At 52.5% G+C, this 139962-nt stretch overlaps 3 protein-coding genes across 5 annotated transcripts in view; all 3 read right to left on the bottom strand.

Moving 5' to 3' along the window:
- The window catches only part of IGF2 (insulin like growth factor 2), a 23329-nt gene extending 13873 nt beyond the window's left edge, over positions 1 to 9456 (bottom strand). The window contains exon 1 of one of the 2 annotated variants that reach the window (XM_068148383.1): positions 9438 to 9456. Coding sequence is in view for 1 of the 2 variants with exons in the window: in XM_068148382.1 (XP_068004483.1) it covers positions 7044 to 7172 (129 nt within the window). In the remaining variant the exon portion in view is untranslated. Of the gene's footprint in view, positions 1 to 7043; positions 7725 to 9437 lie in introns of those variants that run through there. The other variant, XM_068148382.1, reaches the window with a different exon arrangement.
- Positions 9457 to 32600: 23144 nt separating this feature from the next.
- INS (insulin) lies at positions 32601 to 61711 on the bottom strand. Of its 2 annotated transcripts, none has more exons than XM_068148386.1 (3): positions 61635 to 61711; positions 35060 to 35263; positions 32601 to 32771 (listed from the first exon to the last, which is right to left on the bottom strand). In XM_068148386.1, exons 2-3 carry the CDS (start codon positions 35244 to 35246, stop codon positions 32635 to 32637), a joined length of 324 nt encoding a protein of 107 aa, XP_068004487.1. In that variant the 5' UTR covers positions 35247 to 35263; positions 61635 to 61711; the 3' UTR covers positions 32601 to 32634. The 2 variants fall into 2 exon arrangements, with proteins under 2 accessions (XP_068004487.1, XP_068004486.1); XM_068148385.1 differs by lacking the exon at positions 61635 to 61711 and adding an exon at positions 35820 to 35931.
- Positions 52722 to 85001, bottom strand: TH (tyrosine hydroxylase). The gene is made up of 13 exons (XM_068148347.1): positions 84901 to 85001; positions 80308 to 80520; positions 75724 to 75898; positions 74378 to 74466; positions 74098 to 74165; positions 70794 to 70844; positions 69623 to 69768; positions 68450 to 68585; positions 68264 to 68333; positions 67465 to 67521; positions 66787 to 66882; positions 66512 to 66645; positions 52722 to 61743 (listed from the first exon to the last, which is right to left on the bottom strand). The coding sequence occupies exons 1-13, from the start codon at positions 84988 to 84990 to the stop codon at positions 61584 to 61586; spliced, it is 1485 nt and encodes a 494-aa protein (XP_068004448.1). The 5' UTR covers positions 84991 to 85001; the 3' UTR covers positions 52722 to 61583.
- Positions 85002 to 139962: the final 54961 nt, after the last annotated feature.

Below are 139962 nucleotides of genomic sequence, written 5' to 3'. Positions count from 1 at the left end.
TGTTGCCCCAAAGCAGACACAAATGGAGCCTCGACCTGTCCCAGAGCTGCTTTTGAGGAAAGCTGAGTTCTGCCAGGGAGCAGTGGCCTTTGCCCCAGGGCATGCAAGAGCCTGGGGCAATCGAGGGGCAGATTGCACAAGCAGTGTTTGCTGATGAGAGCCGGGACCAAGCAGCCATCCCTCAGGAGCAGAGCAGTCCCGTGGAAAACATGCCTGAGGCATCACCAGGGAAGGGCCAAGGGGATATCAGCTGGTGTGGAGGATTAAAAAAGAAACTCCCTGGATGTTTGCTAACTAACCCAAAGATTTCCCCTGGCTCGGCTCTGGCAAACAGCTTTACCTCCGCGTCAGCTTCTGCAGGTGTAAAGCGAGGCTGCTCTTGCCTCACTGGGTGAGGCAAAGCCCGTGGATGGCTCAAAGAGTTCTAGTCCTTCAGTGATGAGCACCACTGGATGCCTCCAGCCAAGTAACAACGGCAGCCAGACAGGTCACCTCAAAAATGATGAAGGGAAATGTGCCGAACCAGCAGCCAGCTCAGGGGCACCGCTGCATCTCCAGCACAGCCTCCCCTCTTCCCTGCTCTGACTCAACCACCATGCTGGGTTTCACAGCCAGCCTTCCTCACCATAGCATCTGAGCAGCTCGAGAATAATATCAGTTAATGAATATTTCCTCCCCACCCCCGCCCCGGGATGCTGGGAGATGGAGCCGAAGCCCAGGATAGATTAAGTGACTCGCCCAAGGTCACGGGGGAAGTCTGCAGAGCAGTCAGGAAATTAGCCCAGCTCCCCCGGGGGCCCTCTACAGCCCTGACAGCAATAAAGCCACCCTTGCTACCAATTTTTTACTACCACATAGCTCAACCCGTCGCTGCTAGAAATACTCCCTGCTTGCAAGCCCCAGAGCTCTGCCCAGCACTGGGAGCAGCACCAAGAAAAGCCAAGTGGGAGGCTGCAAGAGATGAATGAGTTGCAGAGGGGCATCCCCCTCCCTGCAAGAGCTTTGATGCCCATCTTGCTGACAGAGATCAGCAAGCTGGCAAAACCTCTTCAGGACTCTGGGCAGGAGAGGGAGTAACCCTGGGAACTGAGTGGGTTCACAGCAGCAAGTGGTAGGACCAGAATCAGCTTTTCCAGGAGCAGCAGTTCCTTTGGTGCACTGTGGAGGCTTTGGTCTGTGCTACTCTAGGAGCAGGGGAATGGCTTGGGACTGTGACTGCACCACACTGCCAAGCTGCAGCGTATTGTCACCTCGATTGTTTTATCAAGTGGCCAGCTGGTGTTTACTGGGCCTCACAGCATCACCTTCAGTGCTGGAGTCATGTCCCTGGTGTGGCAGCAGCAGCAGCTGGATCTCCAGCTGAGAGGACATCCATGCTCCTGCTCATTTCCCTTTTTCTTGTTTGAACCTTTCCCCTCTTTTTCTTCCATGCAGTTCCCAGTTGCTGGTGTCCCCAGGGTGCAGGCAGCACTGGCAGCTCATTGCACAGGTGACAGATGTGTGCCAGACAGTGCTGCTGCTGAAGCCACTGATGTGAGACTTCAGGACACACAAATAATCCCCCCCCGCTCCCCATCCCCAGTTAGACTCCTGCTGGCTGTGAGCACTGTGGCTAACAGGGAGGTTATGTGCTGGCCACCCTCAAGCCAGAGCTGGCCCCCCAGAAGAGGCTTGCTTGGTGGCACAAGTGACAAACACCGTTTCTCTTCCATGCTCAGTCCAAAGGAAGGGGTGAGAGGCTCTGAAGCAAGGGGAGAGTGAGGCTTCATTTTTTTGTTGGCAGGGCGATATCTGATGCTGGAGAGACCTGATACCTGGTGTGGAAAAAAACTTGTGCTCCTCAGAAAATACCCACTGCTGCACAACCTGCACAAGGAGCCCCTAGCCGCCTTCCCTGCCTCTGCTGCAAGCTTTCAGGGTGTCCGTGCACCCCAGAACTCCATCCAGGAATTCCCCCTGAAGCCACAAGGACCACCCTGCCTGCTGTCCTGCAGAGCTGGGCTAAGGTGGAGGTGTGCAATGCAATGAAGTGCCCCTTTGCCCAGGCATCATCCACCAGCCCTTCCAACTGCTGTCACCTTGGCGTCTCCCTGCTCCCTCCAGCAGCCCTGTAATGAGAAACCAGGCAGCAAAGCAAAAAGCATCTTTATTTACTACCTGGTGCTGCAGTTTCTATCCAGCTTGCTGGAGCTGCAACCCAACCCAAGCTCTTCCCTCTTGCTTTAGCCCAATTGACCCTGCAGAGGAAAAGCCCCCAGGCTAGACAAGCTGCCAGGGTGCCATCACTGCTTCATTGCATCCTAATGACCTTTCAATTGATCCTTCCTCCCTCCTGCTCCTTCCACACAGGAGAGTCTGCATCTACCCTGCCACAGCTGCCAAAGCCAGTGCTGTTCCCTAAAACTGAGTGGCACAGCTGTGCCACAGCAGGCACAGCCTGGCACAAGCACCATGCACACAGGTAGCATGTCGCTTCAGCTGTCGTGGCCAAATCCTGCTCAGCCTCACAAGTCTAAGCCCTATCAACCCCTCTGAGCCTTCATTCCCTGCTGGAAAGGTGGCACAGCACTGCTTTGGGTTTCTGGTCCAAGCATTAAGACAGGGACTGCCTTCTCCACTGTGGGACAGGAAAACAACTCACACTGACAGCTGGAAAAAACCTCCAGTTTTCCTCTCTCTCAGGTGAGATGTAACAGGTAGAAGGCAGTGTGCATGAAGGTGATGCAAGAGGGATTTCTTGGTTGCACAGGTGACCAGTACCTCCCTGAGGCTTGCTCCTGAAGCTCCTCTTCATAACCTGTGTCTGAAAGCAGCCTTCTCAGCTCAGGAGAGGCTCAGACAAGCCATCAGAGTCCATTCCTGACCTCACCATGACCTGAGAGGGTCTGTTTGGCTCTCCACCCTTCTTGTCCTTCTCTCTGGCTTTCCTCATGTCCTCACAAAGAGCTGCTGGAGCCAGTCTGGCCACCAGTGGGATGCTGATGCTGCCTTGGCACTCGTGTGTGTTCCCTGCAGTCATAGCCAGAGACCTCCAAACCCTCTCAACAGCTCCCATCCAGCTGGGACACACCAAAGGAGCAGCTCTCCTCAGAGTGGCTGTGGCATGCCAGGAGTGAGCCCAAGGGCAGGCCTGCAGCAGAGCCTCAGGCTGTTACAGGATTTATTATATTATTTTTCTTCAGGATTTGCTGCAAAAGTCAGCTGGAATGGCAATTTCTGTCCAGCTGCTGGGGAGCTAGGGTCCAAGAGGCCACAATGTGCTACAAGGCCCAGTTGTCAAATCTCAGAGGACAGCTCAGGCATCCCTTGCATCCAGACTCAAGCTGAGCCAACCAAACCACAGTGCCTCTCTTGGGCAACAAATATCTCCCCAAAAATGGAGCCTAAACCTCCTGTCTGACCTAATTCCTTCTTCAGTCTGGCCTTCATTACAATTTAATATGAACAGAACAACGTAGGAGGGAATTGACAGATGGCCCAGTCTGCAAAATTTGGATCTGGACAGCAAAAGGGAAAAATAAGAAATAAATTTAAAAATAAAATAAAATTGAAGAAGGAGAAGAAAGAAAAAAAAAATACCACTTCTTTGCAGAGCAACACAGCATTGAGAAGACAGCAGGGCAAAAAGTCACCAGCCCCAAAGCAGCGGCGTGCATGCGAGGAGGGGAAAACCCCAGCCCGTGCATCCCAGCCTCCACCACCCTCCCTCCACCCCTCCCAAAAGGCAAGCAGGCAGGCTGCTGTTTCACCACTCCAGGGACAGCCCCTGAGGGATGCTGCTGAGCATCTTATCTCTGGGTGAGCAGCCCCAGGAGAGCAGGGAGCTGATCCGGTTTGGAGCAGGGCTCTCCCGAAGGGGCAGGGCGCGGGCGTGTGCCAGCCTCGCATGTGCCAAGCGAATGCCGCCCCTGCCCACGGCCAACCTCGTGCAGGGCAGCGTGCCACGACGCCCCGAGGTGCCAAGTAGGAAGGCAGGTGCCTTGGCAGCCGAAAAACCACCCCAGAGGCTGCATCTTGGGCAGGGACGAAGGGATGAGGTTGCCCAGCAGCGCTCAAAGGCAGAGGAGCTGCTGCGTGCTGGGCTGCAGAAGAGCCTTCCTGTGCATCTGAAAGAGAAAGGAGGAGACTTCCAACCCACAGCTTGGAAAAAAGCAAGCTCCAAAACACAAAACTTTGGACGGTTGAGCTGTCAGGCGAATCAAAGCAGCCTAGGAGCAGGAGTTTTGCTGTTTAGCTCAGGCTTGGAAAGGAGGAAAAAAAACTAAAGAAAGAAAAAGAAACCCCTCCTGGTTGTTGGCACCTGGCTCGCATGACATTCATATGGCTGAGGTTGGCAATGCTGCCGCTATTTTTAGCCCTGGCTTTTTTGTCTTCACTGCTCATCCCCACCGACAACCCACCCCGCCCTGCGCCGGGGGTCACCTTTCTGCCTGGGGGCGGAGGGGAGGGTGGTGGGGAGCGGCACCTGCCTCCCCTTGCTGTGGGACAAGGGATTGCTGCCGGAGCAGGCAGGCAGCGGAGGGCTGCCCGCACCCCCTGTCTGTCTATACGTGATGCCGCAGCAGCGAGACCTACCAGAGCTGTGGAAAAATCAAGCTGAAAAAGGTGAATGGGGTATTCAGTACCATTTACTCACCCCACTGGGGAGTAAGAATGTATTGCACAAATTTTGGTATGCGGCCCAGAAACATTTGATTTATGGCATAAAAAAAAGGAAATGCAATCTTGCTTAACTCTTCTAAAGACAGCTGGCAGGACCCAGTGAAGGGATTTAAGTCCATTTTAGTAGCCTCACTTAACTCCTTTCTTTATTGTTCCTCTCTCCTTTCTGCATTCCTGTCCAAAACCTGGAGTATATCAGGGAAAGTTAACAGCAAGTTAAGCTGTTAAATCAGAAATTGTGGTGACTGGAGTCTACTGGCAAGTGATATTCCCACAACACGCTGAACTTGCTTTATGTCTTGGCAGAGCAGCTTTAACCCTTTCGGAGCCAAGCTGCAGCCCAAAGACAGATTTCTTCCCCTCCCCGGCGCCTCCCACCTCTCCTGACCCCTCGCACCAACGTGCGGAGGGAGGCCGGGGTCTCCTTGCCCCATTCCAACACACAGCAGCCTGGAGAAGCAAAGACAATCCAAAGAAGGCTCGGAGAGGTCAGTCCCAGGACACGAGCAGGGAGAGGGTGGGCCGCTTATAGTGCTCATATGCGCTGCTGGACACACACCAACTCCTCGGTCCCTCTATAAATAAGACCTCACCTGCTGTGTTTGCTTTATTTAAAAAAAGAGAAGTGGAGAAATGCTTTCCCCCGGCACTCCGTGAGGCAAGCGGGGCTTGTGCCGGGGCCGGTGGGAACCGATGGGCAGCTACGCACCGACACCTCCGGGCTGCCTGCTCAAAGCAGCAAGCAGCCCTCCAGACAGGCTGCAAAACGGATCACCTGTCAGGGGGGAGGGGAAGAAAGGGGGGAGGAAAAACCACCAAACCAGCCCAGGGACACACACGCAGACACATTTTGGCTCTCCAGTTTCATGCGGCGGTGGGAGGGGACCCGCGGGTGTCAAATCTTTTATCCCTTAATGAATTTTCACAGAAGCCGGGGATAGCCCCTTTTGAAAGGCTGAGTGAACTTGTGTGGGTGTCGACAACATGGAGCAAGATTTACAGCTCTGACCCATTCACCTCCACCGAAATTGTCAAGTTGGGTCCAAAACAGCTCAGCAAAGCTCAGTTCAGAAGTGTCAGTCAGTTTTATCCCTCCAGATGTCCTTAGCACAAAGTCACCCTCACAAAACCTCACGACCCAGGCTACTCCACTCCTCTAAATCAAGGCAGGAGGAGGAATAATAACAACAACAAAAAAAACACCAACCCAAAACACAACCCTGCAGGCTGAACCCTGCGAAGCAAAAAGGAAAACCACACACACAACCTGACAACAAATAAACCTAAAGAGAACCAGGCCTTGGCTTCCCGAGCACATCCCAACATCGGGAAGAATGCTACGGACTCTGTATTGGAAGCCTTGACTCAGGGGTTGAAAGCAGCGGTTCTCCCGAGGTGCCTGGTGGAAACCACCCCCACAAACCTTGTTTTTACACTGGATTGCTCCACGCCAGACCTGGCATATCAGAAAAACCCTGCGCAAGGAGCACTGGCTGGGGGTGAGGCAGCCGCAGCTGCTGGTACCGGCAGGCTCAAGCCCACTTTCCCCATGTGCCCCAGTCCCCCACCGCTCAGCAGCGCGGAAACCTTTCCAAGTTGCGTTCTTACCACAATTACTGTGGGGAAAAGCAACTGGGAAGGAACAAGAGAGGAAAAAAAATTAAGAAAGAAAAAAAAAATACACAGAAATCACACAAAAGTCGAAGGCTACATGCCAACCATTAACTCTCGCTCCATTTTGGCTTCGCTCTCTTGTTTTTCCTCGCTGTATTTTTATCCCTCCGGGACCGAACGCACCGCAGTGTTTTGCAGAAGAGAGTTTAATCATCTCCCCCCGCTCTCCCAAGCCTTAGAACTCGCTGTCCCTGCCCCGCTCAGTGCCCGCTCCCAGCCTCTCCTCGCTCACCAAACAACCCGGGGCCGCTCAACCCGCCCTGACCTCGCATAGCCCCGGCTTCGCTCGCGGCCGCGCAAAGTGCGCGCAAACCGCGCTTCCAGCACAAGCCCCACACATATTATGAGTCGTAGCTGGGGGGAGTAGAGGGGGAACAGCGGGTGCGAGCGGACAGGGGGGCTGTCCCTGCCAGCGGGACGCGGAAGAGAGGCGGAGGGGGGACCCCCGGGAACACCCCGCGCACCCCAGCGCGGCGGGGCCGCCCCGCAGCCAGCGGCTGCGCCGGCTCTTGGGGTCCCTCTAGTGACAGCAGAGAGGGACGGCGCGGCTCGGCACAGCACGGCACGGCACAGCACAGCACAGCGCGGCATGCCACGGCTATGCCCGACACGGAGCGGCACGGCGCGGTCGAGCCTGCCCGCCTGTGCCCGTGGTGGGGCAGTGCGGGGCGGCGCGGAGCAACGCGGAACGGAGCGCAGCCGCTTACCTTAGCGCTGCCGGTGCTGCCGCTCTCAACTTCTAGCGGCGTGGGCGCTGGCGGCGGCGGCGACGGGCCGGGGAGGGAGGCGGGGGGCTGCCGGCAGCGCTCGGCCGTCCGTGCCCCGGCGCTGGCCATGCTGCTCGCCTGCCCTGCCAGCGGTCGCGGCTCCGCGTCGCCTTCCCCGCGCCCTGCCTCGCTTCTCCTCCTCCTCGCTTCTCCTTTTTGGTGTGTCAAGTCCCTGCTTGATTTTAGCTGGAGGATGTTATTTTATCACGATCAGGTATTTTGTTATTCTGGAGAGCGAGCGAGCGCTTTCCTTTCCTTTTATTTTCTTCTATTTTCTTTTTTTTTTTTTCCTTTCTTCCTTTCTGTTGTTTTTTTCTTCCCTCTTTTTTTTTTCTTTTCTTCTTTTTTTTCTTCCTTTTCTCCCTTCTTTTTTTTTTTTTTTTTTTCCCTCTATTTCCCACCCTTCTTTTTTCCTTTTTCTCCCTCCCCCCTTATTTTTTTTTTGTGTGTGTTTTCCCTTCTCCTTCTCTCCTGCTTTGGGTGGCTCTCACTTTGGTGTGTACTGGCTGCGTCCCGCTGGCCGGGGCTGAGGGGCCGGCTGCTTGCTTTGAGCCTGGCTGCCCGCTGCTCCCGGCTGCCTGCCCCACGAGCGAGGAGACAGGCAGGGCGCTCCGGCTGCCCCCCTTTTATACCCCCCCAATGGGCATGCTCTGACTTCCCCAGCGAGAACCAGCCCGGCCACGCAGCCAATAATGTTGCAGAGCAGTCTGCAAGTCTAGCCCCCTCTCTTCACTCCCTCCCTTCCTTTCTTCCCTCCTTCTCTCTCGTAACCCTCAGGAGTCCAGCTCGGGGAGGGAAGAGGGGACAGAAAGTTTCTGCCGCACGCTTTCTTCGCCCGGCTGCTCCAGGCTGGGGGGTGTTGACCCACCCCGCCTGGTCCCGGGGAATACGGGGGGATGCACGCATCCTCCGCAGGTGAGGGAAGGAGGTGGGGGTCCGTACCCCGAGCCCCTGCCCCAAATGCTGGGGCGCACCCGCTGAGTGCCTCTCGCTGCGGGATGCCCCAAGCGCTGCGCGGTGAGAAAGGCAATGGGAGGTTGTCCTGCCCGCCCCGCTTACGGGGCTGTGTCTAGGTGTGCACAGGTGTCCGCACCGGCCACCTTGTCCCATGCCAGTCCGCAGACTGCTCCCAGGCAGAGGCACTCAGGGGTGCTGGCCAGTCAGCCATCCTGGGCTCATAGCCTGCCCCTCAGCCCTGTCCCACGTTATGTGCCCCGGCGCAGTCAAGCAAGCTCCCACCTCACTGGAACCGAGATCCCGCGTCCACCCGAGCACGGCCGTGTGGGCAACACGGACAATTCCCTCCCCGGGGCAGCGGCGCTGGGGTTTTGCAGCCCGCAGAACACCAGCAGCAGCGGTTCCACTGCTCCCTGCCGGCTCCAGGACCCCTGCCTTCGAGCCCAAGGGACTTTTCCCAGGCTTGGCCACTGACCGCGCTTCTGCCGCTTAGCCGGTGGCTGCATGAAGCCAGGCTTACCCTCTGCCAAAAAGCTGCCCTTCAAGGCTGCCTCAGGGGAAGGGAACTCCGGTCCCCTTCCAGGGGCACAGACTTGAGCTACCCTCTTTGGAGTGGAACAGAATTTGTTGAGATGGGGCAGCAGACTGGTCCATCTCGGGCAACGCTTGCCGTCGGTAATGGTGTGAAAGTGGAAGGATGCAGCAGCCCTCACCCCAGCATGCAATAAAGATAACTTCTTCCCCCCCACACACACACGTTTGAGCTTTTTTCTTCACCAAAAGGGTCATCAGGCACTAAAGCAAGCTGCCCAGACAAGTGGTGGAGTCACCATTCCTGGAGCTGTTTAGAAGGCATTTGGATAAGGAGCTTAGGGACATGGTCTAACAGTTGTGTACAGGGAGATGTTAGGGTATGGTTGGACTTGATGATCTTAAGTTCTTTTTCCACCAGGCAACTCTATGATTCTTTCAGGGATGGGGGGCTTGGTGCATCTCTGAATAGTCGAAATTGTTCTAAACATGCCCAAGAAACTGTGGACAGGACTTGTGCTTCCTCCCCAAGCTTTGGCCATCCTTCCTCCCCCAGCATCCTTCTGTTCTCAGAGCTGTCCCCTGGGCTATGTCTCTGCGTTTCATTCCCAGCAGAGCTGGTGTCGGAGCTGTGGGCTTTGACCGAACCATCAGCACACCTGGGAGAGCAAGGTGATGCTAAAGAGGGTCTCTGTGCCTGCCACACTCAAACACGGGCATCAAACCTCAGCTCCTACATTGATGTTTAAGCACGTAAAGAAGCAGCCTGGCCATCAAAGAGGTTGACCCAGCATGTGTCAGGGCTTCAGACTTCTCCTAAAAAGGGACATCTCCATCGATGCTTACCTTGGGCTTTAAGAGCTTCCTCAAGACTCCCAGGACTTGGCAAATCCCAGTCGTAAGTCCTCGCAAATCACTCAGCGGATCTGGTCTTCTTAACAAAGAGCGACCACAAAGAGCAAACCACCTTTCCTCCTCGCGAAAAGCAAAAGCCCATCAAAGGAGAGGACCCAACCTTGAAGGGGAGGGGAGGTAAGCAGGGCTGTAAGCTACTGTTAATAGCTGAAGGAGCCCAGCTCCCTTCCCCCAGCTCACCACAAGGACCTCCTGAGAGTAGACAAAAGAAAGCTTGGAGGGGTTAATCTCCCTGAGAAAAACAAGTGATTTTCCAGTAAACAACTGCAATAGCAAACAATGGGGGTGAAAAATAGCGATCATAAAAAAGTCTGCTCGGAGGAAGAGGCGACCCAGTAAGAGAGGTGTCCCTCCGGCTGGGAGGGAAAAACAAGGCAGCACTTTGGTGAAGCTTCAGCAGCAGCAACAGCAGCAGCAGCAGCAGCAACAGCAGCAGCAACAGCAGCAGCAACAGCAGCAAAATAAACCCCACAAGTTGCCACTGGATCTACTTGTGTTTGTGCCTTTTGATCTTTTAATTGCTTCTTAGTTATCCTTCAGTGCAAATAAATAGTGCATTGTGTCAAGAAAGAGGAGGGGGGCGGGGAAGGGAAGAAAGAGACACAAAAGAAAGAGCTGTCGCCCAGAAGAGAAAAGGAACAGGTTCTTTCCCCCCACCTTTAAAAGTGAATATATCCGTGTTTGGTGGGGGGGAAGAAGGGGGAGAAGGGGATAGGATTAGAAATCAAAGCGAAATGGGAGAGAACCACATTAAGCCTTGGGCATCCTTACAGTAGGAAGAAAAGAGGGAGGTGGTAAAAGCCTCTGGGAGTTTATTCGGTGAGTTATGAGAGGATCCGTGAGTGTAATATCGTTAAAGGTCAGCCTAAACCTAATTTAAACTGGGGATGTGTGACCTCCGCCCTTCATTTAATACAGTCATAAGGAACATTACACTGCAGATAGCTGGAACAATAGCTGCCTCCACCCCAAACTTCAGCCCCGGGCACTGCCTGCAAGGCGAGCAGGAGGAGGACCAGCAAAGCCAAGGACGTGGCTAACCTGAGGATGGGGAGGAAGAAAGAGAGGGAGGGGGAGGAAGAAAGAGAGGGAGGGGGAGGAAGAAAGAGAGGGAGGGGGAGGCATCTGGACCACAGCACTGACCACCAAGGATCTTCCAAAACCACAGCATCCAAGGAAGAATTTTGGGTTGAAAAGGGCAGCAGCAAAGCATCACCTGAAACCATGGGAAATGCCATAAAAATCCCCCCTCCCTGTGTCTCGTGTTTGCCTGATCTCCCAGCACGGGTTAGGACAGACGTTGTGGGCTCCTGGTAAATTCTCAGGGAGGCAGGAGAACCTCACAAAGCAAAGTCAGGCAGAGCAAGGTGAAACTAAATGAACCTAAACCGGGAGCTGGGATAAAAGCGACGTCTGAAAGGTGTCCTGAACTGACCAGGAGGTGACCAGGGAAACCTCTGCCGCTGTGGTGGCTGTGGAAGGTCCAGGCAGACTGCAAAGCCTCCTGACAGCGCTGCCCATCTCAGCTGATCAAAGCGGCTCCTGGGTGGCCACCAACATGTGGCGATAGGCCAAAAAGCTTTCCAGGGAAAGGGGGGAAAGTAGGGAAGCCTGAGGCAGCCTGGACCTTCCAGGCAGGGATGTGAGCTTCAGCAAAGGCAGAGGAATGTAAATAGCTGCAGAAACGCTGTGGTGAAGGGCCAGGGTGTTAGCCATGCTGCCAGGGAGCCAAGCCAAGCAGATACCTTCAGGGAAGGGGACACTGACATGACTTTTCCCTTCCTCACCACCTATAATCCAAAGAAGGGAGAGGTCACTTAATCCCAGCCCAACCAAGACACCCTGTGATGCTTCTTTGGCTTATTTCACACAGGGCAAGGTGAACAGAAAGGGAGGTTGAGGTGCATGGTTCAGGTGCTGTGCACACAGCCAAGGTGTCCTAGTTTGTGAAGCACCTTGTGGGCTCTCACAGATCAAGAGTGAGGACAGCCAGGAGGAATAAGACTGCTGTATGAAGTCTCCAACGGATTAGGGCATGAGATCATAGAAGTGTTAAGGTTGGAAGGGACCTCAAGGAGCAGCCAGTTCCAACCCCCCTGCCATGGCCAGGGACACCTCACACCACAGCAGGTTGCTCACAGCCACATCCAACATGGCCTTCAAAACCTCCAGGGATGAGGTTTCCACCACCTTCCTGGGCAACCTGTGCCAGTCTCTCACCACCCTCCTGGGGAGCAACTTCTTCCTGACATCCAACCTGAATCTACCCATTTCTAGATTTGTTCCATTCCCCCCAGTCCTATCACTCCCTGACGCCCTCAAAAGTCCCTCCCCAGATGACACAACAGTGAGAGTAAGCCATGGATTTGAGTCTCCTGTCATTGAAGAGAAGGAGAAAAAGTCATCCCCGGTGAGAACAGAGAGTGATGAGGCAGAGTCCTATATACAGCTGTGTGATGGCAGAGGAGAGTAATCACTCTTGGCCCAGAGCACTTTTCAGTGGCTTTAAGAAAGTGATACCTTTTGTTTTGTACAGCCCAGGAACCTGGCAATAACACCGTGTCCTTGAATGCTGCTAAAATATATCGATCCTGGGGCACACTAAACTGTTGGAACCAGAGAGATTCATTGGCAAAAGAGGATGTGATATATGAAAGGTCCCCGCCTGAAATTGAAGTCAAAGAACTTAAGAGCAGGAAAAATAATTCACCTGGGGCCCTTGGTCAACAAGGAGCAAACCTGAGCAGAGGCTTGGGTGGGGAAAAACATTTCAGGGACATGCTCTCAGCCCAGAGGGTCTCTGCTGCAGGAGTGCTATATGGGCAGGGGAAAAGCTGGATGTCCTTAGCCCTCAGCAAAGGACTTTTCAGAGCTGAAGAAAGTCTCTTGTAGCAACCCCTGCCTGGGTTTGCTGATGCCTTGAAGCAGCCATTGGGTTTAGCTGTTCAGAAGGGGTGCTGGCAGACGCATCCTGAGGACCTGGAAGGTGCTGAGCACAGTAAAAGTGAAGTTATCCCAGGTTAAGTTGCTGTAATGTGCCAGAGAAATTAGTGACAGGGAGAACAGGCACAAGTGTTGTCAGCCCTGTTTATGTGGAGGACAAACTCCACACCTCTTTTTGAGGTCTGGACAGACTTGGTCCTCCTGGAGTGTCTTCTAAAATCCACCATTCCCAGTGATTGGAGAAATGCTCCAGCCTGAGGGAGCAGAGGCTGTGGGAAGGAGGGCATGGGGGTAGGGAGGTGTCACTGTGGTGCAAGGTAGGAACTGAGGGAGCATGAACGATGTTTATTGAGTGAAAATTGGTGGGACTGCTTCTTGGGATGTCATCCACAGCAGGGCTGGAAAGAAAGAGGCTGAAGAATCCCAGTGGCAAAGGGTCTCAGGAAGGGAGAGAAGTGCCTTCTTTCTTGCCCATCATCTGTGGAACTGTAAACATCTCTGGGTCATCGCTGGCTGCCAAAGTGTTAACGACTTCCCAAAAGGGATTTCCGAGAAGGGTGGAATAGGGTAGATAAGGAGGAATGCCCGCCCTTTCCCCAGCTTCTTTTCATTGCTGAGGGAGCCTGGAGGGCTCCAAGTTTTGTCTGATGAGTTGTGTCAAAAATGTGCAACAAACGCAGTGGCAGAGGAGGGAGATGGGGCCGTGCCTATATTAACAGATAAGCACACCAGCATTTCCTGTTTGCCTTACTTTATTTTGCTTTTTAAAGCATTTCCATGCAAACATTCACTGGAATGTCACGAGGAAGAAAAGGTCCCAAACTCATTTAAGGACCAGTAAAAGCTCCAGCAGGCACAATGAGTTCTTCCCAGGCACCAATGGATGAGGCTGGCTCTTTACTGTATTGTTCAAATATGGCTCTGTGTCTGTCTACAGAGCAAGCTCTGAGTCAAAACAGCTTGCAGATGAAATATGTGGTGGGAAACCCTTTGAACTGGGAGCTCTTTGAGATGAGGACTCTGCATCCCATAGCTGTGTCCAAGCAAGGATGGCTTGGTGAGGATGGTAGCACTCATAGAAAGCATCCTCATGTCCCCTGGGGAGAAGCTGAGCAGGTGTGCTTCAGGGATTTCAGCTACCTCTCAGCAAGAGCACCCCAGGGCAGAAGACACTCCAAGGATGTCTGTGTCTCACCCACCAGCATGGCACCCCCACACAACACTTCACTCTGCCCTCATGAGGAAAACTCAGTGTTCACCCTTGGAAATGTTTTATCCTGCTCCTGGGAGCATGGGGATGATGCAGTCAGTCTGACTGCTTGTTGCTGGATTCATGTTGCTGAGGTCCTCTCCAGCAGCTTTCACTCAGCAGCCATTGAGGAGTGGCCGGTGGCAGTGCCCATGGTAGTCTGTGCTAGAGGGGGTGCAGTTCTTGCCTTGATTATCCCTTGGTGCAGCTTCTTGGAGAGCTTCCCTGGGCCTCATCGTGCGGTCAGCTCACTCAGCAAAGCTCCCAGGTGAGCAGGGTGCTATTTACAACCCTCTGCCAGATCCTCCTGGTTTCATTACTGATGTATCTCATGTGTTTCAGGTGCACCCTTTGGAGGTGCTGGAAGGTGTCCAGAGAAGGGTCATGAGGATGAGCAGAGGGCTGGAGCTGCTCTGCTCTGAGGACAGACTGAGGGAGTTGGGGCTGTTCAGTCTGGAGAAGAGAAGGCTCCCAGGAGACCTTCTTGTGGCCTTCCTGTATCTGAAGGGGGCTCCAAGAAAGCTGGGGAGGGACTTTTGTGGGTGTCAGGGAGTGATATGACTTGGGGGGGATGGAGCAAAACTAGAAATGGGTAGATTGAGATTGGATGTTAGGTAGAAGTTCTTCCCATGAGGGTGGTGAGAGCCTGGCACAGGCTGCCCAGGGAGGTGGTGGAAGCCTCATCCCTGGAGGTGTTTGCAGCCAGGCTGGATGTGGCTGTGAGCAACCTGCTGCAGTGTGAGGTGTCCCTGGCCATGGCAGGGGGTTTGGAACTGGCTGCTCCTTGAGGTCCCTTCCAACCCTGACAATTCTGTGATTCTCTGATTTGTGAGCACCCATTCCACACTCCAGAGGACACCAGCCACGAGAGGCAGCCGGGAAGCCCACACCTGCGCCAGGTCCCTTCCCCGCGTGCCCAAGAGAGGTGATGGCAGCGAGTGAACGGGGAGATGCCTTTTGGGGAACAGACACAGTGAGAGGTGGAGTGGTGCAGATATGTCTGTGTTGTGTAATTAATGGCTTTGGGAAAAATAAAGAAAAAAAAGGGGGAAAAAAAAAGAGAAAAGTCTGAGCCTGTTGGCTAAGCCCAAATACCTCTGAGGGGTTCAGGAATCCCAGCTATGTATCTCTCAGGCATTTCTTCCTCTGTTTTGTGTGTGTGTGTGTGTGTTCTTTTTTTTTCCCCTCCCTTCTTCTTATTTTTGCTTCACTGCTGTGCTTCAGTGCTGGTCTTTGTTTGCAGCTCTCATTTTCCTTTGGGCAGAGGGCTGGGTGGCACCATCTCCCCCTGCCTAGGCCAGGGCTTCCCTCATCCCTATCAGGGATCCCTCATCTTCATCTCCAGTTGCCATCCCATCACTCCTTCTGGCTTTTTGGGGCAGGATAAATGTGCTGCTGGGCACAGTTGAGCAGTGAAGACCCCCCAAAAGAGGACATGGATGCAGGGTTGCCATGGGTAGGTTGCTGTAGGCCCAGCTCTGCAGGGGCAGTGTGGGGCTCACACCAGGCTCCCATGCCCTGTGTACAGCCTTCCTCCACCACTGCATCTGAACATCACTTTGGGCAAGTCACTTAGTTTCTCTCTGGTTTACATCCCCATCTATCAGTCTGCAATGAATCTGTACCCCCTGTCTTAGAGACTGAGGCTTTTGATACCTATGGCTGGCTGCAGGGATCTGGGAGCTTTCGATCAGGTCCCCACTGCTTGCACTCTCCCCTCATTCCCATTCCTGAAGCAGGTGACACAGAGGTACCCCATGCCCACTGGTGCTGCCAGTATCAACTCCAGACCTTGCCACGGGTGTTGGATGCCCATGGGGAGGTTGGAGGTGAGGGCAATTTGTTTTCTCACTGAGACAAGGGAGGCAGCAGCATTTGGCAAAGCAACTTGCACTAAGTGCACTCCACCAGAAATGTTTATACTCTGCTGGACAACCCAACCAAGCACACTGATAGGGTGGGACAGCACTGGCACAGCACAGGTAGCTGAGCTGAGGATTGCATCCTGAGCAAGCTCCCAGCCAGGGTGGGCTTGGGGATGTCACCACTTCACCCTGGCAGGAGGCTTCCAGGGTGTTTCACATGGAGAGAGTGGATGGAGGGACAGCAGAAGGTGCACAGGGATGGGTTTGGGCTTCCTGTGCACAGTTCACCTAGGACCTTGAAAACCTCATCTCTGTGGTTTCCTCTTGGCCACCAGGGCTGCTTAACCTTCCAGGACAGGTGTAGGGATGGAGCTGGCATTTCTACATGTCCTTCAAGGACAGGTGTATGGTTGGAGTTGGCATCTCTGTCACAGGACAGATAGGTATAAAGCAAACCCTGTGTGATGTGATGTGATGTGATGTAATGTGATGGAGGCTTTGCTACGGTGCTGGTTGTGCTCAAGAGAGGTTCTGGTGGGGGAAAAGCAAGAGTTTGTCAGTGATCCCAGCACTCCTGGAGAGGAGGATCTCATAGAGTAGGACTCTTGGGATTGCTGAGCTAATTACTGCTTACTAGGAGGGTAACCCCCACCCCCAAACCAGAATGCATGTAGCTTGTGAAAGCAGGGGGTGGTATGCTTGCATAGCACATGCAGGCGTGCGTGTGTGTGCACACATGTATTTTTGTGCTGAGGGGGAAGAGAGTGCTGGGCTAAGTAGGTAGAGCCAAATGGCAGGTGATTCAGATGCTACCCCTGATTCCTGGTGCCTCTGGAGCTTCCATCTCTCCGTTAGTCAAAGATGACAGGCTCCAAAAAAAAAACCCCACAACAGCCCCACAGAGGCTCTGAACGGAGCCCCCGAAGCCAAGAGGCAAAGGGTTAACCGAATTCCCGAGGCAGGTGGGAGCGCGAGTCAGGCTGGGTGATATCACAGACATGTTATTTGAAAAGCTGAGAAATTGTGGAATTCCTCACCTAATCCAACTTCCCCACAGTTTAAAGAAAACCACAATGCAAGATACGGCTGTGGCCAAAGGGAGACCCCCCACGAACCTCTCCCTGCGTAATCCAGCCCCGGCTACACGCACCGGCAGCCGCCTCCCGTGGCGGTGAGTTTGCTCCTGGGGAAGCCTGTGGGATGCACCCCCCTGATTCCTCCATGCAGAGGAGCTGCAGGTGGGTGCTCCATCCCCGGGACATCGCTTGTGTGCGGTCCCTGGGACTCCCTCAGGCTTCAGTGGGCACTCTGCCTTTATCTGAGCTGAGGGCGAGAACCTCCTGCTGGTGCCGGGCGGAGGCGGCGAGCAGTGGAAACACCTGCACGGACAAATGGTCAACAAGGCAACACCAAAATCAGTGGGAATAATTCTTGACTTCAGCAGGCCCCAGTTTAGGCCACCTCTAGTGATGAGAGGTGGCTGTGGCGAGCCTCTGGAGCTCTGCAAGGACCTGGACATGATTAATGATTAGCAAGTGTAATTACAGCAGTGGGAATCGCATCCATCCATCCATCCACCCCTGGCTCAACCCTGCCTGCCGCTCTTCCCGTTTGTTTTTCCAGCCCTCTCAGTCCACCAGGTAGATCTTCAGGCAGAGGAAGATTCTCTGAATTGCCTTTTTCCTTGCCTAGATCCTTTTTTGTTGGTTAGATTTTGTTGTTGGGTTGGGGTTGGTTTTTTGTTCACATTAGGAGGGAACCATTTCAGCTATGTACGGATCACACGGGTGTTTTTTAGTCAAAACAAGCACGCTAAACCACGAGAGGTGCCAGACTGGAACAACCTCTTCTCCACTAACCTAATCCAAAGGGGGGAAAAAGAAAGAAAAAGAAACAAAAGGAAAAAGATGGTGTTGGTTCCCCCCCCCCCCCGAGATTTAGAATGAATTCCTTTGTCTCCAAGATATAAAGAGGCAAAAAATCTAGCAAGGGAGAGTAGGCAGCCCCTTAAAAGGGACTCTTAGAGGAAAGTTGTTGTCCCTCCAGGAGATTGTGGAGCTGGGGAATGAAATCATAGAATTGTCAGGGTTGTAAGAGAAGGGACTTCAAGGATCATCCAGTTCCAACCCCCCTGCCATGGGCAGGGAGACTTCAACCTGATGTAGTGTGAGGTGTCCCTGTCCATGGCAGGGGGGGTTGGAACTGGCTGATCCTTGAGGTCCCTTCCAACCCTCCCATGGTTTTATGATTTCAGATCAGACCTGCTGGGTCCCACTCCATCATCAGGCTGTGAGAGCTGGGGCTGTTCAGCTCCACCTTTGAGTACTTGAAGAGGGCTACAAGAAAGCTAGGAAGGGACTTGAAGGGCTTGAAAGCTAGGAAGGGGCTTGAAAGCTAGGAAGGGTCTTGAAGGGCTTGCAGTGATTGGATGAGAAGCAATGGCTTTGAGCTGGAAGATTTAGACTGGAGGTTAGGGAGAAATTCTTTACAGTGAGGGTGGGGAGACACTGGAACAGGTTGCCCAGGGAGGTCATGGATGCCCCCTCCTTGGGGGTGTTCAAGGCCAGGCTGGATGAGATCTTGAGCAACCTGGGCTGGTGGAAGGTGTCCCTGTCCATGGTGGGGGGGTTTGTGACTGGATGACCTTTAAGGTCACTTCCAACCCAAACCATTCTATGATTCTCTGAGTACATGATCAGAGGTGAGGAGTCCCTGCAACTGCTATTTCTCACCAACTGTTTCCATATCCCTTTCTGGGTGAGCCTTGCTGCTTCCAGCAGGTCAGCCTGGGGGCTCTAGGCTCTTGGGCAGCCTGAACACAGCCCTCACCTACCACCAGCATCACCTCCTGCTTGCCCCAGTCACTGGAGTGTTCCATGACCTCCCCAGCCCAACCCTTGGCAGAGACCCCACTCCTGCGGGGCAGCAGGGGTTGCCCAAGCCAGAACCGCCTTGAGGAGGGAGATATTTCGGGGGAGGGGTGGGGGGAAGGGGGTGGTGCCTCACCGGTCTTTCCCCCCCCCGAACCACCACACGCAGCAATGCGGCGGGGGCACTGAGCCCCTGCGGTGGCTGCTGCCTGCTTCCCGGCCGCTTTCTCCCACCCCCAGCGCCGCCCTCGCCGTTCCCGGAGACCCACATGAAAGCAGTAATAGCACTGTCGGGGTAGACAGCGTAAAAATGACTCACTGCCGAGCCTTTTGCTCCCACCTTCGGGATGCAGCCAGAGAGGGAGTGATCTCCTGGGGAAGGAAGGGGGGTGGAACTCAACTCAGACTGATTTTGCTTTTCCTTTTTCTTTTTCTCTTTTTCTTTTTCTTTTTCTTTTCCTTTTCCTTTTTCTTTTTCTTTTTCTTTTTCTTCTTCTTCTTCTTTTTCTTTTTCTTTTTCTTTTTCTTTTTCTTTTTCTTTTTCTTTTTCTTTTTCTTTTTCTTTTTCTTTTTCTTTTTCTTTTTCTTTTTCTTTTTCTTTTTCTTTTTCTTTTCTTTTCCTTTTTCTTTTCCTTTTTCTTTTCCTTTCCTTTTCTTTTTTATTTTCCTTTTCCTTTTTTCTTTTTCTTATTCCTTTTCTTTTCCTTTTCCTTTTCCTTTTTTCTTTTTCTTATTCCTTTTTATTTTCCTTTTTTCTTTTTCTTGTTCCTTTTCCTTCTCCTTTTCCTTCTCCTTTTCCTTTTCTATTTTTCCTTTTTTTCCTTTCCCTTTCCCTTTTCCCTTTTCCTTTTCCTTTTCCTTTTCCTTTTCCTTTTCCTTTTTCCCTTTTTCTTTTTTCCTTTTTACTTTCCCTTTTTCTCTTTCCCTTTCCCTTTCCCTTTCCCTTTCCCTTTCCCTTTCCCTTTCCCTTTTCCCCTTTTCCTTTTCTCTTTTTCCTTTCCCTTTCCCTTTTCCCCTTTTCCTTTTCTCTTTTTCCTTTCCATTTCCCTTTTCCCCTTTTCCTTTTCTCTTTTTCCTTACCCTTTCCCTTTTTCTCTTTTCCTTTCCCTTTCTCCCTTTCCCTTTCCCTTTCCCCTTTTCCTTTTCCATTTCCTTTTCCTTTTCCTTTCCCTACTTTTTTTTTTTTTTTCCCTTCTCTGAAAACCTCTCCTTTAGTCTAAACAGCCAGCTTGGGATGTTGGCACTCAGCTATTAAATGGAATGTGTTTTCTGGGCATGATTCTGCCAGCATAGCAGTGCCCCAAGGAAGGTTCTGGTCTTGGGAGTGAAAAGCAGACTCAGATCCCCACAATAAAATAGGAAATCAGCCCCTGAGCTTCTCTAATTGCTTTGGAATCATAGAGTCATGGAATTGTTTGGGTTGGAAGAGACCTTCTAGATCATCTAGTCCATTTACTCAGCATTGCCAAGTCCACTGCTAAGCCATGTCCCTCAGTACCACATCTACACAGCTTTTAAATCCCTGCAGGGATGGGGTCTCCACCACTGCCCTGGGCAGCCTGCAGGGTTGGCTGTAGCTGATGGGCAGCTCATGGGGAGGTGAGAGCCAGGGCATGGTGGTAGCTTGCAAGTGGGCTGCATGATTTGTGTGAGGCTGGGGCAGACAAAGTGATTCCCACCATGCTTGGAGGGTTTTGGTGGTGGTTGCCACCTTCTGAGCTGCCCTTCTCCCTGATGCTAGCATATGGCCTCCCCAGCCCCTGTGACCTGCCCCTCTCTGCCCACCAGTCTCCAGCACCAGAACTGATCCTGTGATGCTTTTGAAAGACCATCTGCTGGGGGTGAGCTCCTGTGCAGCATTCCTGCATCCCAAACCCACCTGCCCCAGGCACAGGGACCTCCACAGCTGTGGGGTGGAAGGTGAAGGATACCAAGGAGAGGGTGCAAGAGCCACCCAGACCAGAGACAACTGGCCAGGGGTGTGAGCATTTTTGTTCAGTTTAAGCTGGCCACACTCCAGCTGGCTTCAGTGCCTGGCACCACTGCCCCATGTCCATCCAAACAGCAGCTACCTTCTTACCTGCCTCTTCTCCAGCTTTGCCACAGTGCAGACTGTGAGGAGCCAGCCTCCCACCACAGCCTCTTCTTTAATAATAGGAGCTGCTCTAGGGCTCTCCAGCAACCACTTTTCCCAGGGCTTCTTCCCAGGGGCTGTTCCCTTTGTCAGGGAGGAAAAGCAAAGTGTGCAGGACAGGATCCTGAATGGAGTGTGGAAGGACAGCTCTGTGATGAAGTCAGGGGACCTGGGCTGATCCCCAGCAGTGTGGGCAGCAGGGGCAGGGAGGGGATTCTGCCCTACTGCTGCACTCTGATGAGACCTCACCTGCAGTGCTGGGGCCAGCTCTGGAGTCCTCAGCACAGTCAGGGACCTGTTGGAGCAGAGTCAGAGGAGGCCACAGCAATGGTGGGAGGTCTGGAAGCCCTCTGCTGTGGGGCCAGGCTGAGAGAGCTGGAGTTGTTCAGCCTGGAGAAGAGAAGGCTCCAGGGAGATCTTCTGGTGGCCTTTCAGTGCTTAAAGGAGCTGAGCAGAGAGCTGAGGACAGACTTTTGAGCAGAGCCTGTTGTGACAGGACAAGGGGTGATGGTTTGAAACTAAAAGGAGATTCAGACTGGGAGAGGAGAAAGAAATGTTTTCCCCTGAGGTTTTCCCCTGGCCCAAGCTGCCCACAGGTGTGGTAGGTGCCCCATCCCTTGAACCATCGCAGGTCAGGTTGTTAGGGGCTCTGAGCTCTAGTTGCAAATGTCCCTGCTCACTGGAGGGGGTTGGACTTGGTGACCTTCAGAGATCTCTCCCAACCCAACCCAGTCTGTGATTCTATGACCTGCAGCCCCGCAGGTAAGGGCCTTTGCTGGCACATTGAACCCCACTGTGCCCCAGCAAGTGCTCATACAGGTGCCCCCACCTCTGCTGGGCTACCCACAGGAGAGGAGTTTTGGCAACCAGTCAGATAAAATGGTTTGCAGCTCAGCTGGTGTTACAGGGAAAGGAGTGGCAGTGAAGAGGAAAGGCATCACCCAAGGGCTCTCCCCACCCTGGGTGTTAAAGTCTTCTGCTTCTGCAGTGGGCATTGGGTGTTAGCACAAAGGGAATGTTACAGGCTGAGAATTATTTTAGAGGGCTGCTCCTATCTAAAAGGGATTTGCAGGCAGCTTGGATGTGCCTGTTGATTTGGAGCTATCAGTAGAAGCCCAAGCTTGAGCCATTTTGCACTGAAATGTTCCCCCTATTCCTCCACCAAACCATCACAGCTTTGTGCCATCCCATTTTCCTGAAGGCCTCCCAGTCCCAGTTGTCTGTGTGTGGCTCTGAAAGAGTCACCCACAACACAAGCAAGTGCTGGCTCTTCTCTCTGATTTCACTTTGAGTGGCTAGACACTGGAAATATCAGAGGGTCTTGGGCCAAGGCATTGCCACCTGAAAGCTGGGAGCAGCAAACAGCTCACAACGTTGTGAGGCAGGGAGTGTCTTCTGCTGCAGAGCTGCGTGGGGTTCCTCCTGACCCAGGAGGAAGATTCACTGGGGAAGAAAGTGCAGGGAGGAGGGAACTTTTCCTTCCTGGGGAACTTATTCTCCTCATTTAATCCTGGCTTTGGGAAGGGAGCAGTAACATCAGCCTGGGCTGGGTTTAAAGCTGCCTGGGCTGCTGGAGGGGTTCACTGCCAGATATGAGGGGGTGTGGGCTGCACAGCAGGGTGGTTTTCCAGCAGAGATCTTTGCTGTCCACAGCTGCTTTGCCCTGCACAGGAGTCCCTCACAACAGCAGCATCATTCCTCAGTGGCTCCCAAACCCCCTTTTTGCAGGGGGTTAAACACTCACTGCCACCTTCACCTTCTGAGCAGATGATGCAGAAAGAGGGCCAACAGGTCTGAGGTGCCAGCAGCAGGCACATGGGTAGCTTCAGGCACAGATTTTGAGGGAAGAAAGAGGGATTTTCTACATGCCATGGGCAGAAGATGGCACCCAGCTGCTCTGAGAGCAAGCACCTGATGCTGGGCTGAGCAACCAGGTACCACTGATCCTGCTTCATCTTCCACTGATTCAAGGGATGGAGATGTTTTGTGCTGACAACTGAACCATGCCACTGGGTGCCTTGTCCACCAACCACTCCAGTCCAGGCAGGCTTAACTTCACCTTCCAGGCATTAAATCCCACGAGGTGTTTGGCTGCTGTGCACCACCAGGACCCTTCTCACACCCACTGTGTTGGTTGCAAGCAGGAGTGGAGCCAAGGCCCTTGCCCTCTAGCAGAAAGGAGGTTTCAGGTGGGTCAGGTCATCCCCGCGGCTCTTTTCTGCCTCTTCCCCTATCTCCCCTTTCATCCCTGATGCATTTAGTGGTGAAAATGTGGCCCATTGTCTTTTATCAGCCTCGCAATAGGCTTTTGCAAGGGGTGTTAATCAGCTGCTGGTTGTGCTCATCGCGCTCATCATCTTCCTGACACTCAGCACTGCCTTTCCCTCCCTAACCTCTCTCCCTCTCTGCCGGTGATTTAATGACATATTTATCTCATCCACATCGAGATCCCCTCACGGGCTTGTCCCAACTCAATCCCAGAGACACCTGACTTAGTTACTTAGCTCCTGAGCTGCCTAGAGACGAGCTGCAAAATTTGGCCACTTGTTAAAAACCTGGGGGATGCAGATGCTTAGGAGGGGACCAGGCACCAGCCTTTGCCGATGTGAATTTGAGTACCTAATTATGTTTCTATTATTGTACGTGGGTGGAGAGGTCCCCCCACCACTGAGGTGTTTCATAAAGGATAATTTAGGCCCTTTCCCTAAGACAAGAGGGCTGTTACAGATGCTGCCAGGTGTTGAGTCTTTAATTCACTGAAGGAATTCGAATGAGCCTGGTGGTGTTCTCTTTGGCCTAAATTCAAATGAAGCCCAACCTAAAACCCGGAGCTGAGGCTGAGCTTCCCACAGCTCCCAGCCCACCGAGTCCTCTCTGGCTCCAGCACCAGCATGAGGCACAGGGATGGAGCTGGACCTGGGATGGAGCTATGAATTGCATTGGGAATCAAACTCACAGTTGAGTTGCAGCAGTGACTCTGGTTGGAAAGCAATCATAAGAGCCCAAAGCCAGGACTGAGTTAAGGAGGGAATTTCAGCTGGCAGCTTTGCCAGGCTCTGCAAACTGACCCAAGCCTAAGAGGTCTGCCTTGCTGAGAATCCTCATCTCTGCCTCGTCTGGCACCCAAGGGCTCCAGGGGGAGGTTGTGGCATATTCGTTCCCCCTTTCTCTCACACCCGAGCAGCGCCGGGCTGGTGGCTGAGCCGGGCTCAGTCCTCGTCTCAGCATCCCATGGCTGCGCTCAGGGTTTCGCACATTCTTCGCCGGTGCTTCCCAAGCCAGCCCGCGGCTGCAGCTCGGCGCGCTCCCTCTGCTGGCTTCAGCATCAGCTCGTAACCCCTCACCGGGGCCTCATTCCCACCGGGAGGAGATGCCAGCTGGGGTAACAGCTATCCCAACAGCAGAATAGCTGATCAGAGCTGTGCCACAGCCAAGGAGGAGGGCCGTGGTGCCCTGAAATGCCTTGTGAGCCGGGTGGGAGTGAGGATTTGAGCAGCAGCCCAGCACTGGTGCTGGGTGGGGAGGTGTCCCAGCTTTGTCTGAAACATCAATATTTATATTCAGGATGTGTGTCTGTGCTCTGGCACTTCTTCAGTGCCACGGGAAGGAGGAAGAGCCCAGGATTTGTTGCTCTTTGGGGCAGGAGGTTATTTTGGACCTAAACCTAGGCGATTTCTGCCTCCAAAGCACGTGCCCATCTGACCCCAAACATTCCATAGGTACCTGCTGCAGCAGAGGAAGTATTGGGCAGGTAAAGTCTCCCCAGAGCCTGTGGCAGAGAGGTGCACTGTAAGGCTGGCAAGCAAACCGGTGGTGAGGGTGCCCTGGGGTGTGAGAGCCTCCAGCCTGAAGGTTGAGGAGGGCAAGCAAAACCCTCCTGGGAGAAGTATCAGCTTTAAACAAAGAGCAGAGCAAGAGAGTCACAGAATCACCAAATCATTCTGATTGAAAGAGACCTTTCAGATGCTGAAGTCCAGCCATTAGCCCAGCACTGCCAGATCCCCACAAAACCTCAGCACCACATCTGCTCAGCTTTTAGAAGCAGCAGCCCACCTCAGCATCACTCCAGCTCCTTGGCCAGGACAGTGAGCTCTGGAATCACTCTCAGGAGCTGCTCCTTGGATCCTTGCTGCCCTTGCTCCTCCAGCTGCCTCCCTGCTGCCCCAGCTCTGCTCGGTCCCACAGCCTTGGTACAAAGCCTTACTCCAGCATCACATCTCTGGAGAGTTTTACTCCAGCACCTTCCATGGTCTGTATTTATCTTTTCCCTCTGTTTTGGGGGTCCCTGGTGCCTGTGCCACCCTGCCCTTCCCTGGATAGTTCTGCCAGACAAGGGTGCTGGATCCAGCCGTGGGCTACCCCGTGCTCCACCCTGGCAGCAGCTGGGACTGCAGAAGGGAAAGCCATGGCAGGATCCCAGCTTAGGCAGATTCCCTGCATTTTTGTGGTGCCCTATTTTGGTGACAGGCCCCTGGATAGCTGCTTTGCTCTGAAGAGATATGTGGAGCCTCAGAATCTTTTCCAGGTTGTGAGGACTGTGAAGCCCAACAGGAGAGGATGAATTCCCCAGGAAAGGTGCCAGAAATGAAAACTGCAGAGAGGCTGAAGGAAGAGGTCAGGATGCAAAAGGCTTTATTTGGAGATGAGGAAGGCACAGTGATGGGAGGTTAGCAGGGGCCAAGGTGCTTGAAAGTTGCTCCCAGACCTGTGTTCTTAGCTGGGATGTGCAGGGAAATGGGGCAGTCAAAGCAACAGCTCCATGGGGTGGAGATGAAGAGCAAGCATCTCAAGAATGACATCAGGGCTCTGTAGTCAAAACTATAGAGGAGAGCCAGGCATGAGAGCAGTGCTCAGCGCTGCCCAGCGTCCTCAGGGTGAGGTCAGTGATCTTGCAGGAGCAAAGGAGCTGCTGGAGGAGAGCTTTCCACAAAGGGCTTCAGCCTTTGGTGATGCTCCTACCTCCTTGTTGTAAGCCAAGCTGAGCCAGGTGACCTCTCCCCACCTCAGATGCAGGAGCCAAAGGGACCTGGTCTCCTCCCTGCCACCAGTGCCTCTCTGCCAAGAAGCACTCACACCACGGTCAGCCAAAATGGGGGTGCACAGGAACACATCTTGGGCACCTGCACTGGGTCCAGGACTGAAATACAACCTGGCCTCATTTCATCAGAATTCTGTGGGGTGAGTTTTCTGCCTCTTTGGGGCTTGAAATCCCTGGAGTAGGACAAGGAGCAATGGATGTAAGCTGCAGCAAGGAGGTTCCACCTCAGCACAAGGAGGAACTTCTTCCCTGTGAGGGTCACAGAGCACTGGAACAGGCTGCCCAGAGGGGTTGTGGAGTCTCCTTCTCTGGAGACTTTCAAGGCTCTATCTGGATGCATTGCTGCGTGACCTGAGCTAGATTATATAGTCCTGCTCTGGCAGGAGGGGTTAGAGTTGATGATCTTCCAACCTTCCAACCCTGACACCCTGTGATCCTTTCAGGACAAGCTGTGGCAGGGTTGGGAAGAGTGTGGCCAGCTTCAGTTTGCAGACATTTTAAAAGTGACTGAAAAATAAACAAACCCAAAACCAATTTCAGAGGCAGGAGAAGAGCACACAGGATCACAGGATCACAGGGTGTCAGGGGTTGGAAGGGACCCAAAGAGATCATCAAGGCCAACCCCTCCTGCCAGAGCAGGACCATACAATCCAGCTCAGGTCACACAGGAACACATTCAGACAGTGCCTTGAAGGTCTCCAGAAAAGGAGACTCCACAACCTCTCGGGGCAGCCTGCTCCAGTGCTCTGTGACCCTACAGTAAAGAAGTTCCTCCTTGTGCTGAGGTGGAACCTCCTGTGCTGCAGCTTACATCCACTGCTCCTTGTCCTAGCACAGCACTTTGCACCCTGGGTGTGCTTCTCCCAGACGTGGATCAGGTCTCAAGCTGCTGCCCTGTGATTTATCTCCCACCACTCAAACCAGCAGAAGCTCAGGGTGAGGGTGGGGAGCGGGGGGACCAAGACAGACTCCACTGGGGGTGAATTTTTACAAACTACCCTGAAACCTTCCCACATCAGGTAGGGAAAAAGCTGGAGACTCGGGTGGGCAAAGATCAGTAGAGCCAGGACCCAGGGGGCAACGTGGAGGAGCTTTTTTTCCCCTCCCCATTGAAGGTTCATGGTCAGTGGAGGGTGGGTGGTGTCACCTCTATTGGGTTTTCCGTTTTCTGATTAGAAAAGAGAAAGCTGTGTTATTTTCTGACCCCCCAAAAAAAAGGAGGGGGGGGGGGAAGGCAAAAAGTTAGATTTCAGAAGTTGGCAACTCTGGAAAACATTCCTCCCCCCATCCCCCAAAAAAGAAACAAAACCCCAACCAACCAACTATCCAAACGACAGCAGCCTGGTGGATCAGAGGCCAAATCCCTTTTCTGCATTCCATTTTCTGCCCAAATCTGCAGAAAATATTTCTTGGGGGATTTCAGAGTCAACAGCAATGTGCATCCTGGAAATCCTGGTATTCACCAGGCAGGAAAAACCCCTCCCCTCCCCCCCCCCAGAAATGAAAAATAATCAAAAGAAAAGGCAAATTTTGGCTAAATCTTGCAGTAAGAGAAGGAAGGTTGGTGGAGCCCAAGTGGTTCATCCACCACCACCACCACCACCTCCTCCTGCTGCTGCTCCTGAAGCTGGCTGGGGATGGAGGGAAAGGATTGAGGCTCAGATCATTTCCTACAGGCTTGCCGTGCTTCCCGTTATTGTCCTGGGTCTGCTGCTGCCTGCTTTGCCCAGCAGGATGGGGGGGGATGCAAGGGCCAGCCTGGCATTGGGGCTGGAAAAACCTGACCTCCTTCCTCCCCACGGCACGCAGGGGTAATTCACCCAGAGACAATGCCCTGGCAGTGCTGGTCCCCATCAGTTTATAGCCTGACCTGGAGCTCTCTTCCTGCCCAGGGTGAAAGGAGAAATAGGAAGGGCTGGGGTTTCTTTTTTTTTTGTTCAAAATAGATGGCTTTGGTGAGGTCAGGCTAAAGCTGATGGAATTTGGGGTGTTAACACTCAATCTGCTCACTCCCTGCTCTCCAACTCAAGGAACGTGTTGGTGGCTTGGAGTGGGTCCAGGGGAGGGCAACAAAGCTGCTGAAGGGTCTGGAAGGTCATAGAAGCATAGAATCAACAAGGTTGGAAAAGACCTCAGGGATCATCAAGTCCAACCTGTCACCCAACACCTCATGACTGCTAAACCATGGCACCAAGGGCCACATCCAATCCCCTTTTCAACAGCTCCAGGGATGGGAACTCCACCACCTCCCTGGGCAGCACATTCCAATGGCCAGTTAATCTTTCTGGGAAGAACTTTCTCCTCACCTCCAGCCTAAACCTCCCCTGGCACAGCTTGAGACTGTGTCCTCTTGTTCTGATGCTGGGTGCCTGGGAGAAGAGACCAACCCCCTCCTGGCTACAACCTCCCTTCAGGTAGTTGTAGAGAGCAAGAAGGTCTCCCCTGAGCCTCCTCTTCTCCAGGCTAAGCAACCCCAGCTCCCTCAGCCTCTCCTCACAGCCTCTCCTCCAGACCCCTCCCCAGCTTTGTTGCCCTTCTCTGGACACCTTCCAGCAACTCAACATCTTTCCTAAACTGAGGGGCCCAGAACTGGTCTCAAGACTCAAGGTGTGGCCTAACCAGTGCTGAAAAGGAAACCATGAAGCTGGATTAGCTCTGGGAAAGGGACAGCCTTCCCTTCTTCTCCAGATAAAGTGGAGAAGCTCAGCCCAACCCAGCCACCAGGAGGACAGCCAGTCTGGCACCCAGCCACCCTGGGATCCCCACTGGAATGAGCTGTGCAGGGTAGTTGTGGATGCCTTATCCCTGGAAGTGTTTAGGACCAGGTTGGTTGAGGCTTTGAGCAACCTGGGCTGGTGGAAGGTGTCCTTGGCCGTGGCAGTGGAGTTGGAACTAGAGGATCTTTCAGGTCCTTTCCAATCAAGACATTCTATGATTCTATCTCCCCTCTGTTGCCATTTCCATGCCCATCACTCCTCTTCCCACCAAAGAAGAGTGGAGCTGGGAAGGGGCCACAATGGCAAACAGGAGCAACTTTGGTTCTTTCTTCCCCAGGCAGCGTTAACAACTCGGCAGCCTAAAGAATTTGTCTTGCAATCCCCTCTGTGGCTCAGCTTTCCATTCTCTATTCAAGCAGCATGAATGAACTGAAGCCTTTATTTGCATTCTCTTCAAATTGCCCTCCACCACTAGCAGGAGACCTTTGGAAGTTTGTTGGGAGAGCAGCAGAGCCAAGATATTTCAGCCGGGCATGATGCCCCACTGCTACCGCAGAAAGCACTTCAAAGCAGCTGCTGAGTCAGAACAAAGGGGGCTGAACCCATTGGCTTCCCAAAGATCACAATGCAAAGCCTGGCAGGAGGAGCAGTGGGGAGGGAGGTCAATGGATGCAGCATTCCCTGTCCCTGAGTCACTTGTGCAGAAATTCATACAATGAGACATGTCCCAAGAAGATCTGAGAGCAGGGAGGGTGAGGGTCTAGGAGGCTTGAGGGCAGCTCTGCAGTGAAATCTCATCCTGGAGCACAGTGAAGGACACTTGGGGCTGCTGCCCACCCTCAGCTTTGGGTGGGGTAGGGGTGCTGCAGCACAGGGTGGGTGAGGTGGCAGCATCACATTGGCAGGACAGGGAGCCCTGTGCTCCAGTGTGGAATGTGCACAGTGCTGCCTTGTGCCTTCCTTTCCTGGAGTCCCAGGGAAAGGGGGGGGGAGGGGGGGGGGGGGGGGGGGGGGGAAGTTCCTCTGTTCTCCTTTGGCCTTCAGCTTGCTGCAGGTTTGAGAAAGTGAAGAGCTGGCTCTTGGTGTTCTTTCAGTTCTGGAAAGCAAGGAGCACCCATAAGGATCTCTCTCCATTTGCTGCAGCTTTGAAATTGATGCAATGGTTTCTCCTTCAGCTCCTGGAGAGTGATGGAGCTCAACCTGCACCATGCACCTCCATGACAGCTCCTGCTTTTAGGAGGAAGGGAGTGAGAGCAGCTGCATGTGCTCTGTAGAGAGCTCAGACTGCTTGGGGCCTCTCAGCAGACTTGGAGCATCCCTCCCTCCTCAGCCCCAGGTAGTCACCACTGCTTCCTCCTCACTTCTCCACCAAGGGACTCTGCTGACTCCTTTTCCCAGAGAGCACAATGTCACAGGAATGGCAGAGAATGTCCACCATGGCCTCTTTCTGCTCCTCATCCTTCTGTCTTCTGCTCCAGCCCCAGAGAATCCCCACCTGGGCCCCTACCTCACCTACCATCCAAGCCTACTGAGAAAATACTGGACTGCCTCTTGAGCTGAGGAAGAGGAGATGGTCCTGCCCCATCTCGAGATTCCCAAACAATTCCCACTCTCTGCTTGATGAAACCCCCCTGGAATTTTGCAGCAGAAGCAGTCAAAGTCCACCCTGGGGCAGCCCAGAGCCTGACAGTGAGCATGTGGTCTTGGGCCATGGGGCACAAGGATGAAATCCCTGCTCTGATGCTTGCAGAGCTGGCACCTGAACCCCCCCAAACACCCCGTGTCCCCTTATCCTTTTGAATCCTGCCTTGCTAAAACCAGCCTGGTCCTGTGGGAAGTGCTGATGTTGATGAATCAACATTTTCCAGCAAGAAACGTGGCATCTGCAATTTCCCAACCAGTCCTAATTGAGAGCATTCAGGAAAAAAAAAAAGGCAAAAAGAGGGGGGAAAAAAAAAGGCAAACAAACAAACCAGCAAACCAAACAATGGCAGAGAGCAGGAAACCAGCTGGGCAGCTCCAAAGGAGCATCCCAGCCAGGGCAGGAGTGCCAGCAGATAAACTGCTCCGGGGTGGAGGCAGGAGCCACCATGCTCCTTCGGAGGAGCTCAGCCTAGAGGAAGGTGGCTGCTGGCCCCTCGGGTGCTGAACACATGCAGGCTCCATCTGCCATGCAAGATGCAGCTCTGATGCTGTAGAGTCACAGCCTCATGGAATTGTCTGGATTGGAAAACACCTCCAAGGTCACCCAGTCCAACCTTCAACCCAGCACCACCCTGGCCATTAAACCCTGCCCCAAAGTGCCATGTTCAGGCTTCTTGAACACCCCCAGGGCTGGTGACTCCAGCACTGCCCTGGGCAGCCTGTTCCTAATGCCTGGCTGCTCTTCCAGGAAAGAAATTGTTCCTGACATCCAACCCAGACCTCCCCTGGCACAACTTCAGCTTTTCCTCCCAGACAGTGGCAATTTTGGGGGCCAGATGCTCGAGAGAGCAGGAGCAGGGATGCTGCCCTGAATGGCCAGCTCTTGGCCAACACACCCAGGGCTCCTTTTGGATGCAACCCCCAGCCTGCATGTGACTTCTCAAACAGTTGTGAGCCACAGGCAAATCCCAGAGCAGGGACTCTCCCTGGGCCTCCCACGAGCAGGAGGGGGGAACTGAACACACTTTCTAAATTGGTCCTGGTGGTCATCCATTATTTTCTGGGTACAATTAATAGGTGACTTAATTCTGTACTTAATCTCAACTGTTTCCTTTATGCAGCTGAGGAAGTTTGGTCTCCCAGCTGCCTGGCTGTGTTTGGGCTGGGAACTGCAGGAAATTGGTCAGCATGGCATTGCCACATTTCCCTACAAAGGGAAATCTCATTCAAACCTCTCTGCCCCCTCCTTCTCCTCCCCCTGGCACCAGGCGTGCTGGCTGCTCTGGGTACATGCTCTGGTGCTGTGTAATCCATCTCCTTCCCTCCCAGGGGGTCACTTTGGATGGCAGAAGGAGAGGATGAGGTGATGGGTGGCTCCAGGACCTTCTAAAACTGACTTAGAATCACAGACTCCCAGTGTGGTGAGGGTTGGAAGGGACCTTTGTAGATCATCTAGTCCAACTCCCCTGCTAAAGCAGGGCACCCACAGCAGCTTGCCCAGGGTCATGATGTCAAGGTGGGTTTGGAACCTCTCCAAAGAAGGAGACTCCACAACCTCTCTGGGCAGCCTGCTCCAGGCCTCCAGTGACCTCCAAGTAAAGAAGTTTCTCCTTGAGTTCAAGTGAAACCTCCTGTGGTCTAGTTTGTACCCACTGCCTCTTGTCCTGTCACTGGCCACCACTGAGAAGAGCTTTGCCCCAGCCTCATGACCTGAACCCTTTAGATATTGACATGCATTTGTAAGGTTCCTTCTCAGTCTTCTCTTTTCCAGGCTAAACAGCCTCAGGGGTCTCAGCATCTCCTCAAAAGAGAGATGCTTCTGTTCCCCCAGCATCTTTGTGGCCCTCTGCTGGGCCCTCTCCAGTAGTTCCTTGTCCCTCTTCATAGAATCATAGAATCAACAAGGTTGGAAAAGACCTCAAAGATCACCAAGTCAAACCTATCACCCAGCACCTCATGCCTACTAAACCATGGCACCAAGTGCCACATCCAATCCCCTCTTGAACACCTCCAGGGATGGGGACTCCACCACCTCATTGGGCAGCACATCCCAATGGCTAACAACTCTCTCTGGGAAGAACTTTCTCCTCACCTCCAGCCTAAACTTCCCCTGGCACAGCTTGAGACTGTGTCCTCTTGTTCTGGTGCTGCTTGCCTGGGAGAAGAGACCAACCCCCACCTGGCTACAACCTCCCTTCAGGGAGTTGTAGAGAGCAATGAGATCTCCCCTGAGCCTCCTCTTCTCCAGGCTAAGCAACCCCAGCTCCCTCAGCCTCTCCTCACAGGGCTGTCCTCGAGGCCTCTCCCCAGCCTTGTTGCCCTTCTCTGGACACCTTCAAGTATCTCAATGTCCTTCTTAAATTGCAGAGCCTAGGACTGGACACAAACTCCAGGTGTGGCCCCACCAGGGCAAAGCAGAGAGGATAGAGAACCTCCCTGCTCCTGCTGGCCACACTCTTCCTCCTGCTCCCCAGTGCTTGCCTTACCCAAGCACAGCCACTGGCACCTCAAAGGCAGCAGCAGTGCCCCCAACCCAAGACATGGACACAGGAACCAGCACAGCCCTTCAAATAGATCCACAGCATTTATTCAATTGCTTTTAAGGTGCAGTAGCATAAGTGCATGTTTCTCCCCATGGCCCAGGAGCTGCCCACTGTTGACCTGGCTGCTAGTTGCAGTAGTTCTCCAGCTGGTAGAGGGAGCAGGTGTTGTGGCAGCATTGCTCAACGATCCCTCGCTTCACTTGCTCAAACTCTTCCTGCTGGAAGGGCAGCTCTCCTGCCTCCCCATGCAAGGGACCACTCACTGCCAGGGAGAAAAAAGGAATACAATCATAAAATCATAGAATTGTTAGGGTTGGAGAGGACCTCAAGGCTCAGCCAGGTCCAACCCCCTGCCATAGGCAGGGACACCTCACACCACAGCAGGTTGCTCACAGCCACATCCAGCCTGGCTGCAAACACCTCCAGGCAGGAGGCTTCCACCACCTCCCTGGGCAACCTGTGCCAGGCTCTCACCACCCTCTTGGGGAAGAAGGAAGGAGGGAGGGAAGGAGAGGGGAGGAAAGAAGGGAGAAAGAGAGAAGGATGGGAGGGAAGAAAGAAGGGAGGGAGGAAGGAAGGAAGGGAGGAAGGGAGGGAGGAAGGGAGGGAGGAAGGGAGGGAGGAAGGGAGGGAGGAAAGAAAGAAGGGTAGAAGGAAAGAAGGATGGAAAGAAGGGTGGAAGGAAAGAAGGAAGGAAGGGAGGAAGGAAGGGAGGGAGGAAGGGAGGGAGGAAGGGAGGGAGGAAGGGAGGGAGGAAGGGAGGGAGGAAGGGAGGGAGGAAGGGAGGGAGGAAGGGAGGGAGGAAGGGAGGGAGGAAGGGAGGGAGGAAGGGAGGGAGGAAGAAAGGGAGGAAGAAAGAAAGAGAAAGAGAGAAAGAAAGAGAAAGAGAGAAAGAAAGAGAGAAAGAGTGAAGGGAAGGAAGAAAGAGCTAGTCCCTAATAACAAAAAGAGAATGCCTGGAGATGTGGTTTCTAGGGCAATATCAAAGTACAGCACAAGATGCAAAATCCCCAAGCCCCCAAAGTGTGATGCAATGAATGAGGCACCAGAGTAACAAGAAATCATTATGCTGGTGTGCTAGGAGGGGAATTTAGGAGAGGTTTAGTCCAGCATTAAGTGGAAGAGGAAATAGCTAGTCAATGTTTGGTGATTTACTTGTCCTCATCCTGCCAGCCAGCTGTGAGCAGGCTGTAAACACAACCAGCTTGCTACACAAAGAGATGGTGGCTCAGGCAAAAGCCCCAGAAGAAGTGAAGAAAAAAAACCCGAGGTAAAAACTCCTCAAATACTTTCCAACTGCTCTGCCCTGATGAAATTTTCCATACAGGATTTAGGGAATTTGGCTAATGAAATATCCCTGCCAGCCGTGGTGGTCTTTAGAAACAAATAGTCAGAGAAGGGAGCAGCTGACAGCCCAGCTGGCCATTCAAACCATGGCATGGCCAGCCCCCTGCTACCACACCCCCTTGCTTCACCTTCTGAAGCCCCCTGCTACCACACCACCTTGCTTCACCTTCTGAAGCCCCCTGCTACCACATCACTTTGCTTCACCTTCTGAAGCCCCCTGCTACCACACCACCTTGCTTCACCTTCTGAAGCCCCCTGCTACCACATCACTTTGCTTCACCTTCTGAAGCCCCCTGCTACCACACCCCCTTGCTTCACCTTCTGAAGCCCCCTGCCACCACATCACTTTGCTTCACCTTCTGAAGCCCCCTGCTACCACACCCCCTTGCTTCACCTTCTGAATCATAGAATCAATAAGGTTGGAAAAGACCTCAGAGATCATCAAGTCCAACCTCCCACCCAAGACCTCATGACTATTAAACCATGGCCTCAAGTGCCACATCAAATCCTTTTTTGAACACCTCCAGGGACAGTGACTCCACCACCTCCCTGGGCAGCCCATTCCAATGGCCATCACCTTGCTTCACCTTCTGAAGCCCCCTGCTACCACATCACCTTGCTTCACCTTCTCAAGCCCTCCAAGGCTATTTCACAGGATGGTTACAGACAGAATCATTTATCATCTCTGTGTCCACCATGGAGAAGACAAGAAATCATTTACAGCAAGGGAGGTTTAGGTTAGATGTTGGGAAGAAACATTCAAGCAGAAGATGACCTAAGCACAGGAACAGGCAGTTCCAGGAGGCAGAAGATGTTTTCCCACTGGAGGTTTTCATGAACATACTAGACAAGCATGGGTCAGGAATAGGATGGGGACAATTGATCTTGTCTTGGGGCAGAAGGAGGCTTCCTGGGTTCCTTCCACCTTTATTTCCTCAGTATGTTCTCAGGCTGGTGTAAAGAAATAGACAAGTTGGAGCTTTCAGGCACAATTCCTTTTGCCTCAGAAATCCTCTTTCCCTGCCTGCCCTCCCATCTGCCCCTCTGACCTGAAGGGCTTCTCATGGCCACTGTGATGCTGCTGGTGTGTCAAAGGTGCTCTTGGCATTCTCCATCAAGGACATTCCTGGTGTCACTGGCAGGTGTGGGTGGCAGTCACCTCCTGCGTCCCACAGGGCTGTGCTCGTGGGCAGCACAACTTACCTAAAGGCTGCTCGAGGTCCCGGCGGGCTTTGGGGTAGTAGAAGAAACCTCTCTCTCCACACACCAGGTAGAGAGCTTCCACCAAGTGGGAGCCACAGAGGTGCTGGGTGGCAGCTGCCTGGCTGGTCCCGGGGCTGGAAAGGGCGAGAAGGGCCAGGAGAGGCAGCGAGCGGATCCAGAGAGCCATGGTGAGCAGGAGGAGGCCTAGGGTGAAGAGGCAGAGGAGACGCAGGGAGGCCTAAGAGGGAGAAACTGGTTGGTTGTCATCAAGCATCTGATGTCCCTCAGCTTCTTTGGCATAAAAATGAGACAGAAGTAGCAGGTGGATCTTCTGAAGATGCCCTAGCTTGAGAAGGAAGCAGAGCTCTCTACATCAGGCATAGCACATCACAGCAAATGACTACAGATCATAACCAGAAGTCCATTTCCATTCTCATTCTCATTTCAGTCCTGCTCTCCTTGCTGTCTTCCCCCAAGAGGCCAAACTAGACTGGAAAAGTCATCCCACCAAGCTCTGCAGCATATATGCCCAGGAGAGCCAAGACCAGCAGACACCTTCAGAGGAGAAACTCTCTCTGCCAAGCCATCAGGAACAATCATTTATGGGGATGGCCCCAAACCAGCACAGTGTGCTCCAAGACCTGAGAAGACCTCATTGTCTGGGACTGGCAAGCCAGCACTTGTCACCACCAGCTACATCAACTGAAGAAAGGAGCTCTGCAAAGCAGGGAGGGGCTGAAAGAGCAGCAATCAGACTTACCCAAAGAGGCAGCAAGAGGTGGAGAGAGGTTTGCTCTGAGAGGTGAAGACTGGTTGGTTGGTTGGAATATCCCCATCTTCTCTCCCCCATATTTATATGCTTTACAGGAGCCCAAGTGACACAAGAGCTAGCTCAGACCCCACCTCCTCTCTGGCACTCCAGCCCAACTTTTTGCTGCTCATGCACATTAATTTCCCTCCGTGCAGCAGCCCTGGGCCCTTCGGCAGGTCAAGACAGGAGCAATAGTTTGCAGTTTCCATCTCATTTCACCCCACCTGTTTTTGCTTCCCCGAAGAAGCTCAGTCCTGAGCCATCAGCCACCCTTTTAGCAGGAGATAATGATGCTATTACAGCTGCAATGACTGCTAATGACACTAATGGTGGCAATAGGCACTGCTGGCATCGAGGGGGCTCGGCAGCTGCTTCTAGAGTGTCAAATTAAAGGCAAACACCTTAATCTGTTTGACTAACGACGCCTTGGAAAGTGTGCAGCCATGGGACCAACTCAGAGGTGAGACCACGCTACTGTCAGCTGCTCAAGGAAGGAAAACACATTACTGAGCTGAGGCTGTGACCCCACTCGCTGGCCACGCAGCCCACGGTGGGATACACGTGTCCACAGCTTGGGCTGGGGGAGGAGTAACCTCTGCGCCCCGCAGGAGACCTTGGGTGGTCGTTTTCAGCTCAGCACAGGGCCAGAATCAGAGCATCTGACAAAAGTGCAGGGGGAAAACTCTTTACTGGGCATTGGAACAGTGTCCAGAGCAGTGGTGGAGTCCCCATCCCTAGAGGGACTTAAGAGTGCTGGAGATGTGCTTGAGGATGTGGTTTAGCCAAGGACTTGTCAGTGTTATGCTAATCTGTGTGATGCTCATGATTGGGCTCAGTGGTCTTAAAGGTCTTTCCCACTCTGGAAATTCTGTGATTCTGGGAGGGTGGTGGAGAGAGGGAGGAAAGCCTTTGCCCTCTGGAAACAGGTCCTCTCCTTTATCTGCCAGGTGCCCCTTCAAAGTCCTGTTTGGGATGAAGCATAGCAGAGACTCAGCCTCTGCCGCTTGCAGGTCAGAGCTCTGAGCACCTCAGTTCTCTCTCTGCTGCTCTGCCTGAGGTTGTGTCTTTAACACCAAGAAATGTTCCTAATAAGTCCCAGTGAAAACCAGGAGATGGCTGATAGCCAAACTCTTTTCAGTGGTGCCCAGGACGAGGGGCAATGAGCACAAAGTGGAACTCAGGAGGTTCCCATCTGAACAGGAGGGAAAAAAATCTCTTTGGTGTGAGGATGCTGGAGGCCTGGAGCAGGCTGCCCAGAGAGGTTGTGGAGTCTCCTTCTCTGGAGAGCTTCCAAACCCACCTGCACATTGTGATCCTGGGTAAGCTGCTGTGGGTGCCCTGCTTTAGCAGCAAGATTGGACTGGATCATAGAATCAGAGAATTGTCAGGGTTGGAAGGGACCTCAAGGCTCAGCCAGTTCCAACCCCCCTGCCATGGCCAGGGACACCTCACACTACAGCAGGTTGCTCACAGCCACATCCAGCCTGGCTGCAAACACCTCCAGGCAGGAGGCTTCCACCACCTCCCTGGGCAACCTGTGCCAGGCTCTCACCACCCTCCTGGGGAACAACTTCTTCCTCACATCCAAGCTCAATCCACCCATTTCTAGTTTTGTTCCATTCTCCCCAGTCCTATCACTCCCTGACACCCTCAGAAGTCCCTCCCCAGCTTTCTTGGAGCCCCCTTCAGACACTGGAAAGCCCCAAGAAGGTCTCCTTGGAGCCTTCTCTTCTCCAGACTGAACAGCCCCAACTCCCTCAGTCTGTCCTCACAGCAGAGCAGCTCCAGCCCTCTGCTCATCCTCATGGCCCTTCTCTGGACACCTTCCAGCACCTCCAGATCCTTCCTGTAATAGAGGCTCCAGCACTGGACACAGTGCTCCAGGTGTGGTCTCACCAGAGAGGAGCAGAGGGGGAGAATCCCCTCCCTGCCCCTGCTGGCTCTGCTTCTCTTGCTGCAGCCCAGGCTGGGATTGGCTCTCTGGGCTGCAAGTGCTCACTGCTGGCTCCTGTTGAGCTTCTCATCCCCCAGCACCCCCAGGTCCTTTTCTTCAGGGCTGATGGTCTCCAGAGGTCTCTTCCAACCCCCACCACGCTGTGATTCTGTGATCATCTCCATTCTGGATGGCAAGTTTGCTTTTAAGCTTTGCAGATGATGGGCCAGGGATGGTCCCCTGGCCCTCACGAGCCTGACTCTGGCAGCAGACCTGGTTCATTCCCTCTCACAAAACCACAGCATTTTTTGGCTGTCTCTGTGCTCAACTTCTCTGCTTATACCTTTTGCTGCTTAAAATAGACTTCTTTTCTCCTGCCTGAAAGGGACCACTTGAAATGCCGAGGATGAAGTCACCTTCAAGCTTCCCATGGCTCTAAATCCTGAGACTGCAAGTGCTCAGCACCACTTGAAAGGAGGCATCTTCATCAGCTTGAACTCTGCTGCTTGTGTGACCTAGGGCAAGCTTGAGCCTCCATCCCCTGTAAATCAGAAGGAAGCTGCACCAAAATCAGCAGAATGCCTTGAGGCTGGACCCAGCCCCTCAATGTTTTTGAGCATCCCAAGCAATTCCATCCATCAGCAGCTAGGAAGTCCCATGTGCCCCTGTCATGGCTTTGAGTGTGAAGTATCATATGTTTGCTAAATGACTGTGGTTGCAAAAAGGCTCCTGAGAAGTGCTAAATTTCTGATGAGCATCCAGGGAGGGGACTCAAAGGGATGTGAGACAAGGTTATCAGTGACACTCCCCCCCTTTCCCCTCCACCTGGGTCTTGCAGCCTGCTGCTAATAAATCCAAGTTGTGATGCTCAAGTGGAGTTAACAGCATTTCTGCACAGTGTGTAACACTATCTCTGCCTCCCTTCCCCTCAAAAAAGGGGATTGGATGTACTCAATGACCTACTGATATCCCCACGGAGAGGGGCTCAGGTTTCAGCAAGATAGGAGTGCAGGGCATGCACTTACTCAGACCTTCCTTCCACCAGGAGAAGACGGGGAACTAGCAGCTACCCAGGCTGAAACCTGGCATTTAACCCCATTTGAAGCAGGTTGGCAAAGCCAGGGGCAGAAGCCCTGTGCCACTCTTTCTCCAGAGCAGGCAGTTCCCACCTGGCATCCCCCAGGAAGGGGACAACCTGCACAGTTAGCCTCAGCAGTTCCCCTGAGCAGTTATTTTCCTGTGGTCATAGAATCAATAAGGTTGGAAAAGACCTCAAGGATCATCAAGTCCAACCTGTCACCCAACACCTCATGGCTACTAAACCATGGCTCCAAGTGCCACATCCAATCCCCTCTTGAACACCTCCAGGGATGGGGACTCCACCATCTCCCTGGGCAGCACATTCCAATGGCTAACAACTTTCTCCTCACCTCCAGCCTAAACTTCCCTTGGCACAGCTTGAGACTCTGTCCTCTTGTTCTGGTGCTGCTTGCCTGGGAGAAGAGACCAACCCCCACCTGGCTACAACCTCCCTTCAGGGAGTTGTAGAGAGCAAGAAGGTTTCCCCTGAGCCTCCTCTTCTCCAGGCTAATCAACCCCAGCTCCCTCAGCCTCTCCTCACAGGGCTGTGCTCCAGACTCCTCCCCAGCCTTGTTGCCCTTCTCTGGACACCTTCCAGCAGCTCGATGTCCTTCCTAAACTGAGGAGCCCAGAACTGGACACAGGACTCAAGGTGTGACCTAACCAGTGCTGAGTACAAGGCACAATGACTTCCCTGCTCCTGCTGGCCACACTATTCCTGATGCAGGCCAGGATGGCATTGGTCTTCTTGGCCACCTGGGCACACTGCTGGCTCATGTTCAGCTGCTGTCAACCAGTACCCCCAGGTCCCTTTCTGTTTGGATGCTCTCCAGCCACTTTGACCCCAGCCTGTGGCGCTGCCTGGGGTTGTTGTGGCCAAAGTGCAGCACCCAGCCCTTGGACTTGTTGACTGAAGTCACCACAGGGTGTCAGGTCTGATGGACCTCACTGCAGTGAGGCCTCTGAGCAGGGTGCTCCCCAGGGTAATCACACGCTGAGATTTGCCTTTTGGGGATTTTCCTTCCTTCAGAGGAAGGTTACCTGAGCTCACCTCAACTCCTGTTGCATTGACAGTGGGGCTTTGTAAGGAGGCTCCTCTACTACCTTCTCCCTCTTGGGAAACTTCCTTGCTGGGCTGCCCCTTCTGATGTAGCAAAAAGAAACCACCCACAAAACAAAACAAAACAAAACAAAACAAAGCAAAACAAAAGCTCTTTTATTTTGTGCTAGAAATGCCATGTTATGAGGCTGTTGCTTCCTTCACCCCTGGCTAGCCAGATCTTGGAGGTAGCTCCTCAAAGCTTGTCTAGAGGGATGTTTCCTGAGGGCCCATGGTGATGGGACAAGGGGCAATGGTTTGAAGCCAGAGCAGGGTGGATTTAGACTGGACATGAGGAAGAAGCTCTTTACTGTGAGGGTGGTGAGACACTGGAGTGGGTTGCCCAGAGAAGCTGTGGATGCTTCATCCCTGGAAGTGTTCAAGACAGAGCAACCTGGTCGAGCAGGAGGTGAGGAGAGAGACTTGGGGGTGCTGGTGGACAAAAAGCTCACCAGGAGCTCTCAGTGTGCACTTGCAGCCCGCAAAGCCAATCAGAGCCTGCGCTGCATCAGGAGAAGTGTGGCCAGCAGGTCGAGGGAGGTGATCCTCCCCCTCTACTCAGCCCTGGTGAGACCCCACCTGGAGTACTGTGTCCAGTTCTGGAGCCCCTATTACAAGAGGGATGTGGAGGTGCTGGAACGTGTCCAGAGAAGGGCTAGGAGGATGAGCAGAGGGCTGGAGCACCTCTCCTATGGGGACAGACTGAAGGAGTTGGGGCTGTTCAGTCTGGAGAAGAGAAGGCTCCGAGGTGACCTCATTGTGGCCTTCCAGTATCTGAAGGGGGCTACAGGAAGGCTGGGGAGGGACTGCTCAGGATCTCAGGGAGTGACAGGACTAGGGGGAATGGAATGAAGCTGGAGGTGGGGAGATTCAGGCTGGATGTGAGGAGGAGGTTCTTCCCCATGAGAGTGGTGAGACCCTGGAATGTGTTGTCCAGGGAGGTGGTCGAGGCCCCGTCCCTGGAGGTGTTTAAGCCCAGGCTGGATGAGGCTCTGTCCAGCCTGATGTAGTGTGGGGTGTCCCTGCCCATGGCAGGGGGGTTGGAACTAGATGATCCTTGTGGTCCCTTCCAACCCTGAATGAAACTATGAAACTATGTGTCCCTGCCTGTGACAGGGGGGTTGGAACCAAAGGATCTTTCAGGTCCCTTCTGACCCAAACCATTCTATGGTTCTCTGATCCTGTGCCCCAGGAGGGCAAGAGCTGCCCATACCCAAGAGTCCAGGAATCCCTCTTGGCTCTCTGCAGCTTGGGTGCAGCAAGAATCCAGCAGATTTATGGGAAGGAAAGAAGATCTCAGCCTGGCTCCAGTTCAGCATGGACCAATTTATTGTGCAGAACTTTCCTACTGTGAGGGTATTTCCCCCACCCCCACCCCCCCCTTCCAAAATATGATCACTTTGATTATTTATTGGAAACTCTATTTCCTTACCATAAATGGTGCTTTGGAATATGAAAAATTCTAGCAGTGGCATAAATGGATATAATATGGATATAAACTGTGGAAAGTTTTGTCTGAGAGGGAAAACTCCCCTGTCAGCAGAGAGCTGGAGGAGGGGGCCAGCAGGGGAACCCATTTCCCGATGGAAAAAGCTTTCTCTACAGAAAAATCTCAGCTCACTCCTCCCAGGTTGGGCTTCCTCGTGATTTTCATGTGAGCAGGCAGCCATGGGCCAGGCATTCACCCAGCAGCCCAGCTACACACACTCACACAATCAAGCAGGTTGGACCTCAGAGATCATCAAGTCCAACCTATTATTACCTCATACCTAACACCTCCTGACTACTAAACCATGGCTCCAAGTGCCACATCCAATCCCCTTTTGAACCCCCCCCAGGGATGGTGACTCCACCACCTCCCTGGGCAGCACATCCCAATGGCCAATCTCTCTTGCTGGGAAGAACTTTCTCCTCACCTCCAGCCTAAACCTCCCCTGGCACAGCTGGAGACTGTGTGCTCTTGTTCTGGTGATGCTTGCCTGGGAGAAGAGACCAACCCCCACCTGGCTACAACCTCCCTTCAGGTAGTTGTAGAGAGCAAGAAGGTCTCCCCTGAGCCTCCTCTTCTCCAGGCTAAGCAACCCCAGCTCCCTCAGCCTCTCCTCACAGGGCTGTGCTCCAGACCCCTCCCCAGCTTTGTTTCCCTTCTCTGGATGCCTTCAAGTCTCTCAATGTCCTTCTTCAACTGAGGAGCCCAGAACTGGACCCAGGACTCAAGTTGTGGCCTAACCAGTGCTGAGCACAGGGCAGGATGACCTCCCTGCTCCTGCTGGCCACACTATTGCTGATGCAGGCCAGGATGGCATTGGTCTTCTTGGCCACCTGGGCACACTGCTGGCTCATGTTCAGCTGCTGTCAACCAGTACCCCCAGGTCCCTTTCTGCCTGCCTGCTCTCCAGCCACTCTGTCCCCAGCCTGTAGCACTGCATGTGTCCTCTGTGACCTCAGCTCCCTTGGGGCTCCCATGGCTGAAGGCTGGGAGCAGCTGGGTGGGAGTGGGCTGCTGCTGGTCTTTGCCTTTCATACTCAATCACCTCTGGACGTGACTCAAAGCCACCTCCCTCCCTCCCATCCCCCTGACCTCGAGCAGTTGTGTCACTGGGAATGAGGTTTGGGCAATCCCTGATGTCACAGGCAGGTTTTACAGTCTGCTGCCAGCACAATAAAATCTTTCCTGTTGGAGATGTTTGGCATTTTCCAGCCCTCTCCTGAACCAAACTGATTGGCAAGCCCCCTCTGGGGCACTGCCTGCAAATTGCAATTAGGGGCAAGTTTCACTGACAGCAAAGGTCAGGCTTGGAGGTGAGAGAGGTCTCAGAGACCCCAAAGTGCCACCCACATCCCCGCTGCTGCTGCCACACTCGGCAGCCACCACCAGGACTTCTCTGCCTCTCTCTGGATCTGTGTGGCCCCCAAAAGCTGAGCAGAGAGCAAGAGGATGGAGACCTCAGGCCTCCTTTTCCCTGGAGGGTGAGTGAATTTAGGGCTTTGTGAAACAGAACAGCCTTGGAGGAGGTGTTTCCTTCCAGTGTGCCCTTGTGCTGTACCAGCAGCCTGCCAAAACACATGCCCAAGGCAGCCCAAGAGGTCTGCATCCCCCAAAGCAGCTTTTAGGGGTGGTGAGCCCATGGGAGGTGGCCTGACATGGCCACTGGTAGCTGGGGATGTCTAGCTGGGGCAATGCATTCAAGCACATGAGCTCTTTGAGATGCAGAGGCGTGGGGGGTGGACACAGAGGTGCAGCTTTTCTGTCAGCAGAGGGAAGTGGGGACCTCGCTGGGGGCCCAGTGGTTGTCCCCTCCAGGCTCTGCACCAGTCCTGGTGTGAGATGCAGCAGCAGGGAATCCAGCACCCTGTGTGCTCCTTGTCTCTGGGTGGTTTCCAGGAGCTCTGCCCCTGTTGGCATGTCTAAGAACCCATGGAGGAGGGAACTGAAGGGTGGGGAGGTGAGCCTGGCCTCAAGGAGGGTCCTTAATCACGGGAATGCTTGCAGCCCAGTCCTGTGATGCCTGCAGAGATAGGTGGCAGGGCTCAAGGGACGGAAGGAGCTGCTGCAGCAAAGGGTGAGGCTCTGCAGCTTATCTGGAGCCACACAATGAGAGATGCCCTTGCTTCAACAGGGGCATTGTGCAAGCAGAGAAGGGCTCACTGACTGGGATACAAATAATCTCAGCTGCTTCTGCAGACTAATCCAGGCACAGGGCACGTGAGCTGGCCCCATCACCCCACCAGCCTCCAAGCCCAAAAGGAGATGTTCCTGCTAGGCCTGGAGGGTTCACAATTACCCAGGCTCTTCCAGGCCAGGGACACTAGCTTGCTGCTCAGAGCACAAAGGATTGATTCATAAAACAGAGCCCAGTGTAACCAAGCAGGTCTGACCCAGTGGTTTCTCTCACCTCTGCCAACAGCAGAGAAGGTGGTGGGGAGCACAGCTGCATCTCTGGAGGTGCAGCTCACTGAAGCAGCTCTGAAGAGCCAGTAGCTTTCATTAGAGGAAAAAGAAGTTTCCCAGGTGTGATAGGGCTCTGAGAATGGCCTCCTGTGACCTAAATCCTTTGGCCACCCCTCCTGAGCACATCTCACCTCTTGGTAGGGATATCTGAAATTCATAGACTGGCTGGGTTGGAAGGGACCTTTAAAGCTCATTTAGTCCAAGCCCCTGCAGTCAGCAGGGACATCTGCAACTAGAGCAGGTTGCTCAGAGCCCCAGACAACCTGAGATGGGATGGTTGCAGGAATGGGACATCTCCCACCTCTCTGGGCAGCCTGGGCCTGTGTCTCACCACCCTCAGTGTCAAACATTTCTTCCTTCCCTCCACTATGAGTCTCCTTCTTTCTGTTTCAAACCATCACTCCTTGTCCTGTCACAACAGCCCTGCTCTAAAGTCTGTCCTCAGCTTTCTGATCAGCTCCTTTAAGTATGCCAAGGTCACCAGAAGGTCTCCCTGAAGCCTTCCCTTCTCCAGGCTGAGCAACCCCAGCTCTTTCAGCCTGACTTCTCAGCAGAAGGTTTCCAGCCCTGCCAGCATTGCTGTGGTCTCCTCTGGCCCCACTCCACCAGGCCTGTGCTGTGCTGAGGACTCCAGAGCTGCCCCAGCACTGCAGGTGGGGTCTCAGTAGAGCAAAGCAGAGGGACAGAATCCCCTCCCTCCATCTGCTGCCCACACTGCTGGGGATGCAGCCCAGGACATGGTTGGCTTCCTTTGGCCAGTCCAGTACACTGGGGAACACAGAACCTATACATTGGTTTGCCTGCACATTGCTTGAGCCCCACTGGCCTGTGCAGGCTTAAACCCCTGCACAAGTTCAGCTACCCAAGCAAATGAGACCAAACTGAATGATCTCTAGAGTAAAGCTCCCCAGACCTTTCCCAAATCTTTCCCATCCACCTTGGGAAGAGCACAGGCAAGGTTACAAATATAGGATGGGATAGGATGGGATAGGATAGGATAGGATAGGATAGGATAGAATTAACCAGGCTGGAAAAGATCTTTGAGATCATCTAGTCCAACCTTATCACCCAACACCATCTAATCAACTACACCATGGCACCAAGCACCCCATCCAGTCTCTTCCTAAACACCTCCAGGGATGGTGACTCCACCACCTCCCATTCCAATGGCAAATCACTCCCTCAGCCTCCCCTCACAGGGCTGTGCTCCAGACCCCTCCCCAGCTTTGTTGCCCTTCTCTGGACACCTTCCAGCAACTCAATGTCCTTCTTAAACTGAGGAGCCCAGAACTGGACACAGGACTCAAGGTGTGACCTAACCAGTGCTGAGCACAGGGCACAATGACTTCCCTGCTCCTGCTGGCCACACTCTTCCTGATGCAGGCCAGGATGCCATTGGCCTTCTTGGCTACCTGGGCACACTGCTGGCTCATGTTCAGCTGCTGTCAACCAGTACCCCCAGGTCCCTTTCTGTTTGGCTGCTCTCCAGCCACTCTGTCCCCAGCCTGTATATATATACATATAGATGGGGGAAAAAAACAAGCCAGGTCTGCTCCTTTTCACCCCATTAAAATATTACTGGTCACAGAGTTTGTGAGAAAGCTGAGGAGAAAAACAGCACCCAGAGAGCTGCTCATAGTTCCTGGACAACAGCTATTAGCAGATGCAGCAGAGCAAATTAGTTTGTTTATCAATGGGAAGATGAAATCTGTGGCTATTAATGGCCCCAAAGTAATCTTTGGCGTGGGTAGAGAGACATTAGAGGAGGTGATGACACCCTGCTAGAGGACAAGTAATGAGCAATAAAAGTAGCAAATAACTTCCAGAGAGAAGGGGAGGGAAAGGAGCCTAATCAGCACCACTCCAGAAATATACACTCTCAGCACTGGTACCACAGCTGTCCTGCTTTGTGCTGGGGAAGCCTGTAAGAGCAACCAAAGAGGAGCTTGGCCTCTGCCCTGGTGAGGCCACAGCTGGAGTATTGTGTCCAGGTTGGGGCTCCTCAGTTCAAGAGAGACAGGGATCTGCTGGAGAGAGCCCAAGGGAGAGCCAGGAGGATGCTTAGGGGTCTTGAGCATCTCCCCTGTGAGGAGAGGCTGAGAGCCCTGGGGCTGTTTAGTCTGGAGAAGAGAAGGCTGAGAGGGGATCTGATCAATGCCTATCAATATCTGAGGGGTGGCTGTCAAGTGGCGGGAGCCAAGCTCTTTTGGGTGGTGCTCAGGAATAAGACAAGAAACAACGGATGCAAACTTGTAGCTAGGAAGTTCCAGCTCAGCAGGAGGAGAAACTTCTTCACAGTGAGGGTGACAGAGCCCTGCAGCAGGCTGCCCAGAGAGGCTGTGGAGTCTCCTTCTCTGGAGACTTTTAAAACCCACCTGGATGCTTTCCTCTTCTCCCAAGCAACCAGCACCAGAACAAGAGGACACAGTCTCAAGCTGTGCCAGGGGGAATTTAGGCTCAAGGTGAGGAGAAAGTTCTTCCCTGAGAGAGTTGTTAGACATTGGGACGTGCTGCACAGGGAGGTGGTGGAGTCACCATCCCTGGAGGTGTTCAAGAGGGGATTGGATGTGGCACTTGGTGCCGTGGTTTAGTCATGAGGTGTTGGGTGACAGGTTGGACTTGGTGATCTTTGAGGTCTCTTCCAGCCTTGGTGATTCTGTGGTTCTGTGACTGCCCTAGGTGAGCCTGTGGCAGGGGAGTTGAGCTGGATGATCTCTGGAGGTCCCTTCCACCCTCTACCATTCTGTGAGTCAGGGAACATCCATGAGAGGGGCCACGGAGTCCCTCAGAGGGTTTTCTCCAGTGTCCACAACGGCAGGCACTCAAATCTCCTGGCGGTGTGACACCAGCATGGCTTGCACAGCAGGTGGCATCACAGGCTCCACTTCAAAAGCAAAGGAATGGATGACCTTTGGCAAGGTAGAGAAGCCTTTGGCAAGGTAGAGAAGATCTGACCTTTGGCTGGAAAGCATGGGCAAGCCAGCAGGGAGCAGCAGGCACAGCTGAAGGTGATGGGTGCTATAGCCAGGCAAGGCAGCAGGAGGGGAAAGAGAGAAATGCCAAGAGGTGAAGGAACAAACCCATTCCATTGGCTTGGACTGGATTTGTCCCCTGCTGTGAAGTGGCTTTTGTGGATTGAAAACCAATGATCATGTCACAGACCTGTGTGCTCTCTGCCACTGTTGGTGCCCCATGGACATCTGCCACAGTTTACGTGGTGGCAAAACTTTGGGTTACAAGTGGTACTTAGAGAGGACATTGAGGAGCACCACATTCATTCTCCCACCACACCCCCTGCTGAGCCTCAGCATGAAGCTTTGAGACCCCATTTGCTAGAATAAGCTCTGCAGGGAGATGTTAGGCTATGGTTGGACTTGGTGATCTTAAGGTCTTTTGCAACCAGACAACTCTGTGATTCCGTGGTGGGCAGAGCCTTGTGCCAAACCACCTTTCCTAACCCAGCCCACCCCTGCTCTCGTGAATGGTGCTGCTCCTGGGCACCCATCTCCCTGCTGATGGTTATTCCTCCCTCCCGGGATGCTCTGCCGGGGCTGGGAGGTGCTGAGGGCTTGCGGAAGGGCTGACCTCTGGCTGCTCGTGGTCAGCTGGACCCCACCGTGGAGTGCTCTGATCTCCCCAGCCAGGGTGGGGGCCGCTCCCAGGTCCCATGCCATTAATTATCACTGGTAAGTGGATTGTTTTGAGCACTTAAAGCTTCTTGAAGGATTTGGATGCACCCCGGTAACCGGTCCCTAGGCTTCCTACAGGTTCCTAGACAAGGAGGTGTAAATCCTGCCGATAAGGCTTGTTAGTGTTAAGGGGCTGAGGAAGGGGGAGCCGGGGGGGGGGTGTGTTTGGAGCCAGGCACGGGGATCTCCAGGGGCAGGGAGGGGGGAGCCCATCGCCGCTGCAGCCCCCTGGTCCTGCCGGGGGAGGCTGTGGGCGGGGGGGAGGCGGTGGGGTGCTGCGGGCAGCCGGGGTCAGGCTGATTTACAGCGGCGCTGGGGACCGCGGCTGGGGATTCAAAGTTGCCGCTTATCGGTGTTTGGAAAGGCAGCTCCGAGCTGCTGCTTAGCGATTTGCCCTTTGCTGTAAATAGAGGGGCCCCGCGCTTTGCTCTGACATTTTTGTCCTTATTATCTTGTCTCAGCCTCCGAGGGAGGTGGGAGAGTTATTTAAGGCTGACCTTAGTGGAAGGAAAATGAACAACTCCCTTACCCCACCCTGTTTTTCTCTCCGCTGTCCCGGGTAACAACTGTTGCATTGAACTATCTGGGTGAGACACTTAATCCTCCACCAGCCCCGCAGATATTTGGGAGATCGATTCACCCCGCTGTGCCCAGAGAAAATAAGCATACACACACAAAAAGGACAAGTAGAACTAATGTCAGGAGTTAAAACATGAACACATAATAACAGAAAGGATTTTACATCATTATCCCTCCAGGAAGCTCAATGAGGATGGGCCTTGACCCCCATCTGAGGCTGGAGCTGAGCCTGGCCAGCGTGGCATAGCTGTGGCTCAGGTCTAACTCAAGCTTGTGCTTCACAGGAGTTTCAACACCAGTTGCTCCATCCCAAGCTCGGCTTCTGGATGTCACATCCAGAGACACACGACAGTGGCTGGCAGTTGGAGGGGGTAGTTTGGATCTGGGGACATTTAATTGGATCTGGGGACATTTAGATGGAGAGCCAGCCTCTGTTCTGGAGGAGAGGCTGGAGTGTTTCCAGGGAAGGGCAACAAAGCTGCTGAAGGGTCTGGAGAGCAGGGCTGGGGAGGAGCAGCTGAGAGAATTGGGGTTGTTTAGCCTGGAGCAGAGGAGGCTGAGGGAGACCTCATTGCTCTCTACAGCTCCCTGGAAAGAGGTTGAAGTAAGGTGGGAGTTGGTTTCTTCTCCCTAGTATCAGGTGATAGAAGGAGAGGAAATGGCCTGAAATTGTATCAGGGGACACAATTGGATATTGGGAGCAATTTTCTTTGCTGCAAGAGTGGTCAGGGATCCCAACAGGCTGCCCAGCAAGGTGGTGGAGTCCCCATCCCTGGAGGTGTTCAAGAAACCTGTGGCCACGGCACTTGGGGGCATGGTGTAATGGCCACAGTGGCCTCAGGTTGATTGTTGGACTTGATGACCTTCAAAGGTCTTTTCCAATCAAAGCAATTCTATGCTCCTATGATCTGGGGAGCCTGGGAGGGCTCCATCCCTCTTGGGGTGTATGTGGCTTTGGGAGGCTTGCTCAGAAGTCAATACACAGATGTACTCCAGCTGCTCCTGGGTGATGTACACCATGCCCAAGATAGTCGAAGCTGACATATTAACAGAGCCATGGAGAAAGCCTCATTCATGGGAAGCACAGCACAGCATGGGAAGGCAAGTCTGCAAGGTGCCTGACCTCCAAGCACTCATTTTATTGACTACTGCCAACCCAGCCCAGGGAGAGAGGTAGCTCACCCAGGGTGCACTCACAGTGGGGGTTGAAATCCCACACTTAATCTTTGCAACCCTCTGTATTCAGTCAAACACACACAGAGGAACAAAAAGCCCCCAACCAAGCATCCAACCAAGCCCCAAACCAAAACAACAACAAAAAACATCTGAAGCAAAACAGAAAAAGCCCAAAGCAAAACGAAACAGACAAAAAACCCCGAACACAACTCCCCAAACACACAAAAGAAACCAAACAACACACAGACAGAAGCCCAAATAAACAAAACCCCAAACACAACCTCCTGATGAAATTTCAAGACACTTCTGCTACTCTCTGCTTCCAGCCAGGCCAGCAGAAAAATATCATACAATCAATAAGGTTGGAAGAGACCTCAAGGATCAGCAAGTCCAACCTGTCACCCAAGACCTCCTGACTACTAAACCATGGCTCCAAGTGCCATACCCAAACCCTTCTTGAACGCCTCCAGGGATGGGGACTCCACCACCTCCCTGGGCAGCACATTCCAATGGCTAACAACTCTCTCTGGGAAGAACTTTCTCCTCATCTCCAGCCTAAACCTCCCCTGGCACAGCTTGAGACTGTGTCCTCTTGTTCTGGTGCTGGTTGCCTGGGAGAAGAGACCAACCCCTACCTGGCCACAGCCTCCCTTCAGGTAGTTGCAGAGAGCAAGAAGGTCTCCCCTGAGCCTCCTCTTCTCCAGGCTAAGCAACCCCAGCTCCCTCAGCCTCTCCTCACAGGGCTGTGCTCCAGACCCCTCCCCAGCTTCATTGCCCTTCTCTCCTGCCTTTCCAGGTTGGACTTGATGATCTTTGAGGTCTCTTCCAACCTTGGTGATTCTGTGATTCTGTGGACACATTCAAGTGTCTCAACATCTTTCCTAAATTGAGGGGCTCAGAACTGGACACAGGACTCAAGGTGTGGCCTAACCAGTGCTGAGTCCAGGGGCACAATGACTTCCTTGCTCCTGCTGGCCACACTGTTCTTGGTGCAGGCCAGGATGCCCATTGGCCTTTTTGGCCACCTGGGCACACTGCTGACTCCTGTTCAGCTGGTTGTCAATCAGTGCCCCCAGGTCCCTTTGTGTCTGGCTGCTCTCCAGCCACTCTGACCCCAGCCTGCAGCACTGCCTGGGGTTAAAACCATCAAAAGATCATCTTTGCCCCAGAAAATTCGACACTTTCCCCAACACTGCAATGAGCAAGTGCAGGAAAACAGAAACCAAACTGTGCAGAGGAAGGTGCAGTACCTTGTCAGGTCCCTGGGGTGCCTTCCCAGCCTGATGTGGGGCTGGGTTGGTGGTACCAGTGACAGCTCAGGTCTGCTGCAGCCTTCCCCAAAGCGCTCCCGTCTGTGGGGGTGGGGGGAGCTGTGTGTGTGTGTGTGTGTGTGAGCACATACCTGCAGCTACAGGACTTGTAAATAATTGAGACCTTCTGAGCCATACCATCACACACAAGAAGAAAGATTTGGTCCTGAGGGGGCTGACAGAGGTTCAAGCCCCAGATCTGCCACTTAGAGGCTCCTTCCCAAAGCTCTTTAGCCATGTAATTACTTTTCCGGCTCTGCGCCTGGTCTGGGTCTCGCTGATTCTCTGCCTCCTTTTATCTGTCAGCTTTTGCCAGGGACAAGAGCACTCCTCTGCCTCCCAAGCATGTAATGAAGATGAATTCATTACAGCTGTAACACTTTAACGAGCACTCTGAAGATCCAGGGGATCCTTGCGAGTCCTAAATGAGGAAACTCCCTCTCAGAGAGCACTGGGGTGCCTGGATGCAGGGTCCAGACCAGGGCCAGCAATGCATTAATCCACCTCCAGCCCTGATTTTGGAAGGGATTTAACCAGAGGAAGAGTCTGGCTTTCACCTAAAAAGCAAAGCTTGCACCAGTGGCTGGAAATAGCTTCCTTAAGCACAGGCATAACTCGAGTAGGAAAATCTTATGTGGCCTTGGGCATCTCTTCTGGTTTCCAGAGGTACATTCCAGTTTCTAGACATCCTCCATCCCATCCACCACTCCCACATGGATGTAGCAGAACACTTAAGGCCACCTAAAACAGTCCCTGTGCTTAAGCAAGCAGGATCCACCCTTCATTAGTCTTAGGAGGGTGTTCAACACGTTAAGGATTGGGGTTGCAGAGCCTGGTTGCACACACACCAGACCACGTTAGCAGGCATGGTGCACACTCTGGTGCTCCTACATGGCCAGCATTACTGGAACTGGACAGGAGGAGTGGGAAATGCTGAGAGAGGAAGCACAGAGCAGAGGCAACCCCCCTGGGGCATTGCTATTTGAAAGAGACCTCCCAACTACTGCTGCACGCATCGTTGTGCAATGGGTAGTACCCTGGCAAAGGAAGGCTGAGATCAGCTGCTCTGCAAACAAGGGACTGCTCTCCACCTCCAGCTGAACGTTTGGCATTCCAGGTCTTTTCCAACCTACAGAATCATAGAGTTGTAGAGCCTGGGCAACAGGTCTGAGGAGTGGTGGTGGAGTGCACTGGGGCTGTTCAGCCTGGAGAAGAGGAGGCCAAGGGGAGATGTCTTCACTCACTACAACTCCTTGAATGGAGGTCAGAGCCAGGTGGGGGTTGGCCTCTTCTCCCTAGTATCAGTTGATAGGACAAATGGCAATGGCCTGAAGTTGTACCAGGGAAGGTTCAGCTTGGATAACAGGAAAAATTTATATACTGAAAGAGTGGTCAGGCGGTGGAAGAGGCTGCCCAGGGTGATGGTGGAGACACCAAGCCCTTGAGGTGTTCAAAAACTGTGTGGAAATGGCACATTGTGACCTTCCTGTATCTGAAGGGGGCTGCAAGAAAGCTGGGGAGGGACTTTTGAGGGTGTCAGGGAGTGATAGGACTGGGGGGGATGGAGCAAAGCTAGGAATGGGTAGATTGAGATTGGCTGTGAGGAAGAAGTTGTTCCCCAGGAGGGTGGTGAGAGCCTGGCGCAAGTTGCCCAGGGAGGTGGTGGAAGCCTCCTGCCTGGAGGTGTTTGCAGCCAGGCTGGCTGTGGCTGTGAGCAACCTGCTGTAGTGTGAGGTGTCCCTGGCCATGGCAGGGGGGTTGGGATGGCTGAGGCTTGAGGTCCCTTCCAACCCTGACCATTCTGTGATCCTCTGGTTTAACTGCCATGGTGGTGTTAGGCTGACAGTTGGACTCAGTGACCTTAGAGGTCTTTTCCAACCACAACAATTCAATGATTCTCTAAGTCGTGGACCTCCAGCCGCTCATGGGCCCCAGCTTGGGTTTTGCTTGCAGGGAAGTTGATCACCATTAACCTGGACAGCAGAGAGATGCAAGAGCCAGACTGAGGGAGCTAGACCAGAAATAGAGTTGTGGGTTTTTTTCTTTATTATTCTTTCTATGCCAGCAGCAGCACGAGTCCAAAATGAAAAATAATTCTGCTTTGTGTTTCTTGACACAGACAGACAGACAGACAGACAGACAGATCCACCCACAGCAGCAGCAGCAACGACAGCCAGAGACCGCTCAGCGAGGCGCTGGGACATGCAGATACAAGAGGGTATGGTGGGGCCTGGCTCCAAGGAAGGCTTTTCCCCTGGCTTCCTCCCTCCCCAGCCCAAGCTCCATCTACAGCAAGGTTCAACCTGGGCTGACCTTGGCTGTCTCCAGGTCACTTCTTCCCTCACAAGCCACACTGGGTGAGGGAAAGGGTGGGAACCCCCCCCTACCCCTCCACCCCTCACTCCAAGCAGCCACATAATCCTCCAGCTCTGCTCTGCTGCCAGGAAAGGGGAACTTCCAGCATCTTCTGGTGGAGGGTAGGAGTAGGTAGCTCCCAACAGAAAAATCTCTTCTGAGGGTCTCGCTTGAGGCAGCTCTACAAATCTGACCAGCCTTGTACACCATACTTCAGGGATGGCTTAAGGCAAAGTTGAAAGCATGGGGGGAGAAAAAAGAAGTAATCTAAGGAGCCTCAGGCAAAAGCCTAACCCCAGGAATCCTGGAGGGCTCCAGGAAATCCCAACAGTATCAGAGATTAGAGCAGGGGCTGCGGGGGCCGCTCCAGCCCGCAGGAAGCCGATGGGTGATAGAGACCAAATGTTCCCTGATGTGGGAGAGAGGATGAAGGGAGACTCCAGGACTGTCAGTGGGGCTGCTGTGGGAAGCAGCAACAATCCATGCTGACCAAGCCAAGGCAGCAGCAGAGCATCAGCTGCTTCAAGGGGAAAGCTGTGGAGGTTGTAGCCAGGTGGGGGTTGGTCTCTTCTCCCAGGCAAGCAGCACCAGAACAAGAGGACACAGTCTCAAGATGTGCCAGGGGAGGTTTAGACTGGATGTTAGGACGAAGTTCTTCCCAACAAGAGAGATTGGCCATTGGAATGTGCTGCCCAGGGAGGTGGTGGAGTCACCATCACTGGAGGGGTTCAAAAAGAGCCTGGATAAGGCACTCGGTGCCATGGTTTAGTTGATTAGATGGTGCTGGGTGAGAGGTTGGACTTGATGATCTCTGAGGTCTTTTCCAACTTGATCTGATCTATTCTATTCTATTCTATTCTATTCTATTCTATTCTATTCTATTCTATTCTATTCTATTCTATTCTATTCTGTTCCGTTCCGTTCCATTCCATTCCATTCCATTCCATTCCATTCCACTCCACTCTATTCCATTCCATTCCATTCCACTCTACTCTACTCTACTCTATTGGAGTCTACCAGCTGAGTGGAAAGCATTTTGTCTCTAGAAAAGGAATACCATCTAGTGGCCCAAAAGGGCAATGAGGAGGGGTGGTGGCAATTAGAGAATCAGAGGATTTAGGTAGGGGGGTGAATAAAGTAGGGAAAAGTGCAGAAGTAAGGAGAGAGATTCACACTGACAGTGCAGTGATTCACCCTGGAGCAAGGGAGAGCTCAAAAGGGACCTGATCAGAGCAAAGGCAATGCTAAAATTAGAGGCTTGCAAAAGCAGGCTGGGCTGCAAAAACTTAAAAATAACTGTGGTAGCTGCAGGATGTGCTGGAGAGAAGTGGATCAGGAGCCATGAGAGGAAGACAACCCCAAGGATTGTTTTGGAAATGGGAAGAGAAGGTGAGAGAAGCAGCAGACGCCACAAAAGCTACAAGTGCCATCCCAGGGCAGGCAGGTACGGCACAGCAAACTGCTGTAGCTGTTAGCACAGAACCATGGAATGACTTAGGTTGGAAGGGACCTCAGAGATCATCTGCTCCAACCCCCCTGCCACAGGCAGGGATGCCTCTCGAGTACACTCAAGACCTCATCCAATCTGGCCTTGAACACCCCCAGGGAGGGGCCATCCACAACCACTCTGGGCAGCGTGAAGCAAAAATGACCCCAAGGCTGGGAGCTGCTGGTGTGAAGGCACTGACCAAGCAGAGGGAAGCACAGGACTCAGTGAAACCACTTCAAGTCTTGAATTGCATGGGAATCAAGCAGGGAGTTGATCAGAGCATGTGCTCCACCAGCTTTTATTCACTGCACACTGGGCACCTGCTTGCTGAACATTTAATCATGCTGTCATGGGCATGTCTGGGGCTGTTCAGCCTGGAGAAGAGAAGGCTCCAAGGAGAACTTGTTGAGGCCTTTCAGTATCTGAAGTGGGCTACAAGAAAGCTGGGGAGGGACTTTTGAGGGTGTCAGGGAGTGATAGGACTGGGGGGAATGGAACAAAACTAGAAATGGATAGATTGAGATTGGATGTGAGGAAGAAGTTCTTCCCATGAGGGTGGTGAGAGCCTGGCACAGGTTGCCCAGGGAGGTGGTGGAAGCCTCATCCCTGGAGGTGTTGCAGCCAGGCTGGAAGTGGCTGTGAGCAATCTGCTGTAGTGTGAGGTGTCCCTGGCCATGGCAAGGGGGTTGGAACTGGCTGAGCCTTGAGGTCCCTTCCAACCCTGACAATTCTATGATTCAATCCATTTGCTCAGCAGAATGCTGAGGCAAGGATGCAATTGGCAGCACTGACATCAGTCCATAAGCTTGAGGAAGGTGGAGAATCTTTAATGAACAGCTCCAATGTCATCAGGACACAACAGCACATCCCAGCTCCCTGTTCCCAAGGGAGCACAGGTACCCCCACTGCCCCTGGCAGCCCCAAGGCTGAGTCAGGCTCCTTGGACAGCGGACGGAGGAGGAGAGCAAGCGGCACAAACGCTCCCCCACCATTCACAGCAAAGCTCCATCTGGCAGGCTGGAGGGGAAGAGGCAATTCAGAGAGCTGCTTTCACATTAAGAGATAAACAATATACTTTAACTTGCATCCCACAGGGCTGAGCACCTGCCCAGCTGCACACGCTGGAGCACAGAAAGTGTTTGAATGATGGTATCCAGGAGACAAAGAACAGGAAGTGCTTTATGTGGATGATGTTTGGGGGACCACAGCTAGAGAAGAAGAGGGACAAGAGAGAAGTAGCTGGGTTTTAATAGGCCAAAAGGGATTTACAGTCAATTTGAACACAGCAGAACTAACACAACCCCAGGTTAACTGCTGGGGAATTGGCGATAGAGGATGATGGAGAGATGCTGGGAAGGTGAAGCTTTCTGTGAAATGAAGCCTCTCACTAGGCAGCCCCCAACTCTGAAGAGTGCTGGGAGGATTTAATTTCTTATGGCAGTATATCTATAGCTGTGCTCCTATCTCATGGCAGCATATCCATCCATGCTTGTACCACTGGAGCAGTATGGAAGCGAGAGAAGAAGGATCAGGAAGGGAGCTGGACCGAGAGGCAAGTCAATGCTTTGGCTAAGGTGAAAGAAGCTCTTTGAAAAGCTCCTGCACCAAAATTCCCAGTGAAAGGAAGGTTGTTTGTGAGAAGAATTTCAACATGAGCTGGTTCTGTGGGCCCAGCACTGTTACAGACAAACAGTGAAGGGAAAGGGATACCAGGGGCATGAGTCCTCCCGTCGCCAGGGGCTGGTCCAGAGTTTCCCTGGCCATGAGAAAGCTTGGTTAGAAGCAGCCTGGCCTGTGATGGTTTTTGAAGCTTTCCCCCTCAATAGCCCAGTTGTACCCCAGTCTACTCCAGCACAAAGAGAAGAAATGGCTATTACATGTGGATCTCCTTTTAGAGGAAGCTGGCAATAAACCAGAGGCATTTTGCACTGCTCATGGGAGTGCTAAACCTGGAGGAGAAGGGGAAAAATAAATCCAAGATCCTGCTCTTAGTGGCACAAGGCAACAAACAGGGGGGAAACTCAAGAAAGCATCATGCCAGGGAGCTTGCAGGCAGTCAGTAAAAGCCCAGCCCCTCTGCACAGATAGCTGCTGTGCTGATAATAAAATAAAAGCCTGGGTGCATGATAGGGGAAAAGGCGACAGCAAGCACGGAGTGGGACACCCAGGAAGAAAACAGGAGGTTTATTTTACAAGCCCAGAGGGAGAGTGGGAATGAAATATGTGTAGAGGATGTTAAAGTACTTGGGAAGACTGAAAGCAAAACTGAGAAACAACCCAGTGAGCAAGCAGATAAACTGACTCAGAGTTTGTTTACTGCAGCCCTGACCAGGAATTAGCTGAAGGAGAAGATGGGATGGATACTGTGGCCAGCTGCATGCGAGCAAGTTATCTCAGGCTGTTGCAATAAGTTACAGAAACAAGTACAGGGTGCTCTGAAAAAGAGTGCAAAGAATTTCTGCTTGGCCCCAAATGAAGCAAAACCCAAACCAACCCAAAACAAAAGTGGCAATAAATAAACCGAAGGCGTACAGACTGCGTAAGGTGTGCGGTGAGGGAGCAGTGGGCGGGGAAAAGCGAGCTGCCAGCTCCACTGCATTGACTAAACCAAGGTCCTTGGCAAACAGAGGAAAGGCATCATCCAGATAAACTGTCACAAACTACAGGAGGGTATCAGCCCAGAAGGCCAATCACATCCTGGGCTGCATCCAAAGCAGCGTTGCCGGCAGATCCAGAGAGGTGATCCTGCCACTTTGCTCTGCTCTGGTGAGGAGACCTCGCCTGGAGTGCTGTGTGCAGGTCTGGAGCCCTCAGTATAGGAAGGACATGGACCTGATGGAAAGGGTTCAGAGGAGGGCAACGAGAATGATCAAGGGGTTGGAGCAGCTCTGCTACAAGGACAGGCTGAGGCAGCTGGGGGTGTTCAGCCTGGAGAAGAGAAGGCTCCAGAGAGACCTCATAGCAACCTGCCAGTACCTGAAGGAGGCTACAGGAAGGATGGAGAGGGACTGTTTGCAAAGGTCTGCAGTGCCAGGATCAGGGGTAATGGCTTCAAACTAGAGAAGGGCAGGTTCAGATTGGATATCAGGAAGAAGTTCTTCACTATGAGGGTAGTGGAGCACTGGAACAGGTTGCCCAGGAAGGTGATTGAGGCTCCTTCCCTGGAGATATTCAAGGTGAGGCTCAACAAGGCCCTGGGCAGCCTGATCTAGTTGGGGATGTCCCTGCTGAGTGCAGGGAGGTTGGATTGGATGAGCTTTGGAGGTCCCTTCAGGCCTGGGGCACTCTGTGATTCTATCAGCATCTCTTCATCACCAAGACCTTCTTTCCAGGATGAGCTGAGGCTCTTCCACCTAAATGCAATGCAGCTGCTGGAACTGTAGCAGTGCTGTGAAAGACATTAGTCCATAGGCATGGAAGAGCAGCGAGAGAGGATGAGACTAACAGCAGGGTGGTGGTGGTGGGGTAGAAGATGAGGCTAAGAGCAGGATGGTGGTGAGAGTGTAGAGGATAAGACTAAGAGCAGGGTGGTATTGGGGGGTGTAAGTGAAGTAACACCAGCCTTAATGAGCAACCTGGGGATTAAGCAAGGGCTGCTCATACCCTGCCACCTGCAATCCTCCAGACTGGTAGAAAGAAATGAGTCAGACTAGCAAAAATAGACCAAAGACTATTGTGGGACAGCATCAAAAATGATGGGCTGAAAAAGATAACCTTGGTATCAGCAGCATTAAGAGGCAGTGACAGATTTACAGGTAGAGAGTGATTCACAACCCTGGCAGATTTTGTTTGGATAGGCTGCTCCTTGGTGGCCACACATCCAAACACCTAAAACATTATGGCAGGGGAAAGAAGAAAGAAGGAGCAACAGGAATAAAAAATATAGGTAAAATGAGAGAGGAAGTATCCAATTCATCCATGGCCTATGAAGGAAAGGGCCAAGCAATGTATCTGAAATCAAATAAAAAGGAGCAGGCCTTAGAGACAAAATGGAAGGGGGCCTATTCTGTTACTAATAGGATAAGTCCTCCAAGATATTAAATAGATGAGGGCAACAGTAAGTACAAATGGGGTCATGCTTCTCACATGTCCCCCTGAGGGCCAAAACAAATTCCAGAATCTGTCATGAATTTGTCAAGACGACAGAAAATGCCCCGAAGAGGAACCTCCAGCGCTGCTTCAGCCCGAGCCCCCACGCTCACGCCCCACCCCAGCGCAGCCCCGGCTCGGGGGAGGGGGCACAGGGGGGCAGCCCTTGGGGTGCTGTCTCCCACCAGGCTGCAGCAGCTCTGGTTCTACGCTCGCATCCGAACAGGGCTGCTTTGTGCTCTGAGCTGCGCTTGGTTTCTGTTTGTGTTGGGCAACAGATTTTACTACGGCTCCTCAAATAAGCCACAGCTGACACAGAGCAGTGAGGCAAAACCCAGGGCAAGGCAGGGAGAGGAGTGGAGGACCCTGCAGTTGGAAGGACTTTTCACTCCACATTAATGGCTTGGGGTGGGGTGGGGGTGTGTGTTATACGTTGCATTGATTATAGAATAAACTTGTAACAAGGAAGATGATTACTGTGAAGTGCTTTGAAGAACTAGAGGTGACCACCCTCAGACCTTTCAAGGGGTTTAAGGGCAGACCAGAAAACAAATGACACTGTGGAGCCTCCCTGCCTGGTCCTGATCAGGAGCCTGGCATCACTGCAGGGCTTGTAGCATCCTTGCCACACTCCAGGGCAGTAACCCAGGAGCTGGAGACTATCAAGGGAGAGGTGGGCCAGCATCCTGCAGGCCAGTAACAGGGCATTGCTATTGCATTAGCTCTCCAGGCTCGATTGTAACATCTTGCCTGTTTGGGGCTTTGTTTTCTTTATTTCAGCCTGTTTTGCTGGAGTCAACAGTAAGATTTTCATGGCTAGATAGCTAACCTATGACTTAACCTGCCTTAGCCTTGCACAGCTTGCTCCAGCTACTTAATCTAATAGTAATAACTTAAGACTCCAAATTAAAAATGGTTACAGCTCTTAAGGGAGCCTTGAGAGTTACAGCTCAAGATCTGGATCCACCCAGATTGGGAAATCATAGCTGGAGCTTTGGAAAAAGTGCTCTAAAGTTACAACAACTGAATGAACTCAGTAGTTGTATTCACTTACAGGACAATCCTCCAAGGAGGAACAACTGGAGGAGAAGCAGCTAGCCCTAGTGTGGAACTCTGATTTCAGCAACAGCCCTTTAAGCAGTTTAGGAGGAGTTTAGGAGTCAAAGAAGAAAGGAAACAGACAGGAGGGCTTGAAGCAGATGGGAGACTAAGTGCTGTCGGGAGCCAAGTGGTTAAAGGTTGAGAGGACTGGGGGTTAAGAGTGTGTGTGTGAGGGTCTGAAATGGGGTAAATTGCAGTGGATTTTAAGCTGGTATGGCTGAGCCACTGAAAAGTGAGGGTGGCTCCAAGTTCTGGAGGATCCTTACACTTTGGCATCTCGGCCAAAGCCTAATTGCTAAGCCTTACATTTCATTCAAGAGGAAACAATGAAAATCCTGTCTCCTGGATAAGGATGGCGAGAGGCTGCGCAGCAGTGTTGCAACTGGCCATGCAAACAGCTCGCTGTAGCTCTCCCCTTTGCTGTCCCCCACAGCTGTTCAGCTGCCTCCACGCATCCCAAGCCCAGCTCTGATACTGCACAGCTGCATAACCTTGGGCCAAACTTCTGAGCAAACCGCTCAGTTATGAGGCAGCCTGCGAGGAGATAAGAGGGGCAAGAGCAAGGGGAGGAAAACACAGAGCCTTGGGTCAGATCAAGCCATTCATATCTGCAGAGGAAGCTGGATGGAACTGGGCTTGAGCATCTCAGGCATGTGTCACCTTCCCCAGGACTGGCCAGCAATAGCATTGGTCACACCTGACCTTGTCCCAGGGTGACAGTGACACCGGGAGAGCCGAGGACAAGATGCTGTTACCCATGTCAGAGACTGGAAGAGGGAAAGCATGTGAAATCCTCCCAAGGACTGGCAAACTCAGGACACCAGTGGCCCCACTCAGTCTGCAATAACCAATAAACTCAGGACACCAAGAGGCTATCAAGGCTGCCCAGGGCCAGCAGCATGCAGGAGTATCAATAGCTGTGACTGCTGTCTGCTGTGAAGGATGGCAGAGGGGCTCCTGAGAACTCCCTGCTGTGAGACATTTAAAAAGAGGGCTTGAAGGTGCCCACACTCTGGCCTGGGGTGGTCAGGGCTTGCTCTGTGGTGCTTGTGCTGGGGAGGATGCAGGTAGATCACGGCTGCCAGACAGGCAACTCCTAGTGTAGGTCAGAGTGCAGGTTCAGGAGCTCTGATGCTTATTGCAGCCTCAGGGGGTGGTGCAGCCCAGGGGGTCGTGCCAAAGCATTCCCCAGTGCAACAAGCTGAGGGGAGGCTGGGAACTGAAATTTCAAACCTCAGAAGGGTTGGTTCAGGTAGAAAAGCTTCTAAGACAGCTCTGCCTTTCTCAGATGTACAAGGCTGTGAGAGGCAAGGAGAAGATGTCCCTGCCCATGGCCAGGGGAATTGGAACTAGATGGTCCTTGAGGTCCCCTTCCAGCCCTAATAATTCTATGATTCTATGGTGGGGCCTGAGAGTCCTCAGGAAGTTGCTGTAGGAGTTGCTTTGGTGGGGGCTAAAAAAGCAGATTGATTTATTCTCTCAAACGGCAAAAAAATAGACTTTCCCTCTTTCTTTTAGTAGAGAAGCTTCTCTCCTCTTCCTTGCCCCCAGGAGCCTAGCAAGCAGGTCACAGCTCAGCTTTGCAGCTTGGCCACCCCTTCTGGTCTGCACTCAGCCTCTTCCAGCAGTCGGTAGAGAAGCTACCCGAGAAGCCAGCAGGCCCTGGGTCCATCCCGCTGCCCTCCTCCGAGCTGGCCCTGCCTACAGAAGTGGAAAGCTGGTGGGGTCAGGAGGTGACAGGCAGAGGTGCAAACGTTTGGAGGGGACAGGTAGGAGTTATCAGCTGGGAAGCAGGAGAGGGCAGAGAGGGCAGGGTTGGGGCTGCCAGGGGAGGGGGGAAGGCAGGAGCCCAGCTCTGCTATTAACTGATGACGTTGAGCGCGTTAACCAGCGAGTGAAGCTCATCCCTTACGCTCTCCAGGGAGCGGCAGATGGTCTGAGGGCTGTCCAGGAGCTCGATGCTGTGGGTGTAGGGCTCATATTTCACCGAGAAGGGCCTCTTGATGTGTGCTGCGTAGTTCCTGCAAGGAAAGGGTGCAGAGGTGGGTCCTGGGCCTCCCTCACACCCCTCACCATCTACCCAGCTCCCAAGAGTTAGTGCCTCCTTCAGGCAGGGTTTCTAGCTTGGCACACCAAGCTCTGAGACCCCTCACCATTTACCCAGCTCCCAAGAGTTAGTGCCTCCTTCAGGCAGGGTTTCTAGCTTGGCACACCAAGCTCTGAGACCCCTCACCATTTACCCAGCTCCCAAGAGTTAGTGCCTCCTTCAGGCAGGGTTTCTAGCTTGGCACACCAAGCTCTGAGACCCCTCACCATTTACCCAGCTCCCAAGAGTTAGTGCCTCCTTCAGGCAGGGTTTCTAGCTTGGCACACCAAGCTCTGAGACCCCTCACCATTTACCCAGCTCCCAAGAGTTAGTGCCTCCTTGAGGCAGGGTTTCTAGGTTGGCACACCAAGCTCTGAGACCCCTCACCATCTACCCAGCTCCCAAGAGTTAGTGCCTCCTTCAGGCAGGGTTTCTAGGTTGGCACACCAAGCTCTGAGACCCCTCACCATCTACCCAGCTCCCAAGAGTTAGTGCCTCCTTCAGGCAGGGTTTCTAGGTTGGCACACAAAGCTCTGAGACTCCTCACCATTTACCCAGCTCCCAAGAGTTAGTGTCTCCTTTAGGCAGGGTTTCTAGGTTGGCTCTAAAAGACTCTGGCTCCCCACCCATCCTGGGCTACAGCAGGAGCTGAGAGCCAGCCTGTTCACCAAGCAAGACCACAGGTTTGACTGAGGTTCCATGGGCTCCCCTCAAACCCAAGGGCACACTGAAGGGGTCACTTCCACGGCCATCATTTGGCCTCCTCTGCTTCAATTTGATTTTTCCAAGATGCCAAGGAGAGTTAGAAGCCAGTTGCAGGGGAAGCCCATGCTATTACAGCATTGCATTCCTAAATCCTTTCTGACATTCATTTTTTGACTAATCTCTGCTTGGGGAAGGGGGGAACAAGCTACAAGATGTATTGAAGGGTAGATTTGAAAGGCAGTGGCTCAAGTCTGGGTGAGGGGATAGGAATGGCACCACCAGACCCACAAGTTTGGGCAAAGTTGTACTGTTGTGCCCCAAGTAAGCTGCAGTCTAGATGTCAGTGATGAGCCTGGCTTTAGCTGACACCTCTCATGAGCAAGTCCTTGTTGCTACCTTCCTCGTGGAGAAGCACATGGCCAAGTGGAAACAAGAAATGAAAAGCCAAGGGTAAGGCTTCCCCAAAGTTGCCCCTGTTCCCTTCCAACACTGAGGTCTGTACACTTAGGATCATTGAATTGTTCTGGTTGGAAGAGACCTTTAAGGTCATCAAGTCACAATATCACAGTGTAACTAAGGTTGGAAGAGACCTCGAGGCTCATCCAACCATTAATCCAGCACTGCCAGGTCACCACAAAACCACATCCCTCAGCACAACAGTTACCCACTTTTAAAACCCCTTCAGGGGAGGGGACTCCAGCACCACCCTGGGTAGCCTGTTCCAGGGCTGGACAAACCTTCTGGGGAAGATGTTTTTCCTGATATCTAACCTAAGCCTCCTCTGGTGCAATTTAGGACTGCTTCCTCTTGTCCTGGTGATGCACTTGCTAAGGTACAGGGTTGGGGTTTTTATCCTGGTGGTTGTGTAAATATGGAGCTGGGAATCCGTATCGAGGTGCTCGTGGCTACAATCTCACGCTGGAAAAGCCTGGGAAGATGAGGGGACAAACAGGGCTAGCAACAGGCATGCTCCTGGCCTCTCCTGAGGCTTCACCCTTTCGCTCCTGGATTGCTTAGCTTAGGGTACCCTCTTGTGGCTGCTGCGGCTCTGCTCTAGCACAGGGCTGGGGAAGAAGAGCATCCCTTTCTCAGGCAGAGATGCTTTTCTGACTGGAGCTGCATGCCAGGGGAAGTCTAGGCCTGAATTCTTGGGGCTTGGGGCACTCAAGTGAAATGATAGAATATTTTCAGTTGGAAAAGACCTTTAGCATCACTGACTTCAACCATTCTCTAACTCTGCCAGGGCTGGTGTTAAACCACATCCCTTAGCACCACAGCTGAGTCTTTTGAAGCACCTCCAGGGATGGGGGTTCAGCCACCTCTCTGGGCAATCTGTTCCAGGCTTTGAGAGCCCTTTCAGTGAAGAAGTTTCTTCGAAGGGCCAATATAAGCCAATAAGGCCAAGGGACTGCAGACAAAGCCACAGACTACAGCTGTAAGAGACTCATAGAATCACCTAAATTGGACACCTCCTCTAGGATTATCAAATCCAACCATGAACCCAGCAAACCATGTGCCTAACCAAGGGCCACACTTGCAGGGTAACAAAACTGCACACTCCCCTTGTCCACCTTCCAGAGAGGGTGACCCACCTCAATTCAGTCATAGAATCAACCAGGTTGGAAAAGACCTCACAGATCATCAAGTCCAACCTATTATTACTTATCACCTAACACCTCTTGACAACTGAACCATGGCTCCAAGTGCCACATCCAATCCCCTCTTGAACACCTCCAGGGATGGGGACTCCACCACCTCCCTGGGCAGCACATTCCAGTGGCAAATTTCTCTTTCTGGGAAGAACTTTCTCCTCACCTCCAGCCTAAACTCCCCCTGGTGCAGCTTGAGACTGTGTCCTCTTGTTCTGGTGCTGCTTGCCTGGGAGAAGAGACCAACCCCCATCTGGCTACAACCTCCTTTCAGGAAGTTGTTAGAGAGCAAGAAGGTCTCCCCTGAGCCTCCTCTCCTCCAGGCTAAACAATCCCAGCTCCCTCAGCCTCTCCTCACAGGGCTGTGCTCAAGACCTCGAGTCCAGACTGAGGGACTCTTCTCTATTAATCTTCTGTATGACACAGCTCATCTCTGCCCAGTTCCCCCAGGCAAGACCCAGCTCCCCTCCCTTACCGGTGCTGTCAGCCACAGTGATGACTCACTACACAGCTAACAGTCAGAAACTTGCCCTCCAACATGGAAGTGCTCACTTGACACCTTTCTGAAGCATCTGAGTAGCAACACCAGTGCCTGGAAGTGCACTGAGGGCATTGTGTCCAGCCTGGAAAAACTGGTGGGGAGTTTTCTTTCTGGGAAGAGAGGCTTTTCCTGAAGAAGAACACTGATAATCAGGCAACTGCCAGTAAGGCACGAGATACAGATGTTTGGATGTTTTCATCTCATTCAGCAACATCTGTGTGGTCTCTGAGCTCTTTAAAGAGGAGCATTTGCAGCGGCTGACACTGTCAAGACTCTCCAGCATGAACTTGGCTGTGGCTGTGGTGTATTTTTCCTTTCTAAATGCAAGGAAATGACTCATTAGGCAGCAGTTTGGTGGTGGATTTTCTCTCCTTTCCAAGCAGCCCAATGTGTGTGTGTGAGGAGGATGGGCTCCCCAGGTGCTCGCTGTTGAGCAGCTGGACCCCAGGTTGCATGAAGGGTGCAAGTGAGGGTAGCAAAGGCAGCAGATGAGACACAGCAGTGCTCGCCACGTGGTTTGTAGGAAATCCTCCACTTGCAGGAACTGCCAACTCATGTGCACTGTGCAAGCACTTCAGCTCATCCTGTCCCCTTCCTGAGCTAAGATAAAATGGTAGAGGCAAAGTATTCCTCTGTCAGTCAGATCTTAAAGGACTGAGCTTTCCTCCAATGGGCAGTTCTGGATATGGCCAAGAAAAGGCTCTTTTCACCAGATGTCCATGGCTAGAGGTGCCTCTCTCTATCCTGTTTGCAGTCTCCTGGGATGGGGAAGCAGAGTTACACTGGTGGGGTGCTGGCTGGGGCATGTTAACCCCTGTTAAGCAGCCTAGGAAGAAAAAATTCTCTTTTCTTTCTTCTTTTTTTTCCCCATGGCTCAATCTATCCACATCAAGCAAATATGTTCTGTTTAGGTACCAAGCTACTAAGGATGCCTGGGGTTTGGGGTGGTTTTTATTTCACTGGTTGGATGGCAAACAGCTAAGTTCCCCAGGAGCTGCTCAGAAGGACAAACACCAATGGTCTTTTCCAACCTGGTTAATTCTATTCCATTCTCTATTCTGTTCTCTGTTCTATTCTATTCTCTATTCCATTCCATTCCATTTTCTATTCCATTCCATTCCATTTTCCATTCCATTCCATTCCATTCCATTCCATTCCATTCCATTCCATTCCATTCCATTCCATTCTTTCTGCACCCTACATTCAGAGGATGCCACCTTTGGGAGCAACTTTTCACTCCTCTCCTGAAACTTTCACCCACAAAGTGCTACATGATGCAGAAGCCCAGGTTTGAGGAAGACACACTGGAGAGATGTTCCCAGCTGGTACCTGACCTCTGTCACCTGGCCCTTCAGCAGTGAGGAGGAAGAAGGGGTTCTGGTGGGTGGTTTGGGTCTCTACTATGTGGAGCAGCCCTCTGCTATGTTGCTTGGCCTCCCCTGGGAACTGGAGGTAGTCTGTAACTCCTTCCTATGAGTGCCAGACAGATGGGCTAGATTTGTCCCTTCTCACTTCTTCAGGCTCATCTTCAAGAGTGCCTCCCATACCATCCCACCCCTCCACTCCAGGAGGGACCCATGCCCTTCCCTTGAGTCCAGCATATTTTTGGGAGGCTCTTGGGTGAATCTAAGGGACTGAAGTTGAACCCTGTAGGGGCTGGAGCATTGCTTTACTTCAAAGGACCTGACAACAGTTTCCAGAGTACTTCTGAGCCCTTGAACTGAAAGCAGGTATGGTGTCAAGCCCTGTTCCAACATATTATAGCTTCTTTTCCTTTCATTTGGGCCTCTCTCACTGCCCAGTCCTACCTCAGTTTATTTTTGGCATCACTGAAGCTCTCAGACACAAAATATACAGGCTGGTAGTTCTGGTCCTGGTAGGGCTGGACAGCAGCAGCATCGGGGTCGAAGTCTCTCACCTCTGGTTCATCTGACAAGGAGTGCTGTGGGCACAGCAGAAAAAATCTGGTGTGAAACTGAAGGGATCAGAAAGCACATGTGTGGGAGAGGTGGAGGAGAGGTTGGGTTAAGTCATTTTGCTCTGTAGGGTCTGGAGAAGAGGGGCAAGTTATGCTGGGACTTACTATGAGCTCCCCGTAGGAAGACAGGAGCCCAGCTCCGTAGGCTTTGACTATTCCGTTCTGCCTGCAGAGCCCAAACTCCACTGTAAACCAGTAAAGCTGTGAAAGGGGGAAGAGAAAAGGCTTAGGGGACACAGCTCATCTTCATCTCCCTGCCACTTCTGAGCCCTTGCATCATGGCTGGGGTTGGTTAAATGAACTGATGCCTGGCGCTTTGTCCCACCTCCTTACCCTGCACCCACTGCTGCCAGAGCAAAGTGCTCAACTAAGTTGCTGCCACACCAGGACAGGAGGAAACGGTGTGCCTGGGCTGGCCTCCTCTGCCCAGCTGCTGTGTGGAGCTGGCATTTGGTGCCCTTGGAGCAGGACAGGTCACCTTGGCAAGGGAAAGCCAAGGGAAGCAGATGTCATTTAATCCCATCCCAAAGAGTCCCAGCAGTGCTGCTGTTGGAAATATGATGCTTGGTGATACTCTGGTGCCTGAGAAAACTGGGTTAATGTGGAAGCTGTTCAACTGATCCCTGCTCTGCACACTCATCATGGAAGAGTAGGGCTGGGGCAGCTCAGGTGAGGGCTCTGAGCCTGCAAATCTGGGGCAGCCAGGCTGGACCAGTCCCCTCAGTGCCACAGAAGGGCTACTGGTGAGTCCAAGGCCCCCATCCCGCAAGGAGGAGAACTTACTGTGGCAAGTTTCTCAATTTCTTCATCAGTTGCTCCCAGAGATGCCAGCCCAATGTCCTGGGAAGAGAAGGGAAGGGACTGACATCAGGGCAGATTGGATCTGAGGGCCTTACATGTGGGTTGCTCTAGTTTATTGCCTTGGGACAAAAAATATTCTTGCTCTGCACTGCCATACATCTGCTGGGGCTTCACTGTGGTCAGACTAAAGGGCTGGAAGCCCTCTGCTGTGAGGCCAGGCTGAGAGAGTTGGGCTTGTTCAGCCTGGAGAAGAGAAGGCTCCAGGGAGACCTTCTGGTGGCCTTTCAGTGCTTAAAGGGACTGATAAGAAAGCTGGGGACAGACTTTTGTGCAGGGCCTGTTGTGACAGGACAAGGAATGATGGTTTGAAACAAAAAGAGTTCAGAGTGGAGAGGAGGAAGAAACATTTTAGACTGAGGGTGCTGAGACCCTGGCCCAGTTTGCCCAGAGAGGTGGGAGATGTCCCATCCCTGGAACCATTCTAGGTCAGGTTGTTAGGGGCTCTGAGCAGCCTGCTCTCAGTTGCAGATGTCCCTGCTGACTGCAGAGGGGTCAGAGGGGTTAAAAGTCCCTTCCAACCCAAACCATTCTATGATTCCATGACAAAAACGTTTTGCTGCAGAGTCTGATTCTTTCCACTCCGTGTGAGAGCTCTCGGTCTGGGGCTCCTGAACCTTATGTGCAATGTAAACAAATCCTAGAACAAGAGCAGGTTTAGGTGATGGGACTGGGGTCACTTTGGAGTTCCCACCTCCTGGGGACTCGTAGACATCCAGCTTACCTGAGAGAACTGGGCAAAGGTCTTGTCAGCCAGCATGGGGACGTGCCCCAGCAGCTCGTGACAGCAATCCCTGCCGGTGCCCGGGGGGGGAGAGAGGAAAATGTGGTCAGCAGCAGGCAGAGTTTGCCCCTTCAGGAGAGAGGGCAATTGGTGGCCAGGGGTGGGGCCCAGGCAGGGGATACTCACGGCTCGGGGGAGTGCATGGGCGAGGAGGCATGGCGGATGTACTGCGTGCACTGGAAGACACGGAAGGCCAGGCTGGCCAGGAAGTCCCGCGCCGACAGCAGGCCGGCCACCGGCCGCAGCTGGAAGCCAGTCCTCTCTGAAACAGTGCAGACCATCTCTCTGGGGTGCATGGCCCCTGGGCTGGGGTGCATGGCCCATGGGCTGGGGTGTATGGTCCATGGGCTGGGGTGCATGGCCCCTGGGCTGGGGTGCATGGCCCATGGACTGGGGTGCACGGCCCATGGGCTGGGGTGCACGGCCCCTGGGCTGGGGTGTATGGTCCATGGGCTGGGGTGCACGGCCCATGGGCTGGGGTGTATGGCCCATGCTCCCAGGATGGACAGCAAAAGCATCAGTGCTGCAAACCAAAGGGCTTCTCCTGTGCTAAGCCAAAACTTTTCATTCTTATTAGGGAGCAACATCTACTCTTTAGGTGCTCCCTGGGATCCTCTGACTGTAGGCTTGGCCTCCAGTTGGCAGTCCTCTCTGAAACAGTGCAGACCATCTCTGTGGGGTGCACAGCCCCTGGGCTGGGGTGCATGGCCCATGCTCCCAGGATGGACAGCAAAGGCATCAGTGCTGCAAACCAAAGGGCTCCCTAATAAGAATGAAAATATTTGGCTTTTCATTCTTATTAGGGAGCAACATCTACTCTTTAGGTGCTCCCTGGGATCCTCTGACTGTAGGCTTGGCCTCCAGTTGCCAGTCCTCTCTGAAACAGTGCAGACCATCTCTCTGGGGTGCATGGCCCCTGGGCTGGGGTACATGGCCCATGGGCTGTGCTGCTGGCCCACGCTCCCAGGATGGACAGCAAAGGCATCAGTGCTGCAAACCAAAGGGCTTCTCCTGTGCCAAGCCAAAGCTTTTTGTTGTTATTAGGGAGCAACATCTACTCTTTAGGTGCACACTGGGATCCTCTGACTGCAGGCTTGGCCTTCAGTTGCAGTCCATTGTGTTTAGCTGCAGTCCCTGCCACCTCAGGTCACCCCTGTCCTCTCCAGGCTCCACCAACTCTTCTCCCAAGTCTCAGCTCACATGCTCCTCCTTTTGGTTCAGGTTTCCCAGCTGTAGCTGCCACCCCCCATGCTGGAGGGCTGGCAGACCCTGCAATGGGTAGCCCAGGCTTGTACTCACCTTTCAGGAAGCGAGAGACCTCCTCCAGCTGAGGGATGTTGTTCTCATTGTAGCCACAGAATTTCTCCAGCAGACTGAAAGCTTCGAGGTACTCCTTGCAGGCATGGGTGGGGTAGAGGCTCTTCAGGGTGCTGTACACCTCCTTCCTTCAGAACAAGAGGTGAGAGAAGTTCAGTGCCTTGATGTGTCTAGACCTCTCCTCTAGAGAGAGGTCCTCTATCCCTCCAAGCTTCATGTCCTTTTTCCTTTCATCTCCTTTTGCCACCACTAAGTCTATGTGCACCTTGCTAGGAGTATGTAACATACTGACACACATGCAAGTGCGCCTGCAAAGTCAGCAGTTGCATCTGCACAGGCTTATTTCTGACCTTGAAGGTCAGAAGGTTGTATTAAAGCTGTTAACTGGAATGAAAATATTCCCTGCCAGTTAGCTCCTGAAGCTGCACCATGAAGACAGACAATATAACCAGGAGATGACCTCATCTGGCAGCCTGTGTAGTCAGCTCATCTGAGCTGGCCTTGTTTTCAGAGACACTCCTGCAGCAACACTCCTTCCAAGGCTCATGTTCAGAGAAAGCATTTTCCTGTGAGGCCAGTGAGGTGCCATGCAGATGCTCAACATGGGCCTCATGCTCCTGTAACTGCCCTTTGTTTGGAGGCTGTTTCTAAACCAGGACCCCCTTAGAGAAGTAGGAGTCTGAAATATCTACCTCACTTTCTGGGGAGACTCCTTAAGAGGAAACTCTTGGGGGGCTACAGTATGAAAGGACTCTTGGTGCAGCCCCACGAGAGGAAGAGATTGAACAGCACTGGTTTGGAGGTAGCTGGCTCTGCCAAACGCAGTCCCTACCATAAAACACCATGCAGTGGGGTTGATAACAAGCTATTAAGTAGGTTGTTTACACTCCTGATAGTATCCAACAGGTCACAGAATACAGAATTAACCAGGTTGGAAAAGACCTTCAAGATCATCAAGTCCAAACTCTCACCCAGCACCATCTGATCAACTAAACCATGGCACCAAGGGCCTCATCCAGGCTCTTTTTGAACATTTCCAGTGATGGTGACTCCACCACCTCCCTGGGCAGCACATTCCAATAGCCATTTGGGTTTTGACTCCCAATTTCTAGTAGTGGAGGCAGAAAAGGCCACAGGCCAAAGGAGGGCTCACCAGGTCGCAATCTCCTCCGCTGTGTACTCCACGCGTGGGATTGGGTCCCCGCTGCAAGGCAAGCACACTGTTACTGCCAGCAGCAGAGCACAAGCCAGGCTCCTCTCCCCGTGCAGAGGGAAGCCCTTTGGAGAAGCTCAGCATAGAATCACAGAATCAGCCAGGTTGGAAAAGACCCCAGAGATCATCAAGTCCAACCTATCACCCAACACCTCCTGACTAACTAAACCCTGACTCCAAGTGCCACATCCAATCCCCTTTTGAATACCTCCAGGGACGGTGCCTCCACCACCTTCCTGGGCAGGACATCCCAATGGCCAATCTCTCTTTCTGGGAAGAATTTCTTCCTGACATTGGGCCTAAACCTCCCCTGGCACAGCTTGAGGCTGTGTCCTCTTGTTCTGGTGCTGGCTGCCTGGGAGAAGAGACCAACCCCCACTTGTCTACAACCTTCTTTCAGGTAGTTGTAGAGAGCAAGAAGGTCTCCCCTGAGCCTCCTCTGAGCATGATGGTGACCAACCTGCTTTAAACCAAAGAAAGGAGTGGTAGGACCCAGTGTCAGCCTTGGGTCCCTCGTACAGATGCCACAAATCCACAGAGAGGCAAAATCACTGCCTTGGCCAGAGGTTATAAATGAGCAAAAGCTTAGCAGGCAGGCATAACTTTTTCCAGATCAAAAACAAAAAAAAAAGGAAAAAGAAAGGAGAAAAAAAGATGTTGACTGTGTGAAAACAAATTAATTTAATGTTCCTGAAGTTCAGGGGGCTGCCAGCTCCAGGAATGAATCAGCAGTTGGGAAATAGAAGCAGCCCATCAAGAAAAACCAAACACATTTGAACTGCAGCGCAAAGATATTGTCAGTGAGATGAAGGATGGCAAGAAAAGGAAAGCTTAACGCTGACATGAGTGGGAGCTAAAGCAAACTGACACTGTTGGCTCTTTCTGCATCATAATTGGCAATTGCAGTTCCCAAATCCTCCTGTTCTGTCGTGGAACAAATGAGATAGTCACTTATCACGGGGATAAAGCATAGCTCCTTTCCATTAACAGCCTGGAGGGATGCTGCACTGTGGCTCATGAAAGCCAGCCTGCAGAAGAGATGTGAGAGAGGACATCTCAAATGGGGGCATCAGCTCAGGACAGCGCTGCTTCCCAGGTCCCTCACGACTCTCTTGCTGGCACAGAGACTTTTTGTGCACTTACTGTTAGGATGAAACATCAATGTCCATATTCTGGGCTTCAAATCTGCACTGAGCATGGAACCTAACAGAGCAGAAAGCCATGCTGGGATCACACCAGTTGCAGGGGTAGCTTGAGAGGGTGACCCACATCACTTCCCTAGCCACAGCTGAAATCCACATCTCAAGTGCTGCTCGAGAAGGTGACCTATATAATTTCCCTAGCCACAGCTGAAATCCACATTTCAAATCCTGCTCTGGGAGGGCCATGCTACAGGGGAAGACAGTGTTCCTGAGTAGGATCTAGGGATTATTTTACAACCCCAGCTGACTATTAGAGCTCTGTCTGATGTTGTAGTGAGGGGGCTGAGAGCTATCACTGCACGCTTCAGCAAAGGAATACTAAGCAGGAGTACAAGAGATAATCTTAAATCTCTCTAAGACAGTGATAAGACCATTACTGGAATCTATTTCATTTACCAGAGAGAGTTAAGAGGTGAACCCTTTTAATCTAGAGATACCCTCACAGCAAAAAGGAACATAAAGAGATCTGATAGCAGCATTCAATCCAGCAGATGAAAGGCACACACGATCCAGTGGGTGAAAGCTAAAGCTACCAAAGTTCAGTTTAGAAATAAACTCCACATTTATTATGGGTTTTTTTCCTGCCCCTCCCCCCTCCTCACAGCCAGGATAATGAATCATTGCTACAGATTTTTTTCTGGGCAACTTTTTCAAGTAGTTGAGAGACTGAAGTGGAAAGGAGACAGCATTCTAAAAGAGAGGCTACGCTTCAAAAGGAAGTTTGAGGCCCTGATGGAATTCTGCAGGGCTTTGGTCAGGCAAAAGAAGGTTTCTTCTGGCTTTATCAATTCATATTCATGACCACAGACATTCTTTAATTAAGAAGAGGATGGAATAAAGAGAGAGAAGAGGGACACACAAAAAGGCTGAAGGGGGAGGCAAAGCATCAAATGAGAACCCTCACTAGCAGTACAGACTGGGGGATGAGGTGTTGGAAAGTAGAATAGAATAGAATTAACCAGGTTGGAAAAGACCTCAGAGGTCATCCAATCCAACCCATCACCCAACACCATCTAATCAACTCTACCATGGCACCAAGCACCCCATCAAGTCCCCTCCTAAACACCTCCAGTGATGGTGACTCCACTACCTCCCTGGGCAGCACATCCCAATGGCCAATCTCTCTTTCTGTGAAGAACTTCTTCCTAACATCCAGCCTAAACCTCCCCTGGTGCAGCTTGAGACTGTGTCCTCTTGTTCTGGTGCTGGTTGCCTGGGAGAAGAGACCAGCCCCCACCTGGCTACAACCTCCCTTCAGGGAGTTGTAAACAGCAGCACTGTGGAAAAGGATTTGGGAATGACGATGGATGAGAAGCTGGGCATGAGCAGGCAGTGTGAGCTTGCAGCCCAGAAGGCAAATCACATCCTGGGCTGCATGAAAAACAGCATTAGCAGCAGATCCAGAGAGCTGATTCTGCCACTTTACTCCTGTGAGACTTCACCTGTAGTAGTGTATGCAGGTCTGGAGCCCTCAGTATAGGAAGGGCATGGACCTGATGGAGAGGGTTCAGAGGAGGGCCATAAAAATGATCAGGGGGTTGGAGAAGCTCTGCTACTAGGACAGGCTGAGGGGGCTGGGGGTGTTCAGCCTGGGGAGAAGGTTCTGGTGAGACCTAATAGCAGCCTTCCAGTACCTGAAGGGGGCTACAGGAAGGATGGGGAGAGACTATTTACAAGTGCCTGTAGTGCCAGGATGAGGGGCAATGGCTTCAAACTAGAGAAGGGCAGATTTAGATTGGATATCAGGAAGAAGTTCTTCACTATGAGGGTAGTGGAGCACTGGAACAGATTGCCCAGGGAGGTGGTTGAGGCTGCTTCCCTGGAGATATTCAAGGTGAAGCTCAACAAGCACTGGGCAGCCTGATCTAGCTGGGGATGTCCCTGCTGACTGCAGGGAGGTTGGATTGGATGAGCTTTGGAGGTCCCTTCCTGGCTGGACCGTTCTATGATTCTATTCTATGACAAGAAGTCTCATGCAGGTGGCACAGTGACTTTCCAACAGCTTGCATCAGTGTGGCAAGGGTGTTAGGAAAGAGACTTACTGCTTATAGTGGAAAGCAATTTCTGCTATGGATTTCCTCCTCTGGCGATATACTTGGTCAGAGTAGCCCTGTGATGACAAAAAGCAGCAGAGAGAGGATTTTTAACCAGCTGCTACACTTTCTTACCCAACAAAGTTCATCACTGCCTGGAGAAACTTCTCTCGTGGTGGTCATTGCATCACAGTTCCCTGAGCAGCTGCACTGAGCAGCTCCACCTCCTTCCTCCTGAGGGAAGCATCGGGACTGCAGCACAAGGAGACGCCCACCCAGAGCCACTCACCGGGTGATCCAGATCTAAGTCGGGGTCAAACTTGGTGACCAAATGGTGGCACTTGTCCAGCTCACAGATTTTTCTGGGAAACCAGTGAACTGTGAGGAGAGAGAAAGGGAAAGTCACCGTGGGAGTGAGGACGGAGCGTTCCCTGCTGGGAAGGGCTTGTACCGGCTGTGGAAGTGAAGAGCATCTTTGGCTGAGAAGGGATTGTGAGGTTACAGGAGGTACATCTGACCTGGCATACATAAAGCACACATACAACAAACAGCACAAGACACAGCTGTGCCTTCTGGGCAGCAGTCCCACACACTCTTCACAGGATCACAGGATGTCAGGGGTTGGAAGGGACCCAAAGAGGTCATCGAGTCCCTCCACCTCCCATCCTAGACTCAGCTCTAATTCCATGATCAGCATCTCAGGATGTCCCTGCCCCACCTCTCAGCAGAGTGTTTTGTGATAGAAGTCCAGGAGAAGATGAAAATTAGCTTTTATTCAAGATTCAGGACCTCACATTAAAAGCAGACTCAGAGTTTTCAACTGGCTGCAGAGTGATTGCTGCAGATCTCTAAAGGATATTCCACAGCAAGATTCACCCTGCCTTCAGAGCAGGATGGCATGGGGAGTGCCTTGCAGTTTTGGGCTGGATCTGCACAGAATTCCAGACACATAGTTAGGAAAGGACTTCATAATCCAAAACACTGGAGTAGGGCTGGAGAGCTTTGTAGGAGAGGTGTGAACAAAGCATGACATTTCAGCTCCCATTTCTGTCTTTTCCATTCAGCACCAGAAGAATTACAGGGTCACAGGATGTCAGGGGTTGGAAGGGACCCAAAGAGATCATCAAGTCCAACCCCCCTGCCAGAGCAGGACCACACAATCTAGCTCAGGTCACACAGGAACACATCCAGACAGGCCTTGAAGGTCTCCAGAGGAGACTCCACAACCTCTCTGGGCAGTCTGTTCCAGTGCTCTATGACCCTCACAGGGAAGAAGTTCCTCCTTGTGTTGAGGAGGAACCTCCTGTGCTGCAGTTTACATCCATTGCTCCTTGTCCTATCCCAGGGAGCAAGAGAGCAGAGCCTGTCCCCTCCCTCCTGACCCCCAGCCCTCAGATACTGATAAACATTTAGGAAATCCCCTCTCAGTCTTCTTGCCTATGGCCTCTGGAGTCTGCTGAGAAACAGCCAAGGAGGGAAGTGGCTTTCAGGACTCAGGTGTCCCAGGGGCAGTCTTTTCTGTTTGCTCCAACTCAGCACGCAGAAGCCCTTCCTCTTTCCTGGGAATAAGAGTCTCCACCCTGCTCTTGCAGCTCAACCTCCCTCCCAAAGCCAGACAGTTTGTAAATCACTTACATTTGTCTTCTTTAGTGGTCCTCACATCTTCTGCTACCCTCTTGATGGAGCTAATGAAAGTATTGAGGTCAGAGCTGTGGACTTCACAGCGCACAAAGTACTCCAGTTCAGCTGTCCCTTCGCGGGGCTTTCGGCTCAGCCTGGTCTCCAGGTGGTGAATTTTAGCCTCAAATGTCTTTGGGAACATGGAAAAGGAGAACAAAAACATTAAAGGATGTTAGAAATATCTGCTGGTATCACAGAATCACCAAGGCTGGAAGAGACCTCAAAGATCACCAAGTCCAAGCTGTCACCACAGACTTCATGACTAAACCATGGCATCAAGTGCCACATCCAATCCCCTCTTGAACACCTCCAGGGATGGGGACTGCATCACCTCCCTGGGCAGCACATCCCAATGGCTAACAACTCTCTCTGGGAAAAACTTTCTCCTCACCTCCAGCCTAAACTTCCCCTGGCACAGCTTGAGGCTGTGTGCTTGTTCTGGTGCTAGTTGCCTGGGAGAAGAGACCAACCCCCTCCTGGCTACAACCTCCCTTCAGGTAGTTGTAGAGAGCAAGAAGGTCTCCCCTGAGCCTCCTCTCCTCCAGGCTAAGCAACCCCAGCTCCCTCAGCCTCTCCTCAAAGAGGCCCATGTGCATCCATGTGGGAGGGATTCCCTCTTATTTTGGGTTGCTTTTTGTTTTGAATCCTATTTCTTCTTTTATCCTCTTCCCCTCCACCCCCCAGCTAGGATACACACACTTATCCATCAGTTCCACAGCTTTTCCTTCTGGACAACCAGCGGGGCTGGTCAGCAACCGTCAGCAGAAGCCTTCCACAGTGGGCTAAAGACGATCGTATCAGGAGAGGAACCTGCTGTGGCGAAATGACACCTGCTTCCACCCCTTTTCCTTTGCCGTCCCACTTAGGGCTGGTTTTGTGCCGGCTGGGCTGGAAGGGGTTGGCCACGACGCCGGAGGGGCGGGCGCTGGGGCACGGCGCTGTCCCTGGTGCTGCCCCGCGGGGCCGAGCTGCTCTCGGTGGCTCTGACGTCAGTTTGGGGCTCATCACCATCAGGGGACATCATCTGCGTCCACTATCAGAACTGGCATCATCTGGACTCACTAGCAGGACTGACATCATCTAGGATCACTATCTGCCCCTCTGCTCCACTCTGCTGACCCTGCAGTGCTGGGGCCAGCTCTGGAGTCCTCAGCACAGACAGGGACCTGTTGGAGTGGGGACAGAGGAGGCCACAGTGATGCTGGGCGGGCAGGAAGCCCTCTGCTGTGAAGCCAGGCTGAGAGAGTTGGGGTTGTTCAGCCTGGAGAAGAGAAGGCTCTGGTGGGGGGACCTTCTTGTGGCCTCTCAGTGCTTAAAGGGGCCAGTAAGAGAAATAAGGAGGGCAGTGTAGTGATAGGCCAAGGAGTAAGGGTTTGAGAGTGAAAGAGGGTACATTTAGATTAGAATAAGGAAGAAATTCTTCATTGTGAGGGTGGTGAGGCACTGGAAGAGGTTGCCCAGAGAAGCTGTGGATGCCTTCTCCCTGGAAGTGTTGAAGGCCAAGCCGGATGAGAGTGGAAGATGTCCCCGTCCACAGCAGGAGGGTTGGAACTGGATGATCTTTATGATCCCCTCCAACCCAAACTGTTCTATGGTTCTGTGCTTCTTTAGCTCAGTGAAAACTGGCAGCACAAGCCCAGGTCCTTGGGCAATGACCCACTCCTTCCAAAGTCTCTTCAAGATCTTTGGTAGAGGAAGGGACACGAGTTCTTTCATTAATCAGAGGCAGGAAGAGGAGAAGGAGCAGACAAGATGGCACACGTAAATTAAATTTAGGGCTGTGGGGTTTTTTTTAATGTACCCACCAACTTCACTATTACATTGTCCCCTCAGCAATCAATACCTTTGCATTAATCTGACAGCCCTGATTGCATTACCCTATGCTTTGGCTGCATGCAACACATACAGAAGAGTGAAGCCAGCTTCCCTGCAGCCTAGTTCATGATGAGGCAAATGTCATTATGCCCATCTGCTTTCATATCTTGTACCTGCATTGCCAGAGGGGTCTGGGAAATGAATCTTCCTCTGTTGTGCCTTGACATGCTTGTCTTTTTATTATATTTAAAGCTCTCTCTCTGTGACAAGCTCAAAGAGCTGCTTCCCCCCCCCCCCCCTCTCTTTTTACTAGGCCAGCAGCAAGTAAATTGCTGTAGGAAAAAAACCAACAAATAATATTTGAACATAAACTGCTCCCAGTTCTGGCTTGATGTTTTAGGAGTTTATAGACTTTCAATGCAGTGCAACTTAAAATCTACCATGCACAAGAGCCTGGACCTCCATGTTTCATACCTGCTATGCCATCTGTTGCATTTAAAGTGTTCACACTGATGGACTTCCCATGCCTGATCTGCCAGCTGTGCACTTACAGGAAGGACACCCCAGCCATGGCAGCACCAAAGCTTTCACCTGATGAGCTTGTCTCAGAGATTCAGGCTTGAGGCAACAGCAATACGTGGCCCAGCAAAGAGCTTTACTTGCATCTCTCATCATAGAATCAATAAGATTGGAAAAGACCTCAAAGATCATCAAGTCCAACCTGTCACCCAACACCTCATGACTACTAAACCATGGCACCAAGTGCCACATCCAATCTCTTTTTGAACACCTCCAGGGATGGTGACTCCACCACCTCCCTGAGCAGCACATTCCAATGGCTAACAACTCTCTCTGGGAAGAACTTTCTCCTCACCTTCAGCCTAAACTTAGAGGAGATGCAAGATGGTTTGTCATTGCTGAAGGTCTTAAACATTTGTCATAAGATTGTCAGAGAGCTTCAGGAGCAAGCCTGTAGACAACAAGTCAAAGGAAGTGATTCCTCCTCCCTGTCTGGGATAAGGGAGTGCCATGTCCTGTAGAAGAAAGGCATTGGTGTGCTGTTGCAGGTCTGGTGGAAAGCTGCCACGATTTACATGAAGAAAGAGTGAGAGAACAGGATTTGTTCAGCCTTAAGTGATGAGACCAGGGCCATTGGTTCACAGCCTACCTAGTGGGAGGGTATAAAGAAGGCTGAGCCAGGCTCATCTGAAAAACACAGACAGGAGGCGATGGGCACAAGCTGGAAGCAAGGCCATTGAGAAGAAAAGAGAAAAAGCTTTTGACCATGAAGGCAGCCAAACATTGCTCAAGGGTTCCAGGGAGGCTGTGGCATCTCCACCTTGGTGATAGTCAAACAGCAGCAAGCACAGCCTCGAGCAACCTGCTGTGTGACTGAACCTGCTCTGAGCAGGAGGTTGGACTAGAGACCTCCAGAGGTCCCTTACAACTCACGTCACTGATGAACAGGAACGCTTTGTCCTCTCCTCTCACTGCTGAAGTCAATGAAATTAAACTACTGTAGATAAAGAGATAGCTCAGAGCACCACTTTTGAATCCTTCTGGATGAAAATGTCCTACACAACTGTGGATGGTCATGTTTTAATCACCCCTTAAACAGGCAGCGCTTATCTCTGTCCTTCCACTCATGGTACTGAGATCCTAGATAATGCAAAATTATACTGTTAGCTAGGGGGGGAAAGCTCAATTAGCTACCAGTTTGCCTTTGTATGACAGCTGTATACAAGGCACAGCTCTGCAGGCAGCCAGCAGAACCTCTAACACGTGAATCAAATTCATCCCTAAAGGGGGGAGGTCATTGTGAAATCAATACACCAGTCTTATACCCAGGGTGGAGTTGTTCCTGTAACTTTTTGACCAAGGACCAGCATGGCAATGTCATGCAGAGACTGCCAAAACCTTGACCCACAAGTAAGGTGGGTCTGGTCTGCAGCCATGCAGGGCACACATCTTGCTTTGAGCCTGAGATCACAGCCTGGCCATGAGACTGAAATGCTGAGCAGTGGAGGGAGCTGTCAGACTACACTGCAAAGCACAAGAGGGTGGCCTGTAGGGCTGAAACTATGTGGCTGGATCCAGTAATTAAGCAAAATTAAGCCCAGAGCTGAACAGCACTGCCAGACTGAGGTATGGCTCATCCTTAGTGATGGGCCCCTCAGTTTAGGAAAGATGTTGAGGTGCTGGAAGGTGTCCAGAGAAGGGCAACAAAGCTGAGGAGGGGTTTGGAGCACAGCCTTGTGAGGAGAGGCTGAGGGAGCTGGGGTTGCTCAGCCTGGAGAAGAGGAGGCTTAGAGGAGACCTTCTTGCTCTCTACAACTACCTGAAGGGAGGTTGTAGCCAGGTGGGGGTTGGTCTCTTCTCCCAGGCAAGCAGCACCAGAACAAGAGGACACAGTCTCAAGCTGTGCCAGGGGAGGTTTAGGCTGGGTGTTAGGAAGAAATTCACCCCAGAAAGAGAGATTGGCCATTGGAATGTGCTGCTTAACAGCACTACCAGACTGAGGTATGGCTCGGCTCATCCTTAGTGATGGAAAGTAAAGGGCACAAGAAAAGCATGACTGTGGGGACACCAGACAAGTAACTGATCATTGCAGTAGGCAGACCTAGTCTGAGTTTTCTTTAGTAGCCTCCAAAGGTATTTCTCACAGAAGAGCCATGAAACCTGTAGTGTGTTCCCTGCATCCCATGCAAGAGGTTGGGTACTCACCTCAAATACCTTAAGTGCACGGGACAGGGGTGAAGTCTTGGCTCCCTTGAGCATGAAGAAGAGGTTCAGCATGGCTCTCCCATCCTTCTCCTCGAAGACAATGGTCTCTGTAGACTCTGCAGCATCAGTGGCTGCAGCAGCAGCAGCAGCAGCCTCTCTTTCCTTCCTGGCATCTTCAATGAGGCTTTGACGTCTACCAATGAACCGTGGAGACTGAAGGTAGAACAGGAATGAATAATGCTTCTGAGAGAGCAACATGAAGTGAGGTATGGCAGCTGCATGGGGCATGGCAGCTGCATGGGGCATGGCCAAGGTGTCTCAGCACAGGAAGGAGGGGCCAATGGCATCCTGGCCTGTATCAGGACCAGTGTGGCCAGCAGGAGCAGGGAGGTCATTCTGCCCCTGTACTCAGCACTGGTTAGGCCACACCTTGAGTCCTCTGTCCAGTTCTGGGCCCCTCAGTTTAGGAAAGATGTTGACTTGCTGGAACGAGTCCAGAGAAGGGAAACGAAGCTGGGGAGGGGTCTGGAACACAATCTCTATGAGGAGAGGCTGAGGGAGCTGGGGTTGCTTAGCCTGGAGAAGAGGAGGCTCAGGGGAGACCTAATTGCTCTCTACAACTACCCCAGCTGACTACGACCTCCCTTCAGGTAATCCATTTGCTCTTTGAGTTTTCAAAGCCCCCCTAATATTTCCCAGGAAAAAACTCATTGATGGCTCAACAGGAGCCAGCAGTGAGCACTTGCAGCCCAGAAAGCAAATCCCAGCCTGGGCTGCAGCAAGAGAAGCAGAGCCAGCAGGGGCAGGGAGGGGATTCTCCCCCTTTGCTCCTCTCTAGTGAGACCACACCTGGAACACTGTGTCCAGTACTGGAGCCTCTATCACAGGAAGGATCTGGAGGTGCTGGAAGATGTCCAGAGAAGGGCCATGAGGATGAGCAGAGGGCTGGAGCTGCTCTGCTCTGAGGACAGACTGAGGCAGTTGGGGCTGTTCAGTCTGGAGAAGAGAAGGCTCCCAGGAGATCTAATTGTGGCCTTCCAGGATCTAAAGGGGGCTCCAAGAAAGCTGGGGAGGGACTTCTGAGGGTGTCAGGGAGTGATAGGACTGGGGGAGAATGGAACAAAACTAGAAATGGGTAGATTGTGATTGGATGTTAGGAAGAAGTTGTTCCCCATGAGGGTGGTGAGAGCCTGGCACAGGTTGCCCAGGGAGGTGGAAGCCTCATCCCTGGAGGTGTTTGCAGCCAGGCTGGATGTGGCTGTGAGCAACCTGCTGTAGTGTGAGGTGTCCCTGGCCATGGCAGGGGGGTTGAACCTGGCTGAGCCTTGAGGTCCTTTCCAACCCTGACAATTCTGTGATTCTATGATCCTGTGATGCTGTAGCAGTGTAAAAGTGACATCTGAAATGCAGCCTGGAAAAGGGCAGCACACCTAGACACCAGCCCTCACACTCCCATCCAGACCTTTCTTTTATTCAGAACTCCCCTGTGAAATGATATTTGCTGATCCTCAACCCCTTTATTCCTTCCTGAAAACACCTTCCAAGAAGTAAGCCCACGCTGCTGCTTGTGGTTTCCATCAGTGCTTTCCATCCCCAAAGAGAGAAGACAGCTAATAAATACCCTCAGCCATAAACCTAAAACCTTGTGAGCATGTGCTTGCCTTTCAGTGTGTTTTAGATCACTGCTGTGTTTAAAGCTGAGCCCCTGTTTGCTTTGAAGCACCTGCAATAAGCAAAGCAAACAGCCTTGTGCCAGCCACAGCAAGCAGGCTCTGCAGCAGTCCCAAGCCAGGCGGTGTGTGGGCTAAGGATGTTTCATCACACCGTGCCCCCAGGTGCAGGATGTCCTCTCCCTCTTGCTGTTCAAGCCCAGGCTGAATGAGGGTTTGAGCAACCTAATTCTAGTAGAAGGTGTCCCTGACCATGGCATGGTTGGAATTAGATGGATTTTAGGCATGCAGACTTTGATCCCTTCAGGGATCTGCTGGCCAAAGTATCGTGGGACAAAGCCCCAGAGGGAAGAGGAGCCCAGGACAGCTGGGCAGAATTCAAGGATCACCTTCTCTGTGCCCAGGAGCAAAGTATACCCACAAAGAGAAAAGCAGGAAAGAAACTTTGGGGCTCCCTCCCCTCAAACCATTCTAGGGATCGATGCTTTTACTTCTGGGGTAGAATGGAGGAGAGGAGGGAAGTTAGACCCCCATGCTGGGGCTGTAAATCAGGTTAAAGTCTGGCTGGCAGGAGTTGAAATAGTGAGAACTGGGTGAGTGGAGAGCCACACCAGGACAGGCACCCTTGACCACTCAGACCTGTGTGCTGGGACTGGGTGGGCCCTGGCAGGCAGGGATGGAGGGGTTGGGTCCCTATCAAAGGATCCTGGAAGGTGTCCTCTTTGGAGGGCACCACTGGGTGCAGATCTAGCTACACTGAGAGCTTTACTTTGATATTGCCAAGCATTTATTTGCCTACCTAGGGCCTCATACAATCATTGACCTCTTAACAAGAGTTAGTTTGCACCTCTTAGGAAGGATTAGTTCATTTTTCCACTGAAACTCCTGTGTCCTGTGTTACAGTGCTTTGCCTTTGCCCTCCTAGCTCTTTATTTGCAGCAAGCAAGAATGTTTGTAAAGCCTGTCTCCCTCTCTGCAGCATGAGGACAGTGAGGTCTCACCCCTGCATCCCTGGGTGCTCCTTCCTGCCTGGCTTGCCTCCAGCTGCTCTCTCCTGCCCGGCTCTGCTTGTGTGCTCTGTCCCCAGCTACTCTCCTGGCTTGCCTCATAGAAATGCTTAGCACCAGAAAAGGTAAATAGGTTACAAAAGTCTTTTCCACAGTGTGAGTTTGAAGTTTGGCTGGCTCAGCTGACACATGAAATCCTTGTGGCTGCAGATGAGTTCTGGGCTGCAAAAGCCTTTGCCCACCCTGGTTTTGCCTGTTTTTCCCTGCAGCAAGGTGTTGGTCCCTGGGGGGTCAGTGGCAAATGACCACCTCAGACCTGCCAGAGGTGGTGAAGTGATGAGTAGGGGCTGGGTGGCTGATCATCCCTGGCCACACTGACACCACACAAATGCAGAGTCATGCCTCTTGCCTGGTGGGAGCCAACAAAATAAATGGCAGGGTTGTGGAGATCTCCTGTGAGAGGAGATTTTAGGTGAGATTTTGGGGTATTAATTTTTTCCCCCCTCTGGAGAACTTCTATTCAAAGAAGGGCTGCAAAGATGATCTGAGGTTTTATTTCTACCCCAGCAGGCTGCCCATGCTCCTCCTGCCAGCACACCCAGCCAGCCCTTTTGCTCAGGGGCTCATTTCCCACCAAACACAAAGCAGCACCTCAGAGAGTGCAATAAGCAAACACCCTCCTCTTCTTCAGACAGCAAGGAGCAGTTCAAACACTGATTTGAGGAGCAGCACCAGGTTTTCAAGAACCACTTAACTGTTCATGGTTTTGCCAGAGTGGAAATGGTTGTGTGTGAGAGAAGGGTTCCTTGATTTCCATTTATTAGAGAGCAAACTCACCTCCTTGCTTCCTGACAAGCACATTCCACTCCCCAAGACACCCCTCCCTGCCTGTGTGCTGGCTGCTTTTACTGAGTCAGAGCATCACAAGGAGAGAGGGTGAACAAGGCAGTGGGTCTAGGGGAAGGAAAGGGGAAGGTCCATAACTGACCTGCTGGAATCACCCTGCAGATGCCTGCCAGATGCATTTGCTCTTTAACTCAGCACAATTCCCAGCTTTCCTCCTGCTGAGCACCCCAAGGGGGGTGCCCTCTCAATGCACCCGCTGCCACTAGCTGCTCTGGCTCCTCCAGTGTCACCTACAGCCTGGCCTCATTTCTGACCCACAGGACTGTCCCGTGCCAGCAGTCTGCAGGCTCCTCCTGTCTGCCCTGGCATTTTGGATTAGGAGGTGAAATGTCCCTGTCCCTACAGCCAGTCCAACAGGTTGCCCAGACTTGGCTTTCTAAAGGCACTTGGCAGCTCAGCAGGAAGTTTTCTTCTCTGTTCCCTGACACATACAGATCTGTGTGCAGGAGCATTTCTCAGGCTAAACACAGGGCTGAGACCACATCGAGGAGGGCTGGAAACAGAAACAGGGGAGGGATGTGCTGGGAGAGAATGAAACTCTGGCTGCAGCAGCAGGGAATCAACTGATTAATTTTCCTGTGCCTCGTGTGTTGTCTGAACTAACAGCCACACTTGTTCACCGTGCTGGAGCAGCTGAAATCTCTGCAGGTTACTGCCTTGAATCCAGGAGAGCATTGAGAATTTCAAATCACCTTTCACACTGGGGATTCCTTGTTACTCCTGCCTTAGGTCTATGGGTTATTAACCTTGATTTTGGTTGGGGAAGGTGGAGGTTGCATTAGTCCAAGGGTTTATCCCCCTAAATGTTTGCATTTCACGTGTACCAGTATGTAGAGAGGACTGTTCAGGTCATTTGCCTTTGCCAGCCAGCAGCCCAGAGGTGCCCATGTGGGGAACTCCCACAAAGGCATTGTTGGTCCCATCTATCCCTGCCTGCCTCTGCCTACAGCTAGGGGAGAGGCTGCAGTTTTCAGAGGGGAAGGGAAAGAAGTGGGGTAGGGTTGTCTTACCATGATGGCCTCAGCTTGCTTGGAGTCCAGCTCCGACACCGCCCTGCGGAAGCCTTTGGCTGCAGAGGTGGAGATGTTCGGGGTTGGCATCTTTGCTCCTCCACGAGGCTCTGCTCTCTGCTTTCCAGCTCCTTGCCAGCTTTTTATAGGGCAGGGCTGACGTCAAAGACTCTTTCAAACCTTCTCTCCCCCCACCACCTCTCCATCACCACCTCCCTCCTTTCTCCCCCTCAGGCTGAGAGGAGGAGGGGACGTGGAGGAGAGAAACGTTTGTGTCCCATTAAATCTAATCGCCACAAAGATTGCAGACACCCTGCCTTCCCAGACCAGACCAGACACTCCCCCACCTGTTTGCCTGCACCCAAAAGATTTCTGCTCTGGGATTTTTTTTCCCCCCTCCCCTCCTTCTTCTTGTTGGAGTTGATTCTCGTGCTTTGTCTCACTCCGACACGTTTGCCTTCCCAGTTTGGGAGTTTCACGGAAGGATTTTGCTGAGTAAACAGATGAAATAGAAAGGAGGAAGAGCTTCAGCCCCCTCTAGCCCTTCTCCCCCTTGTTTGCCTTGTCATTGAGGCAGCAAAGGAAGAGGAAAATAGCACGGATTCCCCCAAGGCAGCCACGGGACTGGATGCTGTTCTCACCCAGCTCCCGCGACCACTGTGCTCTCCCACCGCCCCGTGCCTAGGTTTGGCCACCTAAAGCTGACAGCAGGATGGCAGAATTTGGCCCCTTGATGCCTCAGAGAGGAAATACCCTGTAGAGAAAACAACCTGGGAAAACCCTCTCCATCCTGCCTTCCCCAGGGCTTTCCTCTTGCAGTAATTCCTCAGAGACCAAACAGCCAAGGCCAGCTGGGGCTCTGACAGGGGGTGGCAGCTCAGGACCCGTCCCAGGACTCTGCTTTGCTGTAACAGCACCAGACTCGGTAGAGTCAGGCAGTGGTTGGCCCTGATGAGCTCAAAGTCTTTTCCAGCCAAAAGGATTCTGTGAGCAGTGGCCTTTTAGTCCCAGGGGATCTGCAGCAGCTCTCCCAGCCCAAAGAAGCGCAGTGGGAATGCTTGGTCCTGCTTTCTGCGAGCCACCCCTGCGTTAGGGACAGGCCACCAGCCGGCACAAACCCCTGCGGCAGGGAAGCCACTGGGGCTTCACCATCCAGCTGCTGGAGACCCCTGAGCTGTGCCTGCCACAGCATGGCTTTGGGAGATGTCTACTGAAAACAGCTGGTGTCTTCAGGTGGTGGCTTGTCCTTCCTGCAGTGGGACAGCTGCCATTGTGGCAGGGTGCTGGTGAGTTTTGCAGTGCCAAAAGCCCCAGAGGGTCGACATCCCATTGACAGCCTCAAGGCTGCAAAGCTCTTGAGGAACAGGCAGCATGAGCAACAGTGCCAGCTCCACCAAGGCAGCCTGGGAAGGCCCAGCTGGCTGGAGGTTGGTAGGAGCTGAAGCTGAAGTAAGCACTTGGCAGCAGCAGGCTCAGTAATGAGCCAAAATTAAGTTGAAGTCAGGAGGAGCAGCTTCCCTTGCTGCAGGTGCTGAGGACACCCTGCCCTGTGCTATACTGAGAAACACTTTCTTTTTACTTTTTCCTTCCTCTCTTTGTCTTTCTCTTTTTCTTCATTTTAATATTTCTCTTTTTTTATTTATGTTTCTTTTTTATTTTTCTTCTATTTTTATTTTTCTTCTATTTTTATTTTTCTCTTTTTCTTCCTCTTTTCTTTTTCTCTTTCTCTCTCTCCCTTTCTCTTTCTCTTTTTCTTTCTCTTTTCCTTTTTCTCTTTTCCTTATTCTCTTTTTCTTTCTGTCTCTTTTTCTTTCTCTTTTCCTTTCTCTCTTTCTCTTTTTCTTTCTCTTTTCCTTTCTCTCTTTCTCTTTTTCTTTCTCTTTTCCTTTCTCATTTCCTTTTTCTCTTTTTTCTTTTCCTATTTTTCTTTTTCTTATTCTTTTCCTTCTTTTATCTTTTTTCTTTTCCTATTTTTTCTTTTCCTCTTTTTCTCTTTTTTTCTTTTCCTCTTTTTCTATTTTTTCTTTTCTCTTTTTTTCTTTTCCTCTTTTCCTCTTTTTTTATTCTTTTCCTCTTTTTCTATTTTTTCTTTTCTCTTTTTTCTTTTTCTCTTTTTCTCTTTTTTTTTTTTCCTTTTCCTCTTTTTCTCTTTATTTTTTTTCCTTTTCTTTTCCTCTTTTCCTCTTTTTTTTTTCTTTTCCACTTTTTCTCTTTTTTTTTTTTTCTTTTCCTCTTTTTCTTTTTACCTTTCTCTTTCTCTTTTAATTTCTTTTTCTTTATCTTTTAATTTCTTTTTCTTTCTCTTTGGTTTTCAGTTTAATCTTAGGTCAAAAGCAAAGTTCAATTTGTTTAACTAATTCAATCTCCCTTTCTCCCTTCTCACCTTAACATCAGACACTATTCTGCTAGGCCTTGCATTGTTTGGTAAACTGACTTCAAGGCCTCCTTAGAGCAGCGTTTGCCAGGGGTGATAAACCAAAAATCAGCTCTCAAAGCAAGTTCCAGCTGTCCACATTTGTAACCAGCTTGTTGAGATGGTGGCCTTGAAATGCCAGTTCATGGGAAGAATTGAGAGACTTGGCAAAGCACTTCCACAAAGAAGGGAAGAGGAGGAGTCACTCAGCCTTCCTGCAGGCTGTATGATATTCAGAGATCACACACAAAGGCTCCTCTGACAAACAGAAGGTGCTGATAACCTCAGACACATTTTCAAGGCTGTTGGATAAACAGAATTTCTTTGACCATATTTTCTGGTTTCCTTTTGTCCCCCTAGATGCTTTTTCTCTCCTTGGGAAATCCAGCCCTTTATTTAAGCAGTTCCTCTATGCAGTCCTCTTATCCCAAAGCCCTTCATCATGTGAATGACAAAACTCTTCTTCATATGAATGACAGCTGAGGTGTAGAGCACTTGGATTCTTCAAGCCCTGCCTATCTGTCACCTCCCCATCCCCAGCTGGTGATCAGAGTCCTGCACTGTACAGAAAGCCTCTCCCTGTAGCCAAAGTGAAGTCCTGGTCTCCATGCAACCAAGGCCAAACCTTCCAGATTGCCATGAGTGGGAAACTCAGGTTGGTTCTCCTGTCCTGGAGGAGCTGACCAAGGAGGTGAACTGGGAGAAAGCACTTGGCAGCAGGTTCTGGTTTGGGGCAGGAAGGTGGGCAGCAAGTGGATGTCCTCCAGAGCAGTTTCATCAACACAGCTGCAGGAGGCCAGGCATTGATTTGTCCCAGCTCAAACAAAACTCCTCACCTGTGTAAGGTAAAGTGCCACCTTTTTGAAGACCACCCACAGCTTGGCCATTTCCATCTCTGTGTGTCTACATCTCTCTAAAGCACCTGTTTGGGTCCAAGCTATCAGACATGATTTCCAGGGGCGGTGAGCCTGTTTGGTTAAATCAAGCAGGCTTGTCTCAGCCTTTGTCTTGTCTGACTAACTACCAGGTTTGTGAGTGAGGAAGAGGAGCCTCGAGGAAGCTTTATGAAGGAAATACAGCAGATGGATGGGTCTCCACCTCTGCTTTGTTCCTCACACTCCAACCACACCATGGTCCTTCAGTGTGTGTGGGTGCCCTGTGTACCCAGCTGTGTGATTTAAGGGATCAACCTGCCATAAAGCAGAAAGAGCAAACACTGTTGGACACTGCTTGGCTGCACTTGCCCCCAGACTGGAAAAGCTCATAAACTGGGCAGCTCTGACTGTGCTTCCTTCAAGGGTAAAGCAGACCTAAAAAGCATCCAGAAATGGCACAGAGGTGCAAAGTGGCTGTTGGTCCTCAGGAGGCTCCTTTCACCTGGATTGGTGGTGCAGGGGTAAGGGCAAGGCAACATAGAATCATAGACTCACAGGACCACTTCAGTTGGAAAAGTCCTTTAAGATCATCCACTCCAACCATTCTCTGACTCCACCAAGTCCAGTGCTAAACCATGTCCCTCAGCACCACCTCTCTGCCTCTGTTAAACCTTCTGCTCTTTGGCTGGATCCCTGTGGTCATTTCGTGCACCCTCCAGCATTGCTTGCAACAGCCATTGCTCCTGAGCACGTTGGGTATGAGGAGCAAGAGGAAAACCCCATCTGCCTGTGGTCTTGATACAAGTCCCAGAGTGAAAGGCACTTACAGACTGGTCTGGGGAGGGTGGGCATCTCTCTGATGGCCCAGGGAGCTGCAGGGACAGGGTTTGCACTGGGAGAATGCCCCATGAAGAGCTAAAGAAGGGACAGGAATGCTCCTGTGGGGGTGAGCTGCCATCTCCCATAATAACCCAGGCAACCCTGATGGCCATGTGTGGTGTCCAGGCCTTGTTGTTGATCTTCTTCCCCCCTCCTCTTCACTCTCTCTCCCTCTTTCCCTCCACAGCCTGAATAATTACAGTCTGCCACACGAAGCAATTACAGGGGGGTGAGCCATCTGCATCAAGAGATGTCTTTTTCTCTTCTCCCTTTGCAGCTCCATTCAACATCCCCAAGTGCCACAAAGGAGTTTAATAACCCATAATGACACCTCAGTCTCCTGAGGAGTGGGACAGCGTCAGGAGGGAAAAAGGGGAAGAGAGAAACAGAAAAGGAAAGGGGAGAAAAAAAAAAGTTAATTAAAATCCTCATCTCCCTCTTAACTTTGCATCCTCCTGTTATCTAGAAAACACTGACTTTCCTGCTCATGCTCTCTCACAACTGAGGAGCTCAAGGGGTGGGGGACTGCAAGCAGCAGAGATGAGGAAGCCCTTCAGTAAGGGCTGCAAGATGTTTTCTGCCACCCTGGGGAAAAAAAAGCTCTGCAGGTCAGATCACAGAATCCCAGCATCCCAGCTGGGTGAGGGATCACAGAATCCCAGCATCCCAGCTGGGTGAGGGATCACAGAATCCCAGCATCCCAGCTGGGTGAGGGATCACAGAATCCCAGCATCCCAGCTTGGTGAAGGGTGGAAGGGACCTCTGGAGATCCTCCAGTCCAACCCCCCCTGCTAAAGCAGGGCACCCACAGCAGCTTGCCCAGGGTCACAGTGCCCAGCTGGGTTTGGAATCTCTCTAGAGAAGGAGACTCCACAACCTCTCTGGGCAGCCTGCTCCAGGGCTCCAGCACCCTCACACCAAAGAAGTTTCTCCTGCTCAGATGCAAACTCCTGGGCTCCACTTTGTGCCCATTGCCCCTTGTCCTGTGGCTGGGCACCACTGAAAAGAGTCTGCCACCATTCTCTTGCCCCCCACCTTTTACCTATTGATCAGCATTGAGAAGATCCCCCCTCAGTCTGCTCTCCTCCAGGCTAAGCTACTCTAGTTCTCCTAGCTTCTCTTATCAGAGAGATGCTCCAATCCCCTCAGCACCTGCAGGTCAGATGGTCCTGGCCCTCCATTCACCCCACTGCAGAGCTGACCCCTGGAACACGAAGTGCCCCAGTGCAGGAGGCTGTCCTCCAGCCAGGGGGGGGAAGCTCAAAACAAAAAGATTAAAAAAGAAAGCCAACTATGTTAAAAGGGGAGGGGGGGAAAAGGCAGAAAATACACTCTCCTCAAGAAGGTGAAGCCAGGCTGTGCAGCCTCCCCCAGTGCCTTTTGGCCTCAGTGTGTGCCAGAACATTCCCACAGTGCACAGGACAGACCTGGACTGCAGACATAAACCAATGACTTAAGGATCAAGGCCAACATCCTGGGCAGCCAAGTGCAAACCTCTGTGTCTGAGATTTCACACTTCAGAAAGCCAGCCCAGCCCTTAGCTAAACCTGAGCCTATTCCTGCTAGCCACACACCATGCCCCAGCCCAGCCCTTAGCTAAACCTGAGCCTATTCCTGCTAGCCACACACCATGCCCCAGACCAGCCCTTAGCTAAACCTGAGCCTATTCCTGCTAGCCACACACCATGCCCCAGACCAGCCCTTAGCTAAACCTGAGCCTATTCCTGCTAGCCACACACCATGCCCCAGACCAGCCCTTAGCTAAACCTGAGCCTATTCCTGCTAGCCACAAACCATGCCCCAGACCAGCCCTTAGCTAAACCTGAGCCTATTCCTGCTAGCCACACACCATGCCCCAGACCAGCCTTTGGCTAAACCTGAGCCTATTCCTGCTAGCCACACACCATGCCCCAGACCAGCCCTTAGCTAAACCTGAGCCTATTCCTGCTAGCCACAAACCATGCCCCAGACCAGCCCTTAGCTAAACCTGAGCCTATTCCTGCTAGCCACACACCATGCCCCAGACCAGCCCTTAGCTAAACCTGAGCCTATTCCTGCTAGCCACAAACCATGCCCCAGACCAGCCCTTAGCTAAACCTGAGCCTATTCCTGCTAGCCACAAACCATGCCCCAGACCAGCCCTTAGCTAAACCTGAGCCTATTCCTGCTAGCCACAAACCATGCCCCAGACCAGCCCTTAGCTAAACCTGAGCCTATTCCTGCTAGCCACACACCATGCCCCAGACCAGCCTTTGGCTAAACCTGAGCCTATTCCTGCTAGCCACACACCATGCCCCAGACCAGCCCTTAGCTAAACCTGAGCCTATTCCTGCTAGCCACAAACCATGCCCCAGACCAGCCCTTAGCTAAACCTGAGCCTATTCCTGCTAGCCACACACCATGCCCCAGACCAGCCCTTAGCTAAACCTGAGCCTATTCCTGCTAGCCACAAACCATGCCCCAGACCAGCCCTTAGCTAAACCTGAGCCTATTCCTGCTAGCCACACACCATGCCCCAGACCAGCCCTTAGCTAAACCTGAGCCTATTCCTGCTAGCCACACATCATGCCCCAGACCAGCCTTGGTTTTGAAGCACATGGAGCCAGCTGCTCTCCCAACTCTATTTCCACTTCCACACTGACATCCAAAGTGTTGTGCTCCTGCTGCTCAAATTCTGCCTCCAGATCTGTTGCATCTCCTTTTGTGGGTCAAAATCAAAATGCAGTTCTGGGAAGTTTTCCAGCAATCAGCACTTCAATGGGAAAGGATTTCCCTTTTCCAGCGAAACAGTGAAAGGTTTGGGGAAAGGGAGGGAAGGAATCTTAAGAATCATAGAATCAAACAGGTTGGAAGAGACCTCCAAGATCATGGAGTCCAACCTATCACCCAGCACCATCTAATCAACTAAACCATGGCTCCAAGTGCCTCATCCAGGCTCTGTTCAAACACTTCCATCAATGGTGACTCCATCACCTCCCTGGGCAGCACATTCCAATGGCAAATCCCTCTCTCTGTGAACAACTTCTTCCTAACATCCAGCCTGAACCTGCCCTGGCAGAACTTGAGTCCCCTCATTCTGGTGCTGGTTGCCTGGGAGAGGAGACCAACCCCCACCTGGCTACAACCTCCCTTCAGGGAGTTGTAGACAGCAATGAGGTCTCCCCTGAGCCTCCTCAGGGGAGTTATTGATGCTCAGCTCTCTGGGGGAAAGCTCTTATGCCAGAAGATGCTCTTCATGGAAGAACTAAGTGCAGTTGTGGCCAGGAGCAAAGAGAAAGGAAGAAGTGCTGCTGGGAGGAGATCACTTGGATGGAGGGGAAAAAAATCAGCATCTCCCAAGGAACTTTGTTGGTGACATGGACAGTGGCATTGAGTGCACCCTTGCTGGAGGGAAGGGAGGCCATCCAGAGGGACCCTGACAGGCTGGAGAGGTGGGCACAAGCCAATTTTATGAGGTTCAACAAGACCAAGGGCAGGGTCCTGCAGCTGGGTGGAGGCAACCCCAGGCACAAATCCAGGCTGGGCAGGGACTGGCTGGAAAGCAGCCCTGAGGAGGGAGACTTGGGGGTGCTGGGGGAGGAGAAGCTCACCAGGAGCACTCAGTGTGCACTTGCAGCCCAGAAAGCCAACCAGAGCCTGGGCTGCATCAGGAGAAGTGTGGCCAGCAGGGCGAGGGAGGTGATTCTCCCCCTCTGCTCAGCTCTGGTGAGACCCCACCTGGAGTCCTGCCTCCAGTTCTGGAGCCCCTATACAAGAGGGTTGTGGAGGTGCTGGAAGGTGTCCAGAGAAGGGCCAGGAGGATGAGCAGAGGGCTGGAGCTGCTCTGCTATGAGGACAGACTGAAGGAGTCGGGGCTGTTCAGTCTGCAGAAGAGAAGGCTCCCAGGTGACCTCATTGTGGCCTTCCAGTATCTGAAGGGGGCCTACAGGAAGGCTGGGGAGGGACTGCTCAGGATCTCAGGTAGTGATAGGACTAGGGGGAATGGAATGAAGCTGGAGGTGGGGAGATTCAGGCTGGAGGTGAGGAGGAAGTTCTTCCCCATGAGAGTGGTGAAGCCCTGGAATGGGTTGTCCAGGGAGATGGTTGGGGCACCATCCCTGGAGGTGTTTAAGCCCAGGCTGGATGAGGCTCTGGCCAGGCTGATCCAGTGTGGGGTGTCCCTGCCCATGGCAGGGGGGTTGGAACTAGATGCTCCTTGTGGTCCCTTCCAACCCTGACTGATTCTATGATTCTAACTAAGGGTTCAACACTGAGTGTTTTGGAATTAAAAGCAGAAGCAAGCTCTCTCTCCTTCAGGAAAAGGACCTGGACCAGAGGAGTCAACACTCAGCAATATTGGATTGATGATTCACCTGCTGCTGCAGAGTCCAACCCAACCATCTTGTCTCGGATCAATGAGGAAGCACTTAGGAGCAATTTTCTCTTTGGAAATGTGGGCAGCAAACAGACACTCAGGAGAGGGTGGTGGAATATAATGGAGCATCTCCTGGCACCTGTCAGCTTCTGGGGCTGGAAAATTAATCGCTGGCCCCTCTGGCCCACCGCATGGCAGCCTATAGACAGCTTCTATAAGGAGGTCATCAAGCAGTGTCACCTTCACGTGGGAAGGGAGCCTGTGTGTATAGCACAGTCTCACAGCATCACCAAGGCTGGAAGAGACCTCGAGGATCATAGAGTCCAGCCTGTCACCACAGACCCATGACTAGACCATGGCACCAAGTGGCACGTCCAATCCCCTCTTGAACACCTCCAGGGATGGGGACTCCACCACCTCCCTGGGCAGCACACTCCAATGACCAATGACTCTCCCAGTGAAGAACTTTCTCCTCACCTCCAGCCTAAACCTCCCCTGGCACAGCTTGAGACTGTGTCCTCTTGTTCTGGCGCTGGCCGCCTGGGAGAAGAGACCAACCCCCTCCTGGCTACAGCCACCCTTCAGGTAGTTGTAGAGAGCAATGAGGTCTCCCCTGAGCCTCCTCTTCTCCAGGCTAAGCAACCCCAGCTCCCTCAGCCTCTCCTCACAGGGCTGTCCTCGAGGCCTCTCCCCAGCCTTGTTGCCCTTCTCTGGACACGCTCAAGTGTTTCGATGTCCTTCTTAAACTGAGAGGCCCAGAACTGGACACAGGACTCAAGGTGTGGCCTAACCAAAGCAGAGGACAGGGTACAATGACTTCCCTGCTCCTGCTGGCCACACTATTCCTAATGCAGGCCAGGATGCCGTTGGCCTTCTTGGCCACCTGGGCACACTGCTGGCTCCTGTTCAGGCGGCTGTCAATCAGCACCCCCAGGTCCCTCTCTGTTTGGGAGCTCTCAGCCACTCTGACCCCAGCCTGTAGCTCTGCCTGGGGTTGCCTTGGCCAAAGTGCAGCACCTGGCACTTGGACTTGTTGAATGCCATCCCACTGGACTCTGCCCATCTGTCCAGTCAGTCGAGGTCCCTCTGCAGAGCCTTTCTACCCTCTAACTGACTAACATCTAGCAACAGGTCTCCTCCTGCACACTCCTTGTGATCCCAAATACTTCACTCCCAGCTCCTGGAGTCAGCTTTCTTTAAAAGGAAAACAATTAAATGCAGCCCTTTGGGGAAGGGAAGATTGAGGAGGAGCCTAGGAGCTCCCAGAGAGGTGGGAAAACCCTCCAGAAGCAGGAACCATCACAGGGAAATTTGGCACAGGAGTTTTAAGCATTGAGTTCCACAGAGAATTTGCTTCTCTTGGGGGGGGTAGGGGGGAGGGAAAGAAAATCATCAAAAATTAGGTTGTGTAGTAAACAACTGCCTGGAAACAGCAGAAGCATTATGACAAGAAAAATCAACTGTCTGACACTAATCCCATTGCCAACAACCAGCTCAGAATCACAGGGCTGCCTTTCTGACTGCTCACCCCATGGCCCTGGGCAAGTCATTTAACTCACTGCCTTCCTTTCTTGCCTTCTGCCTCCAGGCTGCTCATTGCTGTAACCTTCAGCTGCCAAGAACCAGTTTATAGTAGGCAACAGAGGCAGAAATCGATGGAAATATTTGGCTCTCACCTCCTCTCAGTCCTCTTGCCTGTAGTTTGCTTGCCCATCAGGCCTTTGCATTGCAGAATAGATGAGGAAAAGGGTCTGAAGGCTTATTTATTCTCCAGACCAATGGAAGTCCCAGCACCAACAGGTTTGCAGTGGCCCAGATCCTCCAACCCTTTGTCTGGATGAAAAGAGAAAGAAAGTTGAGGGCATGTCCCCATTTTGATGCCAGGTTCATCAGGTCCCAGTCTTACTGTGTGAAGTCATTCTTGAAAGTGGACTCTGAAGTGCATTGTCTCTTCACTGCCAGTGATCTTGGCCAGTGGGATGTGCTGCCCAGGGAGGTGGTGGAGTCCCCATCCCTGGAGGGGTTCAAGAAAGGCTTGGATGTGGCACTTGGAGCCATGGTTTAATAGGCATGAGGTGTTAGTTAATAGGTTGGACTTGATGATCTCTGAGGTCTTTTCCAACCTGGTTGATTCTATGATTCTGTGATCCTGTGCCTAGCTTGATGTCTTTAATTCACTTACTCATACACACACACCATGGAGTATCATGAAGGCATCAGAACAGAGACGGACAAGACATGGTGAAGGGGCCCAAACCAAGTTCCCATCACCCTTTCAGAAGGACTACAAACACTTCACCATGTGTTGGTGTGGTCTTAGCACAGCCAAAGAATAGAATAGAATAGAATAGAATAGAATAGAATAGAATAGAATAGAATAGAATAGAATAGAATAGAATAGAATAGAATAGAATAGAATAGAATAGAATAGAATAAGCTAGGTTGGAAAAGACCTTTGAGATCATCCAGTCCAACCTATCACCCAGCACTATCTAATCAACTAAACCATGGCACCAAGCACCCCATCCAGGCTCTTCCTAAACCCCTCCAGGGATGGTGACTCCACCACCTCCCTGGGCAGCACATCCCAGTGGCCAATCTCTCTTTCTATGAAGAACTGCTTCCTAACATCCAGCCTAAACTTCCCCTGGTACAGCTTGAGACTGTGTCCTCTAAAGCTGATGGTGTGGGACCAGCAGGGTCTCTGACCCGTTGCCAGTCCCCTGTGACTGTCAGGACCTGCACTGCAAGGCTGCACAGTGCAGGTGGGATGGGTCTGGCCCCCACAGTTGGCCTTGGGCCATTCCCCTGGGTCTTGTTTTCCCCTTGGTTTTCTGACCTCCCAAGGGGAATTTTCTCAGTGTTTACACAACATTCTCCTTCAGCATGAACATGTCACTTCTTTGATGCAGATACATCTCCTTCCCCCTCCTCTATCCCTGTTCCCATCTTCTGCAGTAGCAGCTCCAGGCCAGCAAGGTGGACCAGTGAAAGGCAGCCCAGAGCTACTTCTGCATGGGCAGAAAACTGCTGACTTCTTACCCACCTGCTTCCCTCTCTCCTCAGGCACTGGATGGTATAAACCATCCAGCTGTCAAACCAAAGGTTTCAGCATTAGGAGTCACACAAAGGGTCCCAGACCTATGGAAATGTCACCACGCTGACTTCATACAAATGTTTATTCATCCTTCTGTTTGCAGGCAGGAAGGCATTTTGCATTCAGCATCGAAGGGATGAGCTCTGTTATGGAGACACAGCCAGTTCTGGACTGGAAATTGCCACCAGCATTTCATACAGAGCTGATGCTTTCCTCCTGAGTCACATCTGCTCAGGATCTCATCTGCTGTTCCTAACAGGCAGTCAGCAAGTAAATACATGGGAAAGAGCATGAGAAAATATTCCTTCTCTCCTTTTTCCAGAGGATGAATATAAATGTATCATCCATGGCAAGGTTCATTCCACCCAGCAGGCTTAAGAGGATGACTCATCAAAGCCCTGTGCTTCTCATCTGGATCTTCAAGGTGTATCAATAATGCTTTATTGATCCACAGCCATGGAAAGTAAAGAAAGAAAAGAGTGTGAGATCCATACTGGCACAATATGCCTGACTTCATTAATTCTGCCATTAAGCTGCTGGGATGATGTGGTGGAAAAGCAGGGTCTAGGAGATTACAGCTCCTAGCCTCCCAGTAACAGGACTGTGCTCTACACATGCAGATACAGAATGCAGAATTAACCAGGTTGGAAAAGACCTTTGAGATCATGGAGTCCAACCTATCACCCAACACCATCTCATCAACTAAACCATGGGACTGAGTGCCTCATCCAGTCTCTTTTTAAACACTTCCAGGGATGGTGACTCCACCACCTCCCTGGGCAGCACATTCCCATGGCCAATCTCTCTTTCTATAAAGAACTTTCTCCTCACCTCCAGCCTAAACCTCCCCTGGCACAGCTTGAGACTGTGTCCTCTTGTTCTGGTGCTGGGTGCCTGGGAGAAGAGACCAACCCCCACCTGGCTACAACCTCCCTTCAGGTCATTGTAGATCCTTCAGTCTAGTGGAGAAGGGATCAGTGGCTGAAAGTTAAGCAAAGAAGACAAGCTCAAGTCAGTAGCAGGAGGTGTATTTTTAACAGTGATGGTGAGGGAACCCAGTGGGCACTGGGATAGCCATGATCCCCTTTGATAAAGGGTCCTAAAGAGAACAGGCACCTCACTTGAAGGTTTATCAGAGACAGAGACAGGACAGGCTAAGCCTGAGCAGGAGGAGAGGTGGCTGTGATGACAGGTTCTTCACTGGGAGGGTGCTGGGACACTGGAACAGGCTGCCCAGGGAGGTGGTTGGGGCCCCATGCCTGGAGATATTCAAGGTGAGGCTCAACAGGGGGCTGGGCAGCCAGGTCTAGTTGAGGATGTCCCTGCTGACTGCAGGAGAAGGTTGGGCTGGATGACCTTTAGAGGTCCCTTCCAACCCAGACCATTCTATGATTCCATGAGCCACCTCCAGACAGCACAAAGCTGGAGCAGGGACACCTATCATCCCCAGCCACCCCTACCAGCTCCCACCAGCACAGCATGGCCAAGGTCCTTCTGCCTTGCAGCTGGACACTACTGGCCTTGGAACCTCCATGGTTTTAGTGAGAAAAGACAGGTAAGAAACCAGCATCCCTGCAGGGAAAGGCTTCAGCCTTCCTGCATGTGGCAGCTGGGGAAATGCCTGTCTCTGCATCACTTGATGTGGTGGCAATCATGTCCGAGTGCTCATCCTTCCCCCTTCCCCTGCTGGCACGGGCAGTGCCTGCCTCAGGAGGGTTAGCAGCACTCACACTTATCTAATTTGCATCAGGGACGTGCTGGATGGCAACGTGCTGCTACGGGAGGAAAAGCACCGCAGAGGAGAAGAGGCTAAAACCTCCCCAGATCTTCCTTCTCCTGTCACCCTTCTCACTCCTGCCCCCAAAACACCCCCTGAAGTAAATGCACAGCTTTGTGGAGGCAGCCAGTGTGGGATTTTCTCCAGCAATTTGCTCTTTCTCCTGTTGCTTCCCTGCCTCTCCTGTGGGTTTGCCTTCTCCCAGCTCCTCATCCCCTTCCTCCTGCCCACGTCTGACCTGCACAGCGGCAGGAGCCTGGCCATAGCCTGCAGGGATTTGCCTTGTGCCTGTAGTGGGATGGCTTTTGGTGTCCCTTATCTGTCCCCAGTGGGGCCATGTGTTTTGTCTCTGCTCCCCCTCTGCAGATGAGTGGCTGAGGGCAAGGAGAGACAAGGGGTCCGTGTAAGGGCCTTATGATAATTGCAGAGCAGCTACTGCTCTGAAAATCTAAATTCCTCCCTGACATTTCCAGTCTAAAGCTCCCACTGACTCAGCTGCTGCTTGTGATATTTAAACAAGGATTATCTCCTCTTTTATTCTTTTCTTTTTGATAACAGGACAGCAGAAGGTTAGTTTAACACTTTCCTATGGTTTGTTTGGCTGTTACACATCCAATGCTCTTCAGGACCAAACTTCCCCTTCCCAAGTCACTCATTTGGTATGATTGGGATGAACAAAGGCTCCCATGATAAAACCCCCAAGGGTCTTTCCCTGGATTTTAGCATGCTGGGAAATACATACTTTGGGTGTAAAAAAGACTTACCCCATTGGCTCCAGCACAGCTGCACCCTGGAGAGATCCAGGTGTCCTCAGGTATTCCATAGAATCCTTCACTTGTTTAGGTTGGAAAAGAACTTTTGAATCGTAGAATCACAGAGTTGTTTGGGTTGGAAAAACCTTCTAGGATCCTTGAGTCTAAACCCTCTAGGGTCATTGAGTCTAAACCCTCTAGGATCCTTGAGTCTAAACTCTCTAGGGTCATTGAGTCTAAACCCTCTAGGATCCCTGAGTCTAAACCTTCTAGGATCCTTGAGTCTAAACCCTCTAGGGTCATTGAGCCTAAACACTCTAGGATCCTTGAGTCTAAACTCTCTAGGGTCATTGAGCCTAAATCCTCTAGGATACTTGAGTCTAAACTCTCTAGGATCATTAATCTAAACCCTCTAGGATCATTAAGTCTAAACTGTCTAGGATCCATGAGTCTAAACCCTCTATGATCATTGAGTCTAAACCCCCTAGGATCATTAAGTCTAAACTTTCTAGGATCCATGAGTCTAAACCCTCTAGGGTCCTTGTGTCTAAACCCTCTAGGATCCTTGAGTCTAAACCCTCTAGGTTCATTGGGTCTAAACCCTCTAGGATCTTTGAGTCTAAACCCTTTAGGATCCTTGAGTCTAAACCCTCTAGGATCTTTGAGTCTAAACCCTTTAGGATCCTTGAGTCTAAACCCTCTAGGATCTTTGAGTCTAAACCCTCTAGGATCTTTGAGTCTAAACCCTCTAGGATCCTTGAGTCTAAACCCTCTAGGTTCATTGAGTCTAAACCCTCTAGGGTCATTGAGTCTAAACCCTCTAGGGTCATTGAGCCTAAACCCTCTAGGATCCCTAAGTCTAAACCCTCTAGGATCATTGAGTCTAAACCCTTTAGGATCCTTGAGTCTAAACCCTTTAGGATCCTTGAGTCTAAACCCTCTAGGAACATTGAGTCCAAACCCTCTAGGGTCATTGAGTCTAACTGTCAGCCCAACACCACCAGGGCCATTAAACCATGTCCCAAAGTGCCATGGCCACAGGTTTCTTGAACACTTCCAGGGCTGGTGACTCCACCACCGCCCTGGACAGCCTGCTCCAATGCCTGACAGCTCTTTACATAAAGAAGTTTTTCCTAATCTCCAACCCCAGCCTCCCCTGGCACAATTTCAGGCCATTTCCTCCCATTTTATCACCTGATATTAGGGAGTAGAGACCGACCCCAACCTCACCATAGGTAGTTGCAGAGAGCAATGAGGTCTCCCCTCAGCCTCCTCTCCTCCTTAAGGTCAAGCCTGGTGATCTCACAGCAGTTTTCTGTGTACTAAACCAGATTTCATTGGGAATGCTCCATAAAGGGACCTTAAAGAAACCTCAGGAGCACTTTTTGGTCCCTGAGAGACACTGGAGGAGAGCACCCACTAACCAAAGATGACCACCAGTTCAGAAGCTACCTGGCAGGTGAGGGACAGCGCAGCAGGTGATACCCCACCTGATGCCCCATTTCAGTGCCTCAACAGGGTGTCCAAAATGGGGAAAGCCAGTCCTCCTCATGACAACACAAAAGAGACACCCAGCCTCGAGTCTAGGGTCATCCCAAGTGAGCCTCCATGCCCCAAGGGGTGCCTCAGGGTCATCTCAGGGCACTCAGGCTCACGGAGGCTGCCACAGGGCTTGGTCCCTGAGGGCTGCAGGCTGCTGCAGCATTCAGGAGGGGGAACAGGCTCAGTGTGCCTGATAAGGTGTGGGATGCACTGAGCCAGATCAGATCTGCTACTGCCCTGCTGCTAGCCAGCCATTTATCCCTGAAATCAGCCAAGGAATTGCTGAGGATGGGGTGAGGAGGAGCAGAGGAGTGAGAGCCGAAGGGGTCAAGGCTGGGATGCAGTTCCAGCACCATGCACAGAACCAGCAAGTGACTGAGCAAAATCTGAACGTTTCTCTCTGGTCTCAAGGAGATAGAGGGGTTAGGAGGTGGCAAGAGGCCATTCCCATGCCCCATGGTGGAGGCTGGGGTAGGGTGGACTGGGCAGATGGAATCAGTGCCCTTGGAAGCACAAGGGTGGACACATAGCCAGAGGCTGGACCCGGTGGAGGTTTGGGATGGAACTGATGGGCTGCCTGTGTGCACAGGTGTCTGCAGCACTGACACTGGCATTAGGGCATGGAGGGGCCCCAGTGCCTTGCCACTATCACAGAGCCCCAGTCAGACAAAGCAAACACATCTCTCAATGGAGAAGCTCCCGCTGCCCTGCTGATAAGCAGCACAGGATGGTGCGGAGGCAGCTGCCTGTTCTTCCCCATGACACAAAGCTGCTCTTCAGCCCCAGCAGTGCCTGGAGAAGCTCTCTGTTAAGCCCCTGTTTGATCAGACCAGCTCTGTTTGGACTGCTTCCCTGCTGGGAGACTGTTGGGCACCTTAAGTGAGTAAAGGATGCAGAGCTGGCATGGTCCCGCTGTCTGGTTTGGGTCATCACCCCAACCCTTGTCATCACCACTCCTAGTGCCAGCCCTCCCTTGAGTGGCAGCCCATGACCTCAGGGTCACCATCAAGGGAAGGAGCAATCCAGGTCATGCAAGACTTTGGATGGGCAGAAAACCTGGTCTTCATCTCAGGATCTCCACCAGCCTGGGGCACCTGCCTCCACTCCTGCAGTGTCCCCACAGCCATCATAGCTGCCAGGCAGCTGAGATCTGAGGCTGAAATCCAACACTGCTCCAGAGAAAGGCAGTGCTCTTCCAGCACAACTCAGGGAGCCAGCAGTGAAGCATGGCTGTGCACCAGCTTGTCCTCTCCTGACACTCTTCTCCCTCCTAAAGGGCAGCAGACAGCCACCAAAGCATGGTCAAAGCAGCACAGCTTAGGCACAGAGTGATAGCAGTAGCTTGGGTGCAAGAGTGAGATCACTCATCCTTACAGCACCTCTCCTTGCTGCTTCTTTTCCCACTGTTGCCCCTGGTCCAGATCTATTAGAAAGGCCTTCTGTGCAAGCAGCTCTTACAGCATGTTTGAGGGTGTTTAGGGGAGAATGTGTTTTGAACTCCTCCATCGTGGAAGTCCATACTCCAGGATGGAGAACACCATGCATGGAGAGCCTTTTGGTCTTCCTTTGGATCCCAGTCCAAAAAGGACCAGGGGGACTCCTCATGCCCAGGAAGAGCTTGAAGGCTGGACTCTGACTGAGGTTAGCCTCCACTCCTCAGATGGCCTGTGATACACTGGATGGCCAGCTGGTTGTAATGCCTTTTGGAGGGACCTTGGCAGGTTGGAGAAGTGGTCAGATGGGAACTTTGGGAGGTGACAATGCAAAGCACTGCTCCTGCAAGGGAATAATCCCACAAACCAGCACATAATGTGGGCCAGCTGCTTGGAAAGTAGTTTTACATGGAAGGCCCAGGAAGTCCTGGTGGACCCCACTGTACCTGGCTGGACCCAGCCCCAAGCAGCTGGAAAGCAGTTTTACATGGAACACCCAGGGAGTCCTGGTGGACTCCACTGTACCTGGCTGGACCCAGCCCCAAGCAGTTGCTCTGCCTGAGCAGGAGGCTGCCCCAGGCAATCTCGAGATCCCTTCCAACTTCAGCCACTCTGCCATTCTGGGATTGTCAATGGAGGGAACAGAAAAGAAGCAAACATTAAAACAGGAGCTCTGGGAAAAGGTCCTCTTGAGAAGCCCACCTGAAAAAAACAACCACACCAAAGCACCAAAATGAAACACCCCTCCAAATACATAAAGCAAGCAAGCAAAGGCTCCAGCTCCAGCTGTCAGCTGGTCAAAGCACCTCTCAGTTTTCTGGGCAGTGTTGCTGTAAGGCCCACGTTGTGCTCTGCTCACCTTGCCTCAATCTTCCAATTGCCAATGACACCTCAGACTTGCTGCTGGGTTGCCATGGGGCGCCCAGTGCCTGCAGGGCAGCTGTGAGCCATGGGGATGGAGAGGTGGCAGGACCAAGGGAGCACAGGAACGGACAAGTGGCTTGGCTTGCTGCTGATGACGTGCTTGGTGGCCTCTCACGTCTGCTGGCAGTGGCACCGAGTGACTCAGTGCTCCAGGCTGGGCCCCACGCTGAGTCATGGCCCAGGAGCCTCCCCCTCCATCCCTCAGCCACTGCTGGCACAGGCAGAGCAGGAGAAATGGAGGCTCCTGGGGCTGATGCTGCCTCTGAAAAAGGCTCTCCCTCTCTCTCCAGAGCATCTCCAGAAGGTGGCTGCAAGGTGCTGTGGAGGTCCTGGAGCAGGATGCTGCAGTGTGTCTGTTCAGCAGCAGCAGGAGAAGTCACAGTCACACTCTTGCTAAAGCTCTTCTGTAACTACACCACCATGTGCTGCTCCCATCCCCAGCTCCCATGATGGTTGCCCTGTCAGGCCTCCAGCACAGGGTTAGGGAAACAGGTTGTGCTTCCCACCAGTGCCTCATCACAATAGAAATAGAAATAGAAATAGGAAAATAGAAATAGAAATAGAAATAGAAATAGAAATAGAAATAGAAATAGAAATAGAAATAGAAATAGAAATAGAAATAGAAATGGATAGGATAGGATAGGATAGGATAGGATAGGATAGGATAGGATAGGATAGGATAGGATAGGATAGGATAGGATGGAATGGAATGGAATTAACCAGGTTGGAAAAGACCTCAGAGATCATCAAGTCCAACCTACCACCCAACACCATCTAATCAACTAAACCATGGCACCAAGTGCCTCATCCAGGCTCTTCCTAAACACCTCCAGGGATGGTGACTCCACCACCTCCCTGGGCAGCACATCCCAATGGCCAATCTCTGTCTGTGAAGAATTTCTTCCTAACATCCAGCCTGAGCTGCAAAATTGTTTTAGAATGATAGAATCATCTAGGGACCACTCACACTAGATCAGGTTGCTCACAGCCACAGAGCCTGCCCTTAAAGACCTCCAGGGATGAGGCTTCCACCACCTCCCCGGGCAACCTGCCCCAGTCTCTCACCACCCTCATGGGGAAGAACTACTTTTGAACATCCAGTCTGAATCTACCCATTTCTATTTCTTTTTTTTTTTCCATTTCCCCTGGTCCTTTCATTACTTGACACCTTAAAAGTCCCTCATCTGCACCTTTTTCCCCCCTCAAACCCACAGCACCTGGGCTCTGCTGGAGTCTCCTCCCACCCCAGCTGTGGCCACTTGGCCCTCCCCACCCACTCCCTTATTTAATCCCCCCCAGGAAGGGCAGCAGCCCCCAGCTGAGCCCCTCGGGGCTGGAGGATCCTCCTCTCATCTCTGGTGAGTGCCCCTGGAGCACACTGGGTGATGGTGGTGGTGACAACAAAGGCCGGGGGGCCTGGTGGCCCCCCGGTTGTTAGGAACGTGATTGATGAGCGCTCACTTGGCTGGGGAGAGTCTTGCTCCAGCCTCTGGGATGGGTGCAAAAGTGGTGGTGGTGGTGGAGCAGGAGCTGTTTAATCATATGATATTATGCTAATTACACTATTTTTACCTGGAGACCCCTTCAGTCTGCTCTCATCATGCAATGAATCTCTGCTGTGTGCCTCATTTGCAGACCATTTCTTCTCTCCCACTATTTCCTTTCAGAAATAAGGAAGGAAAGGAGGAGGAAAAAAAAAGAGCAACAAAGCATACCTTCATCTTCTCTGTTGTGGTTATATTTCATGGTGGTCAATGCAGAGGGGGGAAAAAAATAAAAGGTCAAGCTGGCTTGACTTCTCTACAGAAAATTATCCCTGAGAAAGGGCCATGGTGACCACTGAATACCCATCCTTCATCTAGAAACACAGACTCATGCAATCAACCAGGTTGGAAAAGACCTCAGAGATCATCAAGTCTGACCTAACACCTCATGAGAACTAAACCATGGCTCAAAGTACCACATCCAATCCCCTTTTGAATGCCTCCAGGGATGGGGACTGCACCACCTCCCTGGGCAGCAAATTCCAATGGCCAATCTCTCTTTCTGTCAGGAACTTTCTCCTCACCTCCAGCCTAAACTTCCCCTGGTGCTGCTTGAGATTGTGTCATTCTGATGCTGGTTGCCTGGGAGGAGAGACCAACCCCCACCTGGCTACAGCCTCCCTTCAGGTAGTTGCAGAGAGCAATAAGTTCTCCTCTGAGCCTCCTCTTCTCCAGGCTAAGCAACCTCAGCTCCCTCAGCAGCTCTCATCATGTCTCCCAGCTCCCTGTAGCTGGCAGGACTGTTGGTGGATAGGTTCATCTCTGGGTTTCTTACTAGCAAGACCTGAAAAGCAGATCTCTGCAGAGCCCACAGCTGTGCAGGACCTTAGAGGTGTTTTATGTCTGCCCACACAGCTGGAAGAAACTCCATGCTCATGTTTGCTTAAGCAGTGATGGCCTGGAGATGTCTGTTTGTGAGGGTCCTGAACCTGAATTCTTCTTCTGAGGGTCAGCTTGCCTTAAAACAGGAGCTGCAGCTGGTCTAGAAAGCCCCAGTGCCTATTTTACATGCAAAGCAGGTATCCATCAAGTCCTGTAGCCATCTCCACCCCACCCTTTGGTCAGGGCTATCACAATTCTCTTAGGTCTTAAAGAACTGTAATCAGAGACATCTGGGAAGAGAATCCAAGCCATCATCTCAGGACCCCCCTCCACCATGACTCCTCTTCCATCTGCAAGAGGAATTGGCCATAAACATGCCTGATGTGTGTTGACAGTCCCTCCCCAAAGCCTTCCCCCTGCCCCAGGTCAGCTTGCTTCTGGACAGCCAGGGGCTGAATCAGGAGGAAGCAAGCAGCAGTTGCTCTAGTGGGTCCTCAACAGCAGGCAAGCTCTGTCTGGGGGGCAGACCATGTCAAAGGAGGGTCACAAAGCCTCAGGAGCTATCAGGTCTGCTCCTCTCTGTTGAGAGCCACTTCCACTAGAAGATGCCTGTAAGGAAGAAGTGGTTTCCTGAAGCAAGGAGGGGTTGGATCAGTTCTCCTCCTTTCAGAAAACACTCGTGTTTAATGGGTGGAGATGGGCATGAGGGAGCCTCAAATCTCACCCTCCTGCTGAACTTCCAGGGAGATGAGTGTGCTGACTCCAGCTGGCTCTGCAGCCCCAGCCCCCTGAAGCCTCCTGTCCCTCCTCTGCTCATGGCAGCATGTTCACTCACCCTCTTTCTCCTGTGCTATCCTTTCATTCAGATGCTGCTTCCCTTCAGGGTGACTGCTGACAAGCTCTGCAGATGAGCATCTGCCTCTCCATCACCACCAGCCCTGGGAAACATCATGGCAGCAGGCAGGGAATGGCTCTGAAGCCAAGCACGCTCGTGGCAGGGAAGGGCTGGCAGCTTCTCTGCTCCCTTTCTTCACAATCAAAACCCAAGCCACCCAAAGAGGTTTCAGTTCAGACCCCTGTAAGGGAGTGACTGGGCCTGATTTGGGGGAAAGAGGAACGCTTAGGGAACTCTGCTGTGACAAATGGTGTCACAGCTTCACCTGAAGCTGCTTCTGGAAGGTCTTAACCCCCTCTTTGTCTTCAGGGATCTTTCAAAACCTGCTTTTTGCTTTCTTCCCTGTTGCCCTTCGTGGTGGCTGTAAATACAGCTTCATCTCCTTCTAACTGAGTTGGTCTGGCAAAGTTAATGCTGGGGGGAAATTTCCACCCTGCACACCCTTATTTCCCTTACAACAGGTGGCACGGGGCCCTCTCCCTCCACGTTTCTCTTCAGCATTCAGTAGGGACCTCCTGAAGTGGCTCAGGGATGTGCTGGCATTTTGCAGCCTTTGATTAGGCAGCAGTCCACTTGCAGGTGCTGAAGAGGGGCTTAAAATGCTGCGGTGGCCAGGAGGCAGGGAGAGGCGAGGGCTGGCTAATTGAGGGTTCAGACAGCGGCTTTGCTCCGGCAGACAGCTACCAGCAACACCATCGATCCACTCCTCGAGTGGTCTGCCTCCCCTATTAGCCCTTTCCAGGGTGTTGAAGAAGTATAGATTTTTGGTGGCACTTTGCAGTGGCAAGCAGAGGCAGCTGGAAGTGGGAGGTGCAGGGGAATAGGAAGATGTGGTCTCTTGATGGGGGAAAGGTGATGCTGTTGCTACATAGAATCATAGAATTGTTAGGGCTGGAAGGGACCTCAAGGAGCAGCCAGTTCCAAACCCCCTGCCATGGCCAGGGACACCTCACACTACAGCAGGTTGCTCACAGCCACATCCAGCCTGGCTGCAAACACCTCCAGGGATGAGGCTTCTACCACCTCCCTGGGCAACCTGTGCCAGTCTCTCACCACCCTCATGGGGAAGAACTTCTTCCCCACGTCCAATCTCAATTTATCCATTTCTAGGGTGTTTTTTTTTCCCACTCACCCCAGTCCCATCATGCTATCCCATGGGGCAGGTCTGCACCAGCACTGGCACCTTGTGGAGAGCAGCACATCAGAGCTGGTCTGGGGCAGTCCCCTGGCAAAGCCCTTAGAAATGATCAGAGAATGGCTTGAGTTGGAAGGAACTTTTAACGTTCATCTAGTTCCAAAACTCCTTCCATGGGTAGGAACACCTCCCACCAGACCAGCACCCCAAGTCTTTCTCCACAGGGCTGCTCTGCAGTCCTTCATCCCCAGGCTGCCTCGATACCGCGGGTGGCCCTGGCCCCAGGTGCAGGACCTTGTGCTTGGCCTCCTTGCACCTCACGAGGTCCGTGCGGTCTCCAGCCAGTGCATGCCGCTCTGGACGGCCGGATCCTGCCGCTGTGCTGCCACAGAAACCCTTTCACCCTGCGAAGGCGAGACGGGGACCGGAGTTACGGGACGAGAAGTCCCGGAGGGCTTCCTTGCTTAGCGGGTAGCAGCCGCGGGGTGCCCCGGGGCCGAGCGCAGCGGTAAGGATGCAATGGAAGGGCTGCTGCAGATCGGCAGCTTCCCACCAGGCGGCGCTGCGGCCCCGCCGGCCGCCTCGGCTGGCTCTGCTTCCTCTGCTGCTGCCTGCCCGCGGTGCTGCGCGCCGGGGCCGTCACAGCGGGGCCAGGGCCGGTGCTACCCCGGTGCCCCCTCCCCAGCCTCCATAACGCCAGAGAGGAGCAGCCTCTGCTGAAAGGACAGCACAGCCAGGCACATGGGCACCTCGCAGAGCTAGAGGCTGGGGTCTGCCACAGGGCAAGTTCCCACCCTGTGAGGGTGCAACCTGCAGACTCAGCCTTCATCTCATGGGAGGTTTATTCCAAGGAATTGCCTGTGGCAGGTCTCCTGCAGCACTGTCACACCACCTTTCTCATCAGCTCCTGCCACTGTTCACACCCAAGCAACACACTTGTCCTCAGCAGCTGCCCATTGGTTGATCCATGGGATGGGTTGAAAGCCAAAGGTGGTGTCTGTGCAAGACTAGGGTGCATTAGCATCACTGCTCCTACAGCCAGTGGACAGAACTTTGACAGGCAGACAGAGAAATCTCTTGTTTCAGAGGTGCCTCCCTGCAGAGGAGACCTGTAGCTGAAAGAAGGGGGTGGTTGAGGTCTGGGGGAAGGTATAAATCCCACCACATCCCTCCCAGGCACTGTAGCAGCTCATTGAAGGCCCTGAGAGCTCTCTTTCTGCCACATAAAATGTGGGCATTGGTGGTGTGGAATGTTTGGATTCTCACCAGCTCCAGATGGGCTTCCTCTGCTTCCATCCAGCAACAAGGATCCCTTACAGATGCACAGAGTGAGGGCTTCTCTGCTGCACTGCTTGCTTGCAGAAGAGGCTGGCAGTGCAGCAGGGCCATGTCCTTACCTGGGAAGAGGTAGTCCCTGGTCAGATGTTCAAGCTCTTCCAGCATTCAAGTATGTCTCTTTGGTAGGGTCTCACTGGCACTTGCAGATGTGCCAGGGCAGCCAAATGCTGCCTCTGAGGATTGCTCAAGCAGAGGATGTCTGCAAAAGCATCTTCTGGGTTAAAATGGCATCCTGCCTCCTTGCCCCTGGGCTTGTTGGTAAGGGCTCATGTTTCCAGATGATCTGGCAGACCTTTGAACTTCAAGAATTTCTGCTGGCAATGCACAGCTTACACCAGAGCAGACCTGGCTGCAGGAGCACAGGGATGCCAGCAACTGGGATCTTTTGGGGCTTCTGGTAGCTGCTCCCTGCCAAACAGAGAATGTGTGTTGCTCTTCCAGCTTTCTCCTCCACATCACTGTTTCACCCCTTTGTCCCCTTTGGAGAACTGCTGAGGACAGCAAAGATTTGAGAAGTTTGGCTTTATACTTCCCTTGGCCCTCGATCTGAGCTAAAGCAGGAGTCACAAGGGGGCTTCCCTGAGGACTGCCTTCCTTTTCTTCTCCAAATCCTCTTGCCACTCCTTCACTCCTGGCTGCAGATAAGCCATAGGACTAGCTCCAGCAGCCTCCAAAAGGGAGCCAAGAAGGGGGGAGGATCCATCCTCCAGACAGGAGATATCTCAGCCTGTCTTTCGGGCTGCAAATGGTTAAGTGTTGGGAGAGCCTGGCAGCATCTTTCAGACTTGCCTAGAGAGCAGCACAGGCACAAAACACAATTAGAAGAGCAAAATGACAGCTTGGCACTGGAGGGCTTCAGAGGCTAGAAGAAATTACATTGGAAACAAAATAAAAGTACATAGATCCATGAGGAAGTTCCCACAATGGCTGGGAGTGAAAGCCTGATCTGTTTGCTGATGTTCCCAACTGCTGTCCTCTCCATCCCCCCCTGCTCTGCCTGTGTTTGTCTCATTCCCTCCCCCCGGCTGCAGCCGCTGCCCTCCGAAGCACTGCGGCTGACAGGGACCTTGGCAGTTCCTTGACTGTGCTGAGAAGTGACACCTAGGGACAGGAGGAGAAGGGGAAATGCCAGGATGTCACTCTCCCGGAGCCTGGGGACCCGTCAGCTGGGGGACATGGGCAGTGGGGGGAGCTCCAGCAGGGTGACAGCTTCCTCTCTGCTTGCCCTTTCTCTACTGCCAGGGTCTGAGAGCAGCTGGGGCTGCTCGGGATGCTCAGCCACAGGGGTGGCTGAGCCAAGGGACCCACACACACAACAATTCCCTCCCCACCACACCGTCTCTTAGCTCAGAAATGCTGCTTTGCCACCAAGCACAGGAGGGGACCTCCTGGAGTTGTGCTGTGGGAGGCAGCCCCTGCCCATTGCCAGCCACCTGTCAGGAATCCCTGGGGCTTTCCTGCTCTGTGCCCTGAGCACCAAACAGCCCCGGGGCCAGGCACACCAGTTGCTTTCCTGGTGGAGCACCTTTGCACCATAAAGCAGTGGAAACACTGTGTTCTCTTGTAAAACTGTGTGGGAAGGCTCCCAGCAGTTTGAAGGGAACAAAGAGCAGTGCAGGTGCTGCTAGGCTGTGCAATCACAGAACCATGGACTGGTTTGGGTTGGAAAAGACCTTAGAAGGTCATCCCCCTTGCAGTCAGCAGGGACATCTGCAACTGGAGCAGGTTGCTCAGAGCCCCAGACATCCTGACCTGCAATGATTCCAGGGATGGAGCACCTACCACCTCCCTGGGCAACCTGGGCCAGGGTCTCACCACTCAGCATCAGAAATTTCTTCCTTCTCTCTAGCCTGAATCTCCCTCTTTTAGTTTAAAGCCATCACTCCTTGTCCTGTCACAACAGGCTCTGCTGAAATATCTGTTCCCAGCATCTTTAAGCACTGAAAGGCCACAAGAAGCTCTCCCCTCAGATTTCTCCAGGCTGAACAGCCCCAACTCTCTCAGCCTGTCCTCACAGCAGAGGGGTCCCAACCCTTGGATCATTGCTATGGCCTCCTCTAAGCCCTGCTCCAACAGGTACATGGCTCTCCTGTGCTGGGGAAATCAGTTAGCAGCAGAGCACCACTTGCTAGACCCTGCCCAAACCCTGCCCACCACAGCCTCTGCTCTGGAGGGCAGTTCACCCACCATGGTGAGGGCTTGACCTGAAAGGCTTTGTGCCCCACATGCCATTTCCTCCCTTCCTCTCAGGGCACACACATTCCCCTTGATCCCATCGAACCCCTTCATCTCCCAGCCCCACAGCTTGCCCACAGCCCTCCCACATCCCCACATGGTTGGGGTAGTAAATCAAGATCTGCTTGTGCTTGTTAGCCTCCAGCATCACATCCACTGTGGTGGTGGGGATGCCACAAAGACCCGACTGGCAGTATCTCCCCAGGCTCTGGGGTTAAGGCTATCCATCTTTGGGTGTGTTTGGGGTGTTTCAGGTAGGAGGGGAGCACAGTTTCCCCCCACAGCTTGTTGGCAGTTGGATGTTCAAGTATTCCCCAAGCAGGGACCTGAAGCCTGACCCCAGGCTGGAGGTGGCTGTCCCAGCCAGGGCTGCTGGGATGGGGTTGAGATGCAGCCCTGCCCAGAGCTGTGTGATTTTGAGCCCCTGCTTGCCAAGACACAGAGCTTTGCAGAGCTGCTGGAGGAGAGGGTGGAGTGGAGAGCAGGGGTTTGGCTTTCTTCTGAGCCAGCTCTGATTTTGGAAAAGTTGTGTCTGCATTTCAAACCTGCAAGCATCCCCTCCCCTTCTCCAGGGGCCTGGAGTGCCCCTGCATTAACCTCTCCCGTGCAAGGAACCCCCCGGGTTTTGAAACTGTAATGTCACAACCTGTTTGTCCTGTTTAAAGCACAGGGTAGGGCTGGGGAGCTGACAGATCCTGAGCAAGCTGTGCCTCCAGCTACCCCACGTCCTCGTGGCTCAGCAAGGGAGAAAGAGGGGGGAAAAAAACAACCCTTAGAGCCTCACATTCTTCTCTCTCAGGTCTGGTTTTTGCTTCCTTCAAAACCAGCAGCAAGCTGGAGCATGGATGCATGGAGCTCTGAGAGGGCAGCTCAGTGATGTGCTCAGCACCACGTCCATCTAAAGGGTTTGCTCCCACACCTGAGATGAAAAGCCTCCCTTCCTATCTCCAAAATCAGGCCAGCACCTCTCATCCTGATCCATGCTGGCAACTTGTGCGTACAAAGCTGTGGGGCTGGCCTGGCATCCCTGCAGCGCTGGCATGCCTGCCTGGGCAGGGGCACTGGCCAGCAATTAGGGCTGGACACCAAAAATCCCCTCCTTGCTTCATCATCTGGTTTTGCATTCCCCTGCAACCACTCATCCTCAGGCAGACCCCACTGCAGAGCCTAAAGCACTCCTGCAGGCTGCCATGCCCTTGCTGGCAAGGCACTGTTGGCACACACATGCTCTCTTGCTCTGCTGGGGGATGCTGAGCTTTGCTGCTCAGCCAAACATGCCCCTGGAAACTCCTGCTGTTCCCAGAGCCCTTGTACACATCCATATCCCTTGTATATATCCCCCATCTCCTTCCACACAGACAGGACATGCTTCCTGAAGGAGAGAGGCAGCACTTGGATACCTCTTGGCGTAGTGGTGGTCCTGGCAGAGTTAGATGGTGCTGGGGCTTGATGATCTTAAAGGTCTTTTCCAATCATAGAACTGTTAAGGTTGGAAGGGACCTCAAGGCTCAGCCAGTTCCAACCCCCCTGCCATGGGCAGGGACACCTCACACTGCAGCAGTCATAGTGACCCTGTGATAAACTGGCAAAAGAAAAGGAAGTTATTCCATCTAACCATGAGAAGGAACACCTTTACCTTGAGGGTGGCAGAGCACTGGAGCAGGCTGCCCAGGCTGGTGGTGGAGTCTCCACCTCTGGAACCTTTCAAGGCCCACCTAGAGGTGTTTCCATGTGATCTGCTCTAGGTGATCCTGCTCTGGCAGCAGGGGGGTTTGGACTCAGTGATCTTCAGAAGTCCCTTCCAAGCCCTAACATTGATTCTGTGGTTCTGTGAATCACCTTTTCCACATCACCAGCCCTGTGCCCAGCATTTTGGACTCGATGATCTGTCAGGTCTTTTCCAGCCTTGCTGATTCTATGTCTCCTCCCTGGGGTTTGTATCACTCCAGATTTCTGAGGTGTTTGATGCACTTGGGGGAATAAAAAAAGCCATGAGACTTCAAAACTTCCTTACAAAACAACCCCAGCACACACAATTTCCATCTGTTTGAGGCATGACAGAGGTCAAGATTACTTTGAAATACTCAGAGTCCTACCTACTTGCAATAGGTTTGTAGACATAAGGGATTTATGGTTTGTTCTGCTCTTTAACAACAAAGATAGTGCCACTGCTTTGCTTTGTGATAAAGGCCCTGCCAGGCTCAAAGGCAAAAGCAGGCAGGAGTGGGCCAGCACTGAGCCTTTAGGTGGTGTCAGGGCTCCCAGGCTGCAGGGCTCGTGAGCCCACAGGTGAGGTCAGCTGTGATCCTCTGCCTGTTTGCTGCTCAGGATCTGGTCTGTGCCCACTGTGAGTGAGGGCTTTGAGCAGCTGGACAGCTGTGGTGGGTTGAAATTCCCCCCTCCCAGCATTAACTTTGCCAGACCAGCTCAACTGGAAGGAAATGCAAGCTGTATTTACAAGCAGAACTACAATCTACAGTGAAATGCAGTGAATAGGTACAAAATATACAGGCTTTGCAATATTTACAGATCTTTGCAGTTAACAAACAACATGAGAGCCCCCCCTGGTCAATGACCAGGAGACCTGTCTCTCTGCACCCTCATCCTCTGTCCCCAGGGGAAGAAAGGAGCAGAGAAGAGCAGCAGTGGTTAGACTTCAGCAAAGCAGTGCAGCCAAGGACAAGCAGAAGCAGGGTTTGTGTCCTCTCCAAGGCAACGAAGTGAGCAGAGAAGAGAAGACCCCAGAATGTTTTGGGACAAGCACTCTTATGGCAGATATCAGAATAGAATAGAATAGAATAGAATAGAATAGAATAGAATAGAATAGAATAGAATAGAATAGAATAGAATAGACCAGGTTGGAAGAGACCTTCAAGATCATCATGTCCAACCTATCACCCAACACCACCTAATCAACTAACCCATGGCACCAAGCACCCTGTCAAGTCTCCTTCTGAACACCTCCAGTGACGGCGACTCCACCACCTCCCCGGGCAGCCCATTCCAATGGGCAATCACTCTCTCTGTGTAAAACTTCCTCCTGACCTCCAGCCTGAACTTCCCCTGGTGCAGCCTCAGACTGTGTCCTCTTGTTCTGGTGCTGACTGCCTGGGAGAAGAGACCAACCTCTGCCTGTTTACAACCCTCCTTCAGGTAGTTGTAGAGAGCAATAAGGTCACCCCTGAGTCTCCTCCTCTCCAGGCTAAGCAGCCGTAGAATAGAATAGAATAGAATAGAATAGAATAGAATAGAATAGAATAGAATAGAATAGAATAGAATAGAATAGACCAAGTAGGAAAGGACCTTTGAGATCATCGAGTCCAACCTATCACCCAACACCATCTAATCAACTAAACCATGGCACCAAGTGCCTCATCCAGGCTCTTTCTAAACACCTTCAGTGATGGTGACTCCACCACCTCCCTGGGCAGCACATCCCAATGGCCAATCTCTCTTGCTGGGAAGAACTTTCTCCTCACCTCCAGCCTAAACCTCCCCTGGTGCAGCTTGAGGCTGTGTCCTCTTGTTCTGGTGCTGGTTGCCTGGGAGAAGAGCCCAACCCCCACCTGGCTACAACCTCCTTCAGGTAGCTGTAGAGAGCAAGAAGGTCTCCCCTGAGCCTCCTCTTCTTCAGGCTAAGCAACCCCAGCTCCCTCAGCCTCTCCTCACAGGGCTGTGCTCCAGACCCCTCCCCAGCTTTGTTGCCCTTCTCTGGACACCTTCCTGCATCTCAACATCTTTCCTAAACTGAGGAGCCCAGAACTGGACACAGGACTCAAGCTGTGGCCTAACCAGTGCTGAGCACAGGGACAGAATGACTTCCCTGCTCCTCTATCTTTGGTTTTCCTTTTTTACACCCAGTAGTGACATTTTACATTTTACATTTACCTTTTTGTTTTCTACTTTTCAGCTCAAAATCTGTACCAAAAGGTTAAAGGCTTAGCCTGAAGCTCCCACACACAGCAAGCACCGAAAAACCCCCCCTCGAAGTGGCAGCAGGCAGTGACAGGGCACCACACCTTGTTTTCCTTCTGGGAGTCCCTGGGGCTCGTGGGTTTAGCCCCAGTACAGATAGGGAAGTCCTCCTGGGCACGGGCAGGCACGTAGGGAGGCGCAGGCACGTAGGGAGGTGAAGCTGGAGGACTCGGCACCTCCTGGGCAGCCGCCGCGCAAGGCTGAGGGGCTCCACACGCGCCCGAGGCGGTGCCAAGCGCCTTCGCCTCTGGGCAGCGGCAAGCAGAAAGCCGAGCAGCTCGGCCAGCCGACAGGAAACATCTGCAATCAGTGACCCATAAAGCAAGCCGGCCCTGTTTTATCCCTTGGCCTTTTTCCACCACCTTTTTATGACAAAACCAAAGCGATAAGTTCGCTTTGAAACTCGCTCTTGACTTTAGCGCCCAGGAACTCAAACTGGTTTATGACTCCCCCCCACCCCCCACCCTGATATCTCTGCTTGCAGGTGGCAGAGGCAGGCTGAGCCTGATAAGATTACTGATAGGGGAGGCAATTGGGTGCTGAGCAAACGTGCTCATTAGGCAGGAATCTTAAGAAGTTGGGGATATTTGCCTAGTGCCCTCCTCCCCCCCCCCATTGTCTCAGCGGCCAGGAAGGGCTGGTGGCACAGGGATGGGGAGCAGAGGGGCTGAAGGCAGAGCCAGGCTGTTTGGGCTTGGCCAAAACTCAAGCAGGCACAAGGGGAGCAGGATTCACTGGGTCCTTTGTCAGCAGGATTGCAGCCCAGGCTGCCTGGATGTTGTTTAGTTTAGTTGACTGGATGGTGTTGGGTGGTAGGTTGGACTTGGTGACCTCAGAGGTCTTTTCCAACCTGGTTAATTCTATTCTAAGTATTCTAAGTGAATGCAGGTCCTGAAAGGTCTTCAAGGCTGGGCTGGTGAGCCTAAGCTAAGCACCTGCATCAGGTTGGCTTTGGGGCTGAAGGTCTCAAGAGACCACTGCAGAGTACTTCCAGCTTTAAGGTCATGAAAAGCAATGACTTGGTCTGGGGTTAGCATGTGATAAATACCACTGCAGCTTGAGGCTGTGTCCTCTTGTTCTGGGGCTAGTTGCCTGGGAGAAGAGACCAACCCCTTCCTGGCTACAACCTCCCTTCAGGTAGCTCTCCAGACCTTTCATCAGCTTTGTTGCTCTTCTCCATACCTGCTCCAGTACCTCAGTGTCCTTCTTGTAGTGAGAGGTCCAAAACAGAATCCAATACTCCAAGTGTGGCCTCCCCATTGCCAATACCAGGCAACAGTCATTTCTCTGGGCCTGGATTCAGCTGAGCTGAAGAGGATCACAAGGAAAGCAGCTCCAGGTTAGAGGGGGTAGAGATTTGGGAAACTCAAAGGCCTCCATGAAAGAGGATTCGTGGTGTCTACAGGAGGTTATTGACTACCCAGCAGCAGTAACACTACCAAGAAACACCTGGAAATTTAAAGGGGACTGCCATAATTGGATGTATTTATAACTTGGTTTGACTGTGCCACCCAGCTGGGCTCCAAGCTTCCTTCAGGAACCTACCAAAGAGTAAGGATCGATCCCAGTCTCTACAGCTGCACCCTTCTCCATGCAGCATGTCCTGTCTCCGGGCAACTTTCCCTCACCACCTCTCGTCTGTCGGGCCCATTGCAACTACACAGGGCAACAGATAAGCTGCAAACAGGCTGTTAGCATTCAAGGGGCCCTGCAGTATCGGCTTCCCTAACCGCTATGTAACAAAGCACAAAGACCGCAGATCACAGCCCCTGCCACCGGGCGGTGCCCAGCCCTGGGATCTGCCCGGGGAAGCGATACCAGATGTAAACACGAGGGCAGCACCGTCTCTTTTGCATGTGAACCGAGCAGACAGGGCAATCTCGGACACTGGCCTGACAGCTTGGCTTCAGTCAGCCTCCTGGTTTGCTCCCTGCAGCCTGCACTGGGAGATGCTGCTCCAGCTCTGCCTCCTCCAGCCCTGGGAAGATCATCCTTGTGCTGGCTCAGGTACTTCTGCCTCATGCACACATTCGAAGCCACCAAGGTTTTTTCCCATCATCTCAGTGCACTGCAGTGTTTGGTGCTCTGCAAAAGTCTCCTCTGCCAGCAAGGCATGGCTCAAACAAACAGGGGGGAGATCTTCACAGACCCCTTTCCAAGAAACAAAAGTCACAGCATAGAATCATAGAATGGTTTCAGTTGGGAAAGATCTCTGTGATCAAGTCCAACTGCTGACCTAACACCACCATGGCCATTAAGCCATGTCCTGAATGCCATGTCTACATGTCTTCTGAACACCTCCAGGGACAGTGACTCCACCACCTCCCTGGGCAGCCTGTTCCAACGCCTGAGCACTCCATCAGGAAAGAAATTGTTCCTCATATCCAACCTAAACCTCCCCCCCCCCCCCCAAACCGGTGCAACTTGAAGCCATTTCCTCTCATTCTATCCCTTGCTAATATCATTCTATCACTTTTTGTGCCATTCTGAGGCTTGCACAACTGCCTTGCAAGGTGACAAGGCAAGGAGTCACCTGGCATAAGAAAGCACAGCCCCACAAAGGTGTGACAGGAGTGGGGAAGGATCTGTGGAAACAGCAAGTGCAAGTGAAGGGTGGGAGGAGGGGTTGGTGTGGCCTGGAGGATGGATTGAGGTGGGCAGTGGAGAATAGAGCAGGACAGGATGGGAAGTGCAAGGAGGAAGGGATGGAGCAGACTGGCTGCCTGCCTTGCCAGAGCCTCCATCACACGTGTGGACAGGTGAAGGAGGTGATGTCCTTCCACAGCAGCAGAGATGTGGCAGAGAGCGCTGCAGAAGCAGACCCCTTTTGCTCAGAAGAGCATCAGCTGAGCCCTCCTAGCAAACAAAGGAAAACCCACCCCAAGTGAAACTCTCTGGCATTCCAGAAGTAACAAACCCACATCCCTCAGCGTCTAAATCAGCCGGGCAGGAGCTCAAGCTGGAACACGCTGGCTGGTTTCTGCCCTGTGCCGCGTTTTAGCCAGCTCTCCAAAGTAAACCCAAGGCCCCGGCTCCTCCTCCTCCTCCCGGGGAGCTGAGCAGCCAGGAATAAAGAAAGACGCCCAGCAGCAGAAGTCTTGCTCAAGGCTGTGCGGTGCCTCGGCGGGGATCCATGTAAAGCAGCCGGCGTGAGAGGACGTGACACGACCTGCCGCAGGAATTGTACTGAAACTGGGAGCGTGTCAGAGCAGGAGAGCATCAGGGCAGTGACTGATGAAGATTAGCCTAGATAGCGAGGAGGAATGGTATGTCAGAGGAGGAGGGGGGAAGCGATATGGCTACGGGGAAGGGAAGGCAGGGTGGAGCCAGCGATTCGGGCTGGTGCCCTGCCAAGGTACATAGATGTTAATTGAGCAATCCTGTTCCTCCGCTTCCCTGGCAGGTAACAAAAGGCGTGCACGCCTCTGTGGAAGGGGTGGAGGAGGAATGCTCCACCAGCAGCGTGGAGCTGGTCCCCGTGGGATGGGCCGTGGTGCACTGCAGATGTGGCCAAACCATAGGGGAGAGGGAGAGGGAGAGGGAGAGGGAGAGGGAGAGGGAGAGGGAGAGGGAGAGGGAGAGGGAGAGGGAGAGGAGCAGACTTGCAGGCTGGGTTGCCGAGGTTGAGCGAGCTGGCCAAGTGCTCACACTGCAGCAAGGGGAGCCCGGCTGCTGCCTTGGCAAGGGGCACAGCTCCACCCAGATACCCTTACTCCCGGGAGAGCAGAGCTGTGTTGCCACTGTCCCCATCACTGTAGCACAGCAGGGCCCTGCCATCCTCTTCCCCAGTGGCCTTCAGCCCTGAGCTGCTGCATCAACATATGAGCTTTAGCTCTCCAGTCCAACATCTGCACCAGCAATGAGTGTAACTGATTCCACGGCATAGAAGTCAGGAAGATGCCCTCTCTAAGCAGAAGCTGTGCTCTACTGCACCAGCAAAAGGGCTATTACCCCTTCCTCACAGCTTGGTTCACCAGGCTGCAAAGTGCCTCTTCTGCCACCCACTTTTCTCTGTAGGTTGGCTGCTGATACACAGGAGTAAAACAAAGCTGCTTGAGTAGCTCTGATAAGTAAGACAAAGGAAAGCCTAGGCAAGGCTGGAGAGTCATCATCTGAAGTTAGGGTTTTGTCAAGACCAGCAAGCATTGTTGATCACCCCTGGCAAACCAGCTGGAAAGCCAACCCAGACCCATAAGCTGGTCCATCAAAGATAGTGAGGGAACCCTTTTGGCCTTCATAACCCCTGTGCCTTCCCATACACTCAAATCTTCTTTTTTTAAGTCCCTCTTCCTAACCATCATGGCTTGAGCAGGTCCTCAGGTGTCCCCAGAAGGTACTAAGTGCCTGGCAGAAGGGTTTCAGAGCAACCCAACAGCTCTCTGTCACAAAGCTGCTCTTGTGGAACCCTTTGGGACCCAGGCTGTCCTCACAAAAGCAGGACCACAAATGTCCCCAGGGGTGGCTGAGGTCTAGGTGTGTCCCTTAAGGGCTCTTACAGCCTGCAATGGCCCATGAGCTGCGCTGTCAGTAGTCCCTTCCACGTGCACTGGGGGTTGTGGCTGTGGGCATTCGTTAGGTTTGCTCTCACAGCAAATCCTGGTGGCTCCATGAGGGCACTGGAAAGCACTCCCCACTCCCAGGCAGTGAAGAGATGGGTATTCATCTGCTGTGTTGCCTGCCCCAAGCCCACATATCACAGCTGATCCCTTCTGATGGAAACCCAGGACTGGAGGCCATGGAGCAACTAGAGGCCGGTCCCTGTGCTGGGCAGCAGCCCTGCCTGCAGGAGCACTGTGGCTGGGGCCAGCCAGTGGGTTAGCAAGCAGAGGATGAATCCCTGGAGCCACTGCTGCTCTGTCAGAGAAACATGCCATGAAGCACAGATTAATCCCAAGTAGCAGGGCTTTGGGTGGCAGCTTCCTTTCCATCCTCCCAGCCTGTGGGTGTCTGCAAGCTCTCATCTGCTCTTAAGAGCACTTACCAAGTAGGAAGCACTTGTACCTCTCTACACAAGTAGATACTGCTGAGAAGAGATGTGCAAGGCTCTGGGAGCCTTGATGCTTTTCTGTGATGCTGGGAAGCACCAGGATGGCTTTCAAGGAGAAAGGCTGCCTCAGGCTGTCTCCACTTCGTTGTTTGCCCTTGGCTAAGGAAGGTTAAAAGAGGGCTCCCAGAAATGAGAGATCTGCAGGTTTGCACTGCTCCCTTCCCAGAGGCAGTGTAAATCACTGCTCTGCTGGTGCCTGCCATGGGCATGGTGAAATCTGTGAGGCATTGCAGTAGGGTTACCCTAGGCTGAGGGGCATCCTGGGCTGGAAGTCCTCTGACCACAGTGAGAGACTGGGGTGGTTCCTAGTCCCATCTCTCACCCTGTGTGAGTGTGGGCTACCAACTCACTCCTACCCACAGGCTGCCAAAATGTGCCTCTTGGGGGAACTGGGAGATCACAGAGTCACAGAATTGTTAGGGTTGGAAGGCACCTCAAGGATCATCTAGTGCCAACCCCCCTGCCATGGGCAGGGACCCCTCACACTAGATGGAGGGAGCAGTGTGAGATGCACTCATATCTTAATTGGAAGGTATGGCCTCTACCTTACGTTACTGGCCATCAAGCACAGGCTGCACAGGGCCACAGCTAGCCCAGGACCACCCAGAGCAATGTCAGCTGTGACTCATCTCCAGGACCACAAGCAGGATTTCCCTGTGGCCTCTCATCAAAGCACTGAGATTTGTGACACCCAGGCAATGCAAAGCACCCCTCTGGCACTGCAGTTCTGGGGGTTGCTGCTTGGGTCGTCCAGGGGCTGTAACCTCCAGGTGCTGTTGTGTGTTTCAGCAAACTGCAGCTTGTCCCTCTGTGAAAGAGCCACCATCAGACATAGCTGATGCCCAGCATTTGCATGGATTTGATTGTAGCAGGGCAGACTTGAGCCTTTCTGTTGGCAAGCCATAGAGGGAACATCTCATTTGCCTTCCCCTCCCTTTTGCTTCCTGCCTTTGTGCAAACTAAGCTTTTGACTGATGATACAAAAGACCTTAAAGACCATCTAGTTCTGAGCCCCTGCCATGGGCAGGGACACCTACTACTAGAGCAGTTTTCTCAAGGCCCTGTCCAACCTGGATTTGACAATTCCAGGCTTGGAGCCTCCACAACTTCTCTGGGCAACCTGTTCCAGTGCCTCACCACCCTCATGGGGAAGAATGTCTTCCTAATGTCTAATTTTAGCTGAGCTTTTTCCAGCCCTGTCACTACACAGCTCTGCAAAAAGTTGCTCTCCAGCTCTCTTGTAGCCCACTTCAGATACTGGAAGGCTGCCATAAGGTCTCCTTGGAGCTCTCTCTTCTCCAGGCTGAACAACCTCAGCTCTCTCAGCCTGTCCCCACAGGGGAGGTGCCTCAGCCCTCTGATCATCTTTGCAACCCTCCCCTGGACTCACTCTAACAAAGGTCCATGTCCTTCCACGTCCATGGTGTTCTTCACCATGTTGTGCTCAGACTCCTTGGTGGAGTCAGTGCAGCCAGCAGCCCAGGTTTTCAGGGGCTCTGCTCAGTCATCAACATTTCCACCTCCCCCTGAGCCAAAAGCAAAGCAGTCATAATGACTTGCCAAGAAACAATCACATGAATTTTCATGAGCTTAGTGTCCTTCCTGTTCTAGCCTAGCTCCTCTGTTTGACCCTTGGGGAAGAGGCATAAGTGAAGGTCCCTCCTGTAGTTCTGTCACGCTGATGGAGCTGTTCTGCCACCTGAGTGCAGAAGACAACTGGTGCTCTCTGTGAAAGGGGTGAAAAATGCTCTGTTCCTTGAGGACTGACTCAGGAGCAGAGTCTGAGCTCTCTCCTTTCAACAGCTACCAGATGCCAAGACAGAGAGGCATTGACCCTCATGGGAAATGATGTGATGCTGCTACAAGAGAAACACTTCTCCAGGGAACATTTTAGCTATAAGCAGGAGGGACAGTGTGAATATGAGAAACTGGGTGCTTGGGCACCATGGCTTCACTTAGGTTCTGCTTTGGTTTGACACCAGCTCTGCTCTTGCTGCCTGAACCTCTGATTCCACACACCCCCCTACACCTCCCAGGTTTCATCTCTGTTTCGTTTTCACTTAAGGTTAGCAACAGCAAATGGTCATAAACCAGCAGGATGGGAAGGAAGAAGGAGAGAGGTTGCACACACCCATGGGTGGTCAAACAGCATTAGCATGAAGGAAGGTCCAAAAGGCACCACTGCAGGCCTGGTAGGGGGAAATCACCTCCTGGGACCTCTTTAGGCTCAGAGAGTTGCTTTAGCATCAGTGCCATTATTAGCCCCACATGTATCATGAGCAGAGAAATAGCATGGAGCAAGATGATAGCAGGTCACCACTGGAGGGGAAAATGTAGTGGGGCATATGATGATCAGAGAATCATAGAATCAATGAGGTTGGAAAAGACCTCAAAGATCATCAAGTCCAACCTGTCACCCAACACCTCATGACTACTAAACCATGGCACCAAGTGCCAGGTCCAATCCTCTCTTGAACACCTCCAGGGATGGTGACATCTCCATGCAGGGACCCAAACAAGCAAATCATCCATGCAGCAAGTGCCCCAGCCGGAGGAGCAGTGAGAGAGCCATTGAGGATCTCTGATTAAAGAGGCATTCACCCAAACTGTACAAAGCTGCACTTTGAAGGGTGACTTTGAAGTGCCACCAGCCTTTAGCCAGTCAAAACAGGTAGTGAAGCAACATGGGTGGTGTGTTCAGAGGGTCCAGTGCCTGCTGCACAACTCTCTTTTGTGACCACATCTAAGACACCTGCTATTGAATATGTAGCCCCAGGGCCTTGTTTTATAGCTGCCTCCTGTGATAAAGACTATCTCCAACCAGCCCAAGAATGCAGCCACCAGCGTGGCCAGCTGTGAGCAGAGCAGAGCCCATGAAATCCTTCAGACTTTGCAAACAGAGATCAACCTCATCAGCTCTGCTGGTACAATGAAAAGCCAAGCAGGGGACGGTGGAGTGAAGTCCTAAAGGCTGTGCAGTTCATCAGTGGTGCAGTGTGGTACCTTGGTTGCAGCCTTTTGGTATACCAGTGACAAAAGAGGTTTCAGGTGCCACCCTTGAGTGGGCTCTTGCTGTGCCCAGACCAACAAATGTGGGTTTTTCTCCCCACCAGGCAACATCCCCACTGTGGGCTGTGGCTGGATGTTTGCTCCTCCAAGGCCCACATGTGAGTGTCCTCAGCCACCCCAGCCACAGGGCTGCTTGCTACGGGCACTTACACAAGGGGGGAAACACAGAGGCTTGGGTTAAGGTTGGATTTAGCACTGGGCACCAGAGCACCTACAAGGATCTTTCTGGAACAATCCCATTAGGAGAGCTTGAGCCTGGATGCATTCCTAGTATAGGTCATCCTGCTCTGGCAGGGGGGGTTGGACTGGGTGGTCTTTCAAGGTCCCTTCCAGCCCCTAACATTCTGTGATTCTCTGTGGCTCTGTGGTATTTAGAGTGAAGATTCATTGGGGCTGTTCAGTCTGGGGAAGAGAAGGCTCCGAGGTGACCTCATTGTGGCCTTCCAGTATCTGAAGGGGGCTACAGGAAGGCTGGGGAGGGACTGCTCAGGATCTCAGGCAGTGATAGGACTAGGGGGAATGGAATGAAGCTGGAGGTGGGGAGATTCAGGCTGGATGTGAGGAGGAGGTTCTTCCCCATGAGAGTGGTGAAGCCCTGGAATGGGTTGTCCCGGGAGGTGGTTGGGACACCATCCCTGGAGGTGTTTAAGCCCAGGCTGGATGAGGCTCTGGCCAGTCTGATCTAGTGTGGGGTGTCCCTGCCCATGGCAGGGGGGTTGGAACTAGATGCTCCTTGTGGTCCCTTCCAACCCTGACTGATACTATGATATTATGATACCAGCCCTGCAGACAAGGTGTCAGCCAGCACAACCAAGCTGCTGGGACCTATCCTGAAGTGCCTCAGCTGGGTGTCAGGAGGGAGCAGGACTGGCAGCACTCCCTGTGCAGGGATGTGCTGCCTCTCCCTTCACCCAGCAGGACATGTGTGGGAAGATTCCTGGGTTTGGGCTTCACTGGAGGGAGATTGTTTGAAAGGACTTCTGAAAATTGCAAAAGTGAGTCACATAGGAAACTTCCTGTATGTGCACACACACACACTAAAGCTTTAGAAGCCTTTGGAGCATTCAGAAGAGATTTAAGGGCTGAAGTGTTGACTAGGATGCCTAAAGACATGTACAAGTCAGTACCTAAAAATGTAGATTATGATCTAGTAGGATTCTGAGAAGCTCAGTAGGTGCTCAGCTGCCCCATGGGCCTGAATCAGCCAGCAAACCCAGCTCTCTGCCAGCATGGCTAACAGGTACAGGTATAATGTGTCTGAAGGAATATTTTCATCCATCTTATACTCAGCAAAACGTTATAGCATCAGGGCAGCTCCTTTGAAGAGATCCTTTAAGGACACAGGTAGCCTGGGTAGCAGAAGACAGCTCTTTATTGCAGGAGAGACCACTGCAGAAGAGAAAAATGACAGATTCTTGTTGGCAGTCCTGTGCCATGACAGTGAACTGCACAAATTTCTCTTCTCTGAACCATTCTCAGTTTAAGAAGGACGTTGAGACACTTGAATGTGTCCAGAGAAGGGCAACAAGGCTGGGGAGAGGCCTTGAGCACAGCCCTGTGAGGAGAGGCTGAGGGAGCTGGGGTTGCTTAGCCTGCAGAAGAGGAGGCTCAGGGGAGACCTCATTGCTCTCTGCAACTACCTGAAGGGAGGTTGTAGCCAGGTGGGACTTGGTCTCTTCTCCCAGGCAACCAGAACAAGAGGACACAGTCTCAAGCTGTGCCAGGGGAAGTTTAGGCTGGAGGTGAGGAGAAAGTTCTTCCCAGAGAGAGTTGTTAGCCATTGGAATGTGCTGCCCAGGGAGGTGGTGGGGTCACCATCCCTGGAGGGGTTCAGAAAGGGATTGGATGTGGCACTTGGTGCCATGGTTTAGTTAGTGATGAGGTCTTGGGTGATAGGTTGGACTTGATGATCTTTGAGGTCTTTTCCAACCTTATTGATTCTATGATTCCTGGATCAGGTTTGCCAAGATCTCAAACCAGAGGAGGAAGAACTCAGCCCGCTGTGAAGTTCCTTTTGTTTCTTTGATTTGCTTCACTCACACAACCTTTCACAGTCAAAACATCAGGGGCTGCTCAGCAGAGCTGGCCTGGAAGAGCTGCATGGAAGGATTTCTTGTGAGCAAGCTTGATCCACTTTGGAAACAGACATGAAGAGCAAGCTCTTTCTGAGCCTGATGTTGTGTAAGCTGAATGCCCATGTCACACAGCAAGCTTTATGGTAAATGTGTCAATGCAGTGGCAGGAGGTGTTCTGGGTGACCACCTTCTGTGTTTGTGCTGTCAGCAGAGCTTTGCCCTCTGTTTCCATAAGAAGCTCTTAAGATAAGTCAAGGTCTGGGCATTTTTGGGGTTCAACCTTCTCTTCCCTTCTCACAAAGACTGGCACCAGACCCATGCAAGACCGTTGCACATGTGAAGCAGAGGCCAAGCATCTTTGCTGACGGTTGATGGGATCACAGTAGCTCAGCATCACTCCAGCAAGACTCAGTTGAAGGAAGGAATGGAGCTGGGATGGTGGGATGGGGAGTAGCCTTCCCACTACAAAGTGGAGTCCATCATCTCTCACTCTGTACTTGGCACTGGTCAGGCTGCATCTCAAATACTGGGTTCAGGTTTGGGCCCTTCACTACAAGAAGGTCACTGAGGTGCTGGAGTGGATCCAGAGATGGACAATGAAGCTGGCAAAGGGTCTAGAGGAAAGGAGGCTGAGGGGAGACCTTCTGGCTCTGTGCAACTCCCTGAAAGCAGGTTAGAGCCAGGTGGGGGCTGGTGTCTTCTCCAAAGCAACAAGCCATAGGACAAGAGGCAATGGCCTGCCATGAGGGTAATGGAACACTGGAGCAGGTTGCCTAGGAAGGTTGCTCTCTAGGAGGTGGCTGATGCCCTATCCCTGGAGATATTCAAGCTGGGGCTCTGAGCAACCTGATGTGGTTGGGGATGCCTCTGCTTTCTGCAGAGAGGGTTGGGCTAGGTGACTTTTGGAGGTTGCTTCCAACCCAGACCGTTCTGTGATTCTCTGATTCTGTGATTCTGTGCTTCTGTGATTCTATGGTTCTATGATTCTATGGTTCTCTGCTTCTATGATTCAAGTGGCACCAGGGGATGTTTAGGTTGGACATGAGAAACAACTTCTTCATTGAAAGAGTGGTCAAGCCCTGGAACAGGTTGCTCAGGGCAATGGTGGAGTCCCCAGCCACAGAGGGATTGAAGAGCTGTGTAGATGTGGTGCTGAGGACCATGGCTTGGCGGTGACCTGGCAGTGCTGGGTGAATGGTTGCACTTGATGATCTTAAAGGTGTTTTTCCAACCAAAACCATCCTGTGATTCTATGATCTGGCTTAGGGGTGACAAGTGGCACATCTTCAAGGGATGTCCACATTGCAGCCCATCCTCCTCCTGCCCAGGATGCAGGGGACCTCTGAGGCCTGGAGACACCTGCAAGCTCAGGGAATCAGCAAGGGGACCTGGGCCAGGGAGGACCAAGCGGTTGGGAGGGGAAAACACAGAGGCTCTCTCCGGTCTGACTCTTGTTTCCTGGAAGAAGTTTTATTGCCACTGAAATGCTGGGAGCTCTGTGAAGCCTTTGCCATCTGGAATGGTCTCTTTGCACCTGTCTTTTTGTTGACACAAATCCCTTCTCTAATAGAGCTAATCACTGCTCTTTGATAAATCTGCCAGCCCCCGATACCAGCTCCCTCCGTGCTAAACAAACACACTATTGTCTGGACAGGGCCAGCCAGCCTGTTAATGGTTAAACTGGGAGCTGGCAGGATGGAGGAAAGAGACACTGGCCACAGGCAGCCTGTTATTCTTTTTCTCCTTCCCCAGATCTGCAGATTTCCCCAGCCTTGGTGGGCTCACAGCTCTGCTCAGGTCCCTGCTGTCAGCCGGGAGCCTGAGCGTGGGCTCTGACTGCTTGGGGACATGGAACTCGTGTGCCAGGGTGTGGGGTAGCATGGCCAGCCCTGAACCAGGAGTGATGGGGTGGGGGAGAGGTGCTTTGGAGTGTACAGGCCATGGTGGCCTTAGGTTGATGGTTGGACTGAATGATCTTAGAGGTCTTCTCCAACTGAAACAATTCTCTGACTGATTCTATCCTTTTATGATTCTAAGTTATTAGTCAGGGGAGAAGGAAGCTAAGGTAGGATGAAGAGTAGACCAAGAAAGTGAAGTCTAAGAACATGCCAAGGAAGGATGGATGACTATCAAGAGAAGGAAGTGAGGTAGGGAACTGAAAGCTTGGGCATAAAATACCACAAGCTAGTTTCGAAGCAAGGGACAGGAGACTTCTGACTTCAGCAGAGCTTTCCTCCAGCAGCTCTCCTTCCAGCCTTGGAGACCTGATCAATGCCAAAACCTCAGGCTACAGCAACACCAGCAGAGCATCACATTGTTCCCTGCACTGTGCTGCACCCACAGAAGCCTGACTTGAGGTGGGTGATGCCACCACAAGCACAATGTTGCTGCAGATTTCCCTCCCCTGAGAGAGCACCACAGGAATTGCTCCACACCAGAGGGCTTGGGCTGCTCGGTTTTCAGCTTGTGTGGCCAGACCAGACTTTTTTGGACACCTTCAGTGGCACCAGCTACCCAGACTCCTCTGTGAGCATTAAGAGGAGCAGTTGAGCAATGCCTCCAAATTGTGGTCACGCAGTCCAGCTCCAAGGCAGAGCAGCAAACAAGCAGCAGCCACCAGCCCTTCGCTGGTATTGGCTGCATCTGGAGGAAGATCTTTGAATGCAATAGCCAGGAAAGCTCTTTAGCAACTTGTAATCAGCCCCACAGTGTTCAGGTGAAACCTGTATACCCTTTAAACCAGCTAACAAATCCATCAGCACCAGTGGATGATCTCTAGATTGCTTTGCTGGGGCCTGCCGTGCGCCTCAGGCAGTGTTATTTGTTTAGCAGGGAGACAGGACCTTCCCCGGAGGCAGCTCTGGCAGCCTTAGTTACAGTCTCTAACCACCAGACAAGGATTCAGCCTCCTGTCTCATCTGCATTTGCATCGTGTCCAGCCCACCCACAGCCCCACCGCTGTCACATGACCCTGTGTGCCTTGATGTCCTTCGTGACTGAAGAAGTAGCAGCTCCCAGCTTATTGCTCTTTGGAGATGCTGGTGCCCTCAGGGCCTCGACCTGAAGCGTGTGCACTGGTGTGCCAATGCTTTAGGTCCTTGGAGCCACGCTCATGAGAGGCAGAGAGCTCCCCAGTGAGGTTGGCACAGGTTGCAGGCTGGGAATGGGGGAGGGAAATGGCACCAGAGCCACCGCAGCAGCATCCAGCCTTGAGCCTCTGCAAGTGCTGAAGGTTCCACACGCTGAGGACCCAGAAAGCAACTCCCCTCCGGGAGGGGTGAGGTGGCTCACCAGGAGATTGCCAAACTGGGTGATTAGAGACTTGTTCATGCACAGTCTAATCCTTCTCCACTGCTTGTGTGGGTGCAGGAGCCTTCCAGCTCCTTTATACCCACCTCCAGAACAGGACAAAACTTGTGCCTGAGGAACTCGGTGAGGCAGGAGAGCCTCGAGGTCAGGAGCCTGGCAGCAGCCAGGGAGGGATTAAACACAGTACAGGGAGAGAAAACAATGGCAGGAAGCAGGAGTGATGCAGGACACTACAGAGGTTTAAAGCACCCTGGCTTCAGAAAGCCTGCAGGTCTTGCTCCACTCAGGAATGAGGCAGTCAGGGGAGGGCAGAGCAGATACAGAGCTGGCACTCAGCAGGTTTGGGTAACAAGGGCTGGCTTTGCCACAGCACCCACAGGCTCACCCTGCACCCAGCAGCACGTCCCCTGCTGTCTCCACACCACAGCCCCATCCCAGCTGGCCTTCCTGGCTGCCTGGGCCACGGGCACAGGGCTGCACACACGGCCAGAGGAATTTTTCTTTGCTTCTCCTTCCCCAGACAATTAATGTCAATGTGGAGAGGCAGGTGCTCCTGGCACCATGCCCTCCTTTTTGTTTACTGAACACTCCTTGAAGATTATTTATGTTGAAATCTTTCAGCTTTTCTCTCTCTCTCCCTTTTTTTTCTCCCCCTTCTCCCCTCCCATTTCCCTCCCCCTCATCTTGTTAGCATTCTTCCAACCAGTTTTCATGCCCCCCGGGCCCTGGGCGACAGGCTGGGCTACAGCCTTGGAAGAGGCCTCCTTGTCCCCCTTGCTCAGCCCCAGGCTGGGGAAGAGCAAGAGGGGCTCCTCCAGCAGCATCCCCCCATTGCTTTGTGGCCGTGGGGAGCGGAGCGAAGGAGGCCATTGTCCAAGGGCTGCTGCTGACCCTGCCATTTCCATCTCAAAAGCTGCTTTCATGTGAAAGGGACAGCTCAGAGTCCCCTCTGCTTTGCCACAGACCCCCTCCTCACCCACCAGACTCCTTCCATCATCCTCCTCCTCCTCACCCTTGCTGCCCCCTCCTTGTCCCTCCTGCCCTTCCTCCTCTCCTTTTCCTCCAGTCCCCTCCTGTGCCACCATCCTTCTGCTCTCTTCCTTCCGATCACCAGTGCAGGTTGTCTAGGCTGAAAGAGAGGAGATGAAAACAAGCAGGACAGCTCCAGGAAAGCCCTCGAGGGCATGTGAAATGCTCCTCTTTTCCCTGGAGCATGAAAAACCCCAGCTGCAGCTCTGCTGAGCCTTTCCTTTGCCTTTGTTACGCACCTCAACCACAGAAGCCTTTCAGCAGTGGTATAAAGAGATAGCATGGGGGCAGCGGGATAGGCACAGCCTCTTTTTGTCCATCCCCCTTTCATGGTAAAATGCATGGAAATCAGTTAGCTGGCTGCATCACCTTCCTGAGAGCAATGTAGAGCAAAGCCAGGGATTTGCCAATAATGATCACCCAAGTTCTGCATGAGAAGCCTTTATTGCCTGGCAAATCTACTCCCTTGGATGCACAATTCTACCCACCGCTTCCATCAGACCCTGGGCGGGCAGGGGTGAGGCTTCAGGAGCATGGTTTGCTTCCACCCACCCCTGCCTGGTCCTTGTTCTGAGACCCCTTCAAGGACCCTGGGCCCACCATCATGGGCCTGTGGCCTTTTGGAGTGAGTCACCCAGGTCAGACAGGCAGATGGTAGAGCGCTTTATGGTTTTCTCCTCACCGCTTCAAAGCAGAAAGCGGTCAGAACAGGTCTGAGGAAGCGCTGGGAGGTTGTGAAAGGTTGAGACAAAAGGCAACAAAAGAAAAAGAAAGAAGTTGGTGGCGCTGGAAATCCCAGTGAGCTTCACCCCCCCACCAATTCTGACCCCACGAGCTGGGGATGGCTCTGCTCAGCAGCAGCCTGCGATCCTCCCTGCAGCGCAGAGCTGGGCTTCCAGCAGCTTCCCATCTGAAGGAGTCAAACACAGACTGCCGAGCAAGCATCCCTCACACCCGCTGGGAGGGAGAAGGTGACCTTGAATGGCATCTGCAGCCACTCAGCTCCTCCTCTGGGCTCCCAAGCAGCAGTCATCAGGCTGAACTCTTGTTCCACCCGGTTGCTCAGTGCTGTAAACAGCAAAGGATGCTGTGGATAAAGGGCTGCAGCAGAACAGCTCGGCCAAATAATTCTCAGCCTGTGAAACAATCAACCAACCAAGCACTGAGGTTGATTGGGAGGCAAAAGTGGCACACTGCAGCATAAACTCCTGAAGCCACCTAGACATGCTGCCCAGCACAAAGTGAGCTGGGAGCTCTTATGCTCTGCAATGTACACAAGAGCAGGAGGACAGCTGGGTGAAGTGGCAGTGGAGAAGAGATTTGCACAGACTGGGATAATACTTTCAGCTGGGGCTTTAGCAAGAGATCTGCTCTCAGAATGACAGGCCCAGGGACTTGCTGTCACTTCATTATGGACACATCATTATGGTCACATCATTGTTTCTGCTGCTGCTGCTTCTGCTCTTGGTCCTAGCCCAGCAGCCAGCATTTCTGTCAGTGAAAGTAGGTCTGGCTGTGTTGATTTTGGTAGCTCTTCATCTTATTTATCCTGCTGAGCTGAACTCAACATCTCTGGCAGGCTTAGCACAGCAGAAATATTCCAACCAGCAGCTAAGGCAGCCAGCAAAGAGCCAGCCAGGAAGCTGCAAGTGGCTCCTCTCCTTGGCTGAGGCTCTCAGTGGGCTTGCAGGCAGAGAAACAGCTCTGGAACCACCAGCAGCTTCCTGGAGCTACCAACACTGGGCAGCACCTGAACATGTAATTCCACAGGTCAGATGATCTTCTTTAATTTAATCTCCTAAGTTTCATTTCTTACTCTCCTGGGCCACTATAGGCTGTAACTTTGCAAGGGATTGTTGTATGGTTCAGATGCTCCAAATCAGCCCCTCCAGCCTGGCTCCTCTGAACAAGTTGCTTGCAATTCAGACATCGTTCTTGCTAAGCAGACAGGCTCATTTTCAGAGCAAGATGTTGGTCCTCATTGAGGAAGGCAGCTCTGACACCTGGAAGAGACACCAGCAAAGCTGGCAGCTGCCGTGTCACAGCTCCCACCTCCTTGGCTGGTCACAGCAGGGGAGAGGAGCAGCCACACCAGCCCTGGCCGTGCTGCCCACACAAACACACAGAGGGAAACCGTGAGGCTCAGCCTCCTCTGGAGCCCCTTGTGACAGTGAATTTGGGGCAGGGACGATGCTGAAAACACAGGGTCTGCTCCTCTGCCCAGCTATACCAGAGGAGGTCCATGGGTCACAGGGGTGGGTCCTGTCTGGGGCAAGAAGCTATTGCGACTGTGAGGTTTTTCAGGGAGGTCCATCTGCCTTTGGTGGGAGTGTGATAGAATCATAAAATCATAGAATTGTTTGGGTTGGGCAAGACTTCTAAGATCACAAAGTCCAACCACTGACTTAACCCCACCATGGCCATTAAACCATGTCCCCAGGTGCCATGTCCACACATTTCTTGAGCACCTCAAAGGATGGTGACTCCACCACCTCCCAGGGCAGCCTGTTCCAATGCCTGACCACTCTTCTAGTAAAGAGTGTTGATTTTGGTAGTTCTTCATCTTATTTATCCTGTTCCAATCCCTGACCACTCTTTCAGTTCCTAATACCCAACCTGAGACCCCCTTGGTGCAACTTGGCACCATTGCCTTTTGTTCCCTCACCTGATACTAGGGACTAAAGACCAACACCCACCTCACTATGATCTTTCCATTGGGTTCCTTCAGCCACAGCTGGAGGCTGGACAGTTGGGTAAGCCAAATCTATGCTTTTGAGTCGCCATCCTGCATCTTCTGTAGGCATTTCCATGCCAGCACCAGAATGGGACCAGGTAGTTGCCCATTGCAAGTCTCTCCACAGCCAGGCAGGGAATTGAAGTGTTCCAGCAGAGGCTTCTTCTTGAAACCAGTGAAAACAAAAGAGCCAGTGAGCAGCGTCAGCCAGTCCTTCCCTCAGCACAGCCACTGCTGGTGTGTATGCACAGCTAGGTGGCTCTCCCCATCTGCACAAGGGAGTGTTAAACCCCCCCAAAAAGCCCCAGAAGCAAGCAGGGCAGAAAGCCCACCCCCCCAAGGAGGATGGAACCCAGGGGATGGGGTTTAGCCGTGCCTATTTTTTTCCCCTTAGAGAGGCGGCTTTGCAAAGGACTTTCTAAACCATCCTCTGGGCCCAAGATTTCCTTGTAAAGGGCTGTTGGGCTTGTTGCAACATATTCCAGGCGTGTAAGTGATGCCCTGCCTTGTGCCTTTCACAGCACAGAGCCTGAGGCCTCGAAGTGAGCAGGGAGGAGGAGGAGGAGGGAGGGAGAGGTGTGCGTGTGTTCAAATTAAATGAAGCAGAAAGAGAAAGCTGGAACCCGCAGCGCCCCAGGCACCACTAATTGAACAGGTTGAACCTGATAGCAGCATAAAGCAGGCTGCAGGAGGGATCTTCCAGCTCCCTGATGGTGCTGTGGAGCTGAGCTGGGTTCAAGAAGCCAAGCCTGACAAGGTCAGGTGGTGGGACAGAAGGGGAACAAGGTGAGGAGACAGATTATTTGAGGCTGGAGGAGGGCGAGACTTCAAAAGAAAAAATGAATTCTTCATTAGCAAGACAAAGGTTGATAAATGAGAGTGAGGGCAGGCATGATCTCCCTCTGCCTGCTCCTGAGGTCCCTAGCCATTGCCCAGGACTCTGCTGAGCCCCAACCCATTAGTGAGGGACCACAGGAGGCCACAAAAGTGATGCTAGGGCAGAAAGGTGCTCAAGAGGGGATTGGACGTGGCACTTGGTGCCATGGTTTAGTCATGAGGTCTGTGGTGACAGGTTGGACTTGGTGATCTTGGAGGTCTCTTCCAACCTTGGTGATTGTGTGTGTGTGTGTGTATGACTGTGTGAGGCCAGGCTGAGAGAGACTCCAGGAAGACTTTCTGGTGGTCCAGCGTGAGAGAGACTCCAGGAAGACTTTCTGGTGGTCCAGCGTGCTCTTCAGGCTGAGATTCACCAACACACCTCTGTCCTCTGCTGCTTAAAACAGGGCACACCTTGTGGTGTGAAGAACAGTTTGGTTGGACTCTGGGCTGCAAAGCTGGGTTGAGCTTGTGGTGCTTTCATGGGTAAGCTCTTGAGGGCAGGGACTCTGCCCGCCTGGGTGCTTGCTCACCGGACAGCGCAGTGACTCCATGCTGCTAATTCAGACCTGTAGGCACTACTGCAGTGTAAACTGCAAAGACCCATAATAATAATTAATAAACATGCTGAAACAAAAACATTCTCCTCTTTTAATTAAGATCAGTCTTCAGCAGCTTTATCTTGGGCTGAGTGGCTACTTTGTTGGTGCTCTGCTGTTACACCGTGCCTTGCCCCCTGTGGCAGGCAAGTCTTGGCTGTGCAAATGGGAAAGTCTCTCTTTGCTCAAGCTCCTACTGAGTGACTTAGAACCAGTACCTTGCAGACTGAAGAGAAAGGCTACAGCAAGAGAAACAGCAGCCAGAGAAGCCCAGGAGGTATCTTGCTGGGAATAGAGGCTGAGTACACAGAATGCATTGGCTTGGGAGGGACCCTTGAAGGTCATCTTGTCCAACCCCCCTGCAGTGAGCAGGCACATCCCCAGCTAGAGCAGGTTCTTCAGGGCCCCATCAAGTTTGATCACAAATGTCTCCATGGATGAGGCCTCCACTGCCTCTCTGGGTACCCTTCAAGTGCTTCACTACCTTCATTGAAAAGAACTTCCTCCTAATGTCCAATCTAAATGTACCCTGCTCCAGTTTAAAACTGTTGTCCCTCATCCTGTCACCACAAGCCCTTCTAGACAGTCCCTCCCCAGCATTACTGCAGGTCCCCTTCAGATATTGAAATGATGCTATAAGGTCTCCCTTGAGCCTCCTCTTCTCCATGCTGAACAACCCCAGCTCTCTCAGCCTGTATTTGTAAGAGAGCTGCTCCAGCCCTCCGATCATCTTCATGGTCCTCTTCCTCTTGCTCCACCAGATCCAGAGGAGGGCCACAAACATGATCCAGGAACAAGAACTAGAGCCAAAGGAAAAGAAGAAGTGGAAAGGTTTTGGGCTAGCAGGCTGAGCAAGAAGCTCATGAAGCAATGCACGGGTGGAAATAAGAAGCTGGCAGCCCCTTGGAGCAAGGGACTGCTCCAAGGTGTTTGTACACCAGATATGGTTCTGCTGAGGGGTGAAGTGCTGCAGGTTCAGGAGTAAGATAACTCCCCAGCATAAACCAGGCAGTGGCTGGTGATGTCTAAACAAACTGCAGGTACAGCTGGGGAACCACAAGCACGAGGTGTCGAGTCCTCACCCCTCACCCTGCAGTGACAGCCAAGTTCATGAGTGGTGCTGAGCAGCACTTGAATGAAGTCTCCAGAGCAGAAGGCCTGCTACTCAGGCTCCCCATGAAAATGGGGACAGCTGGAGACATGGCTCTGGCCACACCAAAAGCCAAGCTGAGGCTGCTGGAAGCAGGCAGCAAGCTCCAGCCTTGCTCACAGCTCCCTCCCACCACACTTATCAGTGGGGATGAAGGCTCAGCCCTTGACCCCTGGGCAAGCAGATTGGGAGGGAAGAGCCCCACAGCCTCACACGACCATGGTGGGAGCAGAGTGGGTGTTTGGCATCCCTGTGCTCCAATCTCTGCTGCTTTGAAGAGGAGCATCTGTAATCTTTACAAGGCCTTGGAGATAGGAGAGCTCCTGAAGCCACACTGCCCATCTGTTCTCCTTCTGCCTTCCACACATCCCTCCCTGCTGGCCCACTCCCAGCCATGGCCACTGCTCTCACAGAGAAGATTTGCAGGGCTGTACCTGCTGACAGCCAGGCCCTGGGCTCCTTCCTATGGTGACAGGGAAGGAGGTAATGAAGGAGAGGAGTGTGGAGGGACAGCTGTGATGGGAGCCTGCACAACACAGAATCACAGAAAGGCTTAGGTTGGACCTACTCCAACCTCCCTGCCATGGGCAGGGACACCTCTCCTCTAGGCTCAGCTGCTCAAGGCCTTGTGCAGGCTGGCTTTGAACATCTCAAGGGAGGAGGCATTCACAAGGGTTTGGGCTTGCCAAAACAGGGCTGGGATGAAGGTGGCCTGGCATGGTGTGGGCAGGCACCACTGGTCCACCAGCCATGCCCTTTCTCTCCATTGAGATGCAGGAGATAGGGCTGTGGCTCCCCTGGGTGCACCAGGGATGCAGACCTACATGCAGGCTCTTGCAGGTTCAGGCTGCTGATGGAGATCTGCTGTCCTCCTGGTTTTTAATGAGAACTTCTGGTAAACTCCCCTGTAAAACTCAGGGTGGGGAGCTGTTACTTGTTAACCTCTCTTGTCTCCAGGGAAAGTGGAACAGGGGATCTGCTGGCAAACCCACCATCAGATGGGGAAGAGAAGGCTCCAGGGAGACCTTGTAGCGGCCATCCAGTACTTGAAGGGGGCCTATGGGAAAGCTGGGGAGGGACTGTTTGCAAAGGCATGTAACACTAGGGCAAGGGGCAATGGTTTTAAACCAGAGCAGGGAAGGTTTAGATTGGACACTAGGAAGAAGTTTTTTACTGTGAGGGCAGTGCAGCATTGGAACAGGTTGCTCAGGGAGGTGGTGGAGGCCTGGAGACATCCAAAGCCAGGCTTGCTGGAGATCTGAGCAACCCATCTAGTTGGGGATGTCTCTGCTTACTGCAGGGCAGTTGGACTAGGTGACCTTTGAAGGTCCCTTCCAACCCAGTGCATTCTGTGATCCTCTGGGCTGCAGGACACCATGGTTGAGATGCCACCACCCACCCACCTCTGCCACCACCAACCCATCTCTGCCACCACCAACCCACCTCTGCCACCACCAACCCACCTCTGCCACCACCAACCTACCTCTGCCACCACCAACCCATCTCTGCCACCACCAACCCACCTCTGCCACCACCAACCCACCTCTGCCACCACCAACCCATCTCTGCCACCACCAACCTACCTCTGCCACCACCAACCCATCTCTGCCACCACCAACCCATCTCTGCCACCACCAACCCATCTCTGCCACCACCAACCCACCTCTGCCACCACCAACCTACCTCTGCCACCACCAACCCATCTCTGCCACCACCAACCCTCCTCTGCCATCACTAACCCATCTCTGTCACCACCAACCAATCTCTGCCACCACCAACCCACCTCTGCCACCACCAACCCACCTCTGCCACCCCCAACCCATCTCTGCCACCACGTCCTTGGCTCTCCGTGGGCCCTCAGAGCCCTTTGCAGCAGCCTGCAAAAAATCAGGAGTGATAGCAGAGGTGCAAAAGTCCTCTCTGGTGATTAATCCATCATGTGTACAAAGAAGGTCTGTGGTGAAGGGAGGCTGGAGCCGGGATTAATTGCATACCTTGAAGTGGAGAGATTTATGTAAGGAAGCAGACTTGGCAGGCTGCCCTGCTCCAGGCGGTGTTTACCTGCCTGCGCCTCCACACCTGTCGTGCTGCAGCAGCAAAATATTAGTTAATAACATTTGAAGGGAGACCTTAATAGCCAGGCACCCTCCCCACCTCTACCCCACCTCCCTGGCTGCTGTGGCGAAGCTCAGCCTGGCTCTTCCAGCCTCTTCGGAGGGCTTCTTGGGAAAGGAGTCGCAGCCTGCTCCCCCCCAGTGCTCACTTCCCAGGGCAGCCCTGTGGCACCCTTCAAGCACCCCTGTGCTAGAGCAGGGTCAGAGGAGGCCATAAGAATGATGCAAGGGTTGGAAGCCCTCTGCTTGTGAGGCCAGGCTGTGAGAGTTTAGGGCTGGAGTGATAGGCTGGGCTTGATGATCTCGAAGGTCTTCCCAACCTGGTTAATTCTCTGTATTCTGGAGAATGAAGGCTCCAGGGAGACCTTCTGGTGGGCTTTCAGTGCTTCAAGGAGCTGAGCAGAAAGCTGGGGACAGACCTTTGAGCAGGGCCTGTTGTGACAGGACAAGGGGTGATGGTTTGAACTAAAAGAGGGAGATTCAGACTAGAAAGGAGGAAGAAATGTTTGACACTGAGGGTGTTGAGACCCTAGCCCAGGTTACCCAGCGAGGTGGCAGGAGCCCCATCTCTGGAACCATTCCAGGGTCTCTGAGCAACCTGCTCTAGCTGCAGATGTCCCTGCTGAGTGCAGGGAGGTTGGACTTGCTGACCTTTTGAGGTCCTTTCCAACCCAACCCAACCCACTGTGTGATTCTCTAAGTCCATGAGATAAAGCCATATGTATGTGAGCAGCAGGGTGCAAAACGTTCGCCGTGCCCATTCAGCTAAGGGGCAAATGTTTGGTCAGGGTAAAAACCCTCTTTAGGAATTCTCAAGCACCAGGCTGTTTGCTGGGAAGGGCTTTGGCAGCTAATTGCAGTCCCAGTCCGTTTATTAATTTGCATACTTATCAGCAACAGCCAAGACCCCGGGAGGGCCCCCGGGGGGGCCTCTGGTGGGAGCACGTGCAGCTTGCTTTCTTACCAACAAAGCCTCCTGGTGATTATAAGCAAATGAGGCAGCACTGAGGGCTGCTGGAAGAGGACAAGGAGGAGGGCATCCCATGTACTGGAGAGGAGGAGGGCATCCCACCTGCTGGAGAGGAGAAGGGCATCCCACCTGCTGGAGAGGAGAAGGGCATCCCACCTGCTGGAGCATGACCTTTCCCACCACAGCTTCTTCCCTCCTAGGATTACAAACCCTGGCTTAATCTCAGTGAAGGTCCTGCCTCCTTCACAGACTCTGCTGCCACAGCTGCTGCATTACCTGTTGGGTGCTCTCCCCAAACTTACAGCATTGTCTGCCTGAGGAATGCCAAGCCCAGCCATCAGCCACCACCACCAAGCAGGCAGGCAGGCAGGCAGGAGAGCAAAGCCTCTCACCCAGAGGTGTAAGCTTTGGCCTTGAACACCTTCAAGGAGAAAATAACCTGCCTTGATGCTGGGTGTTAAGTGCAGGTGGAGTTCAAAGGGGCTGGCTGCCTTTTCCTCCTCAAGCAGACCACAGCTCCTGGGAGCTCCACACACCCTGCTCAGACTGGGCTGAGCTCAGGGCAGTGGCTCCATTCCAACCAGGAACCTGGGGAAAAAAAAATCACTGGAGTCTTGTTTTCATAGAGGTACAATGGGATGTGAGATGCACCAAGCCACACTGATGTTTGCATGTCTGTGTTCAGTCAAGCAGCTCTCAAAACAAGCACGTGGCACAGGCAGAAATGGGCATATCTTCCCTTTCCACCTCCTTCCAGTGACAAGGATTAACAGTCCTGGCTGAAGCCATTTGGGCCCCTCACTACAAGGAGGATATTGAGGTGCTGGACTGGGTCCAGAGAAGGGCATCAAAGCTGGTGAAGGGTCTGGAGAATAGGGCTGGTGAGGAGCAGCTGAGGGAACTGAGGATGTTTAGTCTGGAGAAAGGAGGCTGAGGGAAGACCTTCTGGCTCTCTACAACTCCCTGAAGGGAGGTTGGGGGCAGGTGGCAGTTGGTCTCTTCTCCCTACTAACAGGTATTAGGACAAGAGAAAGTGGGCTCAACTTGTGCCAAGGGAGGTATAGATTGGACATGAGGAAACATTCCTTCCCCAAAAGGGTTGTGAAGGGCTGGAACAGGCTGCTCAGGGCAGTGGTGGAGTCCTTATCCCTGGAAGGATTTAAGAGCTGTGTGGATGTGGTGCTGAGGGACCTGTTTTAGTGGTGACCTGGCAGTGCTGGGTCATTGGGATGTGCTGCCCAGGGAGGTGGTGGAGTCACCATCACTGGAGGTGTTTAGGAGGAGACTGGATGGGGTGCTTGGTGCTATGGTTGAGTTGATTAGATGGTGCTGGGTGATAGGTTGGACTGGATGATCTTGAAGGTCTCTTCCAACCTGGTCTGGTCTGGTCTGGTCTGGTCTGGTCTATTCTATTCTATTCTATTCTATTCTATTCTATTCTATTCTATTCTATTCTATTCTATTCTATTCTATTCTATTCTCCCCATGGTTTTACACTTTCTCTTCTCACACAAGCAGTGGATTCAACTCCTTTCAGCACCAACAATCCCAGTTCTGGTTCTCTCCTGCATTGCTGGAGGACAACACAGGGCTTTGGGCTTTATTTATTAATGTTTTTTTACCCTAGAAGAACAAACTTCAAAGGAGTCATTGAGACCTCAGCATTTCAATATGAAAAGCCCAGGAGACCTGCTCTCCAGGGCCCCCTCTCCATTTGCATCCAGCCTCATTTCACCAGATAGCCTCAGCGGGGGGCTGCAGAGGGGGATGCCCGGGGGGGTGGGGGGGTGGAGCGAGGATGGGGGGGACGGACCACAGAAGGTTCCCCAAGGTTAATCACAGACTGCCTGCCCCATTCAGCGCGGCAGAGCCTGATTGATGGGCACCATTAATCAATGCCCGCAGAGGCTGGAGGTGAGGCAGCGGCACCGCGGGGGAGCTGCCAGGACGGGAGCAGTGGCACCCAGCCGGTGCCAGCTGGGACACACACAGCTGCCACAGCTGCTCACCAATAGAATATATATGACAGGGCTCCCTTACAGGCAGAGAAGTGTGGCCAGCAGGTCAAGGGAGGTGATTCTGCCCCTCTGCTCTGCTCTT

The sequence above is a fragment of the Melanerpes formicivorus genome, unplaced genomic scaffold, assembly GCF_026170545.1.
Source record: "Melanerpes formicivorus ecotype bairdi unplaced genomic scaffold, bMelFor1.0.p_v2 SCAF_16, whole genome shotgun sequence".
In the NCBI taxonomy this organism is placed as follows: Eukaryota; Metazoa; Chordata; class Aves; order Piciformes; family Picidae; genus Melanerpes; species Melanerpes formicivorus.
Note: the sequence above shows the minus strand (reverse complement) of the source record. Positions and strands in the feature narration are given on the sequence as shown.

Bases quoted from the DNA above. Each gene is read 5' to 3' on its own strand.
- INS (XM_068148385.1), bottom strand. From the start codon at position 35,895: ATGGGGATATTCCAACCAACCAACCAGTCTTCACCTCTCAGAGCAAAC. The intron at 35,264-35,819 runs GTAAGTCTGATT...TCTTCACCCTAG, and splicing joins ACCTCTTGCTGCCTCTTTGG to GCCTCCTCCTGCTCACCATG. The intron at 32,772-35,059 runs GTAAGTTGTGCT...TCTCCCTGGCAG, and splicing joins GGACCTCGAGCAGCCTTTAG to TGAGTGGTCCCTTGCATGGG.
- TH (XM_068148347.1), bottom strand. From the start codon at position 84,990: ATGCCAACCCCGAACATCTCCACCTCTGCAGCCAAAGGCTTCCGCAGG. The intron at 74,467-75,723 runs GTAAGTGATTTA...CTCTCCTCACAG, and splicing joins GACCACTAAAGAAGACAAAT to TTCACTGGTTTCCCAGAAAA. The intron at 69,769-70,793 runs GTGAGCCCTCCT...CTTGTTCTGAAG, and splicing joins GCGGAGGAGATTGCGACCTG to GAAGGAGGTGTACAGCACCC.